This window comes from Apteryx mantelli, chromosome 2, assembly GCF_036417845.1.
Source record: "Apteryx mantelli isolate bAptMan1 chromosome 2, bAptMan1.hap1, whole genome shotgun sequence".
NCBI classification, from domain to species: Eukaryota; Metazoa; Chordata; class Aves; order Apterygiformes; family Apterygidae; genus Apteryx; species Apteryx mantelli.
The window spans coordinates 149316311-149460489 of record NC_089979.1 but is presented as its reverse complement, the minus strand read 5'-3'; the positions used below and the strand labels follow the sequence as shown (position 1 = coordinate 149460489).

The 144179-nt window shown below is 37.1% G+C and overlaps 1 protein-coding gene across 1 annotated transcript; it reads left to right on the top strand.

Annotated features, from left to right (window-relative positions):
• Positions 1–29485: 29485 nt before the first annotated feature.
• DNAJC1 (DnaJ heat shock protein family (Hsp40) member C1) lies at positions 29486–142185 on the top strand. The gene is made up of 12 exons (XM_067291780.1): positions 29486–29654; positions 70851–70952; positions 71810–71856; positions 77642–77807; positions 78711–78808; positions 79917–80010; positions 89408–89498; positions 99400–99566; positions 126593–126712; positions 139901–139949; positions 140452–140927; positions 141965–142185. The coding sequence occupies exons 1-12, from the start codon at positions 29490–29492 to the stop codon at positions 142031–142033; spliced, it is 1644 nt and encodes a 547-aa protein (XP_067147881.1). The 5' UTR covers positions 29486–29489; the 3' UTR covers positions 142034–142185.
• The last annotated feature ends 1994 nt before the right edge of the window (positions 142186–144179 follow it).

Sequence of the window (144179 nt, the reverse complement as noted above, 5' to 3'; positions counted from 1 at the left end):
GTAAAATACGTAGAGCTGTACTGACAGGTTGGCTCAGAGCTCATGTGGCGCCTGTATCCTGGTTTGCAGTGCGATGCAAGAGCAGAGCGCCCCGGAGGGGCTCTGGCCAAGAAGTGGAGGCATGGACTGAACTCCAGCCCAGACCTGGGCTCAGCTTTGCCAGACCAGCCCCAGCCTGGCAGGGCTTGCTTCACTCTTAGCCTTCCTGAATTAAGCCCACAGGCCTCATAGGTGTCTTCACACACTCCCACACCCTGTCGCAGCTACCAGACCCTGCCCTGCCCTCTTCATCCCATCACGAAGCCTGCTGGCTGCTGGATCATCTCTCTTTTGTGTTTTTTTCTCTCTCCCTTCTGGACATTGTCTCTGGGAATGATGTTGGCTCTCCAGAAGCAGGGAACCTAGATCATGGAGATGAAAGTCACTGGTACCTTCTGGGATGTTCTTTGCAGGATAAATTTTCTAAGTGAACAAAAGCATGAAATCTCGTATTTCATGACAGACATGGTCTTTCACAGGACAGCTGGCCAGACTGAATATAAAACAGAAAAAACTAAACTGGTCTCCGAAGCTGCCTGGGACGAGACCTGGCACACTTGGCATGCAAGCGCATATTCCATATTGCGAGGACTTTCCAAAGATTAGCTAAGTCATAGCCCATCTTCGGCTGATTTACCCTTTAAAGAGCAACCTGACAGAGATCTGCCTCCCCTGTGCATCCCAGAGCAGTTTTGGCAAACCTTTCAAAACGATGTGAGTGCTAGAGGTGATACACAGGCGTACGGACTGCTAAGCCCGGGTTTGTTCCTGCGAAAGTATAGCATGGACACAACTGGAGTAAGCAGAGACAAGCTGAAGTGATGGTTTGCAGGCAATTGATCTTTGCCTTTTGGCTCAGCATGCCTGAGCCTGAGAGCAGCTGTGGTTACTAAACACTGGGGATGTAGCCAGAAAGCCTGTATTCGGCTGACCATTGTATCAGCCCTCACGATGGTTTTTTTCACTTCCTTGCTCTAATACTGCCCATCCCAGTTCTCTCTTGTGCGATGGGCAAGAGGAGACACAGAGGCTGTTAGCAAAACAGCACAGATGCACCTTTTCTAAGTTTCTATGCCAGACTTAATATTTTTCAGAAGAAATGCCTATTTTTACGGGTAAAATGTACTGATTCCTCTGCTTTGGAAAAACTCTTTTAGGCAACTACCAAAGGGGACTATTAATTACAAAGAGGTAGTTCTCTAGTTATAATTATGCAACACTTTCTGTGAGGTGTATTTAAACAAGAAATATATAAGAGATCAAAGTATTTACATAGGCATTTTTATTGTGTAAAACATACTGGAATATATTTCTAGCATTATTTAAGAAAACAAGGATGGCCAATCCCAGTGTTCTAGGTGATGTTATATTCCCCACTTATATGCAGTGTAAAAACATGTACTTATATGCAGAGCTGCCCAAACATTTGTAGCTATTTTTGCAGTGAGAATTTTACAATACGTTTCTTTTTTGTCGAAGACATTCCATTCTGTTGCTTTCGTTTTTTACCTGTAAGTATACTGTTTTGGGCTGTACGTTTGTGAGATCTTATATGACCATTTGTGTGGAGGCTGATAACTCTTTGCAACCAAGTCCTGCCACTAAGACAGAAGCAGCGCAGGAAGTGGTGGTGTTGATCCGTTCGGTGGCGACACTGGCACTGTCTCCCCGCCTGGTTTTGGGTAGCACAGTGCTGAAGGCACAGTCTCCCAAATGAAGTGTAATCTGAGATCTTTCCACACAGGTGGTTTTTAAGGCCATGGTATACTTTGCAGGCATGCAGGTGAGAGCTGTTTTTTCTCAACCAATTTCTAGCTCAATTAATTACAAACCCCTAATCTAAAAGTGTCCTGGGGAGCGTCAGTCTGATAGGGAAGCCTCCCCAAACTGTTGGGAGGTGCTTCTGCTTGGTGTGACAGCCCGCGTACAGGCTCTGTGCCCTCCTGATCTGGGAGGCGAAGGAGCTCATCTCCTCAGACTAGCAGGCCTGTATTTATTTAGCACAGGGGAAAAAAAAGAGTAAAGAGGGAGGAAGAGGGGGGAGAAAAGGAAGAAAAAAGGTGGCAAGGAAGCAGTGATCAGATGGGAATCTGCACTCATGCAGTGGGTTGGGTTCTTCAGTGTCAGTTTGCCAGCTTCTGAGAAAGTGTTACATTTTTTGGGTTGTTTTTAAAGTAGGTTCTAATAATTTATCATGTTTTTGATAGATCAGAAAGTAGTGGTAGTGTTATAAAAACTCTGGAAGGAGTAAGCAAATGAAAAGGACGCAGCTGTTTATTCAGGCTTTTCCAGCCTCCCAAGAAGAGGGCTCGCTCTGCGGCATGAACACGCACTGCTTTTCATTGGCTCAGCTCCACTGTTTATGTCGCAGCCAGACAGCTTGCATTAGAGTTTGGCCCTGATGTGAAGAAGCCCTATTATTTGAATTTAATTGAAAAACATCGAGTCACAATTCAGATTTTAAAGCTTTTTAATTAGTAAAAGGTTAGAATGGGAAATTCAGTTTAGCTATGTATGCTGAATCAGGCCAAGGCTGGAAAGCTGGATTTGTACAAGTTTGGTATTTACAGCAAACTGCGCCTCTTATCCTGTGAGGGCGATGAACGCTCCTGTCCCACTGGCTTCACCAAGGGCTGAGAGCTGTGGGCACTTAGAAGTCAGCAAGTGTTCAGTACTTGTAGCAGGAGCGTTATACGCCAGGTTAAACTTGGAACTCCTGTTAGTGCTCTTATGGGAATAGATGCCTGTATGTGATCTAGGACTATCTTACAGCTGTTGACAGATTGTCATATTCAGATAGGCCTGATGCCAGCGGAAATCCAGAATAACCCCATTCACATAAGTGGTGTTACCTCAGTATAAAGCCACTGTAGGAAAAAAAGAATCAAGCTCAGTGTGGAAAATTTTAGTAGAAAGTTTAAAGAGATCATAAGTCTTAGTCATATTCCACTTCAGATGTAGAAGTTTTATTATGGACCTTATGTCTGGCTGCTTTGGGTCCTGAAGATGAAGAAATTATCTAAGGATTCCCTCACATGAATATTTCACCAAACGCTTCTTTACCTCTCAGTGAGCTGCAAATTAACATTTGGAACAGAGTGCACAGCTTTCTGCCTCAGTATAATGTAAAACAGCTCAGGCTTCTAGGACGTTAGTGTGCTCTAAATTAGACTGCGAGCTGTGTAGGCCTTTACCTAGACCAAGACCAAAGGGAAAAAAAGAGATTTAGAACTAAGACTGGGATTCAGTATTTTCAATGATTTATTCATCCACCAAAAGTAATTTTGAGACAACCAATGTGATAAACAAGCATGGGTTGAATTTGGCAAATAGTTTTGGATTAAAAAAAAACAACCCACACATTACAAAAACACTGAAATTGTTCAGTTTGGCATTTCCCAAACCACATATTTTGATTTTCAGACTAGATTCATAGGCATACCTGAGCACAGCTCACATAATTGAGGAAGAGGAGGTCCGTTGCAGGATGACAAACTACTTGCAAGCTGAAGTCCATGTCTAGAACAGTCCTCTGGAATGGGAAATGAGGCCTGGTCAAGTTCATCTGGTCAAGTTAGAATAAGGATTTGAAGCCAGCTGTCCTCCCTGTTGGAGTTGTAAGAGAGGACAAAGGAAAACAAAACATTTTTTTGTCCCTGTTTTTTGATTAGTTAAAAAGTAGCTTTTGGTTAACTCAGGACAGTCTTTTTTTCCAAAACTAGAAAAAAGACAGATTTACCTATCTCTGCTTAGAGCAACCTTTCTATGCATTTTTCCTTAGCTGAGCCAAGCATGAGCACAGCTACATAACAGTATGTCCCTAGGTATGAAAGACTGTGAACATGGATAAAGGAATTACCGTATATTCTTGTTCTTGATTTGAAATTATGATAAACATTTATCTACTAATGCAAATCAAATTCACTCTATGAAGATTGATTTCCATATAATTTGACCTTGTCTAATAAGTCTTCTTGGCCAGATGAATTACAGGGACCTTGCGCTGATTTATTTTTGCTTATGCATAAAGTGCTGTGTGTTTGTTCATTTATTATGCTTAGCACATTGGACTCAGGAAGATTATCTTATTTGAAAATTAAATTTCATGCTTTCATATCTTTACATAGGGCTCACTTCAGCTGTTTGACTATGGCCCTGTTCTCCAACATGGAGAAAATCTGTAGGAAACAAATGACTTTTGTGTTCTGAAGTTTGCATGTTAAACAATAATCCCAGAACAGTCATCGATCTGTGTATACTGATGTTCTGATGGAAGAAAAAAACAAAACAATATAAATGTTATTTTAAACATTTTACTCTCATCTATGTTTGCAAATACTAACATGGGCATAATCATATGGTTATTGTGTCACTACAGGGAGAATTTGCCATTGATTGATTACCTTATCCTTATTCTGTATTCCTTAGCTTATTCCAACTTCTATTACTCTCTACATTAACTCCACCTCAAATCTGGAAATTCATGTAAGGCTGGATCCAAAGTTGCTGACAGTAATGGAAAGGCTCCCTTTCATTTTAATAGCCTGTGCATCAGGTCCATGATGTCAACAGTGTCTTAAGTTCCTGAATGTATTTTAAACCATAAGTATATCACAACAGAACTGTGTGAGGGGGAAGATAATTGTGCTTGTAATTACTCTTTTTCATATTATTATCTTATATTTCTTTTGAAGTAACCTCAGGGTGCTAATTTCTTTTGATTATCCTGGTTCTGTTTTTCCCTCTGAATTTGCTTACATTTGAAAATTTCCTATATATTGTATTCTCATTTAATCAGCTGCCCCTTCTAGAGCATTTATGATTTTAGTATAATCGTTTCAACACTGACATCTTCAGCATCTCCCTAGATACCTCTCTGCATCTATTTCAACAAATTGCAGCCCATTTATCATTATTAATTGTTTACGGTCCTTCAAGTGGTCCATGATTCATCTCAAAATTTTTAATATAGACCTCCTCATTTTTTTAAATATGAAGCTGAATTATGTCATTTAGCCAATTATCTAAGTAAAGGGGAGTAGAATTATTCTGTTCATTTAAAAATTTTTGTGTTTTGGCAGCTACATGGTAGGACAATAGATACAGCTTTCACAAAGCTCAGCTAGTCATGCAAATCCTTTCAAGGAAGTAACAATACAAACTTTTTTGTCATATGATATGTGTATATATCTGTATATAGATGCACACATATATATGCATACACATTTACTTTTATTTTTTAATAAAGTTTTAGCTATATTAGAATTAAGATGTTTTGGGATTCTCTACCTATATAGCCATGTTTGTAGGACCTTAATCTGCAAAATATTTAAGCACATTACGGTGTGGAATTACACTGATATCAATAGAATTATATGCCAGAAAAGATGCATTTAATATCTTTGACTGGGTTAGAGCTTCAGGACTTGAAGGCAAACCAATTCTAAAATAACTTCAAATAGTTTTTCTACTAATGAAAGTGTCAACATTTAAATGGTGGATATCTGTTATTGACTTAATAGTAACAAAAGCAAGCATTGAGTCCTATAAGGAAACTGTATTGCTTTCCTTTTTAAGATGATACAGATCAGATTTCTAGCCCTTCAGCTACTCACATTTTGAGACTGAATAGTGCATATGCTGTACCTCAGAAGTGTATGATTTCAGCAGAAAAAAATACACATTTGAGGGGGAGAAAAAAGTATCTCTCTGGAAGGCTGGTAAAAATTAAATAGCAGATGTTTGAAACTGCTCAGGTGTTTAGAAAGTTATGCTTTCCTGAAGGGAGAGGCATTAATGCCCAAAGAGCAGACAATGTATTAAAAATGCATGAAAAAATTAATAAAAATATATGATGCATTGTGGAACCATGTGATAAAATCAGTTTCATCATGCATCGTGCATCATGCAGCTCTGCAGCTGAGTGTTGCTAACTCATGATTCTGCTGAGAGTCTCAGAATATTTAGTATATTTTTTAAAGCCCCAACTCTTAAAATTCATATGATTACAGTGGGAATTCCAACTTTAATTAAAATGAAGTAAGTCCCTGCTTACAGAACAGAGCTACAAGACATGTTCATGTATACTCTAAAGGCTTAGAAATCAAAAGACAAATAAAAGCAACCTGTAAATTATTTTGTATAGACTTTTATTACTGTTAGATTGTAAATAAACTTTATTTGTTTCATCTGGAGGCTGCTTTATTCAAAATGAGTAACAATCTACAATACTGAGCTAAAGAGGGGAACACAATGAAATGAAACAACCTACGAAGCATTGAATTGGATTTATTACAGGATTGAAGGGTGACAAACTCTATCTTGATAAACTAAAGCACTAGCAATAAAGGTTAATAAGGTAATAGCAAATATGTAATCTACCTTACTGCTAGTGAGAAGACCCACCAAACTGCACTGTGTATTCAGCTAATAAGATATGATCAACATTCATTACCAACTGTGTGAAAGGAACCCAATAAATGATGGTTCAGCAGACAAACCATCTATTTTTTCCTCACTGTGATTTTTGTATAATAAACTCAATGACTATATCAAAGAACAAGAAGGTTTTGTTTTGAGAATTACCACAAATTTACTCATATGAAACTTTGGAATATCCTTTCACCATTTGCTGTGATCAGCTCTGGGCATCATACAGGTGTATAACATACATGATAATAATGACAGTATTACTGAGTTTGCAGAATCAAGTATTCAGAAATTAGGAAGTGCCACAATCAAGGTTTTGTGTAACTCCTGTTAGGTTTTATGAGGTTGTATGTAAGTTTTGACTAGCATAGCTAGTTAATCCCAGCACTTGTACGTAATGTTGAAGATTGCTCTTTCTATTTCAGACCTGAAGAAGCCTTTGTATGTCCAAAACTTTCTCTCCACCAATGTCATTTGCTGTAATAAAAGATATAACCTGTGACTGCAAATTTTGCTTCACAGGTGTTACCGATAGCTTTTAATCAGTGATATGTTATCTTTTTTACAGAACAACTGTATACAAAACTTTGTCACTCATCTTCTCTTAGCTCTTCATCTAATATCAGTGGGTTCCCTTCAGGCTAAAGTCAACTAGTCTCTAAATCCAGTCCCCTGTGTCCTCCTTCCTCTCCCATTTTGTCATCACTCTCAGCTCCCAGGTTTCTTGCCTGGCTGGTCCCAGTTTTACCAGTCACTTTGTCAAGGTCGACTCCTTTGGCTTCCCAGCTCTGTCTGCCCTGATTCATGTAGCTCCTTCCTTATGCACCTGGAGTGAAAGCAATGCAAGTCACTGAAAACACAGAAATGACGTGCTGCTTCTTCTCTCTACCTGTTCAGAGCAACCATTACTGGGAAAGTGCAACTTCACCATTGTGTATTTGGTTGGAAAAGGCATGCTTAGTTACTCTGGGGGGTAGCAGATTCACAGTATGATCACACAGGAGCCTGGAAGCAAAGGAGAACACTTTGGAGGGGCCAGTACATTCCTACTTTAGTCACACAGGAGCTAGAATTAGATGGAGCATACTTTATTAGCAAGGTCAGTAATGTTGAAAAGTTATTTTAATGAGCCTTAAATTAAAAGTATAAATAATAACCGATTTTTGCATATTCAGAGCTTTCCAAAAATGAAAGATTCTTAATATTTTGTCACTAAGTGGCAGAAAGCGCAGCATGAGTTGAAAACCCCCCAGCAATTAATGAGTAACTGATGGTGTGAAGACCACAGATAGCTGAATCTTGTGTAGATATTTTTTGAAAAATATTCTGAAAACTTGACACTAAAAAGAGTGATTTTTGTTTCTTGTATGTCTTTATAATTTTTCAGCAGCATTTTGTAGTTCTTATATTGGAAGGGAATAAAGGACTCAGGGAAAAAAGGAAGGAGTCGAAACAATTATAAGAAAAGTGGCAGAAAAGGGCTCTTAAGGATAAGCAGAGAGTACCTTGAATCTCTATTTGAGCAGCCAAAGGGAAGCATATTTTCAGAAGCATTAAAGTCTGGCTTTTTAACTTAAAAAGATTATGTAGATATTGACAAAAAAAGTGAAAGGAAGTGAAAAACATTAAAAAGAAAAGCTTCTGAAACTTACTGTTTTTTGAGCTTCTAATTTGGGAGATTGATGTCAGCGTTTTCGAATTCTTGAGAGGATCAAATTTATATTTTTTGATCTCATGCAATTGGTAACATTCTTTAAAAACTGGCCATATTTCAGTGTTTCTTCCCCAGGTTGCCAAGGGGTGGCTTTGTGTCAAAGTCCTTTTTCCAAAGCTCTGAGAGTTTTGAAGCCTTTCAAAGAAAAGATCACGGGAATGTACTAATATAGTCAGAGAACTTTTTTTCTCTTATTCTCACTGAAAACAAAACTATTTAAACAAAGCACATTTAAACAAAATTAAGACACTTAAACACATTAAGACATTTAAACATTTAAACAAAAATAAACTATATAGGTAGCTACTTCAGCCTGGACACTCTAAGACTAGCAAAGCCACAAGTAGTTGAAAATGGAGCTTAATTTTTGGAGGCTTTAGTAACGGATTATGGTACCAGATGTACTTGTAATTAAGAAGAAACTATCAAAAAATAGTAGGGTTTATATCCATGAGTAGTTCATTCACCCCCTAGATATTGTAGTTGCTTTGTCATTTAGGTTTATACCTTTTTGGAGATCTGTTCAATTCCTAGAATTAGAGTTTCATGAAATGCCGAAATATAATCATATACAAAGCTGCCTTAAGAAGTTCCTCCTTCCCTTAGTCTTCCCCCTACTCCTTCATTCTCAGACATTTATTCTTGCCCTGAACACCAAAAAATCACTACTCTACCCTCAAATCAGCCTGATACAACTGTTTATAGGGCCATTCTTTCAACTGGCTCACTAAAATGATCTGGTCCAACATCAATACTGGGTGTATCTTCACAACATAGTTAACTCAGATTTCAGTACTGAAGTTGCTCATGTCAGGTTATGCTAATTCAACTAAATGTAGCTGCAATGAAAATTGAATTTGGAGTGTTGTGTCTACACCAGAACTGAGAGCACTATTTATGGCAATAATATTTCTTGGGATATATCCCATGATATTTAACACTGTTGGACACTAAGGTACTTTCTGAAATATTTGGGTGGACAAAGATGGTGGCGGAGAGGCACAGAGGAATGTGCAGTAGAGTGGCTCTTCTGTACTTCCATAACTACAAGATAGGTATATTAGCAGCTGATGAATTTTACTGGTCTACATTACACCTTTTGGTGATCTTGACTCAGCCAAAATAAACTAGAAATAACATTGTATTTGATTAAGATTGCTTAGTACTTGATTTGGATTCAGGTCAGGGCAAAGTTCTAAAATGTCTATTTTTGCTTTTCATGGCTTTTAAACATCCCCCATCCTTTCTGCTTTCAGTCCTCCCATCCCTTTTTAACTATTGTCACTGCCTGCTTGACTCAGTGCCTGAGTGGAGGCAACAGCAGAAACTGGAGACAGCAAGTAGCAGAAGAGACCTCAGGTACCCCATGGGGTAGCCCTCACTCCATTTCAGAATTGTTTCCCCTCTCAAATTGCCCTTGTTCAAGAGCTGAACTAAGGGACACATTCAAATTATCACTATATAGTCAACTACGCAATGAAGACAAAAGCATCGAAAATTAGGTCCCAACTTGTTTGTAGGAAGAAGGGATAAAGTACCACTGGATTTAGTGGAGTTGCTCCTTTTGGCACAAGGAATGAATCTGGATGAGAGTTAACCTTAAGTTCGAAGTTCTGTGTTTTTATTAGTATTTACATTTCTTTAGTACCATATGACTCTTCTGTGCATTTCAATAGCAGTTCATGAGACTGTATCTCTGCAGTCCCATTGGGCTCTTGTCAATAGGATTGTTGTGCTTTTTCCAACAAGATTATAAGCGCTCATTTGCTTTCTGCAGAAGTTTTACCAAGCTTCTATTCATATCATAATGGATTATTGACATAACACAGTAGACTGTTATGAAGTATTCCACTATGTGTAATTAGAGAGTATTTAATCTGCATAATAAAAATCCATATGAAGAGTTGCTGTCATTCAAGACCAAAAGCTGCTTATCTAAATGAAGTATCTAGTGTGCCCCATAGATTTAGGGATGGAAAACAGCATTTTGAAAAAACTCATGTAAATTGCCAAAAGCAATCCAGATGTGGGCAATCTTTTTCTTTTTTTTTCAAAAAGTAAAATAAAATGTCATATGGATTTGAAAATTAGCTTCCAACTTACATCTTGGATCATGTTTTTACAGCTATTTGGTAAACCTTTCCTTTCCCATTCCTCCCGCCTTTGGTAGGACGCCAGGGCGGTGTACAGGAGCTTGCCTCAGGGCCTCCCCGCAGGGCTGGCAGGCAGGGTGAGGCAGGCTCCCTGCGCGGCCACCTGCCGAGCAGCTGGTGCCTAGCGCTTGCTTAGTGATGCCCCCAGCCAGGGCTCCCACACCTGCGCAGGGGGCGAGAGGTCAAGCTAGCACCTGCAGATCATTCCAGACCCACTAAGGTATGCAGAGTGGAGCTTCCTGGGAATACCAGTGGTTCATAGACCATTCCTGGGCTATCTGCTTTAAGATAATTTTAGGGGTTAAAAAAAAGAGGGGGAACAGAAGCTGTGACTGATAATGCAGTCTAGTGCTGAGCGGGAAATCAGTAAGTGGTGAAAGTATTTTATCCCTATGACCTGGCAGGGCTCCCTTCATGCAAGCTTTTACTAGATCAAAATTTGTAAACAAACAAGCAAACAAACAAACAGTGCTAGCAGGAAAAAGGAGCTCACAATATTTATGAAGCTTTTATGGAGAATTTTTCAAATTTTTGTTGTTTTAATTATCATTTTGTGATTTTTCTTTAGCTAAGGAGCTTCCTTGTGTTCAAAATTAGCTAAAGCTGAAGGGTATTAACTTTTATTGTAAAGAAAGATTCTGTTCAACCACTGCCACTGCTTGTCGCGGTCAAAATTTGTCTATAAGTAGCCTGAAAACAGAAAAATGAATTTAAAAAAAGAGGTAAAACCTCAGCTATAATTTTCACATCAGCCTTTTACAGTCGTAGTACAATACAGTCATTTTGTGGTATCATAAAGAGTTGTTAGTTGTTCTTCTGGTGATTTAAAGCCCTAAAATTGTCAGCATAGTCTAGAATATTATTGTGCACAAAAGAAAACTACACTGCATAAATTCCATAGCACCTTTTTCATTTTGCCATCAAAATAATAAACTCAGTTACTGGAGAAAAGGCATGTGTAGGGAGCACAGTGGGCTTGTCATGGCATTCATGAACTTGTATGTGTGTGTGTTGAATTATGCAGAAGTGCAGTTCACAAAAAATTGGAAAATTGTGCTGACATGTGAAGGTACAGTAATATTCCGATGAGCAAATCTTATAAAGCAACATTTAAGCGTCCATTGCAAGACTCTTACTTTCATATCTAGAAATTAATGTCAAAGTGAGCATTACTAAATGGGTAATAAGATGTTCCAGAGTTGGCCTTAATTCTGGCATTTAACTTTTGAATATTTGTCTTTACAACCTTAATAATATTCTTTTAATATAGCTTTTTACATAATATGAATTTAGAGGATGAGACTCATAAATTGCAGGTCCCCCCAGATCATAGGAGTAAGTGCATGCATTTGCAGTTCTTAGCCTAGGAGCTAGGATTTGGGGTTGTATTATAATTTAAACCAAAGAATGTTAATTTTAGTATATGCATAAAACACTTGGGGCTATCTTAGGAGAGTCCCAAGATGTGTCATCAACCCAGATATTATACAGAGCTTTCAAGAAACCGCAATTTGAATGTCTGAGTTAAAAAAAAGGAATACGTGATAAGAAATATGCTGAAAGATATTCTAAATCCCTTCATCAGAGAGAAAGAGATAATAATAATAACACTTGGTAGTTAAAAAATATAATCTGTAGAAATCTTAATGATGCCTAATGACTCATGTGAGCTGTGCTGTTAAATTTACTCTTCCCATTTTACAGCTAAGAAAAAAGAAATATGAAAGTGAAGACTAACATTTTAATTTTTGGGGCATATAAAATTTTGCAACCTAACCTGTATTTACCCATCTAAGTGTCATGTTTTTATGCACTAGTGACTGAGTCCTTAATACAAATAAAAATTAAACTAACCCATAAAGGAGGGAGAAATGTGTAGAGGAGAGAGAAAGGCTCCCATTCTGTCAGGCAGCTAATGATTAGTGACCCTAACAGTAGTTGTTTGAAAGCATGATGTTGAAATCTTTTTAAAAGGCCAGCCACCCGTAGGTCTTTTCCCCTCTGAAAGAAGAATGTGTATTTCAACAGTTCTCAGTTAATCTCAGTTTGGTCACCTTTGTCTTATGAAACCTACACTTGAATTCTTGTAAAGCAGGCATCCATTGAGTTTTAGTTTGTGTTGCTCATAGTCTTTTCCTCAGATTAACTGATCATCCCTTGGCTTCTCTACAGTCTCTTCTATTTTGGAATTTTTAGATTCAGTATCTTACTAATTTTCCTCTTCCTTTTGTGACAGAAGCTGGGGATGTGTCCTACTCTGCACTCTGTCTGTGACAAAGAGCATCTTTATGAGAGAATACTGCCTTTTGAGCCCCTGTTTTGCTGCTATGTATGACATATATATGACATGCTGTTTTGTGGTTCCCTAAATATACTTTACCATAGTGATTTTTTGGTGTTTATAAAGAATTTACAGTGCCACAGTTTTTAACAGAGATGGTTGCATAATCAAGTAGTCCTATTGTCGTCTGCTGAAGTATTTAATAGAAATCAATCTCCACTTCAAGAATGCTGCTCTGTAATTTAGTTAAGTAGAGGTCAGAACTCCAAGGTTTTTTTTCTAAACCATCTTTTAACAATTTTGATATCATTTTCTTATCAATGAAGAATATACTGTGAAAACCCTGTGCTTAACATTTTGGTCTCCGACATCAAGTTCTGGTCTTTCCTTTTCTTTGGCATGTTTAACTAGTATTTTTATCTTCTTACTGTCTTTATGCTTTTTGTCAACTTGCTGTGAGTTTGGCTTTCTCTGTTGAGTACCTGTCTACATATATCTTCACACTGTCATGTACTGATAAGCACACTGGGAGAAGCACAAACTGAGCCCTCTCCTCATTCCAGGCATTCAGTTTTGAAGGATTTCAAGGCCCCATCTTAGCAGTCTGTCTGATTTGGAGCAAGACCTCAGATCCCTGCTCCAAGTTCTGTACATATATAATTATTCATAAAAATAGCTTATTTATAAAATGTATATATATGGATATGCAATATAAATATAGACTTTCCATATATGTGTGTGTGTATACATACATATACACACCTCCACACATACATATATACATACACACACACACACACACACAGATATATATATATATGTATATATAAACTTTGCTCAGGTTTTCAGCTTTTTGTGGGGAGAAACTTCACCAGCTGTCTCTGAAGTTACCTGCTTCCTTTACTTGGCATAGGCTGCTGGACTTTCCCCTGGGGAACCTGTTTTTCCACTTTTGATGGCTGCAGCTGTTGTCTTAACTGCCTGAGGGAAGTGCATATCCCTGGGAAGATGTTCAAAGTTGGATTCAAGTCCTGAACTTGTAGGGATCATTGGTGTTATCTCTGAGAACAGTTAATAAGGAAATCAGTAGGTTCTTCAAACAGTCTGGAGAATGAGCTGTCCAGCTGACAGCTCCTGTATTGGTTTAAATTGCTACAACCAAAAAGAAGAAACAAGCTTTTGACAAAGAAATCGCTGGCTCTCAAGATGTGGTTTGAACAGATGTAGGTCTACAAGGGTTGGCCATTCACCTTTATTTCAAAGCATTTCTTCCAAGACCTCCTTGTTTGGAATGGTGACTCAGAAGACTTTCCAGAATAACTGAATGGTGTGTGGGTGCCAGCTGTGACTCTAACATTGCTCAGCTGCATGGCTTATAATGGTACTCACTATATTCCTCCCTGGACTCATTTATAGAGAGGTCCTTTTACTTGATGTTGACTCTCTATATAGCTTCTGCTTGTGCTTCCTATGTATCATTAAGTGACTTGGCTATTGACTTGGCAGTATTCTTTACCTTTGTAAGTTGAGCATTTCTTTACGCTGAAAGTCCTTCAGAAGAGAAAGTGCAAGACTCAGCACAGGAGCTCTTCCTCATCTTTTCTGGGAGTCAAGCAGGCTTTCTCCTCTTTTGCTAAACATCCCTGGAGAAACTCTTAACTCCATAAGCAAAATCACAAGACCAAGCTAACAGGGGCTCCTGAGACACCAACCTGTTCCTTTAAAACAGTGGTGGAGTAAGAGGAAGACCCCTTTTCAGCAGGTTCTGCTTCCAGAGTGTTCTTCAAGACACAAGAGCAGACTGAAGATTTCTCACTCTTTTTTTTTATGATTATGGGGTTCTGTTATCCCATTAGTTCTCCACCTTAAGGTGACCACCTCAGAGGAATTTTGTGTGTACTTAGCTTGACTTGTTCTTTGTATAGACCATGCCCCTTCAATCCTTAATTACTTTAAAAGTCTTCCTTTGACTAATGGGAATACTTTATATCTTTTTTAAAAAATCCACTGAATCAACTTGCTGGATATCCTCTACCACTAGCCAGAGGTAATCCCCTATGCCTTTGATGTCCAGTCTTTCTGAAGTACCAGCCTTTCTGCCCTAGAGCTGGTTGGTTTCTGTAGTTCTTGTTAGATGGTTTCTTGATTCCTTGGTCAGAGGAGTATACCTTCCCAGAAATTTCTTCCATGACCATAGTCATCCACTAGGTAAGACAAGATATGATTGTAGTGATTCTTTCATGGATGAAGGCAATTTTAGCTCCAGTACCCCTTAATCTGTTGGTACAGTGTCCTAAAACACTGGTTTTCAGTGCCAAGACATCCTAGAGCGAAGCTTGCCTCCAGTTGGCAGTAGGCAATGGCTCTCTGGATTACCATTTACCTGTTTATCCTGGTTGGTGATATCTTGATTAACCACAACGAAGTTTCCACCAGGCACATGCGGCTGGTGTGCTGCCATATGATGATGACAAAGAGGACAGGACTTTTTGATCAGCTTGTTTAAAGTGCCCTGGCAGCCATACCCACTCTGTGTCTATAAGCGGAGGGTTTTCCATTGGGGAAAGGTTGGATGAAGGTTTCTTAAACCCCCGGGAGTTTCTCCCCATCAGGCCTTATTCCTCATTGCCATGTAAGCTTGTCCTTATATCTTTGGTCTGATGCTTGCCAGACAAACAACTTTTTGTTCCATTCTTGATTTCTCAGTGAAAACAGCCTTGAAGTTATTATTTCAGTCAGCAGAGTAAAGGACATGTTAGCCTTTATATATGGACTCCTGTATACTATGTCTTTTGGACTTTACCATTTATACCCATCCTAAATGCCTTCCTAATTAATGTCAGAATTTCATCTTAGTTGTGAGAGTGATTTCTATCAGCTATCCCTAAGCTACATGCTTTCAGGACTGAGCTGTCTGGCATACTTTTGATATTATGGGCATACTCTTGCACTGAGACAAAAATTATCTGGCTAACTATGCTTGTGTACAATTACACTGGCAATATGAGTGAAATTCGACCATATATCTCAAAGAAAAATTAGAGATATCTTTCCTATGTATTATTTCTCTATTCAATTACACATTTGATTATGTTCTGCTTTCTCTTTGTATTTTTGTTTTCTATTTCCTTGGACTTCTGTTTTTCTATAATATCTGCTCTTTCATCTAGCATCTGACATATTTCCAGTCCTATAACAGATACAGTGCATCATTTCTGAAACAATTGCAGAGTTTAACTCTTCCTAATTTTGTCTTGCCTTTGCATGCAGTTCACATTCACCACAATACAATTACCCTCTTGTGAACTTTTTTCTTGTTTGTATTCAACACAATTAGATTTTAATTTCAAAAGCCTTGCTGTAACTTCAAATATTGTATTACTTGTGTGTTCTGTCCAACTGTAAATAGTATGCAGTCTATTCATATTCAAAGTAGTAATCCAGTCTTTGCATGTAGCAATTTCTTGAATAATTTTTGCTATGATTTCTTCTTTCTAGCTATTCTTTGTTTCTCTTCAGCTCTGCTCTGCAGACTTTTGCAAAATGGTTTTACTTATTATAAACATAACAGATTTGCCCAAAGGTCTGTATTTTCTTTCAAAACTTTGTGCAGTCTTTTATGTGGCTTCTTGCAAATCCACTCTGATAGTATTTTGTAGACTTATCTTTAGAGTCTTCCATTTTGTTTTGCAATTGCACCTTTTTATGGGTTTACAGTTTAGTACATACAAACCTGCACGTCTCCCCCTTTTTGATTTCTTATGTGAAACTCATGCCGCTTCAAGATTACCTTTCTGTGACTGAAGAATATTGCACATTTCTTTAATGCTATGTAACAACTGTCTTTCTCTTCCTTAGCTGCATATAAGCTATTCAGCAAATCTGGTGCAGCTGACCGGCACTATTTTTTAGACCACTTTTTCATCTTCTCAGGAAGAGAAAAAATTCTTTCCCTACTTTGCTGCAGTTGTCTAGAGTATTTCTGAAAAGTCGGAGCCATACTGGAGTCCTTAGTGGTTTCTCTTTTCTTCTACTCATGTATCTATTCCATTGCTGGTACTGCATGGTTTTCTGCGATGGTAATGAAATAGAACTCCAAATCCGGATTTATAAGATGAATCATTATTATAACCAAAGAGAAGCTAACGCAGGAGAAAAATCCATGTGTCCTACTCCTTCTTGTGAACAGCACTGACTGACTGTAGCAGGAACTATTTGAAACCAGAATGCTACAGGCTTCTTAAAGTGCCTTTTACCATGAGTGTTATTTAATGTTCACAGGTGTTATGTACTTAAAACAGTCTCTGAAGTCAAATGAGGAAAGAACTAAATGGTATATTTATGCACCGAATTTAAAAGACCAAGTTTAAAAAATGGCTTTTAATGACTTACTTTAGGAGTTCTTACATTCAGAAAGTTGTTCAGTGTTGTTTTTAATGGAGATATTCCAGAAAACTGCTTTCAGTTCCCAAATGACTGATCTCTTTCTAATTGAGTGAAACTTGCCAAGCCTCAGATCTACAAGAAGCACATACAGTACAGGTACAGTACTTCGACATAAGAAAGATTTAATTAAATACTATACTTCTAAAATCGTCATAGCTGAGATACCACCATTTTGTTTCACTTTATGTACAGGAAAGAAACAAAATGGAAACAGAAGACAACAAGAGCCTATTTACTTATTCCTCAGGTGCAAAATTTTTTTTCCAAAATAAATCTTTATGCTTCTTCTCTCTCTAACAAATGTTTTGGTAACTTGCTATTGAAAATGAAAACAGGAAGTAAGACAATAGTTTGTGAAGAGTCTTTTCACTTGGGAAATAACACTTTGTAGTAACTTGAGTATAATCTGTAATAACTCCAAATATAACAGAGAAATACAAAAAGTAAGCAGCAACAGTAAGTGCCTCCCAACCTTCGTGGTAATTACAGTTCTCTGGCTGAGAGAGCCGATGGCTAAAGGCAATTTAGGCGTTTAAACTGACCAGTCTGATACCTCTCATTTTAGGTCTAGATCACTCTCTTAGCAGGCATATAGATTTGCAGTGTGTACAAGGTTTTGTGGAGTGAGGTAGTTTCAGGAGACAATCTTCCAAAATACTGGTAAAAGAGTGAGACAGAATCATCTATAAAGTAGCCTAGTGCATAGGACAAGTTGTACTTAAATTGTGGCCAGAAGATCATGACTGCCCTTGGTATTTTATATAATTCTTAATATGGAGGAGACAATGTGTCCAGTTGTCCTGTAGGTACTATTGCAAAATGTTTGTTGAATATTCTTTTCCATGAGGCAAATGATGTATTTTTCAGGTAAATTGACATTGATTAACAGTGAGCCATGGAGTGAAATTAATTTTAGAAGGCTGATTACAATAGTACTTAACATTTTCTATAAAGACAAGAAGACTCAGGAAGGATTCATTGTCACACCCATGTCCCCTTCCAGATTGGTTTTGATTTCAATATTCCTGCACTCTAAAAATATCACACAGGTGATGGGATTTTGGCACAGACCAGAAGCACTGTAGTTGTGGAAGCAACACCATTTTGGTGAATTTTTGGTCCTACCTATGGGATGACTTTGCTAAATAGGAGCCTTATCCACTTGCCCGCTTCCTATGTAGAAGTAGGCAGTCTTGGTTTCTCAGAAAGCAAACCTAGGTGTCTCCTAGGAATTCTCCGGAGCTGCTTCCCACTTTTACCAGCAGTAGGGGATAGGAGAGCATGAAGAGCCATGGAGAAAGAACATTGAATTTGGAAATGGGGATGCAGGCTCTCAAAGCAGCTTCCCTGCCTCCCTAAGTGTGGAAGAGGAGTAAATTGTCCTACTACAACTGTCTATTCCCCTTCCTCTCCCAAGTTTAGGAAGAAATGTGTGAGGACACGGAATGGAGGAAGAAGCAGCAAAGCAGAGGGGAAGGCAGCTAGATAGATGTAGGTGTGTGGATTAAAACTGTCAGCTCTTGGGATTGTCAGCAATGATGAACTGCCTGTGGGTCGGCAAAGGGAGAGTTGGTGGAGATCAAAACTGTTGTAAGCAGTGGGAACAGGAAAAAGTAACGTGGAGAGTGGAGACAGAGTCTGCTATTGGGCCTGAACACGGGGAACAGGCGGGGTAAGTTAGCTTGCTTTCAATTGCAGAAAGGCCTAAATTACATTTTTGATTACTGCTGGGAAGGCAGACAACACTAACAGTTGTATATACACCCAAGATAAGTAAGAATCATTCAAAATCAAAAAGAGCCCCAAAACCACAGTTAATGTTTTAAGCAGAAAACCTCATTATTTTATACCTCTTGTGATTGGCCATTGGACTGTATTCTTCAACTTAAAACTTTGGAAAAATATTAGAATTTCTTTACCTACCATGAGCTGCAGCATCCAGAGGGTTCTTCCTTCTCTCTGTCAGTACTGCAGAGGGAAGGCAGTCACAGATGCATTTCCTACTCAACTGATCTACTTTTGCTTGTTTTTTCATGGTTAGAATACTTGACCCATTCTCAGCTGGACCTGATGACAGAACAGGGTTGGTTTTGCCCCGAAGTCCTGTCTTTTAAAAGGAAAAGCTACCCTGTTAAAGGAAACTTAGATGGTAATGCAGGTCTTTTGCACAGACTTTGTCCGGTATGACTACCCTTGGGAAGGCTACCAAACACTCCTTTCTAAGCTCTGTGGCCTAAATAGGCTGTGCTCCCAGACAGAGAAATTGGAAGTGGCTGTTGGGCATCTAACAGGAGGGAGTAAGAAGGGCTCCTGCTCAGGGTGCTGCCCAGCATGTGGAGATGCCAGCTGAGGACAAACACACCCAGGTCCCTGCTCCACAACTGCTGCCAAGTAGCTGTTGCTGATGTTGGCACCCCTGTCAGGCAGAGCAGACGACCGAGGGGACCCGAGGGATGAGGGGCCAATGTAGAGCAAGAGGGAGAGGAGGCCACTGGTGACTGTACAAGTGGTGGGCGAAGGGTGCCAGAAAGGGGGAGCATCGCCTGGCCATTGCAGCTGCTCATTGTGCCTGAACCTGGAGGGCAGGCAGAATTGCAGTTTCTGTGCTATCAGGAGCACAGCTACTGTATTCTCTCTACTCCCCTCAGGCAAATCTCTCACCACATAGGGCAGAGAAGAGCCAGGGTCATGTCTTTCTTGACTGGCTTTGACAGACATCCCTTATAATATGGGGTGTCCAGTATGAAAGTTCTGTCTTGTACAATAATCATATAGGACACAAATTTTTCTGTTGATAGCAATTAGTTTCACAACTGCAGTTCATTTGGACATGCTCAGTGTGTCTGCTTCATTGGCCAGGCATATGATTTGCTGCACATGCACAAAGCTGTGTGCATGCAATGTAGTTAACCAGGACTGTCCTGGCTTTATACTCACAATCTCTAGCCCTACATTTGATATAACAGCAATCACTGATGGCTGGTGGCCAGTAACCTCTCTGTCAATGACATGAGAGTTGCAGGAGAGCAGCCTGTACCCAGCAGGAGGTTCTGCAGGTAGATTTCCTTCTCACACTTCCATGGTGCAAGAATATTTCACCTATTCAGCATTGAATGGTGCTTAAGTGACATAATGGACTCCTTCATTGGCCTGTAGATATAGATAACAGCACTTTGATCTAGTATGGATTAAACTTCTTTAGTCTGATGTTTGTCTACTGTTTCAAAATAAATATTTCACTACTAAAATAAAGTTGACAAATAGAATTTGACTATAAAATCAAGTCTGGGATAAATGGAATAAGGGCTATGGGGCTGTTCTTTAATTTAAGTATTTGTATTGAAGGATATCCTAGACATACAAAGGACTTTGACCTCAAATTCTTTAATATTTGCAGGATATGAGAGATTTTTTGAGCTAGCATCATGGGCTAAATTAGAAGAGACTATATGCTTGGCCTCTGCAACATGAATAAAAAAAAATCCGTGGATCTGTATCTGTCTATCATAGCCATTAAAGACGGTTGCTTTTCCCAGTTTTCATGGACAGTCTTGATTTTGGGAGGACTGACATGCTATTAGATATAGTATTTTTTGTCTTGTATCACTCACATAAAAAGGATAATGCCACTGTGCAAGTTCCAACTCTGTGCTTTTTAAGCTATCTTCTCAGCTTGTCGGTGACTGAAAGAGTACATATTATGAACATCCACAAGCTAAATGATTTCCTCCTGTACATGCCACATGAAGAAGAAGTCAATATTTATATCTGGTAGTTGACAGAATTCATTAAATATATTTTGCTAAATAACACTCTATATTACATATTCCTTGTCTAATATTTGCCCACAGAAGTATTTGTTGTTTGAATTGAATGCCTGGTTAAGAAGAACTAAATGAGGACAACATATTTAATATTTATTTGGTAGCACGACACAGTAGATGCACAGGAGGTGAGAGAGAATGCAAATACAGGAGGAAGAAAAAGTGATTAAGTGACATGGACAGAACACAAAATATTCCTGCATGACTACAGTCGTTCTGAGAAAAATAAACAGCAAGACAAACTTAGATATTTGGATTTTAGATTTTAAAAGTTAAGTATTTAAAGTAACAAATAATATTTAAGGAGGACTGTAAATGAATATTCACAGCATACATGTTGATTTGTCCAAAAATACATGCTTCAGGAAAAATCCAGAAGTGACCTATTTCTCTAAGGTCTGGACCATTCAGGATCTTCATGTTTGGACAACTTTTGTCTTCACTGAGAGGCTCTTAGTATGGGAAATTTTTATTTTTATTTTTCTCTTGTTTCAGCCTGTGATGTAATTTTAGTAAGCAGAACTTAAAATCTAACAACAACAACAACTGCACATTGCTGAGAGCTGTTAAAGTTCTCAAGGCAGTTCTGAGGAGTTTACTTATGGAGAGATTGTACAGGGCAATGGGATTTTGTGAGAAATTCTGCTGCGGAATTTTCACACAGAAGGTGCTTTAAACAGTAGTTTTTTTTCTGAAAATATAGCAAATAATGGTTTACACTTGTAATAAAAGTAACACATCTTGCTTTGTTTTCTGAAATATATTCTTTGAGGGCAAATGGAAGTCATACCTGTACAGACAGAGGAAGGATTTTGGCCATTTATGTAGTGATTTGAGGAAAAATCAAATATAATCTACCAGCAGCAAGATCCTGCAATATGTTTAATATTGAATTTTTATTTTATAAAAGTGACTGCCAGAAGTAAATATATCTCTACTTGTCATCATATAAGAAAAGCTACACCAGATAGTATAATGTTTATTTTAGCAGGTATGTCTTTGCATATATGTCTGTGGGTAGAATTTCAACATGTGTGCTTTTGGTAAATATAATCATGGAATAATGCAACCTCATTTTCATATATTGGTTTCTAGCTATGTACTTTCTCTGCTGTGTGTGTATTTATGATTAACCAGTCCAGAGTGGCCTTTATAGTAATTTATTTTCTCTGTCTGTATAGACTGGAATACAGAATCTAGATCTTTCTGTACTTCTGACGTCAATGAAATGTTTTTTCCAATCACAGTTAAGTGCATCATTAAAATACAGAAATTTGAAGAGTCTTTACAGGATTGTCCTTAGAAAGTTGTGTACAAACGCATCATGTTTTTGGTTTCCATGTGTTTAGTTAGTTCTGCTGTCCTTGCACTGTATAACAACAGAGTACCAACCTTGTTAAAGCAAGCCTGAAATGTAAAAACTACATAACTTGAAATTTATTTTTTATTTTATAAAGAAAACATTTTTGAACATCCCCAGCCAAGTTCAGAGTAATTGACCTCAGTTTTGAACTGGATAGTAATTTATCACAAAAAATTCCATGGTACAGATATATCAACCTTGAGTAAATATTGCAGTTTATGTTTGTCCATTGTATCTTTAAATTCCCTGACTGGATTCTCAATCTTTTATTGAAGTGATATCCCCAAAACAAATGTTTCCCATGATTAATTCCTGCATAAATTTGCTGTTACAAACCCTTCTCTTTATAGTTTTGGTATGTTGCATTTGTGGTTGTGCAGCCTTTCTGTGCATGGTCATAGTTATATGTACTACACTTCTTTTATAAAGATGTATTTTTTGTCTTTGACTTTGACTTAGTGTTTTTCTCTTCTCCAGCATCTTTTGGTGCTACTATCTTCCTGTCTTGTAAGTGATATCTTAGCAAATGTTGCAAATATCCATACCTACCATTTTAAGAAATGGAAGATCGGTGTTATATACTGAAGAGCAGAATTGAATTGTCTGAGATTTTACCTCTTCATAGCAATAAGCAAATTATCTGGTGTTATTTAAACTCATTCTTTTCCTTTGTCATATAAAATCCTTTTCTTCTTATTCCTAATACCAGCTTTTCTGTGGTAAAACAAAGAAGAATACAAGAAAGAGGGACCAAGCAGGAACAAAGCAGCACAGAAAAGAATTGTTCAGGGAATTAAAATCAACTGAAATAGAATGTAAGTGTTAGGATACTGGTTACAGGTATTACTGAATTACTATTGTTACTTCCTTTAGTGCCTGGACGGTTTCTGTTTTTCATATACAAGATACAGCTTTAAACAGCATAGTGTGGGACCTGATAGGCTGATGATAAAACCACATACACAAAAAGAACTGAAGCTGCTGTTGTATAGCAGCCATCTTGTTCCACCTCTTTATGGTCCTCCAGTTTGCTCTTCTAGCTATTTTCTTAAAGTTATAGCAGTCTAAATTGGAAAAAAATAGTAAAGATTTCCCTCTGGTGTATTTCCAGATCTGCATGCTTTTTGTTATCACATCTGCAATTATTGTGAAGTAGTAAAGGACCTTGTTAGGGTCATGCATCTATGAAACCGAGATATAAAATGTTCTCTCTGGAGAAGTAGTTCTTTGCCCCCTGGTGGTGAATTAATTTTAAAAAATATTATAAGACACTTCTAGGAAAATGTACTTGAAATTAAAAAGAGATACTAATTGCTTCAGTGAATACAAATAACAGTAAACTGCTAAGCAGTGCTTAATGTGTCAGATAAAGATCCTGAAATGAAAAAGCACCATCGATCTTAGATAGTCACTGCAGAAAAGAAAAAAAGGAATCAACATCACCATTTGAAAACTGTATGAGACCTTCAGCATTTCAGTATCGTGTTTCTTATTTTGTTTATTTTGGGGGTTTAACCCACATGTCTTGAGAACATACTGCAATCCTGAGAATCCCTGATTACCATAAATGATGGACTGATGGAATTACATTAATCTACACAGCATCTTCAGATATGCCCCTCTCTGGAGATTAGTAATATCATCCATACAGTGAGAGTTCCCATTCTGGGAGACTAGAATAACATTCCCTGAATGAAAATATTGAAAGAGCTGTACATATGTCTATAAATCATCTTGAGATCTTCAGTTTGAGTACACTGAGCATCTCCATATGTGAATAACATACCAGAATATCATTCTTGGAATAGTAATAACAAAATTGACATGGAAAGTCATCCACTTTCAATTCAAGTCACAGATCATTTTGCAAGGTGTCCGGAATATATTATTTAATAAGAATGTAACAGCCTTCTAATAACTGATTTTGTTCTCTTAATTCCTGTGCCTCCTTAAGTTCTACCTGAGACAGTGTTTCTCCATGTCAATGTTCTTCTTACAAGAAAATATGCATTAAAGTATAATGACAGACTATTATCATGTCATGCAGCAAAACTTTATGTATTTATGTTGGAAAGAGTCCATTTATAAAGATCAAGCCTTTCATATGTTGACTTTATACTATTAGGATTTGGCTGATATTCTGAAAATGAACCCTCCTTAATTATCCCACAGCCTTATCTTGCATGATATTAATGTGGCCTCAAGTAACTTTTGGGTTTGGAAAATCTCATCACAGTGTATGGCATGCTGAGTAGGCAGGGATTGTTTTGGTTTTGGCACTAATTATGTAACATAAGAAAAAAAAAAGAGTAGTAGCATAACTAAAAGGGAGGACTGAGCTGCCAAGGCCAGGAATGACATAACTGTTTCCTAAATAATATTCTTTTATATTGCATGCCCCATAACAGAACCAGCTTTCTGTTTTTATCTCTGTTGCTTTTACTTCTCTTTCCATTCCCACATTTCTTTCTCATTACTTTGACTTATGTCTGGCCTAAGGTAACAGCTGGTCTACACAAACGGCATATTCCTTACAAATCTTTCAGTGGGCAGAGTTGCTATAAAGTGATCCTGTTCCCCTTTATTTTTCCCACTCTTATGATGGATGTTATCTTTTCTCACTCTCCACTTCATTCTGGTCCAACTGTTTGTGTGGCCACATTTTAAACTAGATCTGTGAAATAATTTGGTTTAAAAACAGAACAGTTAGGAAGCCAGTGACCAGATCACTTGCCTAACAGAATACAACACCAGGCAGCACCTCAGAGCAAGGCTGCTGCCTCCTGGCTCGCTGCTTCTGCAGTGGAGCCCTCTCTTCCTGTGTTAGTCCTCAAAACAGTCTTGCCAGCTGTGCAACAGAATTCCTCCCTCCGCTCTGCTTAGCCTCACTGCTTGGGGAAGTTTTCTTTGAGCTCTCAGGGTATAGTTATACAAAGTTTTTTTTCCAATAGGAAAGCCAGTTTAAGCCAGGCAGTTTCCTGCCTGCTATGCCCTCTTGTTTTTGCTCCTGCATCGCAGTTCACTGTCTGTTGATTGTGCCGATGCAGCTGTTTCTGGGTTGTGTTGTAAATTGGATCACTGAAATAAATCTGAGTTTGTGTGTGTGTATGTGTATATATGTGTGTGAACAGCTTTTTTTTTTTTTTTTTAATCTGGATCATTTCAGTCATCTGATTTATAATGTGGCCCACAAAGAGTTGAATTAGCAAACAGCGAACAGTGGCGCAGAGGTGGGAACAAGCATCTGGGCTGGGGGGAGGGCGCAGGAAACCCTTAAGCCAGCTTTGTTAACAGAGAAAACTACTGTTACTATACAAACCCATACAGAATACCTGAACTAAACAGGCAGAAAAAACGACTGGAATAGACTGAAGAGCAATCAAAATCTTGAATTGGTGGAGATAAGGCTTTATCTTCAGAAAAAAAAAAAAGAGGTGGTCCCTTAATAAGCTCTTTCCACTGGTCTACTTGTATTCATTTGAGACACCAAAATCACAGGCTGTTTAGCTATTCAGATTACGATCATGTGAATTCTGCTGGGCTTGTAAAGCATGTTGGTCTTTCAGTGGTGTTAAAAATGCTAATAACAACTGGTTCATGCCTCAGGCCTTGGATGCTACTGTGAATTAGTGTCAGAACATAGATTTATTTTAACAGATTACATTCTTGTATATGCTTCTACAGTTTGCAAAGCATAGCTTAGTGACTTAGTGTACCTAATTCAGTGATAGCTGCTGGCATGTGTAGGCAACTTCAGGGCAGAGAAAGGAAATGCCATACTTACCTTTGTAGCTCTTGCTATTCTTAAAATAAAGGAACTGTCCAGCTGGGGAAACCATATACAAAATCTGGTGTTTCACTTAAAAACCCGATCCTCTAGCCATTTAAATGTCATGTTTCAATCTTAGAAAAAAATACTAATATCTCCCAAACATGCGTACTTTTAGATCATAATGGGAATGTTGCGTGTAAACCTCTATTTTCTTCTTTACGCTTGTGTCGAAGTTAACAGTACTAAGATTTAAATTGTCATCGCTGGTCATCTAACTTACCAGTCATTGCACATGTCACTGGAAATTTCTCTGGCATATTGGTTCAGGCTTATTGATAAGGCAAGCACTGCTGAATTGGTTTATGTTTGTTTTGTATTTTAAGGCTTTCTCTGAAACCATGAGAGTATTGTCTTTTAAAAATTATTTATCTGATTTATTGTATATTCTGGCAGTCTAGTGTGACCTGGATTAATTAAAGTGTTGGAGAAGAGGGAAGGATTCTAATGCCTTATCGAGAAAAAGTAATTCTTCATGACTTTGAGACATGAAAATGGAAGAATGAGAAGAGATTAAGTCATAAGTATGGAGGTGCTTATAGCATGTTCATAGTTCAGTTGAATTTTGTATTATGCTATAAAATACATCATTTTCTTTCCAAACTTTCCATATTTACTCTTGGGGTACTGAATGATTTTAATGAAAACATTTAAACTCATCTCATAGTCTAGAAATAAAAAGAAATCCTTTTTAAGAATGTTACAGATAGTATCAGGCCTTCTCTTCCAATAGTTTAAGGAATAGAATAAAAATGACTGTTCAAATTTCCTGCATTGTTAAAACTGATTGGAATAATTTAGATATTGACTTAAATGTAAGATATCTCTTAAATATGTATTTTAAATAAACATAATCACATTATCATTAGTGGATTTTACTTGAAGAATTCCAAGATACTTCTTTCAAAATAGCTATAATTTTATATTGCTCTCAAAAGTATTGAAGCCACAAGCTATCTGCAATTGGTGGTCAGTGTTTGGACATTTTCTCTTAGTCTCAGCAGAACTGAATATATTACCTGCTTTTATCAGGTTTTTTGAAAGTCGTTTTAACTTCAGTTTCAGCAACGGTAACCAGAGATGGATTTTGAAAGGGATCATTCTTCATAAATTCTGTATGATGAGAAATAGTATCAAAATGACTAATGCTTCTTTTCAAAGTTGATCATTGCACTAGATCAACTTAATTAAGAAGACTAAGAAGCTAATATAGCAAAGTGAAATATATATGGAAAAATATAGAAAGAGTCAGAAGGGAAGAATTTGGAAAGTTTATATGAAGGGGATTGGAGTACTATTAATCACAAACATTGAAAAAAAAATCTTTAGCCTGCTTTAAAAATGATTCTACCTTTTTGAACTCCCTATTTGCCACTGGCTTTTGAGGGTACTTAACATCTTTAAGGTTTCTTCCACAACCAGAACAGTTTGTAACTTTTTGAATCAAAACCTGGTATTTTTATGCAATAAAACATGAGGTTTGAAAACATGAAGGGAGATATAGTGGGCAGCAAAGGGAATTTATGCTGTGAATACAGGTGTGCAAAACAGAGCAGATTAAGAAAATAAGTAAGAGGGAAGAAACTGATCTATACTTTAACAGATTCAGTTACTCCAGCAAAACAAAGCAGCTGATAAATTAATTAGCCCATTTTTTCTAATGACTTTGTGATTCTCTAGAAAACGACTATTTTTTTGTCTCTGTGACAAAGTGGGGGAAACATCTCTTTTGGCTGATAAAAACGCTCTTTTTGTGAATTACAAAAAGACTCTAAACCAACCATTGTTGGTTAAATGATTATTTCCTGGCAAATGGGTTTAGGTGTCTTTCAGAAAACAGCCAGAGGCAGAATCATGATCCTAACAGCCCAGTGGGCATGCATATGGGATGTCAGTAAGTTTAAATATCAATCTAATTAATATTTAAGGAGTTTATACAAATGGGAACAGTTTCAATAGGAGAGAGTACCTAAGACTACTGTATACTTTATGAGTTGGAAAATTGATAAAGGTTGGTTCATACCTTTATTCTGAATTAAGCAAACAGCGTATTTTAAAGCCACATCTCGCTATCCCTATGCAGTATCCAAGGCAGTGTTCTATAGAGTAGTAATTTTGTAAATGGTGCCTAACTCCTCTTGTAAATCTAGGTGCATGTGGGTTTGGCATTTGGTATTTTTTTTAATTGGAAAAACTGTTTTCTTAACTTGATTCAGTTCACGGATATTTTGGGGATGACTGAAACTATCTTTCCTTAAAGAGAAAATTCTCAAAATGAGTTATTAACCAGGCCTAGTTTCAAGTGAGATAAAATAAATGTAGTGTTCCAGGGAATCTGACTGTACATGTAAAAATGAAACGAGTGACTTAATGTTGATAATTTGTATCAAGTCATTATAAGTTTTTAATTTAAATTCTCATTTAGCCTTCATGTTTAACATTAGTTTAAACAAGCAAGTAATGAAGTGGCTGGACAAAACAGCTTAAAACAGAGTTGAGACTGGAAACACACTGGAGTGATTTTGTGGTAAAACAGGTTAGGATAACCTTACCCATCCTTAAAGGATGAGCAAACCCAAAGCATTTATAAGGAGCGCCGCAGTGTGTAAGGGCGCAAGGCGCAGTTACGGCAGGCACCGCAGCCGCCTTACCTCCACCTGCAGCACGGGAAGCCCGCATCGTTCGGCGGGCGGCCGCTGCTCCCGCGCTCTCCCTGCGGCGGGCGCCGGGGGCAACCTCCGGCCCTGCTGCCCCCGCGCCGCCCCCGCCCGCTCCACCGCGGCGTCGCGGCCGCGTTTCCGCCCCTCGGCACCTCAGGCCAGGGCAGAGCTACGGCCGCTCGGGGCATTTCCCTTCCGAGGGAGGGGGTGGCGGGACGTGGCGTCTTCGCGGCAGCTCGCCCGGGGAGGCGGCGAGGCTCCGCTCGGTCACGGCTCGGGCAGCGGAGCCCCGCAAGCGGCGCGGCGCGCGGAGGAAGAGGAGGCCGAGGAAGGGGGGTGGGGGAGAGGAGGGAGGAAGGACGAGGCAGGAAAGGGAGGGAGAAGGGCTGGCAGCCGGCTCGCCACAGGCGGCCGCGGGGAGGCCAGCGGAAGGGAGGGCAGGGCAGGGCAGGGCAGGGCAGGGCGAGCCCCTGCCCCTTTTCTCTTCCCCGCGCCCCCTCCGCCGCGCGGGCGCGCCGGGGTCGCCGCCGGTTGCCGGGGCAGTCGACGTCACAGACCGTGGCGGCGGCGATTGGTCCGGCGGAAAGCGCCTCCCCTCCCCGTGGCCTCGCCGGGAGGGGCCGGCGCGGCCGCCTGCCCTCAGTGCGGAGCCGTTGTTGGGGCGTGCGTGGCCTGAGCCGAGCCGGGCCGGGCCGAGGCAGGCCGGCCCCGGCCACGTCCTCGCCGCCGCCGCCGCCTGCCCGGCGGGGTCATGGGCCGCCCGCGGCCCGCGCCGCGCCGCCGCCTCCTGCCGCTGCTGGCGCTGCTGGCGCTGCTGGCGCCCTGCGCCCGCGCCTGGGACAGCGGCGACCTGGAGCTCTTCGACCTGGTGGAGGAGGTGCCGCAGAGCTTCTACGACTTCCTGGGGGTGCAGCAGGTGAGCGCGGCGCCAGCCCCGCCAGCCCCGCCGCGCACCCTCCTGCGGCCTGCCCCGCGCCCCCGCTCCCGGCCGCCGGCCTGCCCGCCGCAGCGGCCGCGTCCTCGCTGCCCACGGCCCGCTCGCCCCCCCTCCCGCGTCCCTGCGCGCTCCGCGGGCGCTGTCACCGCGCCCCCCCCCCCCCCCCCCCGGCACGTGCCGCTGCCGCGGCGGCCCGGGGCTGCGGCACGGCGTCTCGCCTCTACGCGCTGTTCCCGTTTTCAGCCGTTCTGGCCCCCACCTTAAATCTGCCCCAGATCTCCGCCAGAGGTACCCGTGGGTGTTCCCACTGCCTGTTGCTCTTCTGAATAGGTCTCCTTTTTCTCCAAACGTATGTGCAGCTGCCCACACGTAGCTCAGGCCTCTCCTTGCGCTGCCCGTACGCACCCTTGGCACCATGGTCGCTCCTCTTCCCCTCGCTCTGCGCAGCTGCTGGTCCCCTCTCTTCTTAACCTTGTGCATCACAGCTCCTGTTTCCTCTCATTCATGCCATGTGGTAATGGCTTTTCTATTGTTACATTTATTTACCTTCTGTCTGTCATGGTTACTGTTCATGGTCTTCACTGTGTTCGCTAAGCATCACTTAAGATTATTTTAAAACATTTATTATGCACCTTCAGTTAACATTGATGTTGCATGTGTAAGCTAGACAGAAACTCCTATTCAAAGCGTTTTTATCTTATGTTCCTTGTATATGCTTTAGACACTGTCTCTGGTCTCACCATCAGTTGGCATCTTCAACTTGCATCACTCTTTCCTTGTCCTGGACCCCACTGCTGGCCTTTCTCAATCTGCTAGATAGTCTGCTGTGTTATCATGCACGATCTCACTTGATGTTTCTTGATGCGCCTTAACAATCTTCCTTATTGTTTCTTTCTTCCAGCCAGTATTCCTCTCCCCTGGAATTAGATATAAATTATTTTAATCTATTTTATTTTATCCAGAGTCCCCAAAAGACATTTTGCTCTTTATTCCTCCTAGAACCTCTACATTCTGGTGGCTGATTCTGCTATTGGAATGGCCTCCCTCACAGCCTCAAGGTCTATTCTGATGTAGTTATTGTAATTTTTGAGACTAATAACTATGATTTCAGGTGTATGTCATTAGGGCAGTGTCTATGAGGAGAGAGGAAGCTGTCTTCAGTACATTAGGGTCCTGATGTGGTTATAAGATGATAGTTGGTGGATTCTGAGTTTGTCTTATCTCTTTCCTCCTTAAGCATCTGAAGTTGAAGTACCGTGGAGCATCATCACTATCATCATGCATACAACACAGCAAAAACTGCTACCCAAGGTTCAGTTTAATGGGCCTAAATATTTAGTCTTTAGTTCCTGAAAAGCAATTTTAGTGTTATTTATTATAGGGATATGAAATTTTGTTTTTGTTTCAATTGATGATGTTCAGAGCTGACATGCAACTTTGTGTTAGTATGTTCCACAATCCTTTTTTCCAGGGCTGAATCTGCAGCTTGCACAATAAGTTTAATGAAACATAATGTAGTTAATTTTAATTGGCAGGCATTCTGCTAGTTCTTATTTCTACCCAGGGTTTACAAGATACTAAAAAGTCTTTATGGAGAACTTGAATCACTTGTAATAAGCGAGCAGGGAGCAAGTTGGTGGAAAATGCAAGACAAATGAGAGGATGTTGTTAGATATAAGTACAGGTTAATCATTCATGATATCACTGCAGCCAAAACTTGAAGCTTAAACTACGTTAGATGCCTTATATGCATAAAAGAATACACCTGTGATTATGGTAATAGAGTAAAAAATGTTGAAGTTAAGTTCAACTCTGTGGCTTAGTGATCCAAATCAAATAGAAATTGGTGAGCATTGGAAGAAACATTATTGGTTTACAGGTTCTTTCATGTTGTATGTTTTGTTTCTACTGCTTGCTTCTCCAGCGCTGACCTGTACCAGATGCTTCAAACAAGATACTGAAGTAGGGTTCTTGCTTGCACTGACTCACTAGAGAGCTGCAGTGGTTTAAGTTACCATCTGAGAAAGGTCCTGCAACTGGGTCAAGAGATGGAAACATGTGCAAGTGTTAGCTGTTCTGTTTCTTACCTTGGATGTCTTAACATAAAGCTACCTTTTACCGTAATGCATTTCAATTTAACATAATTGCAGATGTGCTGTTTCCATATTTCTTCAGGTTTCCTACTTTTTTTTAAAGCTATATTTCAATGCAGCAGGCTGCTTTTTTTTATAGGTCACTGTTATTTTAATTGGAATGTCTTTAACTAGAATGCTATTTTTTTTTTTTTGTAGTTTTGGTGATATGGTTTTATTCCTTATGGTCAGATGCTTCTCTTGACATTTTACCATAAAAGGGACAGAAATTGTGTGACAATAATCTTTGCATCCATGCTTTTGGATTGTTTCATAATCTCTCATTTATCAAAGCTTGCTTTTTTTTTTTTATCATGTTTTGTCATACTTTTATATTCTTCTTGGTGTTCATCACTGCTTTATAGTGTGTCCTGATAACCCCTTATTCCTTTGTGTATTTCTGGGAAAGGAAGAGAGAAGTAGGATGTAACTTCTGCGTCCAAGACACAGATGCACAACCATGTTTGTTAACTGCAGTATGCAAGGTTGCCAGTTTTTTCTAAACATATCACCTTTTATTTTGGAAAATATAGGGAATGGCTCCAACCCTTCCTTAAGCTGTTAAAGTAGCTTAGGTTTTGATGAGAGAACTCTGGTACTAGCTTCTAGTTGAACCTCATGTGCAATGTCAGAAGCTGATGCTGACCTCAGCTGACAAGGTGTGGAAGGCATTGTGGGAGGTCCTGCAGCTCTCTTGCATGCTTTGATGGAGCCCCCGGCTGCTGGATTTTCCCCTAGAATTGGAGAAAGGTGATGATTTTCTATGCAAGTGTATACTCTCAGTCACTGGACTGAGAGTTTTGCTTTTTGTCCTTTGGAGGGCCTTGTGGAAGCCTCACGGTATTGTTAAGTAACTGCCATCCTGCGTTGGCAGAGTAGGAGGTTTAAAGCTGCTGTAGTGTTTTCCAGGATTGGTGACTGAGATGGAGAAAATGATTTTTGTTGTGAATGTGAAATGTCAGAGGAAGAGTAAGATTGTGACTGCCTTGGCTCTTAGAGTAATTGTCCTTAGGGCTTGACTTTGAGGTAAAGTTGGCTCAGAAACCTGCAAGTGTTATGGCCAAGTACCTAGACTGAGAACTCTCTGGTTATTATGCAAGGGCACAATCGGATTTGTTAATCCGTCAGATCCCATGGTAACGTAGGCTAATAGGAAGTGTTGCATTGTTACTTTTGTACTGTTACTATTCTGAGCAATTTGGGAATTGGACTACCTACTCGTATTTTTGGCTGCTCCTAAATTGTTGAAGTGATTAACTTAAATGGCTTGTTTAAAATATTATTGTTCTAAGAAGTTTGACTTAGTAAGATGGGGAAATAACCTTTTGCTTGAGAAAAGACTATGCTTTCATGCTCGCCAAATGGTTACCGATGTTCTGTCCAAATGAAGAAAATAGAATCATAAACTCTTGACAGATCAAATATAACAATCACTTCAGTATAGCCAGTTTCAAACTGACAAAAGGATCAGGATCAAGTAGTATTCATCTTAAAACTCAGATTAAATAGCTTAATTAAGAGGCTGTGCAGACTCAGTAATAAAACTACCTTGTTACCTGAAAATGAGAGCATGGCAAATGTGATGTCAACTTTTTGGAAAGATTCCAGGAAGATCTGGGGAACTATAAGCTTGTATGGCTGACGTATGAACTGATCAAGTTAATTATGTTGTGTGTTACATCTTTTACTAGCTGATACCTGCTTAGCAAATATGATATGCTCTGGATGAATCAACTTGGCATCTGTAGAACCTGTGGAACTCCTTGCCAAAATATGTTCTTCACTGTAACAACATATATGGTGTCAAGGGAACTATCTGCTGCTCTACTATTTTTGGCTTGCAGTAAGGAAGGCACAACAGGCCTCTAAATGTCTTTTGAAACTTTATGTAAGATAGTTCTAGAATGCAAGATCAATAGATCAATAAATTTTGAGGGAAAAATTGTTTGCTTGTGTTATCAACACTCTGCAGTGCGCTGAGTAAACAAAGATGTGTTAAAATGCACAAGCTTTGTTGCTAATGCTGGCCATCACAGAATCACTGAGGTTGGAAGGGACCTCTGGAGATCATCCAGTCCAACCCCCCTGCTCAGCAGGGTCACCTAGAGCACATTGCACAGGATTGCATCCAGGCGGCTTTTGAATATCTCCAGAGAAGGAGACTCCACCACCTCTCTGGGCAACCTGTTCCAGTGCTCTGTCACCCTCACAGTGAAAAAGTTTTTCCTCATGTTCAGATGGAAGTGTCTGTGTTTCAGTTTGTGCCCATTTCCTCGCGTCCTGTCACTCGGCACCACTGAAAAGAGTCTGGTCCCATCCTCTCGACACCCTCCCTTCACATACTTGTACACATTGATAAGATCCCCTCTCAGCCTTCTCTTCTCCAGGCTAAACAGGCCCAGCTCTCTCAGCCTTTCCTCATAAGAGAGATGCTCCAGTCCCCTAATCATCTTTGTGGCCCTTCGCTGGACTTGCTCCAGTAGTGCCACATCCCTCTTGTACTGGGGAGCCCAGAACTGGACGCAGTACTCCAGATGGGGCCTCACCAGGGCTGAGTAGAGGGGGAGAATCACCTCCCTCGACCTGCTGGCAACACTCTTCCTGATGCACCCCAGGATACCATTGGCCTTCTTGGCCACAAGGGCACATTGCTGCCTCATGCTTAACTTGGTGTCCACCAGCACTCCCAGGTCCTTCTCCGCAGAGCTGCTTTCCAGCAGGTCAACCCCCAACCTGTACTGGTGGCTGGGGTTATTCCTCCCCAGGTGCAGGACCCTGCACTTGCCTTTGTTGAACTTCATGAGGTTCCTCTCCGCCCACCTCTCCAGCCTGTCCAGCTCTCTCTGAATGGCAGCACAGCCCCCTGGTGTATCGGCCACTCCTCCCAGTTTTGTATCGTCAGCAAACTTGCTGAGGGTGCACTCTGTCCCTTCATCCAGGTCATTGATGAAGAAGTTGAACAAGACTGGACCCAGTACTGACCCCTGGGGGACACCGCTAGCTACAGGCCTCCAACTAGACTCTGTGCCACTGATCACAACTCTCTGAGCTCTGCCATTAGAGCAGTATGTTATATATCAGTTAGGACCAAGGAATTTCTGAATGATCTTTTTTGATTCCTGCTGATAATTGGATGAGGAAACAGGTCTGTATTGAAAATTCTGCTAAGTCTATGCAGTGCATGAAAGCAAAAGTTTTGCTGCACAGTTTTTGAAACTTTGAAAGATACTACAAGCACCCTTTGAGGCAGTAGAAGAGTCCCTGGGACCTCAAATTCCTGAGGGAATATTAACACTTGGATGGGGCTTGCTAGCCAACATTGTGACTAGATATATAACTTTCTGAACATGTTGAGGGAGACGTTTTCTTCAGGATCAAGTTATACCTTCCTTGTGACATACCAGATTTATTTTAAACCAGGCTCAAATGTACTCATGTGTTTTTACTTCTCATTAAGAATTGAAAACGATCTTTCATAAGATGTCAGTGGCACTCATTAAATGTCTGGAAGCTCAAACAACTAAACTGCAACAATGACTTTTTACTGAAGACAAAGCGAAGTACCTTCTTTATATGGGTTTCTCTTGGAGAAATGACTTACATACTTGTGTGATGCTCTTGTGGCCGTATAATCTGCTGTGCTGTATTCTTTCAGAAATAGGAGTTGCGTTAAAAACCTGTGTTTTAAAAGAAGTTTTTCCTCAGATTTCTAGAGACCAACTTCTGTATATCGGTCAAGGTAACAATTTGCACTTAGCCCCTTTGGATTAATATATCCAGTTCCAGGATTGTCAGAATATTTCATCCATGTCATTGCTAGACAATGGCTTTGCTAAATAATGTTGTAATGTGACAAAGTCACAACCGTGCATTCAGAATCTGATTTTTAGTCCTACAGCCTGTGAGATGCTAGTATGTTAGCAACTTCAAGAAAGTTCAAGATGTGAAAACTAAGGAGCCTGATTTCTTTGGTTATGAGAAGCTGCAACCCCTCTAGTTGAGTTGGAGGTTTTGGGCTAATAAGCACCTGAAACAGAGAAGCCATGTCTTCATTAGCAAGTAATACAGACTGACAGGGGTGCATCTCTAGAATGCAACACCTGATGCTGAGGAATTGATGCCCATACCGTATGCATTGCAGGGAATTTTTTTATGTTGGACTAATTCCAGTGTGGTTCCATGGCCCCTTTGTGTTGAAGTGCACTAGCTGTGTTCTTAGAATACATTTTACAGTTTATTTCCATCCAAAATGAATCCAGTTCATCCACTCGAGGACCACTTTATGATGTGCAGTCAGTAGGAACAATAAGGAGGTTTGTTTTACATGTGCATTCCTGAACTGCGCTAAAAAACTGAGGTAGATGCACCTATAAGACTATGGCTTATGGTAAATGGCTTATGCTGAATTTTACCTCTTGACGTTACCCTATGAGGACCTTATCAGAGATGAGCCCTGCAGCAAAGTGCGTGGCTGTTTCACTGTTACCAGACATTACGGGAGATTTAAGAAAATCCTCTATAATAAGTTCTTGAATAGTCTGTTTTATGCAAGTGTGGTGACTGATTTCTCACTGAGCTGCAGTAGTCCCATCACTGCAGTTCTACAGTTGTGGATTCATAGGTTATGAAAATAGAAGCTCTTGAACATAAATTTGGTAATCTGTGTTTCAGAAAGAATGGCTATTCCTGAAGCCATCAAAATGTTACGTAATCTGGCGCTGCAATACTTCTGCTTTTGACTGGATCACTGTCCAGAAAAGAAATCCAGAAAAAGGAGAATATTCTTGCTATAGAGCTTTTGGAGTCTTTGAGTACACTGAGTGGTCCCCTCAAGTGGGAAGAGGCAAGTGAAGGTGAGCCTTACCTATTCAAGGAATCCTCTTCAGGAAAAACAGCCTACCTATACCCAAATAGGTCGTCTGTCTCCCCTGGCAGACAAGACACACATAAGCACAATGAGGGAGGGAAATAAGGAGGGATAGCCAAGAAATTCAGTGGGCTAAAATGGGCAGCGGTCTCTTTTTGTTCTAGGTGTCAAGCTGGATCACGCTCCAAAGACTCAGTTTGCTCTTTTGACACTTAAGGCTGTTCCTTCCCTGTTGCTTTTTAAGGGTAACATGTGGGTGCAGTGTTACTAAAACTATGGAGTATGCATCATCTGCAAATGTTTTGAGAAAATGTGGGTTGATGATACTGGCTCAGTCTTCCAAGCTTTGGAAATATTTGGTCTTATAGCGAGATAGAGCTTCACACTTAAGCAATCATAGTATCATTTTTTCAGATGACTGTGTCAAAACTATATGCTTCAGATTGTTTTTTTTACTTTGTTTTGTAAGATGATTTTATCTTTGCGTGACGAATAGGTTATCCACTGTGACCTTTGAAGGTCTTGTGCTACGAAGTGACCTGGAGCCACGTAAAGCTCAATGTCTCAAAAACACTTACCTTTGAGGAATCAAAGTTATTGGACCAGCAATGAAATATGATATCTAATGGTATAAATTCTTGATTTAGATTCCTCTTTCAATACTGTCTTCTACTTCTTGTTCAAAATACATATTAAGCAGGCCTAGTAGTTTTGGAAGGCATCAGAGTTTAATGCACCATTACTCACAGCATCACAGAGTTCTCTATCTGAAAAATGAAATATGTTTCAGCAACTTCCTTGCTCAAAACTGTCAAAATAATTATCTTCTGTAACACACAACTAGGTTATAATAATAGCAGACTGTATTTGGACAGTGAGGGATCTTAGGAAATGCACAGCTTTAGGAGATTGCTTTGAATGATGGATGAGGGGAGGGGTTCTTCAAAATCTGTTTTTTGACTTGAAGAATTGGCTCCTGTTAAAGCAATTACAGCCAAAAAAATCAATATACTCTCAACTTCTAGGCAATAATAGACACTATTGCAGTAGTCCAAACAAAAATAGAATTAAAAATCCAAACAAAGTTACATTACTAGTGTCTTTGGCTGTAATGTGTTCTACAATTTTATCAGTTTATTCCATAAAAGTAATCGCATGTTTTTTGCAGTAAGTAATTGAAACATAATGCAGCCTCCCTTCATGCTTCTAAGCTTCATATTTGAGTCTGTTACTTATAAACAGAAAAATTGTACGTAGAAGTGAGATTTTCAGCAGTTCTAGAAAATCTGCTGTTTATCAAAACCTAAATTATTCCAATTGTGTGAAGTCATTGCTGAGAGAATTCACTTGAAATGTGTAGAACAAAGTTGTTCTGAACTGCAGACTCTAGTTTAATTGCTCAGAAGAGTGGCCATAGAGAACCAGTTATGATAACTCTGAGTAGATTTGTGACTGAGGACGGTGCAAAATATGGGTTTTCTTGTGTTTTTTTAACAATGCTTAACTCTCAGATAATCTGCTGATATTATATGTATTGTATTATATAAGTGCCAGGTATGCATAATGTTTCCTTATGCATTTGTTCATAATTGACTATCTTTAAAAATGCTTGAGACATCTAGATTTATAAAATTTGTATTTTCCATTAAATTAGATTTTTTTGGGGAGGGGGGGTATGGTTTTGTACGAACTTTCTGCTTGGAAGTTGTCCAAGGAAGAAATCTGTTTCTTTTTGTTTTGACTGTTGTTGCCTCCTTTCTTAAAAATACAAAAGTGTTTCAGAATCTATCCATTAGGAGTAGTTTTAGAGACACTTACCTTTGATGTTCCCTGGCAATTCATTTGTAATACTTTTCTGCTTTTTTTTTTTCAGATTATGTTTTTCTCCTTTCTTGCTCTGTAGAAGGACATATACCAACAGGAAACTGCTATGGTTGGGAACCCAAGGGAACTAACAATATGCAGTGTGCTCTTAAAGGGATAAGAATTACTGTGTGGGTTTTTTTGTTGTTGTTGGTTTTTTTCTTTCTTCAGCAGCAGTAATGCTTCAGCTGTTCTCCTTCTTTTCGTATACTTTCCACTTCCCTAATTCTTTAAGGATGCATCCATAGTAACTTGATCTTCAAATTGCAGAAATACAAAATGGGCTATTCTTTTCTTCCTAGAGGTTTGACTTGTAATTCTCTGGAGGGAGTGACCAGCCTCTTGGTGAGGAACGATAACATATGTTGATGGCCTCTGCTGCTCTTTGCTTCTTAAAAACAGCTCTCTGTCTTGTTGCTTGTGCTTGTTTTGGATTAATTTCCTTTGCTGAACTTTTCATATATGTGCCTACATTAGGAATCTAAAACAGCCCTAATTAATAATTCGGGCTGAGTTACAGTTTTGGAAATGACTTCCCAAAGGGCTTTCTGCTACTTGACTACTGCGGATGATAGTAATCATGCTTATGTGTCTAAAATTGTGTGATGAAAAATCTTAAAGCCAGCTTTTATTTCAATCTGTTGAACAAAGAACTTTTTATACTCTGTATAGACACACTCTAGAATGAAGATTAACACAGTTTTCTCATGAAATCTAGAAAGAAGTACAGCTTTAAGAGAAGTATTTGGAGGTATTTGTGATGCTGTTTTAACTTTAAGGTGAAGTATTTCTTGGCAGAGGGTTTTTGTTTGTTTGTTGTTTTTAAGCATTTATTCCTTAGAAGAAATGGTCCTTACTCCTTACTGGCTCTGCTGCAAAGAGCCTGTGGTGGTGTTGCACCACTGAACCAGTAAGGAACAAGAGTATAAGCAACCACTACATAACAAAGACTTTTCTTCTATGAGAATAGTTCTGAAATTAAAGTGAATAAAAGGAGGAAAATCATATATATCTGAAATCATGTTTTTAGTGTTCCACAACATCTCAGTGGGCTTTCTAAGAAATTAATGTCATTTGAAAAAATTGCAGTTTTTCCTTAGATTTGCTTGTTGCACTCTTCTCCCTTTTGCATAGCAGTATGCCCTGTCCTTTAAAAGTTTGCTTCTCTCAATTTTGGGTTGCTAAACAGTACTATTTTTTTTTTTTTGAAGCTTCAAATTTTGTTTTGTTTTGTTTTTTCCTAAATCAAATTGTAGGGTTTTCTGTTTTTTGTTTATCAACAGTGTTTGGATGTTGCTAGCTACCTGTAAAGAGTGGTATGTAAACAAGGTTATGTCTGCAGTGTATGTTGTACATACAGTATATGTTAGTTATGTAAACAATAATTCAGTTTAAATATAGCACTTTAAAGCAGGATTATAACCCTACTAACAGAGCTTGTAACAGGCTGTTATATCATCGGGCTCTGATCTGACAAACTGCTTAAGTACAAATTTCTTTAATGACTTGGATCAGACCTTATGTCCTGTACTTCTTGATGTCCAGCAAATGAACAGTGGAATGAAAACAGTAGAAAATTCAGAGTCACTCCATCTTCTCTGCTAGATCCAAAGTTTCTCCTTTTCGTGTTGATCTAGAAAACTTCTGGAGAAAACCAGAAGATGCAAAGGAGCTTTCGAAACAAAGTTGCTCTCCAATCTTACTCTGAATAAAGAGAGAAGGAAGAAATATAATCTTGTTTTTATATATAGGCTGTTATTCTGAAATAGTGCTTTCCCAACTAACAAAGTGCTTTTGCTTGTTGAAGGAAACAAATGACCAAAAAAAGCAAATGAGAAAGTTGTGAAGTGGACTTACTGCACTGATCTGGGATGAATAGGTTCTCATTTAAGGGGCAATAGTTGTTGTTACCTGCTGCTGACATACACTGTGAATGATTCTGAAGCCTGATTGATCGATGTTTTATTGAATTTCCAACTGATTTAGAGCAGCTTTTATAGTTAATAATCACCATTTCATAGTGAGCAATGCCAGAATCAGCAGTACCTTTTTGGTACTACAAGATAACACAACAACATTCAAACAAAACTCTGAATTCACTGGTTGGGCTGTACCTACTGAGAACAGCATTTTAACAGCTGAACTACAGGTTGAAGATGTCAGCCAGTCAGTTGTCAGTTTTCTTTAGCAAATGATAATGGCAAAAGAACAACAACCTTCTTTTTTATGAAGTTATGTGCTGTATTTAAAAATAAAGTACAACTGACTTGCATTCCTGTTCAGTTACATAATACAGAGTATCCATGCTGGAGCACACCAGTAGTCCATTTAGTGAATAACTCTGTCTGGTCTTTGTGTTATCTGCTTGAGCAATAGCGGATGCTTAAACAGAAGGCTGTGTTAATTTTGCAAACAAAATACACTCCTCTAATGGACAGATAGAGACTAACCTATCAATGAGTTACTGATTTGCTACTTTCCTGAATCACGATTTTATGCCTTTTACACAGTTGCATTTAAATCATGCACACTTGCACATTAGTGAGGTGTAGACACCTTAATGGTGTCTTCTGGTGAAGGTGCAGGTTCTGGTTAGTGAACTTAGATATACTGACGATTGGCTTTGTGGTTCTGAAGGATGAAGTAGTTAGCTCACAGATTTCCAGGGGCCTCTGATTCGTCAGTTGAAAATCACTATCTCCATGTAATCAGATATTCTTTTGATCACTGGAGATACCTTTTTCCTTTTTAAATTCTGTAATCTTTTCCTCAGTGGTGTCATGCAGTGTGACTTCCAAAGAGGATTTATTTCTTGGAGAAACATGTGTTTATTAATAAATAGTATTTTTTTTTCTTATCCTATTTGTAATCCAGAACAGTAACTGATTTTTTTAAAACACATCTTTATCTTATCTTGGTTTATTTCACAAGTTTAATAATAGTCTAGTATTTCATCTCCAGCAGTGGATCCTCGTGATTGTGGGGGCCTGTTTTCTCAGTCTCCAGGTAGGGCACCCCTGGGTGCCATCCACAAGCCTCTTGGATGCCTTCAAGGTGCGCTGGATGCTATCAGTGTACGCTGCTCTAGGTTCCCCTCTTGGCTTCCTATTTATACATCTGACTCTCACACTCCTTTCTTAAATAAAAATAATAAATGCAGGGGCAATAGAAGGTGCTAGATGGGGAGAGCATGTGAACCCCAGTGTGTTTTGTGGTTCACTCCCCCCTGTACTCCCTCATCTGCCGCAGTTGTTTGATCAGCGATGTTAGCAGGTGCAATCCTCATGGTGCCTTTTGATCGGCTGCCGCTCCACAGTGGCTTCAGAGAGCTGCCAGCAGTAAGTCCAAGATCCCGTCATGGTTTATAACTGCCAATTCCAAGTTCAGCATTGCGTAGGCATGGCTTAGTTTATTTTTCCCTAAGTCTGTCACCTTACATCTACCTCCATTAAAGGTCATTTGTCATAGTTCTGCCAGATCACTCAGTCTGGGAGTTTCTTCTGGCATTCCCGTACCAGCGCCTGATATCTGAGTACCAAAAAAGTGGCATCACTTGCACACTTGGAGCTTGCACTGTATGGTCCCCTTTTTGGTTGCCACTGAAAGCACTGAATAAGCCAGTCCCAGCACCAATCCCCCCATCAGGGAACCTTTCTGCTGCCCTTTCTCTGTCCTGAAAAGAGACCATTAAACCTTGCTTAGTTTCTTTAATAACCTTTGCTGTGGAACCTTGTCAGAAGCTTTTTCAAAATTGGAATATACTGTGCCTACTGGACCCCCTTTCTGCATATCCTTACAGCTGCACTTGCAGGACCCCAGTGGGTTAGTGCAGCAGGGCTTCTCTTTGCAGAAGCTGTGCTGCCTCTTTCGCAACAGACCATGTTTATCTCTGTCCTTAGTGACTTTATTTAATAGACTCTACTGCCTTTACCAAGGATGGGTGTTAGACTTGCTCATCTGTAATTCTCAGAATACCTTCTAAAGCCTTTTTTTGTGGTTGGAGTTGCACTGGCAGCTTGCTGGCTCTTTGGCAGCATGGCAGTTTGCAAGTCTGGGTCACCTCCCTTGGCCCCCAGTTCTGCAACTTTGCATGTAAATTCCTTCAGAAGGCTCTGGTGAAAGCCATCTGGTCCTGGAGATGTCTAAACATCCATCTTACCTGTTTGGTGTAATACCTCTGTATATTTATTTTGGGCTGAGTTAGCTCCTCTGGCCTGTCAGCTGCAAAGAATGCATTGGTGTGGGAATCTCTACAATGTATCCAACAGGAAAGACTCATACAATTTAGCTGTAGCCTATTCCTGAATGAAACTTTTACACTTTTGTCATCAAGCAATCTCTAGCTAGCATCCTGCTTTTGATTATATTTACAAAATAAAGTAGTTTTGAAAAGGCAAATAAATTGCCATTTTAGTTTGCTCTGACAAGTAAAGAAGTCTGTATTTAAAAAATAAGAAAGAAATAGTCTACAATTTTTTTTTTTTTTTAGCTACATGTTCCACAAATTCTACTGGAACTGGTGCATAATCCACCAAATTGTCATTATAGTCATTGATCATTTGAAGAAAGAATAGCTGCTGTTATGCAATTTTCCTGTTATACCGATATTCACATATGATTAAACACATTTTCTTAAGAGCTCAGGCCTTAAACTGAGATATTCTGAAGGAATTTAAGACCAAGCTGTCCACTTCTCGTAACTTTGTTTCATTTAGTAACTAGCATTAACTCTGTAACACCTTACTCTGACAATAGTTCTCTTTTCAGAAGGTAAAATGGAGGCTTAGGTCTGTATTATTACTTGAGTTAAGATTTATGCAAAAGTCAAACTTTTTCCTTTTGATTAATCCTTTGATCAATATCTTTATACCCTAATAATTCTGTAGATTTATTAATTCCACAGAAAGCTTCTTGTTGTGATGTACATAAGTTATTTTGGAATTAGTGAAATTACTTATTTTGGTATAGTTCTTACTTTTGATGTTGCCACTTACTAGCTATTAGTTTGCTCATTCCTACCAGATTAAGTAAGATTTTTTTTTCCAGTTGTATAAATCATTGCAAAAACTTCACTTTTTACATTTTTGGCTAAGCTTTTTATTTTGATACTAGCATTGAACTGTTGAGAAAGATGTGCCAGAATTTTATGATGATATGCCATCACTTCTAGAAGTTTTAAAAATAGAAACTTGCAAAATAAACCTTACAGTAGATAATTTGTGTGAACTGCAGGAACTTTAAGTGACCATATTTAAGCTGAGAGTTCTACAGAATCAAATATATTTCAATGTTTTAGCACAGTTCTACTACCCGAAGAAATGAAACCCTGCAGCTAATCCTGCCCTTTGCTTCCATGCTGTGCACCTTAGCTAATGACAAGAGATGTGACTGGAGTAGATCTGGCTCTTTGCTAACATCTGCATTGCTGAAATGATGCACTGAGAGACCAAGTTTGAGAACCTAAACAAGTAGAAACTACCAAAAAGTATGTTGTGATGAAAGACTAAATCAGACTGCATTTTCCTGGAAGTCTACATTTGCAGATACTAGGTGCGGGGAGCAGAGGATTTTCCTGTGTAGGCTCCAATTTGTCATTGTAGCGTAAAAGTAAATTGCAATATATAGATGTAATTAAACATTATTAGTGTTGCAGCTGTTTTTTATCACACTTGTCTTAGCTTTATCTTGATTTTGGGGTAAAAACACAGTGTTTAGTTTTGTCAATATCTTGTGAATCTGAGGATACTGTGTTTAAATTCAGAGTGTTTAGACAGTGTTACAATCTCCTTCTAAAGAAGGAGCAGAGTTAGAGAGAAATGCACTTGAAGTAAAAATCTTACCTTAGTAACAGAGAACTTTAATCCTGATATTGCGTGGGCTGTTTTAAACCGTGATTTTATAAAGATTTCAGCCCAAGAACATCTGTTTGTATTCACTTCAGTAGTATTTGAAGTCTAGAAAATAAGCTGGGGCATTATTTGTTTTGAAAAATGCCTTTGCACAGATTGCCATTTTGCATTACAGAATGTCGACTTCTCTTGCAAATGTATTTGTAAACGTAAGCACTGTTTAACATTGAACACTGATGTCCTTGTTTTCTGTCTAGAAATTAATTTCATCTGTCTTCTGTGTGTTTGCTTTCCTCAAGGTTCAGGTTTTTAGCAAAAAAGGTGGTTCTTTTTTCTTAAAGAAAACTTGACTACTATTCTAAAAACTGTTTACAGGATCAAGGTGTCTTCTTGATTTCTGGTGCAAAGAAAGCAGAAGGCTGTAAAACTTCAGTGTCTTCACTTCTGGAATATGTAGAATGCATTCCTGTAGCTTCTGTACTTTTTTCTAGCAGATTAACTCCAAGACACTGTCACTAAGTTAACAGTATCCCATCATTATCAGGGTATTGGTTGTCCTGTCTGCTGTCATGATGTATAAGGGTCTCACATGACAGTTGCTTAGACATGATCAGATTGATACTATGGCTGGAAAGACAGTACTGTGCTAGGTTGGCTTCTGAAATTGATTTCTCAGTTAAGACAGAATTGTATCTTGATCAGATATTCAATATTTTGTAGTCCAGTTAGGAAAAATACACTGAGTATTTCCAATTCCAGCTCCAAGAGCAGAACTTGCTATTAACGTTGAAAAAAAACCCAAAAAAACCCACCTCACCTTGTACAAGGATTGCTTGTAGAGTCCCAGGCTGTTTGGCTGCAAGCCTGAAAGAAATAAATATATTACAGTCCTTTCTGCTCTTCTTCTGAGTACCAGATTCAAAGGACATTTTAATAATATAATTATTTTGGTCATTTCTGAGGGGTAGCTTGCTCAAACAGAGATGCCTTTTGGACTCTCCACTTTAAAAAAAAAAAAAAACAGCGCCTTCCCCCCAAAAAACAGCAAAAAAGAACCCACAAAAAAAATGCAACCTTCCTAGAAAAAACAAAACCAAAAAAAAATCCATTAATGGATTTAGGCATGAAGATTGGAGTATATAAGGAGATGGAATCTGGCATAAGTTGACAGAGCTGGAAAATAATAATGATTAAACTCTCATGGCAAAAGCTTGGCCTTTTGTCCACCTACATTATGAAACCAGTGTCCCATATAAAGATGAGATGGTGTGAGTCCTGAAGTGGTGGTCATAAGAAGGCAGAGTCCTTGAAGGACGTTGCTAACAGTGAAACACAGAATGTTGTGAAATGTGGGAATTCAGCTGATTTTTTTTTTTTAATTTTTTGCCTGTGTCTTTGCATGACTAAATTAATATACAAGTTGTTAATTTGTGTGCAGAAAAATGCGAGGCTGGGATAAAAGTGTTTGAGATAATTATTCAGTCTTAGGTGCTATTCTGCCTCCTAGTCAAATAACTGCTTGTGCTCTGGGGCCCATTGAATGTCAGTAATAACATAGATTCATCTATTGGCAGCAGGTGCCATGAAAGTAGGCCTTCTACTTCAGAGATGTTTTGTCTTTATAGTGACTCGATTAAGGACACATATCATTACGAGAAGTGAAAAAATACTCTAGATGAGTTACTAGTGTAAAATTTATCACTTAGTGAGGTGTGATACAGTGGGGGATAGCACTTTGCTCAGTCTTAACGCTGGCGAGCGGAAAGCAGGGGAGCCCAGCAGAGCAGTGTGCCCGGCAAGCGTGTGTTGCTTCGGGGCTGTCCTTCACGGCCACCTTTGCTGATTGCCTAACAAACTCGAGCTCTTCTGAGCTACAGTTTGAAGGTAAGTATTGAGTAAGTGATCTTTGTAAGAATCAGTGCATGTGCTCTGGTATAAGTGCTCAAAAACTTGTGTTTGATTTTAAGCATACGTAATTTAGAAAACATACTGGAGTTGCTAATATAGACCAAGGAAAAAAGTTGATCTTTGAAAGAATCATTGCTGATCTTTTGATGGCACTTTGCATTACGTCTTGCTTACCAGGCTTTTTACCTTTGATTCCTCTGTAAGTTGGATTTTGGTGGTTTTGTTTTGGAAAACTACGGAAGCTTTCCCCCTTTTCTGGCAACCCAGTCCAGAGAGTGTTTCAGATGAGCTGATCTTTAATTTTGAAGCCAGAGCTCTCCCTCTAGAGTCTGAGGGATCGTCCCTTCGTGATACAGGATGGCAAAGCAGTGTTTCCTTCCAGCTACTATTAGAAAAAACACAGGCGGCCCCAAAAGGAAGCAGATGCTTGCCCTAGGCTTCCAGAAGGTTCTGTTTCTCTTGCTCTTGGTTACTTCCTTCACCCAGAAGAGATCCAAAACAAATCCTCAAAATGAGCAACCTGTTCTTTTTTTTTTTTTCCCTCCCTCTCTTCAGTCACTTGATTCTTCTCTAGACATCTATAGCAGATCCATTTAGACCTGCCCACCAGGGCTTCATTTTCTAGATCAGTCTAATACTTGGCAACAGATTTATGGTCCTCACTAGCCATTACCTAACTGGGCATCATGGATTTTTTTTTTTTTGCCTTTTTCCCCAAACTAAATCTCTCTGTCTTCACACTGTCAGTCCCAGAATACTGATGCAGGTTGAGACGGTTACCTAAATAGCTTCTTGTTCTTTGCTGTGCCTCACGCTTTATTTTTCATCAAGACGGCATGGTTGGTGGGAGTCAACTGGGCATTTTTCTTTAACAATGGCAGCAGATGAAGTCCCTGGTGGCCGCAGCTGAGAGCTGCTGAGCCAGCTGCGGCACTCAAGTGTTGTCAAGGCTTTGTAACTACATCTTCAGGACCTTCTGCATCGCCGTTTGCCGGAATTGTCCATGCGGCCGCTGGAGCTAATAATTATTCTCTCTTCTTCAATGACATTTTCCATGGCTTATGTACCATTTTTTTTTCTTATTCTAACTTTGAGGCTGAAAAAGTGAATGGTCTGGCAGTTCTGTGTCCTGCTTGAGTGTATTCTGTACTTTGCCTTCTCGTTCCCCTTTTTCTTTCTTTCGTGCTTTCATTAAGAACTATACTTTCCAGTCAGAGATATCTGTAATTTGCAAAGCATCCTTTCTCTGATAACTTTTTCATATCAGTGTATTGGATGCCTCCCTTAAAGTGCTATAGTCAGCTTGAACTACATAAAGTTATGTTCAGGAAGAAAAACTATGGATTTTTTTTTTTTTTAATTTCCAATGTATTCTACTTCTGTTTGTCACTTTTAATCTGGGAGGTCATCTTTTCTCTTTATTGTGCGGTTTGTTTGTTTGTTTTTAAAAGTATTCCTACTGCCATCAAATTTTACTGTGGTTTTCACTGCTTGTCATAAATTCAGCTATTTCTTTCAGCTCAGTAGCTAAAGCGGCTCCTGGTTAACTTACATCTTAATTACTTTAGGAACAGGCTCTTTGTCTAATCCCTATGCTTTCTGTAACTAAAATGACTGTCTAAAATTGTTTTTGGCTTTTCAATTGGACCTCAAGACTGAATTGCCAAGCAGCTGGGAGTTAGTGCTTCATCCTGCTTAAAGCTGCATTCAGCTTTAGGCTGCATGTTATAGTTCATCTCTATATTCCCTTATTCTTTTATTTTCTTGCTCTTTTTTTAATCCTCATACACTTTTACATTATTTGTCTTTTCTTCTTTGCTTGTAGACAGATTTCTAGCTCTTGTCCATCAGGTTTTTGGTCTCTTCTTCCTCATGTCATTTCTGAAGAACCATTTTAAATTCTTCATGTCAGTGTCAATCCTATTCTTCCTTTCCCAATGTTGCAGAAGAATTGTCCTAGCTTTCATAGCATATACTTCTATTATCTGCGGTTTTCTCCAGTCATTCTTGAACAAATATTTGATATGGTCTCAATTGCAGCAGTCAAGTGTTATACAAATGATTATAGTTAAGTGTTATACAAATGAGTATTTTGAAGTAGTAGTAGTAATGAGTATTTTGAAGTATTTTTCTGGAGTCTCCTTCTCTGGAGATATTCAAAATGCGCCTGGATGCAATCCTGTGCAGTGTGCTCTAGGTGACCCTGCTTGAGCAGGGGGGTTGGACTAGATGATCTCCAGAGGTCCCTTCCAACCTCAGTGATTCTGTGATTCTGTGATTCTGTGAAGCAGAATTTCTTGCAACCGTGTTTGAAAATTGCTGATCTCGAATGTAAGTGTCTTTAGACATGTAGTCTGGGTTCCCAGGCCAAGCAAACACAAAAGTCAGATCTTTTAGACAGACCTTTTCCAGCTGGATGATTTGGCTTTCTGGAGGTTTGCTTTCCTAGTGGAAAAATTGTAACAGACTACTTTGCATCAGCCTCCTTTTCAGCAGAGAGAGCACTTCTCTCTGTTAATGTAGGTGAGTGGCCACCCAGGACTTGCTCCGTACAGATTTAATGTGTGGACTGGTAGGCACAGGATTTGATAGAAATAGCTATGATTTCTTCTTTCCCTACTAATGAAGTATTGATAAGGCATAGCATATCTCTGGTAGAGAGAATATTATTTCTTCTGTTCTTTTCAATCCAATAATTATTCATTTTTCCTTTCAAAAATTTCTGCAACAGAAATTGAATTCTGAAGCTCCATTGTGTATGCTAGTCACTAGGCTGTCTAACAGGACAACACCAAGGAGTCTTATACTTTATCTTTTGTCATGGACAGAATACCCAATTGCAATAACTGTTGACGAGGAAGTAGAGTGAAATAAGGTTGTGTGTATGGAATGGCAGGTACATAGCAGTTCATGTAGTTTTCACTGTATGTTTACTATAAAGTTTATTTTAGAGCTATTCTAAGCCATGGTAAAAACCTTGGGGAATTTCTGTAATTTACAGCATGGTATGTAGGAGTGATAGGGGACTGTAGGAGTAGTTATATCTAAGTCTCTCAAGTGGTTGAAACTGAAGTAAATCAAGGTCTTTCAGCCTGGCTCCATTCTACTGTTACTTCATTAGTCTTTTACCCTTCCTATTTGATCTAGACAAATCCCCCCTGGTTTTTGGCATGTTCAGTATTTGTTTCCCCACAGGCCAGTTTTGGTTGTAGTGCATTAAGGCTTCTCCTGACATAGCAAATGTCCCCAGCTGATTACAGCTGGAGAGCACAAAGGCAGAGACTGACACAGCTACATACTTGCAGCATTAGACACTGCCGAAGAGATGTGCTGCTGCTTTGCCCTTTTTTTTGAGATAATAGGCAACACTAAGTCCAAGGAGATGTTTATGGTGTTCCTTCTAATTACGTTATGGTATTTCTTCTAACTGCTGAATCCAATATTGCTCAAGTGGAAAGTATTGCATATATTATCACTTAAAAATTCTTTCTCTAGTGATGCATGTGTGTTCGAAATACAATGTTGAGGGAATATGAATGTAGATATTTATTCTGTGCAATATGAAGTAAAAATGAAACTAACAAAAAAGAGATTTTGGAAGCATTGCTGAATTTATTGTGCGAGGCTTCTGAGTGTTGTAGGGTAGGTACCAGAACTTCAGTTACAAGAACCACAAAGATTTTCAGTATTCTGCATGTATAGTTGTCTCTCTGCTATACTGATCATTTAATCTGATTATTGAGTCTTTACATTTTTAAGTTCAGTTTTGGTTTCTTACCACTTGATGGCAGTGAAGGAGCTAGTGTTGCCAGGCAAAGGTTCAGGGCAAAAACCCATTATGAATAACAAAAGAGGAGGTACAAAGGAAGCCTCTGACATTTAATATTGTTCACATTTCTAGATGATATTACATATACCACAAATGACAGTAGAGGAAGAAAAGCCTCTAGATGGAGCTTCAGTACTTCCAATGGGGAAGAGATTTTTATACTCAAGTGATTTGTTCCTATTTATAATAATTATTTCAAACAACAACTTTTCCATTTAGGAATGGAACGTTACCAGACATAATCAATAAGTGATATCAGAGCTTCTGCTGTTATAAAAATACTGTACTTATTGAAGAGCATGCAATTCTGATATTTTCTCATACCTTGTGTTCAAATTCTGCTGGCTCTCAACATTCTTAAGAATTATCAAATATTGTTAGGAATTTGCTTTATAGATTAAGTATCAACTTCATTATTAAGGTGGGCTATTTTTCCTTTTTTCTTTTTTTAAGTTAATTTGATTTTACTGCTGGACCAGAAAGAAAAACTTGAAAAATATTGTTCAAATTGTAAACTATCCTGTACTATTTACTGTTTTGTACATTCTCTTCTCGGGGAAGAAGTGTTTATTGTAACTTTAAATGTTATAATGCATGTACTTATGTTAGAGGCACTTTATTAATGAAGGATCTTTTGCACTTCCAACGCCCATGTACACCTCTTGCCAAGCTGATATGGGGAAATGAACCATATAATGGCCCTGCTATAGTAATTGGCTCCACATGGGAGGACTCTAGTGCACAGACAAAACCTTATTTGAAGTAATTGGTGCTTTGTGTAGGTACAAGGGTCTGTACATGCAGACTTATTTTGGATCCTGGGTCAAACCTTGGCATTAGTAAAGGTTTCAATTTCATGCAGCGTCTTTGACATGTAAGTGATTTTGAATGGGTATCAAAAACATCCATACAGATGGTAGCAAGCAACTTGATTGAACTTGTTCCTTAAAAATACACATAGCTAATATTTTGCAGTTATGTTTTTTAATTGAATACTAAAGAAAGAAGTTAGCTTATTAAGTTTTGTAAAAATACAGACTTGTATTAATTTTAGAAAATACTAAAGAGGTAAATTTGCATAACTATTAAATATCTTAATTATTGATGATAATTTTCTAGTTCTGTAATAGACAATATTACATAAATTCAAGTGAAAATAGACCAGAATTATCAAATATTTACTTTGGGTTTTGATTCCATTTTTATTTAAAAAATGCACTTAAGTGTGTTATTTCTAGCATTAGCTGGCATCTGTCAGCCTGACTGAAGGATCACCATTGCTGGTTTAATATAACGGCACTCCGAGCATATGTGTTTGGCAAAACTCAAGTTTGTCTTAAGATTCTGCATCAAATGCATATGAGGTCTACTGGAAAAAAGAAAAGGTTAGAAGACTGGGCTGAAGATAGTGCTGGATTCAGAGTGATAGTTTCAGCCAGTGGAGATGGGTTTGCTGGAAACCTTCTAGTGAGATTGTGGCATTCTTCATCTGTGGCATTTGTTGATCATGTTGATCTATACCATAAAATGGTATAGAAGTGAACCTCTTATCAATGCTATTTTGAGTAAGATTTCTTAGAAAAGAATAAAGTTTCATGTTATATAGGTTGGCTGCATTTATTTTGAATGTCAGTGCAATGTTTTAGCTTCTGTGGTGCGCTACAGCTTTAGAAGAACCTAGTGCAACCTCTTCAGCTGCTGCCATTTGAATTAGGGATTTTTAAATTTGAAAGGTACTAAGAAAATTATCGCAGTATTCAGAACATGAAATCAATTTGTTTTAGGAAGTTAATGTTAATCTGGCTTTGTTTGCTTGCCAGAATAAATAGCCTAATGGCCAAAAGTCAGATATGGAAAGAATATTTATGTATGCGCAAAACAAATTTTGTTCATCTAGGTGATTGTCAAGAATTTTAGCAAATCTAACTCTAGAAATAGTTTTTTGGGTTCCCCCCCCCCCCCATGAGGTAAACTTCTGTAGCTAATGTGCAGTTTATTCATTCAGGGTTTTATTTTATGTGACTGCATACAATTATTAAATCTTGTGTTCAAGAAATCTTTTTTCTTTACAAAAGAGGGAAAAAAATGGTTGTAATGCAACTCTCCCAGTTCCTGGAGGGTAATTAGTTTGTACTAAATAGTTTCTGTATTAATCAGCTCGGTAGTAGTAATTCCCCAGAAGCAATGTGTGGTTTTTTTTTTTTTTTTCCTCCTTATCTAATTAAGTGTTGCAGATAATAGTACAGGTCTCAATTTCTAAGGTTCATCTTTGTTAAAGTCAGCAAACTCATATTAATAAAAAAAGTCCTTTGGCTTTTTTCTTGTACTGTACTAACACTAACACTTGGCCATTTTTGCCCTGAAATTGTCCTTTAGTTATATTTTGATATTAACTTTGTTGTTATAACTTTGATGTCAGGACTATAGGTAATGGTGCTTTTCTTCATTCTCGACTGCTGAGCAAATCTCAAACTGTTACTTCCTGTTTTGTTTAGAGGAACAAGTGCATTCTCGGAAAAGTCATAACATTGCAAAAATTAGCAACCATGGTATATAGTACGGTTCCTGGAATTTTGTTAGATTCACTATTGAGACGTACTTTGAACAAAGACTTAATTTCCTATCTGTAGGCAGTTCTTAGCTTTGCTATTTAAAAGGAAAAATGCCGTACCAGAACTGAAGACTTTATACTATTGTGGAGTTCATTTTTACCTTAGTTTACATTTTTTTATAGTGATGAAAAATATTTACAAATAGTGAACTAATGAAAATAATCAGAAGTTCCCCTTCTGTGAAGAGAACTTCCAAACAATTTTACTATGTTAAAAAATAATGATTTAGAACTGTTTAATACTTAGTGTCTCTTGTCGTACTGTTTAGTGAGAGCAGTATAAATAAGAATGAGGAAATTAAAATTGCTCATAAAATTAACTCTTCATGTTTTTGTTTTCTTTTTCCATAAGAGAGCCCTTTAGAATTTGAATTTCATTGTGTTGTAACATGTTAATGCGGAGAGCGGCAACTTTTTTGTTTGTGTGCTTTTATTTGATGTTCACCTAAATTTCTGACATAATTAAAGATTTCTGAAAAAACATTTCCATGTTTTTTGTTTTACCCTTATTTATTTATTTATTTATTGTGTCTGGTTTTACTTGTACCTCCTATTAATACTAAAGACTGAGTAAATGTTGTGTTGCATTATTGTCTTTTAAAAATGTTATCCTTTTTAGTCTTTTGGTACAAATACTGATACTGAAATATGGAAACTATCAGTTGTAATGCATCTTGATGGACTGTATCCCTTTTGTCATTCCCTCATTTTTGAGAGTTGTTTCTCTCCCCCAATTCCCCACTTAGTGTTATCTATGATATTAGTAGAAAAGAGTAGGGTGATGGTTAAGACTTTAAAATTCCTGTTAGTTTAAAGACTTTCAGGTGAAGAATGTTATGTAAAGTATATGTGTGTGTGTTTGTGTGTGCGTGTAGATTATAATCTATCTGTGTGTGTGTGTGTGTGTGCGTAAAGCCCTTCTAAACTAAGACAATTATGGAAATTGCCTTAATTTTATTTTTTCCATAAATACTTGCTATATTAAGAATCCTTTATAAATGTGAATCTTTCATGCAATTCTAGATGAATATGAATAGAAAGGTTTCTTGAGTAAGATACAAACTGTTTAAATTTATCATATGTAAAATTTCTTGCTTGTAAAGGTTCCTTTAATTTTTCAGTTCATGTAAATTTAAGTCTGAATCTAAATTTGTAAGTATTATTGAATAAAATCTTAGAGTGCCTGTTAGTTTATTTGGGGGCTTGATTCCACAAGTGTTTAGCCAGCAGAGTCCCGTTTGATTTCCATGCAAATACATTTCCTAGGATTCCTAGAGACTTGCAGAATTGGAATTTTAATGTTAAAAATAAAGGTATTTTAATAGTCATTTTAACTGCATGCACATTTTGATTGACCCACATGGGAAGAGTATAGCTCTTTATTTTAAGTTATTCTTTTGTAGTGCAGGAAAACTATATAAAGTATATGAAATACTGTGTTTCAAAAACATGGCTACGGATAGTTATATTCTTATTCACATAAAAGAAAAAAAAAAAGTTCATGTTTATTCAGATTGGTGGAGTTTCTCTTCCAGCGTGCCTAAGGCTTTTTAAGTCTTTGGCAGAAATTTTTCATTAAGTGTTGATGATAAAATCAGATAGAGGTGATATAAAAATATTACAGCTATGCCTTGTGTTGCTAAATGCTGACAATACCATTCACATAAATAATCCAGAAATGCCGTAGTACCTATAGCTTCTGAAAATGTGCCTGCCAAGGAATATTTCAACAACATTCTAAGTAATTTGGGAATTTTGGGATAAAAAATTGAATCAGTCATTTGTGGTCTGAAAGTAGACATCTTCAATTTGTGCTTCTGGCTTACCCTCACACGTTGAGAAGACTTGGTGAAATATGCAGGAAGAACTTTCTTGTACTGTACAGAATTGGTAATTTAACAGCTTGGCCCATTTGTTATACGGCTGCCATTAGTTTTAGAGTCTTCTTACTTTCATTACACGTCAGAGCTTCTTTCTGTAAGATGCTGGGTCTTGTCCTTCTTTGTCTTAGATGATAAAAATACATATGCCCCATGGAAAGTGTTTGGTAAATACTTTCGTGTCTTTTGAAGCTAAAAGTACACTTGAATCATCAATTACCTGGACACTGTGTGTTTCTGAATTGTCCTTCTACTCGTGGGCTCATCTGCTTTTAATACGTGCACTCTCTCCCCCTCCCCTTCTTAACTACTGAACTCGATACACCAATTTCTCCTTGCACTTTTAAAATGGTATAGCATGTGCTGGTTTTTAGTTGTGTGCAGATACCTGACTGCTACTGCGTCTCTCTTAGAAATATTACACTTTACTGTTTGAAGGAGTAATCCATTTTATATTTGTCTCAAGAGCTTTAATTAGAAATAGGCCAGCTGATAACTAGCCAGATTGTTGTGCAGTTTAGGTGATCCTTTTAGATTCAAAATGCTTCTGTAGAGAGCTAGGCTTTGTTGCGGGGGGGCACTGTTGCATTTAAGTTGTTAATATTATGGAGCAGGTCTGCATTGCTTATGCTTTTTTTTTTCCTTTTTGAGCCTGTTTGTTTTTTTTCCCTCTGTTGTCTTTTTCTACAACAGCCTCATGAAATCATGTATCTTAATACTGCTTTTAAAGACTTTCAACAAATTTCTGGGGCTGCATACTGTAATATTAGGGAATGTCAGTTTTCAGGATGTCTCAAATCTTAATTTGGTTTCTTTGTGCTTGTTCATTGTGATGATTTTTAATTCACTACATTATATTCTACAGGGTCTTTACTTATTCAGGCTCAGGGAGAAATCTGGCCCCAGTGCAGCTTCAGGCTTATGTATTGAGAGACTGTTGTCTGTAAAAACTGTTTAACCTGTAGATGTAGAGGGTATGTAGAGAGTGGGGGAGAAGATTGCAGGAAAATAGGATGGTTTCATGGGTAAGCCAGTCAGATGAAAAGTGCCCTTGAGAATTGGATTCTGTTCCTCGCTCCGCCACAGAATTCCTACGTGATGCTAGGCAAGGCATTTAAACGAAACTTTTCCCAAGTGGTGACTAATTGATTTGAGTGCTCTGCAATTCTGGTTGCATAATTTGCGATACTAGGGGCTGATATGCAGAAATGCTGAGGGCTTGCAGCTGCAGCTGAAGTCGATGGAAGTGCTGTGCTTGAAAGCATGGAATGTTGTTTGATACTGAGCGCTTGGAAGAATCATATCTGAGGTAGAATTAGCATCAGAGATTAGGGAATATTTTACTTTAATCTGTGCCTCGTTCTGCAATCCATAAAAATAAAAGTAATGCACGCTTATCTCTTAAGGTATTACGAAGGTGAGTATTATTATTGAAGTACTCCGATGCCGTTGTGATGGGCAATTATTCATGGATTCAAAAATATTTGAATAGCATGCAGCTAAGAGCAGATGAGGCCACCTATGAACAACGTGGAGAAAAACATTGAATAGCTACTCACTAGGTAAGCAGTAATCTTCTATATGTTGCATAAAGACAGAGTGGCAGGAGTGGTGATGAGAGGTTGTAATTCTTTATCAAGGAACCGCCAAGTTGTTCCCAAATCTCCTTTACCCGTTTCATAATACTCAGTATTGTCTGTATCATGTAGAATCTTTATCATATTTCTGTTAGTCCTTGATATTTAAACTGTAAGCTTACATTTAATATTTAAATAAATTCAAATCTATTTTTTAACAATCTTACTAGCTTTTTAATAACAATAACTCTTCTCTTGCTGCTTGCTTAAAAAAAAGTTACCCTCCTCTCTCTTAATTCAAAGAACAAAAATAAAGCTTGACCAAAACTTTATCCTTTTGGTCTGGCTGCCAACAGTATGCTCTTTGTTGACATTGCCACAGGCTGTAGAGCTGCCACTGCTGGCGTCTGCCTGAAGTTGGCTCAGGACTTGGGTGGGACTAATTGGAAGAGAGGAGCTAGATAAGGAAACATTAATTTTAGTCCTGCTAAACTTCCTGCTGCAGTAAATGGCTCTCGTTTTGACCAATGTGGTACTTACTGTGACTGATTCTTTCAGAAATAATTCTGCAATATTTCTGCTACCACAGTTTGTTCCCCCCCCCCCCAAATACTGTCTTCCCCAACCCTTAATAAATTATGAGAGGAAGAAATTGCATCTGTTTGAGTACTTTTTCATTTCTTGGATTTTATTCCATGGCTGAGGTTATGATATAGAGGGAATAGTAGCTATGGCCTATTATTTATACTTGCAGGACTGTCAGTAACATCCTTGCAGACAAAGTGCTTTTGTCCATGTAGCAGCTTGTAGATTTGCCATTTCAGTCCTTTCCTCTCTATGTGTGTCAAAAGTTAGCTTCTAAATATATTCTTGCTTGTCTATTAAACTTTCTTTTAACTACTGTACTTGGCTAATTCAAGAACTGAAACATGGTCTCTGCAGCAATATAGCAGTATGATGAACAGATAAAATTTAACTAAGTTTTGTGTTGTCTTTGTCCTGAACTCAGGCCCTTTTTAGTCTTCACTTTTTAATCTGAAAACTTTGGGGAGGACCCACATGTTAGAGTACTGTATGGAGAATTTGTCTTTGTTTTATTCAAGAGTCCTGTGATCACAGAACTTGCCTTATGGCTTCTGGTTTCCAAATATTTTACATCTGCCAGTGTTTCTACTCGAGACTGTAGGACCGCAGTTCTATCTTCAAACTTTCACTGTTATCTTTTGTGTTGATAATCCTGTAATACTATGTTGAGAGGCAAGCAAATGAATTAGTAATAGTCACTCTGCTGCAGGCAGTTGGCTGAAACAGATTTCTGGTACCATAGTTAATGGGATGCAACTTGTGCCAAGTTTTCATTGCTGTTCATTCAACTGCTGATTCTTCTTTCTCGTAGGCATGTTGTCCTTTTTATTTTGGTCTTTCTTCCCTTTGCAGTTTTTGTTCTCCTCACCTGGTTCTGTGGTTGTCTGCCCTGCAATGTTCCTGCTGCTTCCAGGATGAGGAGCTATCCTTACAGTACAGGTGTCAGAAGAAAATTCGTCTTACCTGTTGCTTCTGCTTGTGATGGTGGGGAAATGAAAAGTGGGAGGGAGGGTGGAAGAAACCCATTCCTTTCCCCTGTCCTGTTGTGACTTGCTTTTGAGAGCTGAGATTCTTAGAGGTGAATGACAGGCGAAGGGAAGCAAATATGGTCCGTACAGCTGCTTAATATCAGTGGCTGAAAACTGACCTTACATTTGCTCTGTTTCTTGTTTTTCTGTCAGGAGTGGGGAGCAGTTCCCATTACTGAGTCGCTTGTGACTTCAGAGAGAGCAGTGGGGGAGAGCTGTTTCAGTTTTCTCATCCCCCTGACAAGTGGGGACAGTTTAGGTAGCTTCCCAGCAAAAAAAGGCAGGCTTGTTTTTCCTGCAGTATTTTTAAATTTGGATAAGGAGGGGAGCAAGTGCACACATATGAGTTTGATATCCTCTGCCTTCTGCAGTGATGAGGTTGTTGAGCATTGCACTCACCGGTCAGCACACCACTTAAAGGAGATGGGGAGAAGTGTTTACTTTGCGCTCATCTCTGCTTTTGCCGTCTGTGCATACCTGCCCTCTGTGCCCTCTAGACCTGTCTGGGTTTTCAGAGTATGTGGTTCAGCTGCAGCCTTCCTGTGGATATTGCTGTGAGAGCAGAAGCTTGAAGCGTACTGCCTCTGCCTGCTGTTCCGTAGGCTGCTCCTGGATGGGAAATCCTGCAAGGTGTGGGCCTCCCCGGTTTGGGTAGAGTCCTTAGTCCTTATTCTGCTCACCTTCAGCTCTTGCAGACCAAGAGGCAGACAGTTTATGGATCAGTATGCATTTGTCCTCTCCTTCCCTGATGCAACAGGGTACCTCCAGTGGGGTAGTGGAAAGGAGGGGAGTAACCGCTTGCTAAAGTGAATGGCTTTATGAAAAGCAGAAAAGTGATGTTTCTGCCTCTTACTTGGGCCTGTGTGGTTCAAGCACTTTGATTTGAAAAAGGGCCAGTTGAGGGGACAGTGTGCCACTGTGTGTAACAGTATCTGCCTACAAGTGCTGTGAATCTTGAGAGGTAACCATCTTCCTTAAGGATTATTCAGCTCATTCTTACTAGAAATAATGTCAGATAGGCATTTTTAGTATGGAAGATACCAATTTTCCATACAAAGTTGGTAGTGAATGGGACAGGCTGTCTTTAAGTCAGTTCCATCACAAGTCATTGCATATATACTGCTGTATTTAATATGGGCAAGTTTTTTTTTTTGTTGTTGTTGTTGTTTTTTAAGTTTTCAGGTGGTAAACTTTTAATTCACTTTGTGCATTATTTTTAGTTGATGGTTCCTAATGGTAAAACTGATTTCTTTACCCAGGTTCCTTTGAACATCCACTGGCCAGCTTACAGCTTATGCAGACTCTGACAGGTTTTGTGTGTAGTGATTTGGATGTTAGTGTCCTCTGCTTTCTGCCCTGTGCCTTTATCAGATGTGCCTTGCTTTAGTTCCTTGCTTTAGTTCCTCAAACTGTGAGTTGAGCTGATTGAGCAGTGCTGTCTTTCAGCTCGCTCTGTTAGGAGTGGGATAACTTTTAGCAAAGGGTTGGGCTGGACAGTTGTAATGGGTAATCTGTTAAGCTTATTGGAATTTTAACTGAGATGTTTGCTTATTGGGTTTTAGGCTGGGGTGCTGCTTATACACAGAACTTTCTGCTGACACTGGTATCTGTACTGCAGAGAGTGATGGAGGGCATTCCTATGTTCCTTCAAGGAGGCTATGTACTAACTCAGCAGTGAATTACTATATAAGTAGTGGCATGTTACAACCTCCCTGAGATCTTCTGAGTCCCGAGGTAGTAATAGCTCATTAAAATGGTAGTTAATGAACATAAAGGGATCATTATGCAACTCCCTTACATGACAGGTAGGGCTAAATCCTAACTAGTTCAGTAGAAAATAGTCTAAATAAAGAGGGAAGGAATTTGATATATGCTGTTGGTAGTTCTTTATAAAGCTAGCTGTTTAAAGTGCTGCATTTGAAAAAAACCTCATAGAAATGTGTTTTGAGTAAATTAAAACAGGTTTGCAAATGTATTTTTAGGGATTTCAGAGGTAGCATTCTGTATATTCTCGAAGTTACAATATTCTGCAAAGAAACGTCTTTGGTTAAAAATTTGCATTTTGCCACTTAGGATCAATTGGCTGTGAAATTAAAAGAAAAAAACCCCTTTTTTTAAATTTTATTTTTAAGATCTCAATATTCATAGATATCTTCTGTTCTGTATGCTGAAAATAATAGTGGAGGAAGGAAGAGAGAAAGGTTCCCATAATACAGTTTTGTTCATGGAAAACATAATATCCTCATACATGAGATCTTCATGGCAAGATCTTTTTCTGTATGTCTTTCAACTAGCAATCTTTTCTGGAGAAAGGTGCTAAAGATTTATCACAACTGAGCAACATGGATTTTGTAGCAGGGAGATGAAAAACTTTTTGATCTCAGTAAATCCTTCATGTCTTCCAGGCTCCTGATGAACAAAAGACTGTAGACTGAGATAAATCTGGATCTCAAAGCTTAAGTTCTGTGGACAGGACTATTTTTAGGCATCCTTGAACTAAGAAAAATTGCAAAAATTTCTGCAAAATCACTGCTTTGGAAATATTATAGCATGGTATAGAACCTATATAGAAAATGGGAAAAGCAAGATTGAAGCTATTACTAGGTAAAAAGTAAAATTCTGTAGTTTTGAGAGAGATGCTCTTTCTTTCTCTTACAAACGAAGAAAACATGACTGCTGTACCTCTCAATATGATATGGTTAACTGCAATGTCTCTACCATATCCTCATTTAGGCATTTTTGCTGCAGGAATTAAATGGGTATTTATAACAAACCAAATATAGAACACTTTTAAAGGAATAGTTTCTTTAGCTTTTTTATGATTTTGTGTAAATTCCTGCCTGCTTTTTCTCATCCAGTTTAGTCCTTATTATTTTCATCCAACATTCTCAAGGAAACCTTGTTAGTCATATCTGTTCTTGGTGTCTTTCAAGGCTGAAGTCAATAATTCAGGTGGAGAAAATATTCTAAATCCGAATTACATGGGAGAGTTATGAGTGAAATTTCACTACAGGACAACTTAATAATTCACAATAGCTGGTATGTAATAGGAAAAGCAAGCATAATGCCTAGTTGTCCAAGTCATAGACAGGGCTGTATTGGATTATAAACTTATAGCAAAAAAGTGTTCCCTGCCACCTCCTGTTACTTACAAACTTGCCACTCATTTCAAAGACCTTTTAGGTTTTCTGAAAATCTCGCTGACTTTTTCTCTTCCAACATGAGCATCTGTTGTTTTCAGTATGACAAGAATACTCTGTCAGCTAGGACCTTTTAAACTATGTAAACAGATGTGGTAAATCCAGTTTGAATGTTCTCAGAGGATTTATTAATTGAATTGATCATCAAAGGGATATTTCAATCCTAGAATATATGATGGGTAGTGACCTACTCTGCCCTACTGTGGCAGAATCAGTTATATCTAAATCAGGCCTGTTAAATGTTTGTAAGACCTGCTCATAATGGAGACTTTGGCAGTGTGTGCCAGTGATGCGCTTTCGTTGCTTCTAGCAACTTTTCCTAATATCTAACCTGAATCTTCCTGTACTGTAATTCAACCCTGTTACTGCTTAGCCTTGATAGATCAGACAAGGCAATTATTCCATTTTTCTTTGAAGCCACCTTTTATGTATTTGACGATGTTGCACTTCCTAGTCAACTGCCTTTTCGTTAGCCCGAACAGTCACTCTTGTTCTTTCAGTTTTTCTGAATGAGTCACTTTTTTTCTCCTAGGCCTCTTATTATTCAGATTTGTTGCTTTCCTTTGCAGTTCTTCCAAAGAGACTTACAGCTTTCTAGAAACGCATTGTTTAGAGCTGGACGAAGTAATCAGCTGCGGTCTTGTGGGTGCCGAGTGCAATGGCCTGGTTGCTTGTGGCGCGCGGTGGGCTGGGTGGCGCGGAAAGGCAGCATCACAGCACGGGCTTGTGTGCAGCTTGTGATTCATTGATCCTGGAGAGCACTTCTGCCTAACTGCTTCTTTCCATGCTGTATTTGTGTAGGTGACTTCTGTCCAGATGTAGACCATTGGTCTTTCCCTTGTGAAATACTTTTTTTTTTTTCTTTTTTTTTCTGAATTCTGTCTGACAGCATCTTCCCAGGTGAGTGTTAACTACCAGTTTAATAAGGATTCTCTAATTCAAGTTGCCAGTTAAAATATTAAGTATCACTGGACTTGGGACAGACCTCATAAATCCTATTTGATACATCTTTTCATTTTTGACACTTCAGTCTTTTTTCTTTCCATTTTGTTTTGCAACTATAGTAGAATAGTTTCATCTTACCCATGTTTTTGTCATTTGGTTAAAAGAATGTTGTGCACTAAAAGCATTGCGTAAGTCAAGATATGCCAATGATTACTGTCAACTCTTTCCAGGCTTATGGAACAGGCTTTATTTGACTCTTCTTAAAATGCTTTGTGAAGTTGAGCAACAATTACAAATATAAATTAGAGCATTGTATAAGCATTAAGGACTTCTGAGGGAAGGTATTTGTTTTTATATTAGTGCATCTGTGTGTGTGTGTACCAAAAAATATATATGTGTGTGTGTGTGCGTATATATATGTATGTATGTATATTATATATATAATGGTTGTGTGGGGGTGTATGTGCATATAAATTACTGTCCTTCACAGCTGATAGGGCTGAGAAAGTTACTGATAAATGATTAAGGCCTGTTCTGAAAGTTGTTCCTGGGGATTGTTCACCATGTAAATGCTGTGCTGATGCATAAGGTAATGGGTAGATTTTAAAAACTTTTCTGTGGGAGATAATCAGTCTCTTTTGGCTTCTTGTATGTCTTTATAATCTTCTCTTTTCAGCCATACATCCTGCATCCTGTCTTTATGTGCCCTTCCCCCCTCCTCATTTTTTTTTGACATCAGAAGGGAGGGTAATAAATACCTTTCAAAAATGTAAAAAGTTTTACATACTTTTAGAGCTTACAGGTTATTTAAAGATGTAATCACAAAAGTGACAGCACAAAATTCTGCTGATTTGGAAACTCAGTAAGAAATTTGGTAGAAAGTAGCTGAAGTGGGGTTTTTTGTTTGTTTGTTTTATTTTGGATTTTGGTTTTCTTTAAGATTGTATAATTAAATTTGTGGTCATTAGTTATCTCCCTCCAAAAATTACATTAAAACTGAAATTTGGGAAGTGGCTATTTTAAAGGACAGGATAGGCAGGAGAGTATGGGTCAATACTGTCAGTTCTGGTGGAAGGGTGTGATGGGAGCAGCATAAGTACAAAGCAGAGGAGGTAAAGGCCTTGGTCTGTAGATTTAACCTTGCTGTTCTCTAAGTTCCTTTAATTCTTTACCTCTTGAAAGAAGATTGGAAACATTGTACTAAAGCTGAAAAGTAGAAAGAAAACTATATAAAAAAAGGTGGAAGCTTATTTTGGGTACGTGGTAGGAAGGGTTGGGACTTGCCAGATACAACACCCAAAAATCTTTGCTTCGTAGTTGGGTGAGTGTAGACTGCCTTCAGCTGTCCTTGGTTAGTTATAGTGTCACTCTCTAATAAAACAGGGGTCCTTGGCCTTTGCTATCTTGGGACAAAGGTGCTGAGCAAGAAATGCATGGCAAGAGACATCATACTTTACTCTCTCTGCTAACCTGGACTGTAAAAGCAGTGGTCTTCCCTTTTAACAGTTTTATTTCATGTGAATATGTTGCAGGATCAGGAATCTTGCAGGTAGTATGTTTGAGAGCTGTAAGCTGGAAATCTCTGATGCAAGGGGCAGATTTTCAAGACAGCATGCTAAAAATAACTTTCTCAAGCCTATAATGGTGTGTGCGCGCACACACACAGGCGCATGGTCCCTGGAAAAACGTTTGAAATAAATGAAGAATACTTGCTCATTTCTTCCTTTTGAAGTACCAGAATGAAAAACTAAATGGAAATAAACCATAACAATAGGCAGGATTTTGGACTAGTCTGTATTGGCTTGAGGAATGTTCTCAGTTGCTATTCTCCGGCTTTATTTTCCATTTTAAATGTGAAAGAGCAATTCTAAAAATGTTGTGGCGGAGTTGGTGAGTGCTCTCTGCGTCTCAGTCTGATACAAAGCTGGTGTTCGGTCATAACTTATGGTTATGCATGACGCTGTTCCCTTGGGCAATCCACGTTTTCATATCCAAATAATCAAGTTCTGAAAATCTAAATAAAAAGGTAAAAGGCTAAAATAGTTTTAACAGAAGAAAAAAGTTAGATGTAAATACTGTTGTTCAAACTGGTCAAGAAAACCTAAGCCCATGTAATTGTGCACAGGTACTGAAGAAAACACGCTTTTTTTGGTTTCTCAAGCATGAGGCAGCAGAATTTTCTTTCATTTGGCATGAGAGGCTGAAAACAGTGTCGTCTTTCATTTGGCACACTCCCCTGGAAACAAACATGCCCGTTCAGGGATTGTGCCAGTTATCAGATGCTCGCAGGAATACATTGTGCTGATTTGTATTCATTTTCATTTCATGAATTGCTTTAAAACTTTCCAACATAAAAAAGCATTAAAACACCTTTTTAACATTATTTTTAGTTCCTCCGTATTTCCCTGCTGTGCTGTTATTCTGTTTAAATCAGTGGAATGCTGAGAGCTGCATGGCTCGTTCAGCAGCGCCGCAAATCCGGGCTGCTTCCCGGCTACGCTTGGCACCCTTATCTGCAGAGAAGCAGCAAATTCAAGTTTAACTCATTTTACATCTGTGAAAAAGATGGGTGTCTTAGAAATATGTTCAATAAAAATAAAGGGTGAATTGAACAAAGGTAGCAAGGAATTTGAGCCAAAACTCAGTTCACAGCTGTTAACTATAACTGTTGCTAGATAATGCTTGGTCTTCCGGGAGGCTCTTGCTTTTGTTTCCCAGCGTGGTGTTCTCCAGGATCACCAGCAGCTCTTCCCACCTCTGGAATTTGCTATAGGACTCTGCTTCCCCTTAGATGTTTTTCCAAATGCAAACTTGGCAAACTCAGGTGTACCGCTTGGAACTAATCTGTTCACAATACTTCAAATTAGGACCAGGTTGGAGTGGATACACTTAGGGAGGGAAATTTAGGAATGATATTTTAATCAAGTCTGATATGGGTGAAGTTTCATTTATTTCCTAGTCTTGCGCTGTTGTTAATATTAGAGGAGTATGTGGTTATGTCTGCTTTATGTGGCGGCTGCTTTTCCTCCTGGTGTCATTGAGCGATTACTGTGTGCAGAAACACAGCATGCAGGCATGACTTTTTTTCTTTAGGGAAATTACTTTCAGGAAAGGAAGGTGTTTGAGGAAAATTCCAGATACTTGTGATTCTGCACAGAATGTGTGTATTGTGAAATTTAACGCTATTGGTACTGATGGTGGGAATTCTTTTTTTTTTAAGTCACATTTCAAAATTTTTTATATTAAAAAAATATAGTACAAAGTCTAGGTGAATGCAAGGCATTGAATTCTGTAGTTTCTGTGGTAAGCTTGCAGAGTCAGAATGGCCTTCGAGCAGGCAGGTCTCTGCTGGAGAGAGCTGTGCCGGCCTATTCAGAACCAAAACGGGGTGAGAAGAGGGCTGGAAGGAGAGTTGCAGCTGTGTTTTCAGCCCTAGGAGTTACCTAGGCAGGGCTGTGGAGCAGCAGCGCCGCTCTTCTGTCCCCGGGTGCTGTGGTGCATTTAGGAAGGGTCACACTTATGTTCCTTTGTGTCGCTTGAGGAATGAGGACTATAAATGGGTGTTTAATTACTGGCCTACAGGCACATCTGTTTGGGCTTCAGCACTTACAGATATTAGTTGTGCGTGGGCTTCTCATGCAAAGGACCAGAGAGTAAGTTATTACGCGCTGCTGGCCCAGCGTGCAGTAGACAGCTGTAGCTTGTGTCCAGTTATCTGCCGTTGCTTGTTCTGTGAACTTCTGTGGGACAGACCATGTACCCTGTAGTTTCAAATCACAGAAGAAAAATAAGTAATTGTAAGTTTACAAAGTTTACTTTTTTTTCTCTGTATGATTATGCTTCAACTTGTATACCAGATGGTTGCCAAAAGGAAAGTAATGACTTAAACCCATTCTTTTGTACAAAATAGAAAATTTTACTGATGAAACCACATAAATTTAAATTACTCTTGATTAAATAAACAACAACAATAGTTCTACAAATTTGACTGTAATTTGGGAAGGCTCAAAAAGACTTTTAGGTTTCATGTCTCATGAAGGCCTGCCAGCAATGAAGTTTATTTACGGGTCTAAGATTCACACTTCAAACAGAGTTGCTGTGGAACTGGTGCCCTATACAATTGCCACTTTTGGTTGCTATATAACTACAGTTATATTCACTGTTGAATTCTACAGAGGCATTCATCAGCACTACAGCTGAAATAAGTTTACTGCTATCATTCCCTTTTCACCCCTTAACAAGCGATTGGACAAACAGCAAATGAAGAGAATTCTGACTTTTATCAGCATCCTCTGGACCACATGCCTTCCTATTGCTAATAAAGATAATGCCACCTATTTAAAGACATTAGCAGGCATATTTAAAACCCAAGATGAATTGAGCGCATTTCCTGTGTTAGAAGCAGTTGCTAAATTGTAAGTAACTAAGTCTTGTTGTATAACTGCATTGCACTCGAGGGAACAATTTAGGTTTTGAATTGTATATGTTGGTAAGTGAAAACTATGTAGACATTGATTATTTTTTTTCCCCCTTGACCTAATCACTGTTTGCCTATGGCAATATCTGATATGTTATGTGTTCACCAAGAATTGTCTTGGGACCGCAATGAGTGTTTTTAGTTTTTCTTTTTTAAGGTTCATTAGTAATCATAGTTACGGTAGGAATAGAAGGCAATGGAGTGATATAGTTGTACTGTACTGCGTTAGCTTTTCTGTTTTTTGTAAAGGTGGAAGTGAACTCTGCAGATGAGACTCTAAATTTGTATAGATGCAGGAGGAGGCAAGATTTGAATCTTTAACTTTTATACATTTAAAGCAAGAATTTATTAAAAAAGAAAGAGAGAAAGAAAAAAAAAGGGACAGCAAATGCCTATTTCCATTTTTTTAAATCTGTTATCAGTAGTGACTAAAAATAACTTCTTTGTTTCTCCTTCTTTCTTTGTTTCTCCTTCTTATGTATTTGTAGTCTCATGATGCAACTTTTCTTGGTAATACTGGAGAATATGAAAATGATGCAAAAAATAAATGGCATAAATAGTGAGAAGTATGCTTCCTCTTCTCCCCCACCCTGGGAATCTGAGAGGTATCACTGTCTTGAAAGAAATAAAAATAAATATTCCAGCAAAATACCTTAAAAAATGTATTTAACTTTTGTCATGCTGTTGATTGCTTTAAATTGTAATTTCTTCTGTATGTTAAAATATTGGTTTGTACTGTTTAAGGGCTTATACTAAAAAGTGTAGTAGATAAACTGTTAACTTCCATGTAGAGGTCCTGTAACTAAACACATGGAAACTCTATTTGTTCAATAAAGTGTTAGCAATTAAAAAATTCCCATAAGAATACTTGCATATATTTGCATGCATAAGAGGCTAAATATAGACTTGTTGTTTGGTATATCTGAGAATTAATTCTAGCATAAAACACCTTTTCCTCCATTGACTTGTCTGCTAGGTGGATTTTTTCCAGCTGTGCAGCTGACCGGAGCAGTTTTTACTTTAGCTTAGAGCATTCATTTTGCATTATCTTTTAACATAAGTGCTTGGGTTAAGCTTTGTTTTTTCAAAATATAGGTGATGTAGTATTACCTTTTTTCCTCTTGAATAGCAGTGTAGGAACCAGATGAAACCGGGATTAGATGCTGACCAGAGAGGTGTCTGCCATCACTGCAGCGAGAGCAGCACTGAACTAGTAAGGTGCCCGTAAGGGGCAGCGGGGCGCGAAGGTGCCAAGCGTGGCAGTGCTGCGGTACCCGTCGCTTTGAAGGGTGGCTGCTAAGGGAGGCCTCGTGCTGTGCTTGTGGCATTTGTATCCACATGAGGGAGACAGTGCCACAGGCTCCCTTGGCTTAATCGGTGGCAAAACTTACTTGCCAACCTGAAGTGCGGTGTGGAGAAATCAGTGTGCCAGCTGGCTGTAATATTAGCAGCTCCTTTTGCTGTTGAATGGTATGCCTGTACAGAGCTGGGGTTTTTCCTCCTTAGGTGTAGCTGAAATCGCGATTTCTGAAATGTAAAAGAAGCTATCCAGATAGTCTTCAGAGCTTTATCTTTAAAACAAACAAAAAACTTAATGTGGTTGTGGCATTTTCCCCCTAATCTTCGAACCTTTCCCCTAGTATATGAAATATTCTAGTTTGTAGAAAACACTGATTCTTCAACTCAGTATTGCTCAGCCATTATGGAAGGTGACCAGCTAGCTATAAATGAAAGACTCTTTGAACAGCTGACTTGAATATGGTAGATATTTCTGTATTTGTTTAAAATGATAATTATTTGTAGCATATTTAGGGCAATACATTGGTAGAAAGTTCTATAGTGATGGAAGGTTTTTCTTAAAAAAATATTTTCCTTTGCACATCTAAAGCCATTCAGAACAGCTCCTAAAGGATCCAGAACCTTTCCTGAAGATGTTCAACATTATCTGTAGCTAGCATTAATGAACAAAATGTTTGGGACTTTATTTTTAAAGACAGACAACGTTGTTCTGTGTTGTGTTGAACCCTGTTGTGAAGGATCAGTTAGCTGGCAGGCATAGTGTTGCTTTTGCTATTGATACAGGCCCACTGTGATCACTGCCTTTACAGCAGCATCCCATATTCAGTTATGCAGTGCTCTTGTTCTCCCTTTTTTAAACTTCTGGGGCTTAATTACAACTAGCTGATATGTTAATAAAGATAATTTTTGTGGTTTTGTGGTGTAGCTAAAACCATGGCCAGTAAACTGTTGCCTGATTTTATTTGCTGTAGCTGTGTTCAAATATTGTATTTTTGTATTGAAGGCAAGCCCGCATCGTTGATGCAGTGGCTGTCTAGGTTGGTAGATGAGAGCAAACAAAACAATCTTTAAATTATTTCTAGTACCTAAGATGCATGTTTTTGTAAACTGTTTAATTTTTTTCCCCATCTTCTCAAGATGAAGCAACGTAACTCCTTCGTAGTTGACTTGAGATCTCTTGCCTTGCTTGAGCATGAAACAGGAAAACTATCTTCTTTGCTGCTAAAGAAATGTATCTAATTGTGCTGCTCCTAAGTGAAACTTAAATCAGGTTCTACAAAAACAGCTCAAAACACTCTAACTTTTATCTTGTTCGTTGTTTGAAGTAGCTGGAAAAATATTGCCAGACGAATCTTTAAAATGTTTTTATCAGGTATTTAACTGTTCATCCGATATGTTCCAAAAATAATACAAAGCACATCAAAAGCTACAGTGGAGAAGGAATAAGCTGCAGTTTAACCCATATACACAATATGGAGGTACTCATTTCTTGATGATGTTACGGTCTCAATCCCTAATTTTAAAACATTTCTTTAGTTTGTGTTTTCCCACTTACTTTGTGTAATTCTATTAAGTTTGCATCTCAAGGATTTAATATTTCTTTGTGCTTAGAATAGATATTTAGTCACATTGCTTCTTCCTACCCCTTAACCAAGAATTAAAAATAAACCAATAAAACACCACTATGTGAAATGACTCACTGACAGTAATCGAGATGGGAGCAAACTGGTACTTAACCAGTGGGATTCTGCTTGTGGTGCACATGCCTTAGAAGTAGGTATTGGAAATAAAAAAATGGAAAAAATGCACATGTAGTCTTTTCAAAAGTGATCTTCCCTGTGAGTAATCAAAGCAACTTCTGTCTGTAGGCAGAGCCTAGGAAAATTTTGGTCTTGCATTAGAGGATAATACCAACTTCCTTAAAGTATCTTTTCATAGCTGAATGTTCTAAAACTCTGCATCTTCTCTCACTTTCTCTTTTTGCCTTTCTCCCACTCCTCCAAAATCTTTCTCTAATATTAACTCCTGGCCCAAACTCATACATTATTATAGACTCGTGTTCTAAAAGTGAAAATTTTCAAATGAAAATAATGATTTTCAATAAAAAGCCTGACAGATTAATTACAGTATTGCATTAATTATTATCTTATTTCAGCTCTGTTCCTCTCACAGTTAGTTCAGCTCTGTTTTTTGGTGTTTTTTTTTTTTTTAAGTACCTATTGACATTATAATTTTGAGAGAGAGAATATATATTTTTATATGTTAAAGAATCCCAAGAATTTAAACTTGACAGACACGTACTTTATTTCTAAAACATTGCCCTGGAGGTGTTTGTAATAAAAGCCAAGAAGTTGTGTTTAAATGTGAGGCTTTGTGGATCTTCTGGTGAGTGTAATGCCTATATCCTGTATAATACACTTCTTGAAATCTTTCTTTTATGATGGTCTTTATAGCATGCACTAAATGGCAATCATTAATTCAGAAGTTTGTGCATTGTGCAGCTGATTTGATACATTGTTGATGCATTTTACAATTTGCATTTTTTCTTCCTCTCAAAATGCATGCCATCTTTATCATTTTTCAGGAGTAGATTGATGTTAGTGCCATAATGTAGCTTCACGACTGCAATTTGAAACTACTTAAAAAAACCTCACAATTCTTTAGACATGGTGAAACTGAAGTTGAATGAAAGTCTTATGAGCACTGAATTAAATGTAAATATTAATAAGGGCACAGTTCATAGCAAGTCCTGAGTTTGGAAGATTGAGCATGATTATTTGGAGAAATGACGACTTCCTTGAAGACATGCATATGTAATAGTTCTTGGGTTCTATTTGAACTTTAAATTGGTACAGAAGGCACATTGGTTAATTTTTAAGGAAGAAAGCGTTTGAAAGTTTTAGCAAATATTATTGTAATGAATGTATGATAATGAAGGAAGTTGCGATGAGAGTTGAATTGGACTAAATGATTGTTCAGCCCTGTGGGCCAGGCTAGTGGCACGGTTTGGTTGTTGGACTTCTCGTGTTGCATTGACTTGACTCCTGCTCTTGGCTGATTGGCCTCAGATCTTAACAACCTTCTGGTAATTTGTTTCTGACGCTTGCTTTGTTTCCCTTTTTAAGGATGCTTCATCTGCGGACATTCGGAAAGCATATCGAAAGCTTTCACTAATTTTACACCCAGACAAGAATAAAGATGTAAATGCGGAAATACAGTTTAGACAAGTAAGTGCATAATAAAAGTTATAGGTAATAAAAGCTTGTAAAAAACAGGATCAGAATTGTTTATAAAGATATGCTTTTATTAAGAATGAGGATATACCTTTAAAATGATGGAAAAGTTGAACACTGAATTACATATTTCCTGTTACAGCTAGATTAATTCTGAAAGAGTTGTAAATTTTTTTTAACTTGTTTAATAACTTGGATTTAGTATTTAACTACTTGTGTATTAAAAATTTTTGAACACATGAAAATACCTAGATGTATACTCTTATGAGGAAAACATGTTTTATTCTTTTCCTGAGGCCTGTTTATAATTGTATTTTTGAAAGAAGTGAGAAAAATTTCTGATCAGGTTTCAGTGCAAGTTGTTTACTGTAGTCATAATTTAATGAAAATAGTTCATTTTAGTTCTTGAATGTTTTCCCCTTCTGAATCCTTGTAGAGCAAAACCATGGGACTGTTATAATTAGATCTGCCATTTAATAATATGCTCCTGGTGACCAAACACTGGCTTTTGGCAGTATAGTTTTAATAAGGTCTTTAGAATGAAACACATGATACCCTTTTTTTAAGCTGTAACTGAGACAGGTCTCCGAGTCTGAGGAAGATTGGGGGGGGGGGCAGGGAATGTATTTTGTAAGAACTTGCTTGATTGTGCATCTGGTTTCTATACAGTTATGTCCCTTTTTTTTCTTTTTTTTTCCCCTTGGTGAGCTTACTCTCTAGTATTATAGGGAAAACTCAAATCTATGAAAGAATATTTATTGGCAAGTGTAAAATATGACACTACTACTCAAATTTTAAAAATTCAAGTCCTAAAGTAAATGTCTTGTGGTTCTTTTGTGTTTTTGTTCTAGTTGGTGGCTATCTATGAGATTTTAAAGGATGAAGAAAGGAGGCAGAGGTGAGTTAATTTACATAGGTTCTTAATAAAGTAATCACATATGCTAGTGATAAACTGAAAACCTATTTGGCCTTGTCGTAACTATTCAGATTTTTTGTATAATCTGAGTTGTACTTCTTATATAGCTGTGTAATTAAAGATTGTATGTGGCTTAAAGGGGAATCTGGTGTGCATTTTTGTGGGGTATACTGATTAGTCGTCTTTAAAAGTATGTTTTGAAAGAACTTTAAAAGCCAATTTGCACTTGGAAGGAATAATGTTTAGCGCTTAACTATAATATCACTTGTTCTTTTTTTCTATTTGTGAGTCGTGTTAATTATCATTGATTGTTTTATTAAAGCTGTGCTTGTAAATATAGTCCACTTGGATTCAGCTGTCAGTCATATATCAGTATATCAATAAAAGGTTCTTTGTGTGATATTTAGGGATTTTTTCCAGTGTATGCCTTCTTTAACAATTTTTTTCTGCTTATTTTGTTGTTTTTCTTTCAAACATATCTATAATATTGTAGACTCTGATTTAGTGGTATCCAGATAACATTATGTTTATTAATAATTGATAGTTGCCCTGGCAGCCTCAGGAGCAGATCCAACAATACCTGAAGGGGATAAAATTAAGGAATAAAAATCTGTGGTTGATCTGCTTTCTGGAAGAAGTGTGTGTGTGTGTGTGTGTGTGTGTGTATAGATATATAAAACTTTTTTTTTTTTTTTAAAGGACGTCCATTTAAGCTTATGATTATCAGAATAACTGGGCCATGGCAAAGGAAGTTATGCTTTTAGGTTGGAGTTTCATTAAAACATCTTTTGCCTTACTAATCTTTTACAAGACATTTCTTGAAGGGTTTTTGGCTTTGTAGATGTCTTGGCAGGAGTCCAGGTTTTATAGTACAGATGATCTACATTTTGATAATCCTCTGTTGAAGTGTCATGGAAATGCACTTAGAAGAAGTGCTTTTGGAAATTTGTGTTTTGTTTTGTTTTATTTTTTAATTATACCTCTCACCAGAGAATTTTAGTGTGGATTTCTACTCTACTCAAGGAAAGTTAAAATGTTAGTTGAATGGTTTCAGACCACTTAAAAAGTGATTTTATACCTCAAATTTTCCCACCTTCTTGTTTGTAACCTCGTTTAAAATATACTTTGCTATATGACCTCTATGGATATCAGTTCCAGCATGGAACTTCAAGGAATTACCTCTATAATAGCTTTCTTTCATGGACTTGTGATGCAGAAGCTTGTTAAAATTGTGGTTTTAGGCCTTGTATACCCCGTGAAAGTTACTAACTTACCCAGTCTGTTTGAGGAAATAATATTGTTAATTAGTGTAACACAATAATTGCAAATGGGAAGTTAAACCTACAGTAAGTTGTTCTAGCCTGGATTGATTTCACTATCAATAGCTTTTTTAATACATAGACAGTATGTGTTTCATTCTTCTTGCACGCTATGGATGTGTGGTTGATATAGCTTCCATAGTCAGTTAAATAGTGTTTAGCTTCAGAGAATTTTCTGCAGATACTGTGCCATGTGTAGAGCAGCATAACTGCATGGTCTCTTTTCTTTCAGAAAATCTTTATTGATCAGATTTATTATACAGTCGAAACTTTTAAACTGTGTGAAAAGAGGGGGTTTGTTTCCTTAGCCTGTGAGACGTTGCTGTGTCACATCCTTAACTAAACGTGCGAGGAGCTGCTCCCCTCCTAGGAATGTTTCTGCTCCAGCGCACCTTGCAACCCTGTGGCAAGGGAAAGGAGACAGTGAGGGGTTTCGTTCTGGGATCTTCCCACTTTGGATGCTGAAAATGAGATTTTTGCTTATGCAAGACTGAAAGCGTTGCCTGAGGTGATGGACCTAGTGGCAGAGGCTCAAAGTTTACTGTTCTCCCTGTGCCCTGGGGAGAAGCTGCAGTGCACCCTTTGTATCTCTAGGGGCTTATCAACGCAGTTCTACCCTCTCTGAGAAAGGTGTATAGTTAATCGTGAAGTAGAGTAATATTTCCATGTTAGTTCTTCTCACATACTAGGTAATCAAAAAATCCTAATATTCTAACCTTAAACATGCATGCAGCGTTGATTAATATTTTAAGTTCTGTATCCATAGTGAATGAAGAGTATATGAAGTTCTACAGAAGAGTTTATCTTCAGGGTATGTAGAGATAGGTGCATGTCCTGAAATACACATCACTTTTTAAGGTATTTATTGACAAATAAACTTGATGATGATATATTTTGTTACCTTTTGATTATTTTTAATTTATGAAAAAGTAGATAATTTTACATACTTTTCTTAATTGTAATTAAGCAAAACATCTTAGACTTTAATTTCATTGTTTGTTGCCATTTTAAGGAGCATTTTACCTACAAGGCCCTGTCCTCTATAACAATGTGGACTTGATTACAGGAAGCATTTGTAAATGAATCAAGATATGCTTGTTTAGTATAAGAAAGGTGTTTATCTTAGCTATCATTATAATTAAATGGCTGTATTCATAGGACATAGGAAGTATATATTGTTCTGGCTGATGTTGCACTGGATGTCTTTGACAGCTTGAGGAAAAATAAAAAACGCCAGCAAAGTCTTCCTGTGGTTCAGAATAGATCTCATTAATTCAAGCTTGACATCTTTTATAAACTGTATCAGATCTCTGAAATAATTTGAAATATGAAATGCAGTGGCCTTCTTAAAGGGAAAAGTAAATTATATTAAAATAGATTATACTGTAATTAGCTACTGCAGTTAATGGATTTTTCTTGCAATATAATAGATTCTACAAAGAGCTCTAAAATTATCTTATGAAACTTCACAGAAGATTGAAATTTCAATACTCTTGCAATTGGTTACTAACTAGTCTTGTGTAATACCCTGAATTTTTTAAACAAAAAATTTAGTTATAAGTGGTTGGAGTCTTTTTTTGTTTGTTTCTGTATTGGTTCTTTGGGGGTTTTTAGCTTGCAGACTGCTACATTTCAGAGGCCGCTGCTAGGCATACTCATATGTCAAATGTTTGTTGCATTCTGTGTACATATGTCTAAGAAAAAATACTGCCAATTTATGTTTCCTTCACAGTTTAATATTTTTTTTTATATAGAGTAGCAATTAAAATAGGTTGGTAAAAGAAGAATGCTTTGTAATTAAATTTTGAATGTAGTTCTTGCTGCATATGGATTAACTGACTATCCTTAATAGTTAATATAGGTTTCTATAAAGAAATTATTTAATGAGAAATATGCATGCTTTTAATTAAACAGCATCCTAAATGTGGAAATCAAGATTTAAAAATTGTGGGAAGCTTCTGAGTTTCAGTAGGATCATTTTCCAGTTGAAAAACTAAAAATCATTGATATCTTTATTTTTCAAATATAGAGCTTAATTACTATTGAAAGCAGTGATTTATCTTTTAACAGTATATATTCTAAAAAGTGGGTTATAATAGAAGCTCTCTTCCCTTAAAATGGCCAGTCGTGTGAGCCATAATGCTCATTGATAGTAAAATCAATAGAGCATTGATTCTGCAACTTAATCCTTGGAGACTGTTGTTCAGAACAGCGGACATAGCCTAGTAAATACAGAATGCTGTTTAAAGTGTTTAATGCAAAAGATTCTGCTGTCTTAATTTATTTTTTCTTAAAAGATAATTTAAAATAGAAGGTGCTTGCCAAATGTTTGTTTAGTAATACTTAAGACAGGATTGCAAAATTTTTACCATTAGGATATATGGACCTTATTTAATCAGTAGCCAAATTTTCAGTGTCTCAGTTAACATTCTTTATTGTGTTAGAAAGACAAATAACTAATAAAGTTATAGCAATATTGTAGAAAATTGTTCTTTCCCAATATTCCATACCTATTTCTCTGAAGCCTTCATCAGAAAAGCATATCTTTTGTGAAATCTTATTATCAACGTAATTTGTTTATTAAAATGGTTCGGTTTCTAAAAAAAAATTTTTTTTGTATTCTAACTCTAAAATAGTCAGAAAATACAGTATTTTTTTTAGATTAAATGCTAATACTTGTACTTTATTCCTCTGAAACAAACCACTTACAGAAAAAATATTTAAGCAAAAGTTTTCATTTTGAAATAACATGCTAAGCAATTTTTCCATGCAGATAGTTTGTGTTAAGGCATCAGTAGTTGCTTCATTCTGACTTACTGGGAAAGGAAAAATTGTTACATTGAGACTTACACTAATGGATAATAATCTTAGTATTCTTGTAATTGTCATGGAAGATTTGATTTCATTATATGAATTTTACTTATGGTAACATTCAGAACACAGCAGAGCCTTGTGGTGTTAAATCTTTTGCCTAGAAATAACCTAGCAACATTTGCCAACTTGCACGAATGTTTTATCAGGAGTTGGGTTTTCTAGAGGTGCTGAGTTAAAGTGTATTCTTTATTTAAAACCTTTGCCTCTTTTTCTGCTTAAAAATAAATTTGATTGTGGAATTTTTTTTTAGTACATCTCCAAGGTATCAATTTAATAACTATCAAAGTAGCTAGTGCAGTTGTTGCATTTAAATTGATTTACATGTCAAGACTGGCAGTTTAGCAGCTGCGCTATTATTCCTGGATCGGTCAATTTACTTGAGAAAAACCTACTACTGAGTTCTACTGACCTGCATGACAATATAGGCCCTATTTCTATTCCTGTAATTAGGCCTGCGACTAACTCAGAATATTTTTAATTAAAATATTTTGGTCAATGTGTTGCACCAAATTAGGCCTTTCAGTGCAGATTTAATTCTGGAAATGGTGTGATTAGAATATGTAATGAGTTGTGTTCAATTTAAGATTAACAGGTTGGACATCTTGGAACATACAGGTTTATTCAGTTTACTTTATAGATTTTTGTTTGAAACTTTACTCTTAAAACTTAACTAAAAAGAAGGTAAGTCTTGCCTGACTGTAAATCTGTCTTTTTTTTCAGTTGATGACATTGATGTACTATAAATAAAAGTAGATACTATAGACACATACTAAGATATTTCAAGAAGTTTGTGTGGGGGAAAAACTTGTGTATGCTTTTAAAAATGTTTTTTATGCAGACAGTAATATTAGTACATTTAAACAGTATTAAAATAGATTGAATTTGGAGACAGCTTTTCAAATAGAAAATCAAAAGAGTCTAGCTGCAGTGAACCTTGTTTTCTAAAATTATAATCAAGCTTTAACTTCATTTCATATCTGACTACAGAATGCATATTAATTCTGCCAGCATTTTTGCCTAATAGAAATAATGCTTCTAGAGGACAAAACAAAAGCAAAGATAACTGCCCTCCTCCCACCACTTGTGCTTTTAATTTGGAAAAGAAAAAAAGATTTAGAGTAGCTGAGGCTTTTTGTTCCTTGCTGCTTTGCATTAAATAGTTTTTGTTATTTACTTCTTTGGCGACCTGGCCACTGATAGGCAGACAGGCAGGTAGAACCTATGCATGTTTCTACAGCTCTGTTATTTCATAAGTGAATCAACTGGGATGCTGCAGGAGCAGTTGAGTTATTACTTTTTCTCCATGAGAGTAGATAAATTTCCCCAACCTGTGGTTCGGGATTCCGCTTGTTTCCAGATCCAAGCCTAGCAGTTGACAAAGCAGTGTATTGCTGTTTAAAAAAAAAAAAAAAAAAAAAACACAAACCACACAAAAAAACCCTAAATGATCCTGCGTGCGTGTGTGTGTGTAAATTATTCAAGCAGTCTGTGGATATTGTTTGTTTTGTAATTAGGTGGTTTGGCTTATTTCATTTTAAGCTCTCCATGAAAGTCTGTTATATTTGCTACTGTAGGTATGATGATATTCTGATCAATGGACTACCAGATTGGCGACAGCCTGTGTTCTACTACAGGCGGGTGAGAAAAATGAGCAATGCTGAGCTGGCATTACTCTTGTTCATTATACTCACAGTGGGTCATTATGCTGTGGTTTGGTCAATCTACCTGGAAAAACAGCTGGTAAGTATTGGTAATAAATCAAACTTGCTTCAATTATTACTATTGAATTTCCTGCAGAAGTCTGCATATAACAGGGATTTCTCTCTACTGCCTCCCTTCTTTTGAATTTGGATTTTTCATATTAAAATGATTACATTTAAAATGGTGATAATTATAGAATAAGATATTCAACAGATCAGAAATGGTAATCTAAAAACTACTTCATCTGTTTTCTAGAATTAATAATAAATAGCAAGAGGTAGTTCTTTGGTTTTTAAATGGAAGAAAGAAGAGGACTAAATACTCTTCTATCATCTGTTGAAGCAGAATCATATGCTACTGTAGTCATGTTTATGGTTTTCCTAAATGTTATTTAAAAATAATCATTTTTATTTGTTTAGTAATCGTGCTTGCTTTGCCTTTGTTCTTATCTAAATGCTTTTTTGTTTTGGGGTTTTGTTAACAGGATAGATATCGGTAAGCAGTCTAAAACCACATTATTTGTTTAATTTTTTTTTTTTTTAGTATATAAAGTCTCTTGCATTTGATAGACTAAAAAAACCTAAGCATAACTTGAAAAATATTCATATATTAGCATCTATTTACTTTTTTTTATTTTTTCCACTGCATTATTAAAGTTGATGAATGAGAAAGGAGGCAAGTTGAATGCTTTCTCCTCTTAGAAAACTTTGATTGCTATGGAGATACACATGACTGACAGAACTGGACTTCATGTGTGTTTAAAGACTGGATGCCATGGCAACAGTTATTGTTAAGATAGATCATTTTACTTAATCATGTAGGACCCCTAGCTGCATTTGCATAAATGCTACTCTAATGTTTACCCTTCACAGAAGAGTCCCAGTAACATTTGTGGTTTACATGTTAATGATAACCTGTAACCGTAGTTCTTTCTACATCAAGGATGAACTGCTTAGCAGAAAAAAGAGGGAGAAGAAGAAAAAAACAGGAGGCAGGAGTACAGATGAAGCCAAATTTGCTACTCTTGACAAAAATGAAAGGTGGGAAGAAACTCTATTGTTTTCTCTATTTTTAAACATTTTATCAGCTACTGATTTAATTCTATCATTTTTCTCCTTGAATCTTTCAAATATTCTTATGAGGAAAATATCTGTATTTGTGGTAATAGCCATTGCTGATATCAAGTGTGACAGTGTAGATGTGTTTTCAGTTTCTGATTTGTAAATAAAAGTGTGGTGTTTATTCAGCAGATCAACAATAAATAAAAGATTGAGACTGGACTAATGATATCTTGCTAGTAGGAGGGTTTTATCTGTACAAGCTGGGGTTTATTTTGAAAGATTTTACAGCTTGTTCTGCATTTGAAGATTTTGCTGTTGATTACAACTAACAAATTTCAATTTATTTGAGCTTTAATTTATTGCCATACTAAGTGGTGAATTTTTATGGATTTTTAATGCTTGTTCTTTGTCTGATTAACTTAAAAACAAATGTTAGACAAAGCTATGTCTAAAATGTCTAACAAAGCTTAGAATAAAGGTGTTGGTAAAGGCTTCTAACACTGCTGTTTCGTTAAGAAACGCATAGGGAAATAGTGACTTTCAGGACACTCCAAAAGATACCACCATTTCTTCTGTTGATTCATAGAAAGAAATAAAGGGTTTAAATAGTTCACACAGCAGGGGCATGAACTGGATCAATGCAGGATGGAGATCAGAGACCATTCTGCCTGTTGTCTTTCCTGATGACATCAGTGAGTAATGCTTCAGTGAACTGCAAATGACGTTAATTTTTATGTATTATTTTGTTTATGCTACAGTCTTCATATCTGGTTGTCAGCACTTGTGAACACTTGGGTGAGGCTTGAGCTTTTTTTTTTTTTTAACTGCAGTGCTTATGTGGCTTAGGAATTTATTTTCTTTAAGAAAAGCTCCTTAAGAGATTAAAATCTGTAGATGAATAGAAGCTAGCTGTTGCGTGTGATGTATTTTCTATTATTCAAAACTATCTTTTTTATTAAATATTTATACATTTGAATATGAATTGTCAAGTGATAATCATTTTGCAAAGTAGCGTGAGGGTTTCAGCTTTCTGAGATGTAACGTTGTGTGGCAATAATGAAAAACTTATGATTTTATTTGGCTGCAGAGTACCGGACAAACCGCAGTGGCATGACTTACTTCCATGCAAGCTGGGAATTTGGTTCTGTCTTACTGTGAAAGCTTTACCTCAGCTATTCCAGGTAATACTAATAACTTAATATTACCTTTATTTTTCTTGATGGTGTTATGTATGATCAAATGCTCATATGAATTTTCTGGCTAATGCATATGCCTTATATATAGAAGAATTACTCTTTGGAGGTGATTTCAGTCTCATTAATTCATCAAAATATGAATATATTAAAAAGGAATATTAATGTTAATCTGCTAGAGAATTCCAGCAGAAGTACCTGTTAGGCAAAACTGCAAGAGTGAATGATGACGGTGAGGTGATATGTTCACATCTGTATTAGGAATAGCAGTGTCTTCTAAATTGTCTGTTAACAAAAATATTTTTGTTATTTGAAATAGGCAAATACTATATTTTTATAGTATATATTAATATCTATTTTAGATTTGAGAGAACAGTGAAATGACTTTTCCTAAATTGAGTGAATTTTCCTTTTCAGTCACTGGATAATGATATAAATAGATAGCTGAAAATGCTGAAGTGCAGTAGTAAATTAGGAATTTAAACTCGGCAAACTTACCCACAGGATGGGTTGTTTTTTTTCTTTTTTCTTCAATCAATACTGTAAACTGTAAAATGTAGCTAGTATTCAGACAGTGTAACTATTTTCAGAAAATCAGTTACTGAAACAACTTCTTAAATATCAGACACTCCTCCTTTTCATGTCCTTTGATCACAACCTTTTGTTTTTTTAAATACCCTAGTCACAAACTACTGACTAATGAATATGGATCAGAGAGACTAAGGTGAATTTTATTTTGGTTTGCAAAAATATTGAATATTAGTTCTGAAGTATTTTAGTGCAAATGGCATTGACGTTCAATTTCTGTCTGCAAGCTAAAAAGGCATACAGTTCACAATTACTAATCTGTTAACAAAAAAAAATAAAAGTTATAAATGCAATAAGTACAAGCAGAAAGACCAGACATTTATTTTTATAGACTATAACTTTTACCACAAGCAGATGCGCAAGTTAAGATTCCTTTTCCTTTAAAAGTTTCAACAGAATGGTATGGTTATTTTACTAAAGTAACCTTTCTTAATCTTCTTGAATGTTTTTAAAGTAAAAAGGACCATGCTTAATTAAATCAACCATTAATGTGTTCAAGTTAAGCTTTGTTGTTCATCTCTCACTGAGGTGAGTTGGCTGGAAAAGAATTATCTTCACTAGTTGCTGTTGCTATGTTTTTGAAACTTTCTTTACAAGTATAGTACTTTCCCTTGTGCCTTAATGGAACATGTAAATATTACAAAATATAGTGAAATTCATGAAGAATTTTAAATTAGGACTTCATATAGTCTCTCTAAGCTATCATTTTCTGAGGTTTTTGATTCTGAGATATTCTATTTAAAAGAAATAAATATAATGGGCCTTTCAAATTTTCTATTCCAAAAATGGCCACTATGTCTGCCAGACTGCCCACAAAAGATGAATATAACAAAAGTGATGCATTGAGCTTTGTAGACACCTAGCCAATATATGTTGCTGTGTATTTTAAGTACAGGAACTGCCCGTTACATAACCCATACCTTTTTAAAATTAATGATGGTGAAAAATAAGCTCTCCAATAATCCATGGAAAATTGGAGACCAGCAAGCTGGGATGTGGTGGCAGGGGAAGCAGGGTGCAGAGGAATTAAAAGCAAGAAGACTTGTAGAGGGACTTGGAAGCAAAAAGATGGTGTTCTAGAGTAAATTGCCCCATACATGTCACACAACTGCTTAATTCCAGATTATGTAAGTGAAAACGCAGAAATAAGTTATTTTCAAAATAAACACTATCAGATAACCAAACAGAATTACTTTAGTTTACTAAAAATATTTAAACAAAAAGATGTTACCTGTTCTGAAGAGCGTAATCACAGCAGTGGCCTCATGTTGGAGATGTTTCCTGAAAAAAACTGTGCAAAACATATCTTGTATGTTTTAGCTAGCTGGACTGAGAGAGGTTTCTGGGCTCTTCTTGAGTTGTATTTAAGATTTTAACAAGTTCTGTTTTAATTGCAATACTGAAATATAGCAGAAAAATAGTTGTACTCATGTCATTACTCCCTGATATAGAGATCCTGTTTTGAATATAAGTGGTCTTCTCTTCAATAATGCACTAACATAGGCTGGAGACTTCAGTATATTTCAGGCTTTAGTGTAAGTAGAATCACTAGGGCAGCTTAGCTGAAAGATGAGGGAAGCCCTTAAAACCTAAAGACATTGAATAGTTCTGTGTTATACGTGCTAGGTACACACAGATAATTTATTAACAAGATGTTACACTGGTTGACATAGGGATAGCTGCTATAGATTGTAGATGTTTATTGAGTTAATCTAAATGATTTTTTCAGTCATTTAAGAGCCCACAAATTATTTTCAAAGTTGACTGTCATTCATCCATAATTAATACAATTGTTTCTTTAAAAAGGTTCTTAAAAAAAAAAAGTAATCCATATTTAAATGAACTACAGTTGGGACAGAAAAGGGAAGAGTTTTAGCAATACTTACAATTAAATGTTGCCTCTGCTGCTGTGTTTCAAAGCTGAAATAACTGAAATAACTGAACTGTTTTTTCAAATTAAGGAAACAAAACCACCCGCTTGTGAACACAAAAGTTCTTCCTCAAAGGAAACCTTATTTTAAAATTAAAAAAAAAAAAGAGGAAGAGAGCAATTTAAACTTTTTGCAACTTCTGGTACTGATTTCTTTTGCTAACACCCCTTCCCTCCCCCCAGATTACTTAATGTGCATATGTGACTTACCACAGCTCTGCCTGATGATTCAGGTTGCAGGGCTTCTACCCATGTCTGACTCATTTATCCAATTGAGTGTCTTTCTTGCACTTCCCCTCCTCCTTCAAAATGTCAGATTTCAGAAGGAGGCACTTAAAATAATTAAGGTGGGCCTCTACTGAAGAAAAATGCTTTGTTTGCATGCCCTTGTGATGGCCTATGCCATTTTATTGTATTCTGCGTTTTATGTCAAGAAATTGGAAGAAAAATTGGTGAGAGAAGGATAAGAGAAACTCAGAAATGAATGTTTATTTTTAACTGTTGGCAATTGTATTTTGAGGGAGACTAGATAGATTTTTATATCTGTGCATTTAGCTTAGTTAAATTTGAGGGAGAAAATGACATCTTAAAGCTTGTTTGAAGAAGTGAAGGGAAAGAATATTTAAAGTGTACCATAAATCAAGTATTTTTGATGTAAAAGAAACATTAAGTGGAGTGTAAATTACATTGAATACTACCAAATTTAATTCTTGTAAGGTAAGCATAAGAAAAAGATAGAACAAAGAATGCAAATTGTTTCTAGGCTTATTTAGTTTACTCTCTCATGATAATGACCTGGAAGAAGGCTGTGTCTTTTTTATTAAGCAAAGAAACAAAACTCAACAAAAATGCTTATTGGAACTGAAGATTATTTTCATAAAGAAATAAAACAGCTAAATATAGTGTACAAGAACTTTGGTTCAAATGGTGAATGTAATACAGAATAGACACTTGTGTTAATTATACTTTTTTTTGGTGGCAGAAGAGTCGTGTATAAAATGCATTTTATTCCCAGAAGAGCTGACCAGAGTTTTGTTTGGATGCAAAGACATGCAACTTAAGAAAAGTGTTATCTCTTCTAAACATTGTTAATTATTCTTCACAATATATTTCCTGTTTTCCTTCAGAAAGCTGAATTTAAAGAGTGTCCATGAGTATTCCTGACAACTACTTTTCTTCCAGTTTTATATATCAACTTCATTGATGCCAGCAAGCACTAGAAAATGGTTTTTTGATAGTTATATTATGATCCTGCAGTTGGCCTGGCTGTAACGAAGCAGAAAGCATTTTTGTCCATTTTATACAGGAATGGACTCTTGTTAAGAAAATGAATTTTTTTTATTGTCTATAGAATAAAAAGGTAAGCTTATTGCATACCCCATCAGTGAGCTGTTGCAAAAACTTGTAGTGGTTCTGCAGTAGTGAGGAGGCAGTGGAAGGTCAGCAGGGAACTGTGCTGGGTGGTACCTGGTGAGGTTATCAACACTGCTTTCAATTATGATGGAATTTTTGTTTTTAAAGACATTTGGCTACTATGAAGTGACTGAAAATAAAAAGACCAGTAATTTATTTTTATGTAGACCACCAGATGGTAATTACTGTAGTTGATTTAGTAGCTTGGATTAGATTCAAACTAGTGACCCAGAGGTGTTTAATTTCTTGGCAGTTTTTCCTTGGGTTTTCTTTTAATCCATGATTCATTTCAACACCTGTTTAGAGATGGTTCAGTTCTGGCCTTAAATGGATTGGCAATGTGTCATTAAACTCAAGAGGCTTTGCCAGCAAGGCATCTCCTTTGGCAAAGTTAGCTTTTAAATGTTTCCCGATCTAATCAAATCTTCTTTATGTAGGTTAATTTTGTCTCCATATATGACTTGTATAAAATCATAGTGTGACACTAAAATATAATTAATTACACTCAATAATGCATGCTTAAAAAAAGATTTTTGAAGGGCTTTAGTCAACTCGAAGGTTATCTATCTGCTTAATTCCCAGCTTTATAGGGTTTTGAGGTGTTCCAACGTACTGCGGCGCACCGGCATTGGCAGAAGTGGCAGGGAGCGAGCAGTCGCGGCTGTGTGGCATGAGGGATTGCCCCCGCGCTCTGTTTCTTGTTATTCCGCAGCCACTGGAGGGACCAAGTAGGGATGAGGCTCTTGACCCTGAGGTCAATGAGAAGCTCAGAGGCAGCTTGGAGGAGAGTAGATGATATAACAAGGTCTCTGGGTGTATATAAGTGAGCAGAAATAATTTGCATCTAACTGGGTGCTGTCTGATGCTCTGGAGAGAAAATGTGCTTTGTTGTGTAACTGAAGTTTTGGGTGAATGTAAGGCACTAAAGACATTTGCCTTTAACTGCCTCTTGTTCTCTGGCAGCCAGTTTTGTTCTGCTCCTTCAAGTCGCTTTCTGTTTTTGCACGTACTCACAACGCACGTGCTAGAGGGCTGTAGCTCACAAGGACGAGGTGATACCGGCTCTCAGTTAATTATGTGTACTGTTCTGTTGTGGTATGGGGCTGCTCTGGGTAGGAGGGGTCCCAGGGAGCCCTGGCGGCATTGGCCTCAGTTCCCCCTTCGGGCTTCCTTTGTTTCACTGCTGCGCGTTTGAAACGGGCAGCGGAGAGCGTGTTAGCACAGCCTGCTGCTGCTGCCGGGCCACTGAGGCTTGGGAGCGCTTGAGCTGCCCACAAGCGATGCCCGGCCAAAGAGCCTGGCAACACCTGCTGCTGTTCCAAGGTCAAAGTATGATTTCCTGATTAAAAAGAAGGAAGTAATGCAACTCCTATTTACTGGCTTGCCTTTGAGTAACAATAAAAATAATGAAGAGAAATTTAAATGATAATGCTTAACTTTAAGTGTGTTTGCTATGGCATAATGGCTCTTATTTTTTATTGCATAGAAATAGCAAATTGAAGGTTGAATGTTGCAGTAATTTTATTATGACTCGTTGTTCTTCAGTAGTCCTATACAAACATGTTTTTTTCCATGACTGTTTCTCTCATACAGATTGTACAACAGGAACACTGGACTTAGAGATAAAAACTAGTTCAGGAACTTCATACAAATATTCATCTTTAAATGTATACATTGACTTAATAAGATTAATGCAAAGAAAATGGTTTTAGTATAATGATTTTAAATATGCTTGCAAGAATGTTTCCAGTTTCCTGTAAATTCTTAGGGGGGGAGGGGGATGTTTTATTTGTATGAGCGTCTCACCCCACAGAAGTAAAATGTGAATCTGTTCTATCACCAAGTCTGTAGTGAAGATTCACATATGGTCAATATGGCAAGTTGTTTTCAATGTTTACCTTACTTCTCCTAATCTGTAGTCTTTCTGAGGGTAGACCAGAAAGTCAGGAAGATTGACTGGAGGGGAAAAAAATGCAAAACAAACAAACCACTCAGCACAACCGCCTTGCCCCCCAAGCATCAAGGAGAGGCTGCAGTGAATGAGTATTATTTAGAACTGAAGATTTTAATTCCAGGATTAGTACAGTTTGAATAGAAACTGCATGTGTTGATTAAAAAAAAAAAAAAACAAACTTAAATCCACTATCAAGAATTTTTGTATTTCTAGATAACTCAATAGTAAGTGCAACTTTGTCTTGGAAATCTCTAAAGATATTGACAGTAGACAATACTGGTATAGAGAAGAATTGAATTACAAGAACTTTACAATATTCTTCATTTTTGTTTGCGATTAAAATATTAAAAATATGTTAATAAAATATTTATCTGTCAATTTTATTTTTCTTCCACACCACTTTTTGAAAATTTTAATCGGATGTAATCAGTGAAACTTTTTATGCATGGCAGTTGAACTATAATTTAGAAATGCTAATTACAGAATTCTGAGTTTCTAGTAGGCTCCTTTTTCATTCTCTTCCTTCTGTGGAAAATGGGTATTTGAAATGCCAGTATAATAAACTAGCATGTATAAGCCCACTTTCCTTATTTTTTACCTAAGTGCATACTACTGCTTTGACAGTGAAGAACACTGTGTTGGTGTTCTTTTCTGGTAATGTCTAAACTCTGGCAAACAAGAACAAAATATTTCTGTTCTGATGAGGTAAGCTGGAGCCTGTTGTTAGAATACTTCCAAACTTCGTATTTGTGTTTTGAAATGCTTTTATGACAAAAATTGAATATGCTTGAAAACTAATATTCTGTTTTAGACAGATATAGTTGCACGCTAAGGAGGAAAAATTTGAAAGGAGCTTATTTATGTCAAGGCAGAAACTTTTTTTGAGTGAACTTCCTTTTTTAATTGTTTTCCAGTGTTTCTTTCATTGTAACTTAGAAGGTCTAATACCTATATAGTTTGTAGCTAAAATCTTTACTCACGTATGTCTCTTAAATTCTCTTTACAACCTGTAGAGCTAATTCTTATGCTTTTGTGGGAGGGGTTTGATTTTTCAAATCTTCAGAATCCATTTAGATTCCTTTTTTTTGTTTTTTACTTTTATATTATATGTAAACTTTTTCATATGTGCTATCAAAATGTGTAGTCTCCCAATTTTTTTGAGATTGTGGTGTCAGCCAGCATAAATTGTGATTAATAAATTATAAGACTAACGTCATATTTGTTACCTGGGTATTACTTTATTCACAGTGATAATCCATAGTATATCTGTAAAGCAACAATAGTACTAAATTTTATTTATGTGCTTCTGACTAGTTTTCTTTGTTGTTCAGCTATTGTGTCTCATTTTCAACTGAGCCACATTTCCAATTGTTTCAAGATTGACACGCTGGAGAGATTGACAGTTACCCCCTAGTGCCTGCTGTCTGGAGATCCCACAAGCAATAATGGATTTTACACCAGAATTTAGCATCAAATATTGGCTTTCAGTGTCAAATGGGTTAAATTTAAATGCCAGTTAATTGTATCCATTTTGAAATCATAGCCTTAAACAAAAGCATTCTTTGGATATCAATATGTCTAAGTGCTGTGTATGCAACACAGTCTGAATGTCTCAAACTTATGGCAGAAGTTGGCCATTACATTTTTGGCTATTTCTGTTCCTTAAAGATGCAAAAAAGTCCAAAATCTGGAAGATAAAAGGAATGTGTTAGTGTATGGTAGGGATTTCATATTTCAGGTAAACTGAAAAGGGAACCAATGCTAATCCTTGTTTTGTAGTTGTATGTTATAAAATAGGAACTGAATATATTTCCTTAAACCCTGCTTACATGCTGTGAATGATAGTCATCCTGAATGGTGCATGTACGCAGGTGTTTAACCCCATTTCTACTAAAACCAAAAAATACCTTCCCCCACCTCAGAAACAAAACTGTGAGCACATGAGGCAGTCTCTTGTCTATGTTCTTGCAGCAAAAAGTTATGTAAACTCTCCAAAATATCTCTGTGAGCAGAGCAATATCCTCCATAAACCTAGCAGAGAAGTGTATCTTCTTGTTTCCCATGTCCAGATGAAAAAAGAAACAGAAAGGCAAGGTTCTTTGGGAGGAGATTAAACCTTATTACCTGCTGTGAGAATTAGAGCTGCTCTTCAGGAGCACTGACTTGCATCAGTGAGATCTTTCCAAAACATTACGAAGGTCTACTCAGAGCTAGACCGTAATTCTGGCCTCAGCATTGTCCTAGCTCCCTCAGGTGTCTTTAGAGGGGTAGGTGCCAGCATGATGCAAAGGACAATTGCTGTGTTGTAGTAGCTTTGCAGTAAGCAATTTTTATATGACTTCTACCATTAGATGCAGTAATAATGACTGCTTAACTTGGTTTTTATTTTCAAAATTTATTAAAATGTCTTATTTCATTTTAAATGAGACCAGCTTTTGTTTAAATTTATAGCATTAGGTTATAGCTGAAATTCTAAAAGTATTTAGCAAGGTTTTAACATATTTTACAGATAAGAATGGAAATCACCCTTTATAGATTTAGCTTCCTCTCTATATAAAAAGTGGGATCATTACGTTATAACAAGAATAAAATTCTTTGGCTATAAAAAAGTAAAATTAAGTTTATCTAATAGTATAATTAATTTTGATAGAAGAAATGTTTTGCTTGTTTGGAAAATATAGATAAGAATTTGTCTATTTCATTCTTTCTATTGTAGATTTGTTGGTTTTGGTTGGACATAAATCTCTTAAACAGATAAGTGAGAGTAAGAAAACTCTTCATGCCTCTCATGCTTCAGCAATCAGTGGTTCAAACTGGAAAACTTTCAACCCAAATTCATGATTACTAACTCATCAAATTTTGGAAATGTGTATATTATTGTGAGGTTTGTGACAGGACTTCTAGTTTTATGAACAAGTTTCTTAAATAGATTTCAGATTAGAATCTAACCTGATCATTGGGGAAAAAACTTAATACTAATTTTTAACAATTTGATAGTAATTTAAAACCTGTTAAAAAAGGAATAAATTGGTTTTTTGGAACATGAACAGTTATTACCATAATGAGTTCACAGTAAGAAAACTGCTGCCTAGCAATTGCTTTTGTGTGTGCCTGCACACATTATTCTAATTAAAAACTTTTCTTTCTTCCCTGAACTTCCAGATTGCTGATGTGAGCAAAGCGTGCACATGGCCTCTAAAAAGCTATATACAGTGGTCAGAAATGATTTTCTAACCATTTTGCTTTTCAGGCTGTCAGTGAACATCGTAATCTATAATAGCAACACTTTTACATATGAACCTTTACTACATAAATTCTACTTTCTAAGCAAGTATTTCTATATTGAAAATTTCTGTATATCAAGGAAACAAATGTATCTTGATTTTTTTTTGTTTGTTTGTTTTGTTTTTTGGTGAGGTTAAATGAGAACTTAAAAACAGAGCCATTGCAATTGCTTGTTTGTATAAGGATGCTAATGTCATTGCAACATTTTCTTAAAGGATGCCAGACAATTATATATAGAATATAAAGAAACAAAAATGAAGGCGAAAGAAGATGCCCTGGCTAAAGCTGAACTTGAAACACTTCAGAGTGAGTTTTTACCACTGTCTTAATAAACAAGATATATAATATAATATATCTACTCCGCAAGATGAATGTGAACAAATGATTTATAATCTGCTGTATTCATATACTGTTCTTAAATTAACATGAGCTTTTCATTATATGACTAATTTTGCAGTAGATTGCTTGCTTGTTTTTATAGATGCATAAAAATTGTGGTAGTAAGATGTTTTATATGTTACACAGTATCAACAAAAGCATGTTTTGCTAGAAGTGTTGCTTAACAGGAGGGTGGAAATCTCAAAAGTATAGATCTTGAAGTACAGATTTTCAAAAGTGACCTCTGGGTTTTGAGGTTTCCTGTATATTTCCTTTTTGTCTGTAAATAATTTTTAAAAATAATGTATTTCATAATTCTTTTGTACAAATTGTCTTCTGTGATACAAATAGAAATTGAAAATAATTTGAAATTTTTCAAAAGCATGGATGCAGATTTTGGAAATGGATTTGTGCTATTGTTCAAATACACGTCTTAAAGTCTCTTTCTGAAGATGAGAAGGCAGCTAGCATTTTCCATAATAAAATATTTAGAAGAATTGTAGGTGACTTTTTTCTTTTTTTTCCTTCAGTTACTTTCTTTTTGGCAATGAATAAATCTACCTGGTTTTGGAGACAATTTTAAAAGATGTGTATGCGTCTGTGTGCACACACCTGTGTTTTATTTACTACACTTAAGTGCCTGCTTTTAAGTTCCTTTATTCTGGCCAGTGCATTGAGTGCCCTATAATAATTTACCAGCTTTGAGTATGCATAAGCCTTTAGGCACTTAAAATACAGCTGCACTATTTATTTCTACAAAATTCCTTGATTTTTGTAAAATCAGCAAAGAGATTTGGCTTGAGCAATAATTCCTAAACTACCTGTAGCTAAACCTATTTTAAGGATGTGGGTAACATTCAGCACCTTAGTGAGCATGGTGGACCCAGGCCAAATCTAGCAGGACAGTTCATTTAAAGCTTGTTAGGGAGGCCTGGCATTACATTTGAGATACCTACCACAAAGTGGGCCCTTGAAAAGGGTCTTGAATCCGGTTATTTAAAATTGGTTAGATTGTCAGATGGTAATGTATTGCCATTGTTCAAGAGCGATACAGTCTTGATTTAAATCTTCAAACTACTGTGTATATTTTGTTTTAAAAGGACTGGTTTTTGAAAACAAAATTGCTAGTGAAACAGGGCATGAAAATTGTAGCCTATGTATTCCTGCATTTCACTAAATTACTGTGTGAACTTTTCAATATTTCTCCTCTGGCTAGGTCTGTCAGGTGTCACATGAGGCTTATATAAAGCTTTTTTTTTTTTCTTTCCTTAAAAACAAAACAACAACAAAAAAAAACACACAAAAAAACCCCTCTTCTGTGTGCCCTTGCCATAGCAGTGCCCACCCTGGGAGGTGCAGGTTTTGTGCACTGAAGCACGGCCCCCGCAGCACCCACACCCTGTCCTTGTCGTGCTGCGGCAGCATGCCCTGTCTCAACCCCGGTCCAGTCCGTATGAGTTTCACGCCTTTGGATCCTGCCCTCGCTGGGTCGGCTTGCTCTTGGCTGGCAGGAGGCAAGTGGAAGGATCATTAGTTACTGGCTGTAATTAGTGGAGTTTATGTTGAAATTTGGCAATAAATTAATTTGGTCAGCCACAGCAGTGCTATTGCTGGACAACTATATCTGCTGTCAATTGTGTTTTTTAAAAGAAATGAGACTTTCAAGAGAAGAACAGAGATGCATCTGATGAAGAGATACATACTGTAATTACAAAATATTATACAATTTTTTCTGAGACCTGCATGCAAAGCATTGGTTAAATTTATTATATTGTTTTTCATTGTATACTTGAGAATTGGCAAAGAAAGGTCATAAGTCACCAAACGCACATTTCATTTGCTCCCATTCTTCTTAGAGACCATCTGTGGAATACAAGTTCATAATAACAGTTCCATCTATCTAACTGAGTAAATGCATCTCAGGCAGATTAGCAGTCGCTGCTTTACAGTACTTGTTTTTTCATGACCTAATTGCTCGTTTACCCCCCTATCTGCTTGCCTGCTGAAACTGTGCGGTGTTCTGTAGACGGCTTGAACTAGAACCAGAGGAGGGTAGTGGAGTAGGAAAGTATAATTTGCAGAGTAGGAGAGTGAGCACAGTATTGCAGTGTCATTAAACTTCTGTATATGGTAAGGAGTGTGGAAAAAGTAATTTTTTTAATAAATCAAAATTATGCATAATATTTACTTAGTTGGCACTTTTGCAAAGTTCATGTTACCACTTCACAATCCATTCTAAATGCACATTACTATCTTAATAAAATATAGCAATTTTACAATTATACAAACCTTTTGCTTTTAGGACATACATTTTTGTATGGAATTACAGATGACTGTGTGTTTTATATACAAGAATAGAAATGGGTTGCCTTACATTTTTTGATGACTTTTTTGCATTTAGATACCAGAACACAAAATTTCTTTAAAAATGAAAGTGCTTTAATTCATGCAACTTGCTGTCAAGTTCTTCCTTTCTGGTAATATCATATGCATATATAATCCCTGCACCAGGGAATGATTCTGTGACAACAGGTAGCCCTGTTCTTCATAGTCATGATATATAAAATAAATTACATGTTAACTTGACTGGTCATTAAACTGAGCAGACTTAGGCATACATAGGACAGATTGCTCAGCCAGTTTTTGAACTTAAATTGCAAAGAGTTTGAGTAGCTATTGAGACAGATTCTACCAGCTGTAGTGGCTGGCTCCTCTTTTGTAGTATGAAGTCCTTCTTTGAACCAAATTCATTTGGGGGGAAACCACATGTATTTTTCTTTCTTTACGCTTAACATTGATAGCTCTCTTCCTTTCTGTTCTCATTCTGTTTGTTTATCCTGACCCTCAATATGAAAGCCAAAATTTATTTTTAAAATAGGACTTTTTAAAGAAATATCTTCTGTTAGGTATTGCAGGTGAATTCTTGCCCTTGTGTAAAAGGCATCTGGAACCACCCATGGCAAGAAACTGCTTTGCTTCTGCTGTTTCAAGTTATAAACCATGTTGAATAGTATTTTTTTTTGTTTCATTCCTCACCCCCATAATTCAAGTTTTAATAGAAATATGAAGTTGCTAGCCCTGTGGCTGTGTTCTCTCTGTATTGGAGTTTTATAGTGGTGTACTTTATGCTCATCTGAGTGCCTGCCGTGAAAAATCAGGAGCAGTCCTGGAATCTTTAACAGATTTCTTGAAGTTCGATTAAGCTTGGTGGTTGTCCGTTTTCAGGAATTTAAACAACTTGGAATATAGCACGGTGCTTGAATAGCTGCCTCTATTGTTCCATAAAACTTGGGTAGAAGGTGTCACTGGATCATTTAGTCTGCCTAATGTTTTTAGGCAGGGTCTGCCAGACCCTTACAGGCATGAATGGGTGAAAAATACAACTTCGGAAGACTTGCAGTTGACTGAAGTCAAACTTTTACCAGTGATGCACTTAGCTCTTAGCATTGCAAGACACAATATTGATCAGAAAACCGTGAGAAGGCTTCCATTCTTCATGGTTTGTTCAGATAATTAACTTGGAGGTATATCTTAATTTTAATGTGGGTTTCTCTAGCTTTGGCTTTCAGTTATTCCTTCTTATTAGTGTCTTTCTGTGCTTAAAAATAAGTTTCTGCGGGTTTTCTTTATATAAAGCATTTTTTAGTCCTTAATTCCTGTGACTTTTCTGTATTTTTTGTTTTCCAGTGTAGTTGCAGATATTGGGCCCTGGCTTTGTATGTAGTGTTCTAATGTTTGCCATCTTCTGATTATAAAATTACCTTGCTGCTATTGTCGCTTCTCCATTACATACTCACAGACTTCCTCAGCTCATTTCAGATTGCTTGTCTGACGTAACTGTAAACTCTTAAAACAAAGATTCCTTGCACACAGTTCCTCCTAAGTGCAGATACAGCCTAAGGTCCTTATCCTTAGCTGTGTCATTTATTTTGTTGGCAATCCAAAATGCTTTCAATTTGACTGGTGCCAGACTACCAGCCAGGCAATGTTGCTACTTCTTGCTGTACTTTCCTCTTCACTGTAAACTGTTTTCGTTGAACTTGTGTAATTCGGCAATATACTGAAGGTGACTTTACATTTGCTTCCAAGAAATTGACAAATATCATGGATAATTATGTTTAATATCAATCCCTGCCAAAATGCAGTGTGCTTGTGCCTGCTCAGTAATGATTTACTGACAGGCAGGTTCAGAGAAAATTAATTGATACAATGACTGCTTTTTTGGTTAGTGTGAGTGCAAATGTTCTGATCACTTAGTTGTTACCTCTGAAGCCTAATGACTGCAAACACAGTATTGTGCATTTCACTGCTTGCTTTGACAGGCCTGTGGAAGACATTTTTGAACCTGGAAGCTCATGTGCTCTTTCCAAATGTGTTGACTAGCCCAAGATACCTGTCCCTGCAAACCGTGCTTCAGATTTTACAGGAAATACTCAACTCTCATTTAGTGTTATGAGACTCATTTGAAAGAGGCATGTGTATTTCATTTTATGTTTGTTGAGGGGCAGATTAATTCCCAAATATTGAATGTTTGTTTCTAACCCTTAATGGTATGGGGATGAGGTATTTTGGAGGGGGACAGGAAGTTAGGGGAGGGGCAAGGAAAGATGAAAGACATCAAACCCCACAGCTGGAGGGAAAGGTTTTGTAGTTGAGGCTATATTCATTACTGAGTATGTTTTTAGTCAGTTGTCTCAAAAATAAACTAACTTCTAGGTCTTGATACAGCAGATGTTTGTGTCTGGCTTTAACTCTTAATGCATGCACGTAATCACATTGATTTTATTAGGCATACAGAAATGTATAAATTTTAAACATATGAGTTTGCCTCATATTTGCTTTGATGTTGAATTAGTTTGCTCTACTTTTTCAATACACTGTCAAAACCTTAATACAATTTTTTTCCTAGACTTCTGAGTCTGTTGTATTATATCTGAACACTTTGCTGTACATGCAAGTGAATTTTAAGCAGTTTTTAATGCTGTAAATGCTTTGGTTGTCTCTTATAATTATGTAGGTAAGCGAACAATGTAGAAAGAAAAGAAAGTCTCAGTGCAATCTCTTGCTGACTTGCAAAAAGAGATGGTTGCCACTTCCCTGTGTTTGTGGTCATATTTCTCATTTATCAAAGCATGAGCTACAAGTCAGTCCATGCCTCTCTTCTCTTTCTGTGACTTTCAAGGCATCGTTGTCCATTTTGGTAATATTTTCTGTGAATTCTGTGACCCTTTTGTTCACACTTAAAGTTAAGGCTTGGGAGCCTTGCCGAGAGAGGGAACTCCAGCTTCTCGTGTCCTACTTTTTGTGCAGAAGTTCAGCACTTGAGGTTTTTTTTCTTACTTATATGAAACAGTCTTCTTTCTGTGAAACCATCAAGTGCTCTCTGAATTCTTTAGTATTATATCAACTAGCAGGTAAAATCAGTATGTAGTTTCCTGAAAACTTAAAAATATGGAAGCCTGATATTTATTGGTGAAAAGCACTACATTATTTTGTGGTCTTTTATTACATGGACAGCTGCTGGATCTTAAAGCAAACAACTATTAGCCAGGTATTAATTCTGCTATCTATATGGCAAAATTAATATATTAATAAGGTGAAAGTCCAACCATCTGCTTCTGTGCAGGTAATTCATCATACTCTGTAGGCTGAATCATTGTGCATAAGTTAGTCAAACACAGCCAGTACTGGACTAGTTTTGGAGGCCTTTAGAAGCATAAAGTATTACATAGGTAAGAGAGTTAATTAATTGTTTTGTGGCAAAGTCTAGGGGTTGTAATGATGGGTGTGTTATATGCTGGTCAAACATAGGGAACAAGTTATGTTTCTCTTTTTAAGCTTTGAGGTGTTAAATACCCTTCACCCTGAGGTGAAGAACTGTATAGTTCTTGATGTGGAAAATCACAGAGAACAAGTATTCTTGCAGTATGAATTCAGCAAATGACAAAACAAGATGTCTCCTGCTACAGAAGGATTAAAACTATGTAAAAATTCTTAACTGATGGAAAATATAGATCATTTTGCACTGGAGGAAGGAGAGAAGGGTAGTGTAAACCCCTAGTGGATATCAAACTATTTCCGTAGTGCTTAGGATTGTGGATTATCCATTTACTTTTTGCTGTTGCGTGATTCTTTTTATTCTATCTAATAAACTAGAGGAGTTAGTACAATGTAATTTGGCAATTAGATGTAGTGTTCACAGAAAATAGTGAGATTAAGCTGTTCATTTACCCTGTTGAATTTGAAGTTTGGATCTGGTTTCACCAAGACTGTCTCTACTGCATTTAGTTGTATGAGCACCAGTGACTCTAGTTGTAGTTAAGGTCAGTTGGATATTGGTGCCCAGGTAGGAGAGAGTCGTCTAATTAGGCCTCTGGCAGACAGTGGGTGTGCACTCACAAAACTAGGAGAATTTTTCTACACTTTGATTAGGTTTATACACAACAGTATGAGAACCAATATTTGAGATTGGAGGAAAATACCATTTAAAAAGTGTGTTCTGTTATAGTGGTTCACCACATAGTCCAATCCCAGCAACATTAGAAGATGACACTAAATATTAAGGAACACTGGTGTTTCAAAACTCTGAATCACAGCTGCAGTTGTCGCTGCTGTCAGCACCATCAAACACATCCTTGCCTGAGGTGGTGGTGGTGGCAGCAGCATCTCCCTGTCTGTGTGTCAGGCGTTAGCAGATGTAGGGTGAGTTATGCAGCTGTCTAGGCACCATTTGCTATTTGAAAAACCTGTTCCTCATTCTCTTCTGCAGAAGGCAGCAGGTCAAGTTGGAAGTGGTTTTTTGGGCTGCCAGTTGAAGTGCTGACAGCGAAAAGAGAACATGGCGAGAGATTTTGTTCCTAGGTATCTGCTGTGCACTTGCATTGTTTGGGTGAATTCATTTCAGTGATCTATTTTGCTTTCTCCATCTTCACCTGAAAGAAGAACAGTGCTTGGCTGTGTTAAGCTGAGGTTTCACAGCTCACGTCATTACTTCTGAATGGCATTCTTTCTGAGTAAACCAAGTTTTTACTGGCAGTACTTTAAACCTGCTAGCATTTTCCCAAAACTCTTAAAATGCAATTATTTCTGTAACAATAAATGTTCCCTTATCTAAAATCCTGTGTGATGGTTACCATTAAACCTTCTTACATGCTTTCCTATTCTGAAAAAAGGCTTTTTAAAATTCTTTTTAAAATTCTAAGGTGAAATTGTTTTCACTGAGTTACTGAGAGCCTATGTCAAAGGTGCTATGACTTCAATTTCTGCTTATGTTTTAAAATTCAGTATGACAGCCATTGTGGTACCTAAGGGGTATGCTGAGCTCTTTCATCTTTCTGCATCTCCACTGGAGACAAAGGTGTTTTAATTCTAGCTGAGTGCTTGTTTGAGGACCCCCAGCCATCTCCTCTAGGAGGAATTTCCCTCTCCTTTTTAGCTGGCTAACAGAAGGCTGTCTTATCTATGATCTATGTTAGGGTCTTCCTCTCTCATTCAACTTGCTGAAGAAAGTCTAGATATTCCCCGGCTTAGATACCTGATAATATAGTGGAATGCAGTGTCTTCTGGAAGTGCTGATACAAAATACTTCTAGAAGTACAGAGGCTAGACGCTTAATTTTTAGGTGCTAAGGTTAAATGAGATAAATTCAGGCTATAGCTATTTGTGTCTTTTGAGAAGGAAAATTAGCAAACCATAGCTGATGGGTTGTAAAATACAGGAAAATCCATTTGTCTCAATGTCTGTCCACTGTTAAGCACTTCCAAGTGAACAGATGCAATGTGCTTGCTTGTTTTTCAGGTTAGAAGTACAGTAATGGGAATTATCATGTAAGATGACTTCCTAGGATATTTTTGTCAGTTCACATTTGCAGTAAATGACCGGTGAAGTCATTGTTACTTACACTTCTGAATCTTTACTCTGATTCTGGAAGCTGTAATTATATATGGCAGCTTTGGAGAAAAATGAGGCAATGAATGATGTATATGATTTGTTTGTTAAAATTAACTTTTGAAATAGACAGAAAGAATTTTGCACCAGTATTGTCTTTAATAACACATCCGGGCAATGAGAGAAATACTGGGTAATATTTTTATTTATTTATTTAAGTTCTGGGGGTTTTGGAGTATGTCTGATTTAATTATCGCTAGGGATGCTTATGTAAGGTTATTTATGTTAAACAACTCCAAATACAAGTTTTTCTTAATATTCCTTTTATTGAGAGCAGTTTGGCTATAATTACATGCAAACTTGGAGTCTTTCACAAAAGCAGTTCTCTTAACAAAGTACATTTAAATGTTCAGATGGTCACTAGTCATTCTGTTAACTTTAAACATTTACAAGAATTTCCTGTTCTTTTTCTTATGACTTCTAGAAGGTGCCATGAAACTGTTTTTGCTCCATTCATTGTTTTCTTAAGTACTCAGTTCTTAGGAGTTTTTGTGAAAACTTTGTCAAGTCCATGAAATATTTTCACCATGCATTTCCTGCACTTATAATGGTAGGAAAAGGAATTCTTCATTGGAGTTTGTAGGGAGCAGTCCTTCTGTCCTCTTTAGGAATTTTTTTAAAGAAGTTTTTAATTTAAAAAAACCCACATTTCTCCTCTGCACGCAGGAAAGTATTGGAGTATGGCTATACGAAACAGGCAAGGTGATGTAATGGCTCACTGCTGCTGAGAAGTGTGGTTCTCCTCTTCCTTGCCCATCATCTTTAACTGATTTTTTTTTTCCTTTTTGATTTGTGTGAAGGGGTAACTCTCTGCTAGTTTAGTGAATTCGTTGAATTAGTTTACTTAGTGGTTGGGTGAATGTCAGAGCGCAGACAGAGGAGCTCATAGCCACACAGTGGAGAGTGGGAAGGTGGAGACAGTCGAACGTTCCTGTTTTGGCAGCAGCCAGCCATTAGATCAGCTTTCTCTACATCAATGGCATCCTTAGGAATATCTAGTTACTGTGAATAAAGCCTACTTAAAAATAAATGGAAAAGCAAAAAAACCCACAAACCCAGCCCCACTTGCTGTACCTGAGGTTTTTGGGAGCTTTGTTTCTCAAGCTTCTTCTTTTGATCCTCTTCCTCTTATGGTTCCTAAAGCTCTGGCAATTTTCAGTCAAATTTAAAGCTTTCTTTTGAGAACATCTTATCGAGGGGATCTGTTTAGGTTGTTAGTTTTGTCCCTCCTTCCTCTCCCCTAAGTTAGCTGATCCCATTTAATACTATTTAAAGAACAGTGAGAGCAGAAAACAGTGATCAGTTTGGAAAATGAGGTCCAGCATTTAAATCTTCCTAAAGGTTTAAGTGATAGAACAAAGCTATTTGAAGTTAGAGGAATCTGAGAACAGAGAAGCTATCTATTAATTCAGAACCTTTTACTCAACACGGCTGACTGTAAGGCAATACAGAATTGTCTAAAACTCACCTCTCTGCCTTTGTCAGTTTCTTTGAAGCCAGCTGGACTTCGGAAATTTTGCTTATAACAGCTTCCTTTGCTTTCACCTGTACTAATCTTAATTATCAGGTAGTGTAGCACTGACAAGTGCTAAACATGCTTTTGAGGGGCTTCTCCTTTGGCCATTTAAGGCAAACTCATATATAGCTGCAGGTAGAAGAGGAGCCAAGTATGTACAATGCTATTTCCTTTTTTAAAAAATAAAATCATTATAGCAAATTTCTGAATTCTCTTTTTAACAACAAAATTGAAGCCCTTTCCATCCTCCCCTTCCTTCCTAACTGAAAATTTTAAAATTAAGAGTTGAGAAGCTAAGAGTGCTTCTGAATTATACTTCTCTGCAGTATTGGTAACATTACTTTTCTTATTTTTTTGTCTTTATAGAGGAGAAGAAACCTAAAGCCAAGAAACCAAAATCTGAATTCCCTGTATACACAGCTCTGGAATCAAATGCATATGTACCATCATATGATCATGGAGCTTCTATTGAAGAGATTGAGGAACAGATGGATGACTGGTTAGGAAGCAGGAACAGAACACAGAAAAAGAAGGCAAGTTTAAAATTACCTTTCAGATTATTATATATTTTTAATGTTTTGCTTGCTTGCCTCTTAAGAAAATGGAGTAATGTATGTATACTGCCATAATGTTCATACTCTATTGAAGTCTAGAGAAGTATTAACTGTCAGGCAGAGACATAAGGGAAAAAATTATATCGATGTCCGGTGTAATTTGTGTAATGATACTGGAAGTGTTACAATAGGATGTAGGTAGTTGATAAAAACATCTGAACGCTCTCTGGTTTCTAATATAAATACCATTCTTGTTTATCAGAAACTAGTAGAACATGGTGCAGTCAAGTTACATGAGGCTTGATTCTTTCTCTTAATTGCAGTTAATAACATTTTGTTTGCAAGGACAGATAATTTTCTATTAAAAAGAAAGAAGAAACTGTTGCTTTTTATTTCTGTGGTTATAGTATCACCTGAAGCTGATTATGTGCTTTTATACTTCATCTGGCTTACGGAAAAGATGTGAAGTGAAGAGCAACTCTGTCTATTATTAAGGTTCTTGCTACTTTGAGATAAGGGTTCTTAGTGTCAGTTAGTGTAGTTAACTTATGATAAATTTTATTGAAACATACTGGCTTGAAAATGTATAATTTTCATCTTTGAAACAAGATAAAGAGGTGACAGAAGAAATGTGATAAATTGGTCTCCTCACATCAAAATCTGTCTTACCAGAAAGACTGAGATGAGAAGAACTGGGTGTTGAGAGTGGACTTAGGGCAACACGCTGACTTAGTGTCAAAATAGTGTAAGAAGTTCCTTCTGTCATTTGTTTCCTCTGTGCTGCCAGTTTTCTTACTCCTTAACTGTTTCTCAGCCTATGAAAAATACTCCCTCTCCTTTTTTTAGCCAGACCACACCTAAAATGTTTACTAAAATAATTTGAATTTTGCATAATCAGTTTAATTATCTACCAGTATTTGATTCATGGCTTCCCAGTTGCCCAGTCTCTCTGGCTATATGTTTTTATGCCTGTTTACTTTTATCTTTCTGTATTATTTAGTATATCTGTGTTATTTTTACTTTATATTTCTGTAACAAATCTTTTCTACAAATATGCTTAGCTTTTGACTTCTGCATAAGAGATTGAAACTCTGAATTGGTCACAGGCTTTACTGAATCTTTAAACATTGAAGCATGTTTTCCTGCACTTTCTCCAAGTAGGAACTCCAGTGCTGAAGTGTGTAGATCAGTTGCCTGGGAGTTCAGAGGATGCATTTACAGTCATTGCTTTGTTTACCTTAACTCAAGAAGTGGCTGCCGGATGGATGCCAGTCGGTCGCATCTCTGTGCACCAGCTTTTCTTAGCAGATTGCGTGGGTAAACAATTAAAGAAGAAAAGATATGTGTTTGTTTAGAGTATTTTGGGTTTGTTGCATGTTTGACTGTCTGGATCCCAAAATTCACCTTCTTCTGTGATGGAAATTGAGTCTTTCTTTGGATTTCCATGATACTGAAGGAATTTGAGTGAGGCAGAGTGGGCCTAGTTTTCTGTAATTTTGCACCTCCTAGGCTGGGTGTATAGAAGTTGTGTCTGTAGAGACGCTTCTAAGAGAGCAAGGGTTGTATGTACATCCTTACAGAAATAGGAGTCATGGAAATGAAAGCCTCTCAAAGACCTGTTATTAGAAGGTAAGTAACTTGTTTTTCTACACTTATATGTGGAGGCTCAGTATTGCATCTCATAAAATTGATTCATGAGCTTACTTTTTGAATCATATTCTGTTGCAAATGGGGTTAACATCTTAAGAACAAGCAAGCGATTTGCAGGTATACTGCCTGGCTGATGAGTTTGACCTGAACAAAGTGTGATGACGTGTGCTTCTTCCCCTTGATAACTAATATGTTACTGCAATGCAACATTACCATTTAATACAGTAGTAGAGAGCAACTGTGCAAATAAACAGGAAAAATGTATTTTACTAATTCCAGTAGGAGCCATTTGTATGTCAAGAGGAAAATGTGTGTGTTGTATGACTAATAATAAGCTCACTGAGAAAATGGTCGTACCACCAGTTAATTGTTCCTAACTGTTATTCAACAAATTTGCCTATTTGGAAAGCTGTATTTTCTTCCACTATACATCAGGTATATGAACCTGGACAGCATGTCTCTCCTACCTCCCTCTTGTGCTTCTTGCATAGATATATAATAAAGTGGTGTGTGATGGTCACCTCTCAGTTCCACTTGTCTTAGGAAAAAGTTTTTCTTTCATAAATCATTTTGGCCATCAGACTTTTTCTTGTGGTTGTCATGCGTCACTCATGTGAAAGCTTGTTAGCACTTTCTTCTTCTTTTTTTTTAATTTTTCCCCCTGTGCCACCACTGGCCCCCCCCCCCCCCAAATAGCTCGGGGATGTGGAATGCTTGATAGCAGTTACCCATGTGGAAAGATCAAAGTAGCTTGGTAAAATAGTGTGTTACCTTGTCATCCATCCAGAAATAAGATAGTGGAGTTTCTGTCCCTGATGTTGCTATCCCAAGTGTAGATCATTACAACTCATGTCATACTATACATGAACGGCTTTGCTGTGTTGACATTTGTACTCTGGGAGGAATGCCTATAATCCGTTGCTGGTTGTTACGAAGTATTGAATCGCGCCGATTGCCCGGTTTGATAGAATTTGGATTGTGCCCAGTTATTAAATTGAAGTCAGTCCCTATGCATCTTTTTTTTTTTTTGACACATGATAATATTTGAATATTTAGGTCCCTTTCTTTTTTGAAAGCTGGCAACCTTAGATTTGGTTTAACTGCTTAAGGGGTACAATCCTGTAAGCTGTTGATTATTGTTTCTTCCAGTTTGGAAGAGTACATTTGCACTCTTTGGAAGAGTGAATTTGGAAGACCAAAGTTACTAATTTAGATGCATCAAAGCTGTATGAAAGGAAAACTCAGATTTTATTGTTCCATCTGCAACAGAAATCTGGATATTTCTCTGACAGATACTCATCTAGGAAATAATACTCTCATAGAATAAAAGGCTCTTCAAAAAGGATTTGCCAACATGGGGAAGACAATGGCTTTCTGAAGTTTTTGGCTCAGCATTAAGCTTATGTAAAGAGCTCTACACGTTATTTGTAGAGGAAGAGGCTGCAGGGGCACTGCAGAAAAACAAAAAACCCCACCTTTTCTTCAGAAAATGTGTATTACTAATTATTGAAGATAACTGGAATTCTGTGTTTTGTAAACCAAAATGGATACTTGGGTTTCTGTCATGGGTTTGATGGATTTAAAAGTGATGCTTTCAGAGGGTGGTGTCACAGGCTTCAAAAAAAAAAAAATCACTTTTGCTTGGCAGCAATAGCCTTGAGAGATGTTCTTCTGATCTTTGCAATAAGTCATGAGGTGTAGGAATAAAGTGCAACTTCACGAAAGTCAAGCTGTTAGATATTGTAACTGAAAAAAAGAAAAAGGTAATGTAAATAAAATAGATCAGGAGGAATTGGGACTACTAGGCAGAGGGGCTGGAATTAAGATTAATCATGATCTGAGTATAGCTCTGGAATAAAATGAATAATTTGTTTCAGCTTTTATTGATGATGATGATCTTGGATGTAAAGGCCATCACTAATGAGCATTGCTTGGAAATGAGAATGACCACCTCTAATGGAGAGGTAAAGTTTTAATCTCAAATTAAGAAGAATTTGGTAGACTAATCCTCATCCTGAAATTCATATAAAAGTTTATCCTAACTGAATGCAACTGTGGGCTTATCAGGTGACCTAAAAATCATTGAAAAACAAAATAGGAGTTTTGTAAAAGTATATGAAAAATAAACTCCAACTGTATTTTAGTTTACTAATGTGTGTTTCGGCTTGGTCTTCTAAATTAGTAGTTGTCCTGAAAAAATTTTTTTTTTCTGTCTTTTGTCTGATTATGATGTGGAAGCTATTAATGTACTGATTACTGTTTCCATGAGGTTTAAATATTGAAATGGGAAAGGAGCAGGCTATAGAGAGGAAAGCAGCTTCCTCCTTAGGCAAGGTAAAATGGTCCACTGAATGGTGTAGAAAGAGAAGTGTGATCTGACTTATAAGGTTGCACAGCTGGCTGAAAATATGTGCTCAAAGTGCCGTAAAGCTGTTCCTCTGTCTTACTTTGAGAACATATTAAGTTAAGGTCCATAAGGGGCTTATCTTGTCATGTTGTTACTCTCTACTTAGAACTGGATGTGAAAAGAAAGGTAGCAAATCTCATTTGGGACTAGGTTAACATTAAACATAAAAAACCTGAGAGGTCTTTTTTTTTGCGTTTTTCTGCAACAGCGATCCACCTTTAGGGCTTTTTTGTATTGTTTTGGTTGTTACACTTTTAAGAAAGGAAGAAAAATTAACAGAATAAATCAGCAAAAATAACAGGTTTAGATTAAAAAATATATGTTTATAGAGAAAGGTTGAATGACTTTTAGCCCAAAAGAGGGAAGCTGTTGGGAAGAACTGGATGGCTTGTTTTTTCCAGTCCATTCAGGGCTGTTTTAGTTAAAATGATAATCACTTATCATTACTCAGTACCTTTCATGCAAATGGAGAGAAAGAAATATTGAATTTGATTTGCAACAAGGGAGTTTCAAGTCAGATTTGGGAACATGTGAAGAGGCAGACACATAACTAGAACATGTTATCTAGACCACTTACGAGATATTTCTTTGAGCATTTATCTTGTTCTTAAATTCCATCTGTTGAGAATAGTGTGAATAGACTTGATTGTATTTGAGAGCATGGAAATGAAGTAATGAGACCCTTGAGCTTTTTTTACATGTAGGAAATCCTATACTTACCTAGCACTAAATTGCATATTCATGTAACACTGTTTAGATTATTCATGTAAACTGCATATGACTATGAAGTTGAGAGGAATTACTGAAAGCTCATTCTCATGCCAATAACAAAATTTTTCAAAGCAAGCAGAGAAAAATTTATTTCTAAAATTATTTTTGTTTGGTCATTTAATGTTTGGACTCCCAGTCTAGATCTTCTTTCAAGTTGTTAAGAGGAGACGAGTAGGTTATTTTACTTGGATTGAGCTTCTAATTTATTATCTGTCAGCAGAAATTCACTGTTAGAAATGTTCTGTATATGCTTGTTATGAATTAAAGGCAATTTAGAATAAAAGTTTTTGCCAGCTTTCTTCTAGATTGCATCATTTTGTTGCTCATATATTGTTAAGCCGCTTATTGCATTACATTGTGGCCATTTAACCCTTTATTTTCTTGTCAGATAACCTAATACCTAGAGCTGGAAGAATAAAGTGAAACTTATTAACAGACATGTTTTGTTGCATCTGATTTTTGTCCTGCCCTTTCTGCCAAAAATATTCATGCAAAAAATATATTTATTTACTATTTCTGGAATCATTTTATTGATGAATCATTTCCAAGTAATTTCTCTCCCAGTGGGATTTCTCTCGTATTCTTTGTTCTGATTTGATTTTACATGATTTGTAACACACACTGTGTTCATGAGAGTTCATTGTTTATGTGAATAATGATGATGATCTTGCATGTTCTTGGCCCTTGAGAAATCAATGGGGGATTTATCATAGTCTTCAGTGGGACCAGGATTACAATTCTTTTTGCTTTACAGATCCCTCATCTTCTCCCACTGGAATCTCCTCTTCGTTCCATATCATTATTTGACTTAATTCGTCTCTGAAGATAGAGTTCCAAGTTCTACCTAAATGAGGGGTGAATGCTTTTGACCTTTTGCTATTTGCTTGCTCTGTAAAGGGGAGATAAAGGTGGAGAAAGACGGTGCCTGATCCCTTCCAGCTGGACCAGATGTATGGACAGAAAATCATGTTTCTCATTATTTTTGTTTTTCATGTTATCCTGCGGCACTTCTTGGCATTTGGGTGGTTTTGATATTGCGGGAGCACCTGGCTTGATTTTAGTAAAGCAGGAGTAGTAAAAACTATTTTTGTGCACAGAACTGGGAAGCCTAGATAACATGCATCTCCTTCATCTCCTAAACTTTAGATTTCGCCCTTAAATAAAGAATACTAAAAATACCTTGAAACAAAAGTATACAGAAATGTTGTTTTTACACAGTATATTAGTAGATGCTGGAAACAGTTATCATTTTTTCCAATATTTGAACTGTAGGCTATGGTCTTGTACTGGTGTCTTCCTGGTTAAAATGCTGTTTGTGGTTTTGTTTTTCTTGGTCTGAGCCATCAAAGCACTGTGTTTCTTAGATATTATTGATAACTGAGTGTGCTTTTTAATCATGAAGATTTTATTTGAAAGCTGGCTGTGGCATAATTTTATAAAATAACCTTAACTCTAAAAAGGAGGTGTCTCTGCCATAGAACATTTTAAGGCAAAATACTATACAAATGCTAAATTATTATTTTTGTTAGTTTAAAAAATGTGGTTTTGACAATTAAATCTTAGTCATTTTATAATCTTGCACATTTCATAATTGCCAGCTAGCCTGCCACCTGCTCTTTTCTGCCTTGAATCTTCCCACATCTGTGCTGCTTTGAAATCTGAGTATGCTTTTTCTTTAGTAGCAAATAACATGGTGCTTGTTCTAATCAGACATCATATGACGGATTACCTGAATACAGTTTCCAGGCTTTTAAAAAATGTTAATTCCTTAAGCAAGCCATTTGTATCTTAGCAGGATTAAGGTGCTGTGTAAACCAGATGTTTTAATAAATTGGTCTTGGAGGGGAAGGGTTATTCTGTTTTAGTGTGCTACCTCAGGTCATCTAGTTTTGCAATGCTTAATTTTTTTTCTCTAAGCAGTGAAACAAATATCTGAAAAGTGTGCCTATATTGAAACTCTCTTATTCATGGGACAGATGCACGTGAGCAACTAGCAGTCTGAGGTTCCTCACGACGTCCTGCTAGTGTGCCTCGACCCTGACGCAGAGGGGTTGCTGTAGGTCCAGAAAGTAAATCACTCTGTGTGCCCATTGAATTTAAGGCCTCTGTATTGAGACTGCCAGCAGCCATACGTGTTAGTGTCAGTTATGATGCTATTTGCTAGGAGCTAGTCTAAGATCATAATACATTTTAACCTGAGCTCCAAGCTCTCATCAAATGGTGATGACTTTGAGTCACTATTGATCTGGGCCACATTGAATTTAGTGACCCTGAGGTGAAAATCTCAGTATTCTATTACCAAACTCTTAAGCAATCTAGTGTCACTGAAAAGATACTTAATTAAAAAAAAAAAATTTGCATCAGAGTGGTACTGACAGTGTTACATCAGAAGACTCAAGGCTTTTGTTCGTATTCGTTATTTTGCTTCGTATCATTGCGGATTTTGCAGACTTAACCTGAGCAGAATATTTTTTCTACGCTAAAAAACAAACCCTCTGCAATTCTTATTCTATAAGTAAGTGCTGTAAGTTTCATATGCATTTTATAGTTATTAGTGTTGAATGAAATATCTACTTGTGTCCTATACACATATGTTTTATAACAAATTTTTAAGTCTGCCTTTGTAATATAGTCAGGCTCTTGCCTGAGCTCAGTGAACTGGTATGTGTAGAACAATATATACGTGTTTTTTTGTGGTCCTAATGCTGCTCAGCTCTGTCTTCTGTGCAGCAGAATGGTATTAGTAAAATATTGAAGATAACGGTCGGGACATTGTGGAGAAGGTGCCCTTCTGTTACATATTGTGTTTTTGAAATAGGTAGGACTTGATTTACCAAAACAGTAGATTGGTACCTTAGTTAATCTAAAGTGTTTGCATAATTTTTTGTCCTACATATACGTATTAGTGATTCTCTTCCTCTTTACTAGCCAACAAATCAGCAAGCCTAATAAACAGAAGAAAACTTGAAAAAATGAGTTTTTCAAATATTGTACTAAAAAGCCAGTGTTTGTGTTGTTTTTATGGCTAATCTTTTTGTTTCCTTCTGTGGATGTTGAAACAGAGCAGTCGTTTCTAGCATATTAGTCATTTTTTGTTTCATTTAGAAACAAAGAATTATGTACTCTTTGAAGCATCTTTCCTTAAATGCAGATAATATTCCTTTCAGGCTTTTGCCTTAAAATATTTAAGCCACTATGGACTTTGATTTGGACTTGAATAGTTTTAAGGAGAGAATAAGTGTTCTTTTTTTTTTTTTAATAGTACTTTTAATTACCGGATTTTCCTTGGAGAGGATGACGACCCACATCTTTGAATCTGGAATAGGAAATCTATGCTTTTCAGCTCTGAATAGCAAATCATTAGTATCAAAAATCTAACTTCATCTGCAGTATTAAACAAGCAATGCTTTTAATTTTCTCAGCTTTTCTCAAGAATGAATAAAGTTGTAGGATGTTGATATTTTCTTTGACGTAGCATCTCAGGTGGGTGTCTTCAGTGTTATGACAGATACACATCAAAGAACAAATTGTATTTATAAATACAAAATGAAGAAAATAACTTAATGATGGATTTAGAGAAATGATTGCTATGACTGATACAAATGCCAGTAGTATTAAACATTACACCAAGAATTATGGAGTTTTGCCTAAAATAAGTCAGGTATCTAAAAAGATTGAATAAGCACGAACTCAATGACTGCCGTGTAAGAATGTGGAATTTATGCATTTCCTTTTCTACCTTTCTGTCTTTGATCTATTCATTAGGTTGGATAGGTTAACAAAGTATAGGAAACTTTATTTTCTTTATTTATTCTTATATTTATAGGAAGTAATAGTCTGTTTATGGAATATGTGATGTTCAGTATTATTCTGCTCTCAGATGCGCCATGCTCAGGCTGGCTAAAACTGGTGTGGGTAGAGAGTTGTCATAATCTATGCAAGCAGGAGACTTACGCTTCAAGATATTGCTAAGAGGGGAATATAAAAAAGAATCCAAATTATATAGAGAAATGATTTGATATGACAGCCAGGGAAAAAGTGTTTGTAAACAGTGTGTGTTGCACAGCACAACCAAAATTGTCTAGATTGCAAAGGAAACAAATAGGGAAAATATGTATTTCCCTAAGGATGTTTCTAAAAGAGAGTAACGGTATGGTGTATAATCATTTTTATACTAGTTAGAAAAAGATCAACAAAGCAAATGTACTGAATTAAGGTCATATAGTTGACTTTCTTCTGATATTTCCTGATCTTGATTGAGGTTTTTAAACTTTCTGTCTAATTAAAAATAGTAGCATAAGTTCTTGTCCTGTACAGAGAAGAAGGATAATACATTTTGATTTCAACACCGTGCTATAGATGCTATGGTGTCAAATTCCAGCTCTTAGTAGTTTTTCAACTGAATCAGTTTTCCAGAAGAAGTGATTTATGTGACTTTGCTGTAATAATTCAGTCTGACCACAGTTTTACATGTGGGTTTTCAATACTTAGTCCTCAGTGGTTGAAGTACGCCAGTTGAAAAACACCCAAAAGCTCAAATTAATTGTGCAAAGCATTAATCTGTATGAACAAGCATATAGGGCTTTTAGCAGAAAACTGCAACTCTGTTTTAGTCCTGGGCAGCGCTATACACTCTGTTTAGACACCTGCCTGGGTCCAAGCTAGGGTTATATTGCTTCTGTTACTTTAACTTTTACAGCTCAGGCTGGACTTCTTGATTTTCCTCAGTTCTTCAGCCTTGTTTCATATCTGAGATTGATATGATAGTTTATCACAGAAAGACATGATAGTTGACATAAGAGAAACCTTGTACCTGCGAGGAGAAGTGGGGGCTTGATCTCCTTCCCAGTCAGCCATTGAAAATCTGACTAGCCCTTGGGAGTGTCTTTTCTGTCTTGAAGCCAACATCCATTCTTCATAAATTTGCTACAAGCTGTGCATTTGTAAATATGAGGCTTCACTGCACTACCTTTGGCTTCCTCTCAGCTAAGGAGAGCTGTGGAAAAACACGCAATGGGACTGCTCTGATTTTGGCCTAGCTGGGGAGAAGGAAATCCTGATTTCCCTTGGTGGTACTCCTTCCCCCCCACCTCCCAAAACAGTCAGCCATTTCTGTCTCTAATACAGAAAGGAAGGATGAAGAAGCTGAAGAAGGAAGAAACTAGTGATACATGGGAAAGAAATAAGGGGAAGAAGCTGGAGGAAGGTATGAGGGCTAGTTAATCACAGTGACCTTGCCCCACTTGTTCCTGCCCATCCAATAGAAAGGAGGGATCTTAAGGAGAGGCCAGCTTTGGCACACTGTGTCCTTGTAAATTCACCAGTAAATGAGGGGCACACATTGTAAATGTCCCTGAAAATGGGATTTTCACAAGATCTACAGCTTCAGGATGAGAAAGAATTTACAATTATGACACTAGCTTCTGTAGTGCTGTTCACTAGTTCTTTTTTCAGCTTTGTAATGTAAATTTGAAAAGTTACTTTTCTTGGTATGAGTTCAGCTATCTTTAAATTGGAGAATGAATTTAGCTTCAAATTAATCTAGTTTTAATTTATAAGTGTAAATAAATATTGATGTTTGTATATCTTTTTTTCTAGATAAACCAGGTAAAATCTGATCAGTTTCAGCAAATTCCCTTCTTCCCAATGCCGAACACTGCTGCTTTGCTTCTCTTCCTCAGACTGTGGCTATAATGATTTCTAGTTAAATTTGTTTACTGAAATTGCCCAGAAATTATAATGTAGTGTAAACTCCAGCAACTAAAAGTAAGCTGATCAATGTGGGGTGTTTGACTTTTCTTTTCCAGCAAAGGTAAGATCCTGCCTTGGATTGGTTTAATACTACTGTCCTCGCTGTTTTGTCGCTTAGGAATTTTCAGACAAGCTGAATCTGTTAGCCATTTTCTGTACAGTTTTTGACAGGCTGGATGCAGTCTTGAAAAGATCACCTTTCAGTCTTCAAAACCTCAGTTCAGCACATTTAAGCATGCGATTATATTCCATTTAAATCAGTAGGAGTTGTGTCTGTGTATGAAGTTAAGTATGTTTTGAATTGAGGTGTAAATTATTTGGCCTGAACCTTTCTGTAAATCATTGCTGAACTATATATTACTTGCCCAAACCTGCAAAAGAGGAGAGCACTCTTAATGATGGCACAGTATGAGAAACAGCATATTACATCTGAGCTTTGTTTTTTGTATGGATTACAGTACTTCCCGCCATTTGCCAAGGCAGAATTTCTTAAATGCAGTGCTGGGGAGGAGGGGTGGTTCTCGCATCAGTTGCAATCAAATACTGTTCTGAGAAAGGGTAACTTGTGTTCTGCAGCGACCTTCAGGCTTTCACAAGGTAGACCTGCATTTACGTACTAAAATAGCAGATTTGATGCGGTTTATAGCATCAGATTTTTGATATACTGCTGGTTAGAGAACATCAGCACTCTGACCACCCAGAGTCCTTACAGTGCTCTTCTCTTTTCAATCGTGAGCAAAACTGTGAGCCTGTAGTTATTTTGTATGTTTATGAATACATGAAAACTTGTCAGATTTTTTTTTTTCTATCTATAATTACTCAAACTATTGCAAAATAGAATTGAAAATTTAGTTTAGGTCATGTTCACGATGTTTTTCAGGTAGCCCATTTAGGGTCCTAAATGCACATTTTTTCTGATTCTTGCATGCACCTTCCAATGGGACAGTAGATGATTTAATCTTCATAGCAAAAATTCTGGTCGACTTGAACCATGCCACAGAAAGTTTGTTAGGTTGTTGGCTAGAGATCATTCTAGACTTTTGTTCCTTACCAAGGAGGACTTATATTGAAACTGAATCTGTAATTCTTCATATTCTGCTTAGCAAAATTTTCTCTCGTCTTTAGACATTTTGTTCCCTTGGAGAAGAGGGAGGATTTTTCCTATGTGAGTTTTAATATACTAGTAGGCCTGACTTGATCTGCCATACTTAATAGTGAAGAAATATTTGAATACTACTGATGAAAACAATTGCTCTGTAATTGTGCAATATATTTGTGCACTTTTGGGATGCAGATCTCCTGTTGCATTCAATTTAAAAATAAAGAAATCAGAATATCCAGGCTGTTTTAGGGAATAACTCTAATTACTGACAGAACAAGATAGCATTGCCAGTAATATAGTTTAGGTGCGCTTGATGTAGAAGGAAGAATGTTATTCAGACAAACTGTAGTGTTGAAATAATTCTGTTGGAGAAAGCTGAGATTATAATATGAAGGGAGGCTACAAAACAAAAAGTAGTTTTGGATAAATTACTGAAGATGTTTGAGAGTAGGAGAAACAGGTTGCCAGTAGACCAAAGTTTTTTGTTTTTTTTTTTTTAAATAAAAAACCCCCTAAAATTTACTGGATAAGATAGATAAGATAAAGAAGCATGATAAAATGTGTCAGGATTTAGGAAATGTGACTCAAGGAAAATGTTTGCAGTATTATGTGTTCTAAACTGAAGACTAGAGTTGTTGATTTGAAAACAGATGAAATCCTGAGAGAAGAAAAGGGCAATATGTCTAGATAGGAAGGTCTCTCTAAGGAACTCCTCATGATGAAGAACTGTTAGATGATATTGTTTGGATAGGTAAAGTATCTCACAGTTTAAATCTGAAATGGTGCTGATAATTGATGGGTCAAAAAAGAAAGTATTCACAACTGAGTGTTGTACTAATAACTTCTCAAACTGGAAGGCACATCAGTAGAAGATACCATACTTTTGTCTGTACAAAAGCATGGGAAATATAAGAGTTCTGATGATTAGAAAAGCTTGATGCATACTCTATACCCAAGAAAAACAGCTAAGAGTCTACAGCTTACAGACCCGCTTACTTAGTCTTGTATGAGAGCGAGGTCATATTGAAAGTCATTCTGGGTAAGGATGCAAAGCAAAAATCAAAGTATCAATAGAACAGACAAGACTGAATAGGTGTGTGGCAGATCTAATTATAACCAGGAAGAACGTTATCAGTAAGGTGTAAAAATAGGCAGTCATTTCTGCTGTAAATTTAAGTCATTTGATTTGATAGGACAAAAATTTTGGATCATAATGCTTCAGATGAGATTCCCCTATGTTCAGCTGGATTACTGTATGAATGCTGTTATAATCAGAAAATCTGCTTTAGAAGCATGTAGTATTAGCTTATATATTTAAAATTTGAATGGATTTTTACGAGAAAAGCATCAAAGGTTTTAGTGACAGGTTATACCTAATATTCCTGACGATACAATAGTTCCTCAAATAAGGTAATCAAGATAACAGATTATATACGGACTGAAAGAGTGTAGTCTCTTGATGAGTACTGCAAAGATTAAAAACAGATGAAAAAGACCTGGGGATTCTTGTGAAATCCCAAGTGCTTGAATGGTTGAAGAGTTTACTAAACTAAGTTGTAGATAGTGGCATCCAAATTCTTGAGACTAGTGGAAGCCTTGGCCCATTTTCCTCTTTTGAAGCCTGCTTGTCTGAAACTGGTGCACTGGCCTTGTCCGTGCTGATCAATGTGTCTGTCTGCCCCCATGGGATCATTCGTGAGCCCCTCGAGCAAGCCCAGAGAGCGAGCGAGTGGTATCAGTGATGAGGCCCCTTGGGCGACTGCCTTGAGGGAAGCTGGGGCAAAAGAGAGAGGCAGGAGGTGGCCTGAGGCGTCCCGCTGAGAGCACGTCCTCTCCGCTTCCTCCAGGCGGGAACTGACCAGGACCAGGCCTGGGAATGGCTGTTTGGAGAAAGTCCGCTTCCCAGGGCCTTGGAGGAGTAGGAGCAGGCTGAAAGGCTGGAGCATTGGCCTTTCTGTGCTTTGGGGCCCTTGGGGGTTGCCTGGCTGCCGCCGTGTCTGCTCCTGTCCCCTGGGGGCGTTGCTGATGCGCAGCTGTCCGTTGGCTGGCGACCCGCTGTGAGGTGTGCAGGGTGCGACCTGTCACAGTGGCCAGGTCCCCTGGGGCTGGGGACAGGTGGCCAGGTCCCCTGGGGCTGGGGACAGGGGTGGCCTCAGTGTGCTGCTGCTCCGCACGGGAGGAGGTGGCTGGCTTGTAATGCTGGCTTATATATTTAAAACTCCAGTGGATTTTTACGGGGAAAGCATCAGAAGTTTTTAGTGACAAGTTATACCTAATATTCCTGATGATATGATAGTTCATCAGGTAAGGTAATCAAGATAGTAGATTATATATAGAAAAAGTATTGATTAGTACTGCAAAGATTAAAAACAACAGATGAAAAAGACCTGAGGATTCTTGTAAAATGGCAAGTGCTTGAATGGTTGAAGAGTTTACTAAAGTCACCTAACATGAAAATTCGTATCCACATGCTAGTTAAAGATTAGGTACAGTAATAGCAGCTGTGGTAACCTACCAGTAAACAAGAATTTGGGGGGTGGGAAACAGATCTGTGAACATAACTGGAGACAGCAGCTTTGTGTAGCTGTGCCTTTCATGTAATTAGATCTTGAAGACAGAGATTGAGATAGAATACTAATAAACATTCAGAATTCGTACAGGAAAAACTGAATTTCAGGGGCACCAATAATCTACTGATTGAATATTAAAAGAGACCGCTGTTACAAGAGTCCTTAACACGAAGAGAAAGAAGCAAATGTTTGCTTGGACACACAAACTACAAAAAAGGAGGTCTTTATATGACACAAGTACATTTGAAAGGGAGAAGGAAGATGGAAAGCTGGATAAAGGACAAAAGTGGACAGCACTGAGAATCTGTAAGTCAACAAGATTAGCAGTGTAGTAAGATCTTTTTTATTATGACACAGTCTTTGAAGTTGAGGATGTTTTAGTATATTGATTTTTTTTATATACCCTATGTTAATGTTTTCAAAATATTCATAACATGCCATGTTATCCTGAAGTGGATTAAATAAGAGTATAGTTTATACTGCCCAATGCCGTCAAATGTTCGACATGTGAAGGAAAATTCTGCTTAGTATTTCATGAGACAAATAATAACCTTGCAAGGAAAACACTTGTTTCTAATAAAGCCTAATCATATGCTTTAATGTATCTGATACCTTTGGGCTTATCTTCTCTAGCACATCTAACAGCACAACCAAAGATTTTTAAATGTATCAAGCAATTATGAAAAAAGTTACCACCTGCAGTCTGTGGACTTACTATCCTATGTAGTTATTTACTGAGGTTTATGAAAGTCACAAAAGTTCTTTTCCCAAAGAATTCATTGACATATGTGTTCTAGAGGATTTGTGATTTCATGTTCTCTAACAAATGGAAATATTTTAAAAACTGCATTAAAAGGTCCAAATGGAGTGGTGTTTTGAGAGAGAATTAAACTGAAAACATTTATTCCCTTTCTTTGGAAATTTGTCTCCGGATTAATTTATCACAGGCCAAACCTAATTACCTATTCAACCTGTAGTTTATTTGATCTGCATGCCTGAGTGTCCTACAATCAAATTTACTGAAGAGCTTCTCACTTTTTTCTGCATTAAAACAATTGCCTTGAAGCATCTAACAATTAAAAAATAAATGAGTTAACACTTTCTGCTAAGTGCTACCAGTTAAGTTGTAATATGCAATTAAAAACTACATTTTAATTTCTGTTCAATTACATTGACTCAAGTAGTAATTTTTGGTGTTATATTTATGAACCATTTAATTGTGACATTTTTCCTCTGGCTTTCTTGATAGAAAAGTAGATTTGATTTTGAGAATGTGGCAAGAAATAGCATTCTGTCCTTCCCCCCTCTCCCAATGGTTTACCATAATAACAAACAGAAAAAGACAAAACAAGCTGGTTTTTGTATAAATACTACAGAACATTTTTAGTTCAAAAGCCATGAAAAGATGTCATAATTTGAATTATTTTTCATGTGTTTGAAAACTTTCTATAGTAGGAATATTCAGATTACAGTATAGTAATGTAGGCTTTTGAAAAACTTTTCCACTTATTTTGTCGTGTTAACTGCTATGTGTTAAAGAAAGCCTCATATTAGATCTAGAATTAACACTCAGTAGAACCCGAAGTGTGAAAACAGAACATAGTGCTAGTAGTAGAGCAGCTGCCTTTTCAGGTGTATGTCGCGAGATATACACGCATTAGTGTCTTTTGGTTTTAGCTGCTTTTTAAACATAAAAAATATTTGCATTAATGTTGTAAATAAGTTGAAATTAGTTAATGTATTTTTATGTTAATACTAGAGAGAACTTCCTAGATGGTGAGATCCTGAGGGTATTCTCAGAATTTCTGTTGAAATTTAAACAAGCCACATTAGAAGGGGTGTAGAGTCTTTCTTCCCCTCTGAACCCTACTCCTCCAGGTCCTTCCAGCATACTGAAAGACACTTCTATGTTTGAAGCATTCTCTAATTATGAACCTAAATTTATTTATGGTAAATTAATGCCTGAGTGATCATGTCCCACTTCTGTGACTCATTGGTCTGTTAGTCATGCTATGGGTGGTGAACAGGATCAGAGAACCAATCTGAATTAAACAAAACCCTGCCTAAAAAGTATGTTCTTTTTTACGCCTGCATCAGTTTCCTGATATGATTTGCAAACCATTCTGCTGTCAGAAGCGAGGGGTTAAGAATGGGAAAAGACTTTGAATAGCTGGAGTCTGTATTGTCACCACACCACTTCCCTGTATTGTGAAACCCCACCTCCAATTTCTGTGTGAGAGGAGTTAGTTATTCCCTCATGTCATCAAGAATGGCATTACTATTCCTTCTCCCTCTGGCTCTGGAAAGACCTTATTTCATCCATTTGGAGGTATCATTTGCTTTTTTTAATCTCCAAATAACACTGAAGTTCATAGTTACCCTTTCACCCGTAAACCTGACTCTTCTTATGTCACTTCCAACTGATGAGCTTCCAACTTATGTATAATGATTATACACCTTATTTAATGTCATCCCATTTGTATTACCAGTAATTAAGTTCTTAAAGTTCTTTAGATATGTTTATCTCTGCCAAGAACCAGCATTTTAAAATACCCTTTTTTCCTGGTATCCTATCCTGATATTACATAACAGAGATGTGTGTTTACCAAATCTATAGCTTAGGGCTTGAATCAACCGTAAGAGATCTAGTTATGTTTCCTCCTGTGAAACAGGCTCAAATACTGCAAAGTGACCTGGGCTTTTATTAGATGCTGAATACACCTGATTTTGGTGAGGACTCAGCAGCTTGGTTAGACTGTGACTGAGAAGCCATTGCAGAACAGTCGTTCAGTTCCTGTCCCAACCTGGTAGCTCGGTGTTCTCCACGCAGCAGTATCAGCATGACTGGTGGTTCTGTTTAAGACAGAAAGAGGAATACAATGTAGGAAAAATGCACTTTTTGTTCTGGGGTTTTCAAAACTTTATGCAAGTGGGACTAGCAGGAGAGAGATGGCAGCAGTGATGTGGTGAGCAGTGGGTAATATCCCAGAGGGCTTGTGGCTCCTGAAATGTTGTCTCTCCTTCCTGCAGGGTAAGTTTGTCATAAGGAGGAGTACCCCTGAAAGAAAACTCACATTAACTAGAGATGCAACAGCAGATTATAGGAGGATGTTCCTCCATGCGTGTATTGTGACTGCATGGAGGAGTTCAGGGCATTTTGGGTGCATTCCTACATTAATGTTGATAGATCCGTATTTCTTCAAGCCACATAGAATTTTAAGTGTAACACTGAAAAAACTTTTATAAGCTGTTAGTGATCAGTTTTAAAATGTTTGTAATCTTTGTTAATGATTTTCTAACATATAAATTACTGATACCTTCACCCAAATTTAACTGTTTTAACAGGGCTTTGTGATTCAGGATACAAGAATGTTAAGTGGTATGTACTTAACATAAAGTCATGGACTTTAACTACATTCTCAAAGAATGTAAGGGTAATGTCTGTTGTAATTCACTAAAAGAAAGTTTTCTGAGAGAAACTTATTCAGAAAATATGAGCTATATCTTTCCTGATCAAGGAAAACTGAAATAGAAATCATTATTCAAAATGCCTCTCTCTTATTGAAGAAAGCCAGGGTAGAAAGCTGGTCAGTTAATTTAGACTTGTTACTATTTGAGGACTGTCCAGAGAGTAAAATTATTCTCTGACTTCAAGTGAGGCTATTTATGCTCTAATAACTTTGTACTTTTTTGTGTGTCCTTTTCATAAATGCTCATTTTATCTGTGTATTTTATGGAATTGTCACCTTTGTCTGTGAACTCTTTGAACCTTTGTGTTCACGAAAGGGCTTTCAGTATTTCAGCGGAGGCAACCAATAGATGTTGCCTTTTAAAGGAGGCCTCAGTCACATGCATCTTTAGAATGCATATTACCCATGGAAGATTTTTCTTTTTTATAAGCTACTTTAGACCCGCTTTAATGGCAGGCATTCTATGGTCCTGGCCAAAAAAAAGGCAAGGAAAGAAAAGAAAAAAAAAAAGAAAGGAAAGGAAAGGAAAAAAAAAAAGCTATGAATAAAATCCATCCAGTTTGTTTTGTTATACCAAATAGATAACAATTTTCTGATTTATTTCTTTTGGAGGTACATTTGCATGCTGCTGTACTCCTGAATAAGTTTTACTTTAAAGCTGGTGTTTGTCCTTCTATGGTAGGTGCTGGTTAATCTTTTACTCCTGCAGTTTTGAGGAGACCAAAGAATTCTTCTTCCAAGCTTCTCCTAAATACAAAGAACCAGGATGCTGTCATTTTTTACTTAAAATTTTTACTTCATTTCTGTCATATTTCTAAAAATATTTAGAATAAAATGCTGAAGTGTTTTGTTCATTCTTCTTACCTCTCTATTTTTCAGGGGACATAGCTTTAAGCTGATGATTGTACAGTTCATATCAGTGACTAGTTATTATTAACTTGGTATTGTAGAGCAATTTCAGATTTGCAACAGCTCTATTGACAAAATATTTTTATGGAAGTAATTTAGAGATGTCTTTTGAAGTGTTCTTGTTCTGCAAAATCTAAAACAGTATTACTGTTCAGGATTGCTTTCCTGTTCAGAGTTTTTTAAAGATGAATTGCAGTGCTTTTAAAGGAAGTATTAAAAACAACTCTTTGCTCTTAAATCCTAAAGTAGGGATAAGTAATGAGTATGAAAGAGTATGAAAGATCAGTTTTGAACTACTTTGTGTAATTCTAGGATTTACATGAAAAAAGGTGGAAAACAGATATAGAGAAAAGCTGTTTAAATTATTCAAGGCCTGGAAATGGCACATATTGATACATAGAGACAGACATTTTAATGTAGCAGGCGCCTTCACAGGAGAAAGTACTTGGTAGTAAAGAGCTGTTCAGCCTAGGAGAAAGGCAAATAAGCGCCAATGGCTAGGAGGGAAAGATGGAGACATTAAAATGAATCTAGTATAACAGCAATCATCTTGTGAGTATATGGCTCATCCGGTGTTTCATTTTAAGTCACTTTCTTGCCGCCTCTTCTGTCAGATGACTAATTACTTTTGTTTTGGATTATCTGCAAGCTTCTGAATATAGTCATAAGTTTAAAAATTGTCTTACTACTCCACATAGCTGCTTCTTATCTTGATTTATACTTCCTTTTTATCCTCCTCCCCTGCTTTTTGTCTATTAGAACTCACATTTTTCAGTGCTAACGTGTGGATTATGTGTCTAGGAATAGCCTGACTGTGGATCCTACTGTGGATACTACTGTCAGTGGTGGTGGGAGAATCTATTTTTCACTTAGGTTTTCCTGCTAAGGTTAAGCAAACAATATGTATAGGTACATATAGATACATAGCTTTGGAGTGAAAAAGCTTAATAATAATTCCTTTTTGACGTTTGTTAACTATGAAACATATTTGAAAATACAGATTTTAGTTGATATTTCTGAATAGATGGCAGCTGTTTTTGTTTTCTAAAAAAAATAAGGAAAGCTGCTATACTGACATTATAAAGTTTATGAACATATTTGAATTTTGGTTTTTAATATGATTTAACTCTCAAAGTAACTTAGAGCTTTACTTTTTTTTTTTTAATGTTTAAAAATCTTCTATTAACCTGCAGTTAGGATGGTTCTACAGACTCCTTGAAGCTTTTCAAAAAGTTTGTCAAAACTGACTTTGTCAGTATGGTAGCCAGTAGAAAAAATCTCAGATAAACTCATTCTACAGGAATGAATTTATTCCTATCTAACACTAAAAAGTGGAGAGAGCTGTTTGAGTGAAAAAAGTTCTTTGAGTAAAAAAAAAAAAAAAAAAATTATTTGAAAAGGGAAAGGTTTATGCAAAAGAACATAAGATCTGCAAGTCAAATGCAAATCCTTACTGAGGTAAGCTAAAGGACTTTGAGAATCATCTTGTTAAACATACGAACTCTAATGACTTCTTTTGAACAAAGCAGATGAAGGAACCCTGCCGATGAATTTGTAAAATTAGTAGGGAGATTAGTTGGAGAAATTGTTTTAGATTGAAGCATTCAATCCAATGCCTGGAACTATGGTCTTCACCAGTAAGTGAAGATTTCACATTTAAACACTACTGTTAATATTTTAGCAATTACTAAATGGACCCTGGAATGAGAGATGGAAGTGGGATCCCAATTTTTGAATTTTCTTGTAAGATTCTGGAAATTATAGAGTAGTTACTTCTGTGCTGGGTAATTGGTTGAAATTATGAAATGAATAGTATTAGTAGATTCACTGAGTTAAAAATAATAGTAAAAAGTCAGCATGAATTTAATGAAGAAAACTTATGTGTCACTATTAGAGCTTTTTACTTGCGTTTCATAAAGCTTTTGACAGGTTCTGTCAGCAAGACTTCTTAAAGAGACAAAGTGATTATAAGATAAAGAGAAGATCTTTAGAGTAATATTTAGTCAAAGAATAGGTAAGAAGATTAGAGATACGTGCTTGTTATTGCAAAAGGTTACCAGTGGAGCTTCATGTGTATCTGTGCTAGGATCTGCTTAATGCTAAAGAGGTGGTGTGGTGAACTACAAGTCTGTAGATGATCCAGAATTATTCAGGACAGGGCTAACTGAAATGACTGTGTAGGCTGCTTTCCAAACCAGGCAAAGTCTAGGAAAATCTCACCTCTTAAGAGTCCTGTCTTTTTCTACTGATTCTCCTACAGTAGAAAAGGATGTCTTCAAATGCGTGTTTGGACATTAAAGAAATCAAGCTGCTTACTGGTAGTATAATATTTTTGCTTTCTATCCTTCCTCCTACAGTAGGTACACCTTAGGACAGGGCAGAAGTACATTGGACAGAGAAAGGAAAAGGTAGCAAGGGATGGTGAGGAGAAATGGAAATCTAAATGTGTGTGAAGAGAGATCTTATTATGTTGAGTAAGAGCAAAAATGGAATGAAGAGAGCAGACAACTTCATCACTGGCTTTGTAACATAGAAATGGGTTCAGCTTAATGCTTATCCAGGTTGCTGGTAGCTGTGAGGGAAAGAATCTCTTCCTAAAACATCTGCCTTTGCACATGATAAAATACCTGACACTAAGGCAGATGAAACTCTGCTCCTATTCTTATGTTCTCTTCAAGGGGTGTTGTCCATTTACGTATGTTGTTTAATCTTTTAAGGCTTTTAATGCTTACAGCTCGGATATTCATTGTGTGAGGAACAGTATAAAAAAATGGTTATGATTAGGTTATTATCTTGACAAGATTATGAGCTCAGTGAAAATAAAGAGTTGTATCTTCATATTTGTGTACAGTTGCTTTAAAAAATCTAAAATTAGTAATTATGTATCTCAAAAGTTCTTTTAGACCTAACTAATACAATGTTTAACATTAAATTAGTTAAGTTGCCAGGACCAGAACTCACACAAGAGTTCAAACAAAATTCCAAGATGAAGTAATTGAATTAACTATTTATTTTCTTGGGTGCCTGAGGACTAAGCTTTGGTAAATGTGACATTAATTCTATTTATTTACTAAGTTTTCAGTGGGATTCAGGGAACTCACAGGCCTGTACATCTGATATCTGTTTAGGGGAAACTCGCAGAAACTGAAATAAGAAATAAAATTAGTGAGCATCAGATAAATAAGACCTGATTGGCATCCTGAATATTGTTTCTATAAAGGAAAGTCCTGCCTTAAACCCTCTGGATGTCTTTGATAAGTTGATAAATATACATGGAAAAGGTGTTGTGATGGACAGAGTCTATCTGAGTTTCCAGAAGGGTCAACATTGAAGTGAGAGAGTTTATCAGTGATATGGCTATTTAGGCTAGTGAAGATGAGAGCAGACAGTTAAGAACTGTAGAATGATCTTACGAGTTTGAGAGACTGGGCAATAAAATGGCAGAAGAAAATTCACTCTAAGTAAATGTAAAGTTGCAAGTATTGATATGGGGGATGACTATCCTAAGTTCATGCACAAGATGATGGGCTCTGAGCTGGCCATGATCGCTAAGGTGTGAGATATTACGCATTATGACTGCTGGTTTCATGAAAACACCAGTTCCATATCATTCAAAAAAAAAAAAAAAAACAGGTGTTAGAAATTTTTGAGAAAGGACTGGAGAACAAAGAGAAGCATCATTATTCCACTGTATAAATGGATGGTTACTTCTCCCTTGAATGCTGTCTGCAGTTTTGGTATCTCATCTCAAAGAGGAGATATTGCAATTGGAGAAGGTTCAGAAAAAGGCATCAAGGATAATATAAGGTATGAAATGGCTTTTACATGAGAAACCAGTTGAGTAGGCTAGGACTCTTTAGCCTGAAAGGACAACTTATGTGGGAATATTGTGGGAATAGAGGGATATTTTAATCAAAACTGTAAGTGACATGCAGAAGGTGAATAGAAGTAGACTATTTGCTGGTTCTTCATTCAAAAGCAAGATCTAGGGGTCATCAAAGCTAGCAGGAGCCAGGTTCGAAAGAGACAAAATGAGGTGGTTCTTTGCATAACGGATAGTAGGTGTGTGCAGCTCCTCAGGAAGGATGCTGCAGATCCAGAAAGTTTAGATTGATTCAGAGGAGATTGGGCAAGCCTTTGAAAGAGAGTTTCATTGATGGTTACTAAGTAGATGAACCTTATCAGGCTAAAGAAATCCTGTGAGCTGAAAATAATTGGAAGATGGAAAAGTATTTGGAGTGCTATCATAAGTATCATCTATGCTTACCTTGCTCTTACTCTTGTTATCTGCATGTGGCTCCTGTTTTTTTCAAAGCAAAGTGGGGGTGGAAAGGATGAGTAATAAACACAGTCCTTCCGGTGTACCAAGGATGTAGTAAAGTTTTCTGCAGCTGCACTCCCTGAGCACAAATGTTGAGCTTAGTGGCCTAGCTTGACCATTGATCTGAAACAATATAGCTCTCCTTACGTTCTCGTTGGCTGGCTTAATAATAACTGTGATAGAGCAAGTTGGATTTGAGTAAGAGCTCTGAAGGACCAAAAGGTCTGTGTGAATATGTTGAGGCTTTGAATATGAATTCAGGTTAATAATACTCTGTTGTAACTTTAGTGTATCTTTAGTGTTCATCAAATAGCTGGATCACAAAGCCAGACACTGACTTCAGCAGAATTTTTATAAGTAAAGCAAGAAGTTGTAAGAATATGGAGGAATAATGTAAGAAGAGTAAGATATTATGGGACAGAAATTAAATTGAGAATATTTTATATCCTGTTCTTAATGTATTGTTACTGGGCAGAAACACCACCCACCTGTAGGCATAATATATCCTGAATTATAAAACTGTCTGGGAGTTTACTTAGGACCCTTGTTCTACAAATGTTTACAAAGGTCACTTTTAAATAGATGCCACCTCATGGTTTATTTGAAAAACTGGAGACTAGAAGTGCACAAAACAGTGAATTAACTAAAATCTGATGAAATTTAGCACAAAATCCTGGCCAGATTTTAAACATTCGCCAAACTTCCATCCAACCATGACTTCAGTTGAAGAATCTATCCATATGTTGATGACAGGAAGAAAGTATGTCTGAGGCTGAAATTTAATCTAAAAAAATCTAAATTACCTCTTATTGTCAAATTAATATAAATACCTGTTAAACAAAGGGCTTTGTTTATAAAGTCTCAAACACTAACCACTTCCCCATTTTATCAGTAAAATGGCATATATTTTTGTAGTTCTTAATGTTAACAGTTCTAAATGAGTCAAACAGTTTTCTTGAAAACAAATGCTGCTTTGTTCACTAAAAATTTGCTTTTAATGTCAATGAAAAATAGAGCTTTTTACATTAAAAAAATCCTAGTATGTAAACTCTGTCATGCTGAAAAAAGTGGTATGGAATTGCTAAGTACAGATGCACATGTAACAGCAATGCTAGACAATAAACCACATTCATATTTCTTTTCTTTAGAAGGTGCAAAGCACTTTGGGTGAACCAGTCCTTATATTGCCAGCTATGTGCAATAAATCATATTAAGAGAATATCATTTGAGTGAATGCTATGAATTTTTTAATATTTACACTTGTTTATTTTCATTTTAGAGACTGTAGTCCATAACTCTGTGTACTTTTCATTTTGTATTCAGTATGGAGAGTTAATCCCAGAACGGGGCTTTTCTGATGCAAAATCTGAATGCTTGTGTAGTCACAACAGCTGTCCCCTCACCATGTGGTGTCTTCCATTACTTTACTGTAGAGATGAATTTTGGCCTAGTGTTTCAGTAATATTGGACACACATGGTTTTAGGTGACAAAGCAGTGTGTTTATGCATTCATTTGACTCTCGCAGTTACAGTTGGCTACAGATTAGAACAGGGAGAATACATTCACACCATGACCACCCTCATAGCTGCTTGTAGTAGTTGGATCACAGTAGTCACTGTTGCATCTAAAGACACAATTAACTATTGCTGAGGAGCTGCAGATTCACAAAAGGTCTTTACAGCTGTAATGGTTAACAGCGGATTTTCTAAAAGCTTTTTCAAAGTTTTCCAAATTTATAAATGTTTTAGGTTTTTACATCTTAAAATTTATTTTGGGGTTGAAACAAGGATAACATGTTGATATTTTACTTTAGCTAATGAATTCCTGTGCTTTGAGTTAGCTATACAGTTAGTTACAGATTTACAGAATGTTTGTAGCTTTGTTAGTTATTTAGAAAGAGAACCTCATGAATTCTGTAATATTTTAAAATGAATAATAAAGTTTTGAGCACACTGACTAATCAAAGCTTACCAAAAAGGTCTGAAAATAAAACTTAACAGAAAGCTTGCAATGTGTGTACATCACTGGAAAGATCATCCTGATTTCCGCATGTAATGGTTTAGATATGCTTTGGATATGGTGAGAAAGAATGGCTTTGCATTTGCTTTTTAAAAAACCAAACAGTTTTTATACAAGGTAAATAGAAAATTACAGTAAATTGCATATTAAGATGTTTGATGTATGGAGTTTGACAGATTTTTGAAGAGGCTTTTTAACCAAAGTCTTAGAACGATTTTTTATTTAAATGATAATGATGAAATTTTATTTTTAGAAGTAGAATGTTAAGTATCCCAAAACTTCCCTTCTAAAAATCTCGAAGAAATATTTTTGAATAAAATATTATAGGGAGTATGTTTGCTTGTTTAATACAATAAACATAATAAAGCTATTGTGCAATGCGGAGATCTGCAGCATATTTAGCACTTCTTCTGTGGGCCATAGTGTAATTATATGGTTATATATGTAACGTATGTGTGAGATCTCTCACATGCACATACACACTTTATTTAAACATGCCATGTTTAAATCATCATAGATAATGAATTTTATACTTGTATTAAAAGCTATACAAATATGAATGTCTGGGGCTTTCAGCATTGAATAAAGGACTACATGGATCCAAACTAGAACGATTGATGAAATCCTTGCTACTATTGGCTATTATTTACTGTCTTTTAAGTGGCAGGTTGTATTTATGCCAATTTATCTGCTTCAGGGAACACTCTTGATAGCAGAACAAAGTGAATAAAAGTAGTTTGCTTTGCAAATGAATGCAAATGGTGGAGCCTTTCGGGAAGCCCTTTAACAGGAGCAATGCACTTTGATTATGAGTGAAGCTGCCATTTGGACATGGTGAAAAGAGCACGCTTGAACCATTGATTGGGGGAGACAGTAAAAAGTCAGGAAGGGCCCCGTTAAGCTTGCAGTGCGGCAGGCGGATGTCAGTGTGGTTAGAGCACAGTGGGAGAATGACAGGCAGGATTAGTGTCAGGGAGAAGCTTTGCTGTAGTTGTGGAGATGGTCCCTGGGGTCACTCACCTCTGACTGTTGTTCTGTGCTGATGGCTCTGTAATGCAAACTGCTTGATATATGCCTGTTCATTATCGGAAATGGTGATTAGAAGAGGTACGTCATGAAGAATTCTTGAAAAATAAATAAAAATGGCAAGTTCGTGCTTATAACAAAGGTTCAGCTCTGAAGTCGCTGTCAAAGATGCTACAAATATCAGAGATGGTTACTGGGTCTTGCTTTCTGAGGCAAGCAAAATTTCATGGCGTAAACTGCTATAATTAAGTGTGCTTCCTTGCTTTGTTCAGTTTTATTTGGCCATTATGAAGACAGTTATTTTTAACAGGTTGTCTTATGCTGCTAGAGTAAAACATTTTAATGTGTTTTGGTTATTGGATTTTAGAAGCATTCGGTTTGTTTTTGTAGCGTGACTGGTGCTTTGTGTGAGTTTTTTGTTTAATAGTCCTAATGGTGTATTAGAATCAACAGATTTCAGTTCTGAATCATCCAAAAATGCTAAAATGTATGGTGATTACAGTGACAAAAAGCTGAAGTGAATGTTCTATTTTATTTACAGGCTTTTTAAAATGTAAAAATGAGGATATTTTCTTTCACTTTGGTGGAAAAAATCTTACATGTGAAATTAGAAAAATGCCTGCAATTTTATATCTTAAACTGTGATTTAATCTTTAATAAAAGTATTGTTGCTTTTGATCTTTACTGCATTGTTATACTGTATATACATTGTATAAATGTGTAAATACAAATTAAATAGGTCAATGTATATTATATGCAAAATGAATTTTTTGAACATTAAGGATTTGTAATATTTTACTGTTTTTCTATTGTTTTTGTGCATTTTCTGCAACGAAATAGGGAGATGGTATCCAGATATTTGAAACTATTAAATTGTTTGGGTGTTTTTTTTACCTGATTTGATTAATGCATGTGAAGTTTTTTTTGTTTGTCTTTTTTTCAGTATTTTACCCCACAAGAATGTGTCCAATATCCCACTGTAATGAATGTTTTACAAATGTTTTACAGGCACCTGAATGGACAGAAGAGGACCTCAGCCAGCTGACAAGAAGTATGGTTAAGTTCCCAGGGGGGACCCCAGGTCGATGGGAAAAGATTGCTCACGAATTGGGTCGATCAGTGGCAGATGTGAGTTCACTCAGATTTGCATTGTACAGAGAGTGACAAACCAGAGCAAGACAGGCAGTGTAGAAGGCAGGCATATACGGGGCCGAGATTGTCTTTTGAGAGAGGCTACAATCCTTTTAGGAACTGGAAGTGAACCATTAACTAACTATGCAAGAAGCAGATGTCAGCCAGTCTCTTGCTCCGCAATTACCAGCTGTAACTGATCAGCTGTGTGGGGCATTCTGGTGCTTAGAGACTTGAGCTACTGTAACCCAGGAACAGAAAAACCAGCGCTGCTTTTTTATAGTAACGTCCTCTAACTACAAGAGAATATTTGTGTGATTGGTTAAAGACTGCATTTCTGTTTTAAGCCAGTCCCTACAAAATATGTAGATGAGCTAATGGTGTTTAGACAGGTGGTTTCCAATAATTAAACTGAAATATCTTTACAAACTATAAAACAAGTGGTATATATGATTCTGTTTCAGTCCATTTTTCTAGATTATAGCATGGTTAACAGTATTATGAAAAATGGTTAATATCCTTGTTAATTCATATTTTATAGTATTGAACCATGTATCAAAGAAAGTTTATACTTATGGATTTTAAGTGTTATGATCTTAAAACCCTCTGGGGCTAGGCTGTAAAAGACTTTTTAAGCAATAGATTACTAGAACATGATGTACAGTGTCTGCTGAGGACCATTTGAAAGCCCTTTCAGATGACCCTATTTAAAAGGTTCTGGAAGGGTTAATGAGAATACCGTTTAAATTTGTCAATGTACATTTTGAGATTAGATGGTTTTTATTATATTTCAGCAATTATCTTAAATAATGGGATGGGAAACAAAGTCTTTAGCTGCTGTGAAACATTAAGCCACTATAACCTTCTGGGCAATTTGCATACTTCTAACATGTTTGGGGTTTTTTTTCTTCCTGTTGACATAATCACAAAAAGATATTTTTAAATGTTATTTTTAAAGATTTAATGGATCTATACAATTCTGTTACTCATACACCCTAGAAAACAAGCCGTTTTCATTCCTATTATTTTAGAACAAGATTCATCATTTGTGGATAAGCTCTAAGGGTCTTGATGTGAACATAAGCAAGAAGTTACTAACTTGTTATGCAAATGGAATGCTAATTATTTTGTTTTGAGATTCTGTTTAGTGTTGTACACCATAATACTATATTGGAATGGCTTTATTAAAAAATGCTGTATTTTACTTAGCAGATTTTAATAGTAAAATTATTTCACATGACTTGATAGTATGCTGTGTGCCTGGGAAAAATCTTTGAGATTGCTTTGAAAAGCTGATGAAACTGCTTGGTACTGCTAATACAAACATGCTTCCACATCCGCCCATTAGAAAACTAACAAAATCTTAAGACTGCCTTTTGTACCTGTTTTCTGATTTATTCCTTGAAGCAGGTGTAAAAACATTCTTTTATAAAGAACCTTTTGCTTAATATATTTGGTCACTATACTTGCACACGTCTGCTACTGGAAAGAAAAGGGAAGGTCTGTTGCTTCTTCCATTAGGAGAGAAGTCTTGAGAAACATGGGCATCTTTTCAGTGAGCTGGATAGGGAAATGAAAGAAAGGTGTATGTTCTAACAACTGTCATTTTCCTTGTACGAAAAAAGGAGTCTTGGGGGGATTTTTATGTATGGAGAAGGGTCTGAGCGCAATCTCTTTTTACTTCTGGTGACCTCCAACTGTAAGTGTTCTCCACACAATTTTTTATTTCCCTGAAGATTTCCCACTATTGATAATGCTAGTTCAGCTTTCCTGACTCAGTTTAGTTACTAATGTCTCTGTTACTTTTCTCATTACATTGCACAGTTAGTGATTGGGTTTTAAGAGGCAACACTTAAAAGCTTCTTGGAAACATATTTTCTCTGGTTCTCAAATTACTGCATCAGTATTAGGAACAGTTAAACTGGGAACTACTTAAGATATATCCATTCAGTTACTGAGCAAGATGTACAATTTATCCTTTATACTTGTTGAAAGGGACATAGAATTAGAATATAAATTTGCAGCAAGGGTTCCTAAGCTTATTCTGCTTGGGCATCACCATGATTGAAAGAGCAATGTTGCACTCCTGGGTTTGTAAGACTTTGTGTACAAGGAAGGGTTTGTATACGCAGGCAGTGTTTACCGCCCAAACAACTGTTCCCTGTTTCCACGGGGAGAGGTGCAGGGAGATAAATTTCTGTTTTGAAATAGCTTGTGTAGTACAATTTGGAAATACCTTATTTACCACTAATCTAACATTAGTCAAGCAGAAGAGAGTTTGAAGTGTGTGTTAGAATCTGGCAAATGAGCTGTTTTTTTATAAAACAAAAAAAACAAGGGAAATTTTAAATTTGTTTTTCCTACTTTTTTGTGATACAGGAAATACTTTTTAAAAAATTCAAACCACTTTCTGCTTGTTTGCTCTTGATACTTTACAGGAGAACAGTAAGTCTTGGTTTTCCTTTCATAATTAGAGAATGAGAGAAAGGATTTACAAGCTACAGTGTGTTTGTTTCCATGTGATTTTTAAGCATTCAAAGCCTTTCTATCAGTAGATTAGCTAGATTGGTGTTAATAAAAATAGTACGAAGTAATCCAATCCAAAATGATCTCTCTGTTGTTGCTTCTGTCTCAAGGCCTTGCGATGTAATCCCACTAGCTTTCTTCCTCAGCAAAAAGGGGTAGAAAAATATTTCAGTACTTTTTGAACAAAAAGATAGAATCATTCATACATACCAGCAGAGCATCAGTGAAATTCATTCATTCCCCCTACCCCAGACAAATTCAATTTTAGATTGTCTTAAACTCTTTCCTATTTTTTAAAGTAAATTCATGTATCAAACTGTACTGGTTTGCACTGCAATTTCTAAACAGAATGAAGTGATTTGAAGTGAGTGTTCCTGGCTTTTGTCAACTTTTTGACTTCATGGTGTTGCTTTAACTTAGGTCTGTGGTTTTATTTGTTTTAGAGTTTTGGAACAGTCTGGAGGAAAGCTTCTAATACTTGCAGCTTTAGTATTGATTTTTCACATCTAAAGAAGGCCTGAAAAGTTTGTGTTCCTGCTTGGAAAAAATTTTGCTTGATTTACTAGAACATGACTTTTGATACCTCAGAACCCAGTGAGCTTATGTTCAAACAGTATTCTCATCTAAAGGAAATATGGTTATTGATTCTTCTCATATTAGCACAAATTCTCCAGAATGTTTAACACTTGAAATTAAATAGGCATTAATTAAAGATGAACTTTCAGTTTCAACAGCCTGCCTAGAAGTCCCTTTTCAGTTGCTCATCTCTTACTGTCCGGGATCAGACAGTGTCATAGTTTGTCGTATGGAGCCACTACTGCACGAATGGGGCATCCACCCAACCAGTTTGCAAAAGCCATCAGTGGTTCACTGTCAAAATGAAACAACGGATCAAGATGAATTCCACAGGCTCTGTTCTGGGTCTGTCATCATTTGTGTCTCTGACCTGGATGAGGGAAGATGATTGAATAGTGTGAAGGCTTCACACATCTGTTCATCATTTGTAAATCATACAAAGCTAAGAGGAACTGAAAGTATATTGGAAAACAAGAGTAGAATTCAAAAAGATCAGGACAAATTGGAGAAAGTATATGCAAAAAATAGGGTGAAATTACACAGACAATATATGCAAGGTCATACAGAGAGATGGTGATCAGGTTCACATGTAAAAAGATGGAAAACAACTGGCTAGCAGCAACTCTTAAAAAGTAGGGGAGAAACAAGGATTAGAGGACATAATGAGCTAAACACAAGTCAACAAATGGCACACTGTTGTGAAAAAGGCAAACATCTTACTGAGAATATGCAAACAGGACAGTAAACCTTCTGCTTCATCTACATTCTCAGTTTGTGTCTAGCTTTCAGTATTGCACTTGAACACATGACTCGGTTGTAAAGAGTCCAGAAGAGCATAAAGAGAATAACAGGTCTCTAAAGTGTGACCTAGAAGGAAAGGTTGTGAAGGAGTTCATGTTCTTGAACTGAAAGAAAATATGAAGTAGGGATATAAGACTTCAGTCACATAAAAAGAGCACTGTGAAGAAGAGGAGACTTGGGTTCTTTATCAGATGTGTAGGGCAAGAAGAAATTACCCCAAATTTTATCACAGAATTAGACAAGAAGGGGCAAACAATTACAATGGAGATAAAGCAGAGGAATAAGCTACTTAAGAAGGTTGTGGAGTCTCCGCATTTGAAGGCCTTTAAGAACAGGATAGCCAAATATCTGTGAGAAACGACATCAGTATAGTGGTTCTGCCTGAGGTTAGGTCCTTCTCTTCATATGGTCTGTGATTAGACTAACAAGTGCAAGATATCTAGGAGGAAAGGGGGAGGAAACAAAACCTTTCTTCAATTGGAAGCATGTGTGAACTCATTTTTTAAAAATGTAAAATTAAAGCCAGATAGTTACTGTAGTTGGTTACCAATCGCTGCATATACCTTAGCTTGACTGTTCTTAAATTCAGTAATTCCTGACAAAGCAATCTTTCAGATGCTTTTTCTTTTCTACTGCCATTAAAATTGTTTGTCATAAACAAGTACTTAAGTTTTGGGGAAATTACACAATTAACAATACTTGAATAATGAATAATTAACCCAAAATAGATGAGGTTAAGTTGTGCTCATTTTATCAGTATGCTTAATTATTTAAATTGGCAATTCTCATTTTATTATGTACTTAGTGGGGATTTATCAATCTTCTTCCATAAAGATAATTTTCAACTGGGTTAGTATAATGAAATTTTATTGCTTTTGCAATTGAAAGCTTCTACAGCTTTTTAAGTCATTTTCGTTGCAATTGGCTGGTGGTATAAATTAGATTTTCAAGTATTTTGATTATGAAAGGGAAATAGAGTTCAGTTTACTCTAATCAGAGTTCCTGCCTGCTGACCTGGTTACCTGTGCCACTGCTCTCTGTCATCCTCTAGACATCTGTTCTTTGACCCATTTTCCTTGCTGAATTTGTTGCTTCGGGGTTAGTTCTCATTCCTGTCCTCCAAAACTTAAGGAAATAATTGACCTTTTAAAACAAAATTAAAAAGTTACGTTTGAATTTTCTAAACAATATGAATATCCTGTAACATAGTATAAATTGCGAAAGAAGTTTCACGACTAATTTTTGCAGAAAAATTAGATTGTTTGGTTTGACAAATGCTAAGCCTTTATGAAAATTTAAAATAAATGATAGTTAGCTTTTACCGAACTCAAAAGTGGAGAAAAAGCACTTAGATGTGAAATTATAGAAGTGTATTGTACTTGACAATGCCTACCCTTTTAGATAATAAAAAAAAAGTTAAAAAAAAATATTTGCTGAAAGGCATAAATTAATTTTAGTAGCTACAAAGGCCATTCAAATTGTAAAAATAACAGAGGAAGTAAAAGCTGTCTGGCATGCCAAACAGACTTTAATGTGATTATTAGGTACAGGTTTTTTAAATTAAAGGCAAGGAGATCTCAGATTTCATACTTGTGAAGTAATATCATTCACTTGTCTTATAGGATAGGATTTAAACTGATTCTGTTTGCTCCTGCAATCACTAATCTCATGCATTTGTGTTGCAAAAACAGACTGATAAGGATTTGCTGCTTGTATAGAAGACGATTAAGGTAGGCAGCAAAACAATAGACAGGTGGAGCTATTTGGGCATTCTCAATTGTCATGAGGCCTGACAGCATAAGGCGAGGGGGAGGGCTCCTATTTTGTGATATTTCTTGTATGTTCAAGCAACAAGTTTCGGCCTTTAAGTTTGACTGTGTGAGTACATGCTCACTGTACTTTTATATTCCATTATAAAATAGGTTTCTTATTTTTGACAAATGGGACTCGCTTCTCAGCAAGAAAGCTTTTGTGTGATAAATGATCCATATCTAAAGGTTCATGAATTCATTAGCTTTTTTTTTTTTTTTTTTTTTGCTTTTGGAAATTAAGTGTTTTCATGTCTGTTTTATATTTCATTTCATATACTATGGTAACTCAGTTACTGTAATCTCCATTCATTGGTATCCTGAAACACTGACTTCTGGCATCTTGTATGTGTTTATCTAAGCAACAGTTCTTCCAGTTGCTCACTAAAGTATAAGGACTTAGCTCTGGTCCAGGTCCAAAAAAGGGTATTAATATCTAAAATGGGATTTAGATGGTATGTAGGTCCCTCAGTCTGAGAGTGCAACCTTCAAAACACCTGTCTAATCCCACAGACATCCCAGAAAGTCCGTTGCTATATTGAGGGGAGGAGAAGGTGGGTGCTGTTTACAATTTCCTCGCTGCACAGTTCTCGTCTGTGCATTCCCACAGTTGCCCTGTCTTTGCAGATCTGGGCAACACGACACATTTTATACCCAAAGGCAAAAAGCATTGATCTTCTTGTCATAAATCTCTGAAAGTCATGATTTAGAAAGCATGACCAAAGCATCCCTATCACTTCAGGGAGAAACCTTCTCACAGAAGACAGTGGAACAACTTTTATACAAATAAATGGCAGATGGGGTGCTAAAGCCAGTGCTGCTGCTCCTTTTTAGTGTGCCTTGAATAATGTCCCGCATACATCCTGGTGAGCTGGGCTTGAATTCCGTTGCAGACTCCAAATCTTCTAGGTCGCAGGAAAGCTAATGCGTTTTGCATCAACGGTCACAGAATAAAGTGTCCGAGCAATTGCTGCAGCAGGCATTTGAGGCTAACTCCTCTTTCGTATGTGAGTCCCCATAATATTGAGTTAAAAACTTGCCACAGATTTTAACTGACAAGAGAAGCATAGAATGAAGTCTCCAGCATCAGGAGGAGTCTAGTTGCCAAGTTCTTCCTCCTTCTGTGTCCTGAGAAAAGGAGCAATCCCTCTTTTGTTTTAAATCAACTACTTGGACACTTAAGCTGGAGGGACGCTGGTGTTCTGAAATCCCAGTTTGATTTAGGCCAAGTTTGCCCTTTTTTGCAGGCCACATCTTAAACTGCCACATAATTAGACTCACAGTTGTTCTGATTTCTGTTGAGATAACTGCCTCCTCTCTGTCTGCTGTGGCGGACCTGGGAATTGCACATGGCTTCAAAGTCCATAACCGTGAGAAAACTGTACTGTTACAAGCTGCAACTGATTGGTCTAAGCAAATATGGTTAGAATTCATAACATGTCTCTTGGTTCTTCCAAGAGTCCTTAAAACACGCATTTGCTGTGTTAGCATTAAATTCAACATGTAATTTACACTGTGGAAAGACAGTAGTGTGTAACACACTTCTGGAAAAGTCGGAAAGAAACTACTAAGCAAACTGCTATAAGCAGTGCCAAAACAAAGGTGTGTCTTCTCATTTGAATATTTAGTTTCAAGCAATTTAGTAAATTGCAAAGAAGGATACTTGCCAAAAATGCAGAATGATTTGGCTTGATGTTTCAGTACTTGAAGTTTCACTGACCTGTTAAAACTGGAAGGCAGTTTTAGCAGCTTTTCAAGTCTATGAAAGAGAAGACAGTTTATAAAGCATAAATTTTGAGTCTATTACATGAAAATAAAGGAATGGGTCATTATTATCTGACTTGGGTCAAACAATTCTTGAAATAATTATGGTTGCTATGAGAAAGCCATTTAGATCTAGATTGGGAGAATAAGTCAGTGCAGCATGGTAACATTTTTGGTTGTAAGGGGAGAACTTCAAATTTGGCAGTTTCTTCTTTGCTCTTCTGGAAGGTTGGGTCTGTAAAACCTGCTGCCGAGACAGAGCCAGGAAGGAATTAAAATCCTTCTGCTTGGCTTTCCCTTATAAGCAAAATGTGGTTTTAACTCAAATTAGCCTCACAGATTCAAGAAATTCCTCTTTGCTGCATATTAGCCTCAGCTACTTACAGGCTATCTCTAAATATTCTTTTTCCATAATTCCACAGATCTTGGCTTTTTTGCACAACATAAACAGATGGAGAACATGCAGAAAAAATAACAACTGGGTGAACAGAGCACTGTTACTGAGAGAGCAAATTTCTGAAAGTTGATGCTGACACCCTTTGGCAGCTGTAGTAGATATTGACAGATACTGCTCAGGAAGCTGCTAAGAATAGTAAACAGTTTTATCAAGACCTGCAGTTTCCTCAGCGCAATAACATCATCCTTCTTTGCAATAAGGCTGTACACGTTTGGGAAGCCAAGCAGCATGGGTGATCCCTTCCCCTACTAATGGACTGTCCATCTGTGTGCTCAGAATGCAGTTGTCAAAACCCAAGAGATTTGTGCTTGTATAAATTATCTGGTGCAATCCTGATCAAATGGTACCATATTGAGAGAAGGAAGGTAGGTTATTGCCTGGCGACAGCAAAATGGCAAAGGCTTCAAAGCCCCATTTGATGTGCCAGAGCCCCAGGAAGCCAGGCTGATCATCGTGCTGCAGGACTGAGCTAAAGCAAAAGGCTCGTGGCCACTGCTGCGGGAATGGCGAGCTCATCCATCTTCTGGAGAAAGGGTCTGTTTCTGCCTGTTTAGCAGTGGTAGGGTCTCTGTACCTGATTTCATAGGGTTTTCCCCCTAGGTGTGTCACAAATCTGTGCTTTTTTTGCCTCCCCTCCCTGCAGGAGGAAAAGTCTGGTGTCTTGTTCTTGTGGCAGCAAAGCTAAGCTTTGTCTATGCTGCTTGAAAATCTTTTAAGCTGGCCCTGAATAATAATTTTTTCTCCTGTGTATCTCTGTAGCCTTGACTGTCCCATCTGAAAGAGGTGACAGGCATCACCTCAGGTAACCAGAGATTTAACACCTGGATGGTCATGATGAAGAATGTTTTTACTGCTAGGTGTCTTGTTTAGTAGAAACTAGTCTTGTGATCTGGACTAATTGTGAGTGGTATAAGAAGAAACAAGCTCTGTCTGGCTTTCATTGCAGAAATCATGCTAGTCCCACTTGCTTTCAATAAAACCTTTTGTAGCTGAAGAGCTATTGAAACTGAAGCCAGAAGGGAGTTCTCAGAAGCAAACTGCTGCTGTGGTTTCTTTCTGTATGTCCCATATTAAGAGGGTTCAGTTTCTACTTCAGTAATTTGATTGCATGCAGCCTTTTTTTATTGTCTTCCTTTGTCTAAGAAAATCTGCTTCATTGTACAATATTACTGGACTTTATTTGTGACTTCTGCTACCCTGCTGGACTACAAGGATGCCTTGGTTATTTGGGCATAGAAGCAGCAATGTTTAAAGTTGGTTCCTATAGAATAATGCAGTATGTCTGTTCAGCACTGTGAATGCCTGCAGGAATATGAGAACTGCCCTTTCTGTCCATACTGACTTAGTAGTAGTAAGTTTTAAATCAATTTCATAGTCTTGATCTTTTTATGGTGTCCCCAAACCCAGGATTTCTTAAGGACTGACTTGCCCTGAAGGCTGTGGTGAAGGCTGTTGTCAGTAATAACAGTCTGTTAGCACAACTTTTCAAAGGATAAAACTCGTAATTGAATATACATGAAAACTTTCATTTTACAGCATTATGCACTAACAATAACACCAATGGTTGGAAGAGCAATTCTACAACTACTTTATACTTTGAAGAACATTATTTCCAAGCATGTGATCTGTTACCTCATGAAAGAATAATAATCAAAGCAAGGTATGATAAGAAATGGAGTAGAGAAAGCAATGGAGCAACTTTTGCTTTTCAAAATCAGTGTTAAGAACCAGCTACTAGATATTGCTACTTATTGCTGGTGAAGAAATTTAAATTGGTATTAAGGATGTCAGAAAGTATGGAGGAATTGGCATCAGAAAAGACTGCAAGTCTGAGTGACAAGAGCAATGATTAAACTCAAATCAAATTGAAATACTGATTTCAGATGTTCCATAGATTGGATTCCTAATAATCCTTTAAAAGTTAATACTGACACGTTGTTATTCTTTCCCTGTGTCATCATCATAATGGCGATGACAACTGGAGCTGACTGACAAACAAATCTTAGGTCTAGATAAGTGATACATGGGACTCTTAAGTGAAATAAGCTAGAGTAAACATGAGCTTTACCTAGCACCTAAAAAATGACTTGCAAAATCACCCATACAAAGAAGACAGCTGTAAAAAAGTGTGAGGGAAAAGAGGAGAATAATAGATAAATCATCATGTAACCTGCAAAAGATGATAGTAAAGCTGTTAGCAAGAAGCTTGTTGAGTTGTCAAACTCACGTTAACAGGGGTGCTTAACGAAGCTTGCTCAATTCCAAAGTTGTAGATTTTCAAAATCTGAACCATACACACAGGTGTGACTTCCAGCTTACCAGATGCATGTTCAAATTGAAAGTCCGCTGAAAATAGAGATATCCTAATGCCTTCATAAGAGAAAGTATCAGAAATATTTGATGTAATAAATGCAGTAACTTACTGCAAATGCTAAGGCTGCTAACTTTACCAAATCATGATTGCTGACGTTAACCACAAGAAGATAACCTACGGTGGTGCAGACTGTTACTTCTGAACTTTTTACACATAGGGGAAAATGTGCAATACCATTAGGATCTAGGAATAAAACTAAATCCTTCACTGTTTTGGTGGGAAGGCTGTTTTAGATTCTAATTTAACTAGATTATGGCAAAATTCATATCTATTATGGGATACCTAAGATAGCCTAATTTGGGAACATCTGTCTTGTAAAGGAAACTTGAATCCAAGGTATCGACTTGTACCACTTGCAATGCAAAGCTTGTTGCATGTGTAGTCTCAGTTTGAAAGATAAAATGGTAATTGCAAACCTCTTAAAATGTCAGAGGATCAACATGCAGAAAATGGAGCAGTGTCACTGAGATAACAGCTCAGTGTATCTGTCTTTGCTTGAAATTTATTCTGCCGTGCTCAGTTCAGGGCAATCTCTTCTCTCTTTTCCTCTTTTCTTGGCTATATAAGTTGCCTGTACATCTTTTGAAGGAAGTACTTCAAAAATAGCAGAACGGTTTAGTAACAGCTGTCTGGCATACATGAACATAGGTGACACCCTGTCATATTCACAGCAGATCTGCTGCATCACTAAAGTAAGCTCTGAAGTATTTGCTACTTGGTTGTGTGACAAGTTGTCCTCACTCTTTTCAAAATAATCTATTATAATCCAGTTTGTGTTAACATAATTTCTATTCAAGAAATGCGTAGCCGGTCACCATGGTGGAGTCTGTTCTGTTCAGCAGCCAAGGATGGGTTCTCCTCCACATTGGCCCTACAGAGACCCTCCAGTGCTAATAATGCAAATGGAACACAAAATGTTTTAATCTGGATGAATTTAGACTTTAAACTCTTCAAGGAAGATAATTTCTGTTAGTAATTACCTGTTTCAAGGGGGATCTATCCTGTTGTTTCAGAAACAGGATCATGCACATTACAGACAAAGCTAATATTTTCCGTTAAAAATATCAGTACATCTTAGTATTATGAAACTTTGTCTTCAAATGATTAAAACTTTGTCATACTGCAACAGTAGAAACTGGAATTATTCATGCCAGATGTCTACCTCTGGGTGAAGGGTTTTTTTTAAATTAGAGTTGGGATTTTTTTGTTCATTGAGTTCTCATTTAAATTTAATAATCCCAGAAGATGAGGTTTAATTTTGGGGAGATAAATTATTTTGCCTTGTTAAGTCTTACTGTCATTTTTTTAAGGAGTTCCAGCACTTTTCTTAGCAGGGTCCTATAATGTCACAGGCAGAAACTTGGAAGAGAAGAACCAAACAGAGACTAGAAAGTACCAAAGGGCTTTAACTATTGAAGTACTCTCTTATGAATCCAGTCATGGAACAAAAATGCTGAATCTTTATATATTCTTCTGCCAGAAAATAGCTGTACAACACACTGTCAGGTTCTCTATCCAGTGCTGCTCTGCGTAGAGATTAATAGTCTGTAATTGTTAACTAATTGTCAGCTAAAATGACGGTGGTCTGTGCTGTGGCTCTGAAGGTCTAAATGACTCCTATTGGGGGCAAATATGATCCCATATGGTGGAATTTCTGACTTTATAGGTGATGTATTTTTTACTTTCTCTCTGGGCAGCAGGCTGCCAAGTGTCTAATACTACAAGGATATGAACATTTAAAGTCCCGGGTTCAAATAGCGGGAAACAGGCTGCCCATCCCAGGTCGTATAGGTTCTGAAAGCGGGTTACCTGTTTCCATTTCAAATATTATGTGCCTTGGGTGCCTCAGACTACTTAATTTCAATTTCTCTCTTTTGCCCAAAGACCTCATATTCTAAAAAACTAAAATCTGGCATTCATGAAATATTTTCAATACTTAGAAATTAGAATATTTCTTTAAGTACTACATTTTAAGATGCTTTCAGCTGTAGCTGGTACTTGAAGATTTTGGAGTCTAAATCACTTGACATAACACAATCTTCTTTAAGTGATTAAAAGAACCTTAATTTTAAATGGAGCTTGTGTTCTTTCTTATCTGTAGGATCTATCTAGTGAGGTCTGGAAATTTGGAATGAGAGACCTCCGAATCTGGGGTGGGGAGAAAGCCTGCTTATTTCCTTGCTTCAGTAATGATGAAAATATTCAATCTGGTCCCACCTTTCTCCCAGTACACAGATTTAGGTATAAATATAGGAGTTGAAGCAGGCAGCTCTCCATCCTTTGGATCCTCATGTACAGAAAACTTTTTTCCTGAATTTTCAGGTGATCTTTGACAGTCAAAATGTTACATTTTATGCATTTCACGACTAAGTGCATTCTAGCATACTTCGTCATATTGACCTACGTGGATTATTTTGTTCTTTTGTTCAGTATTGAGAAACTCGTATCAAGACAGAACTTGCTGGTTTTCTGTTTTCCCCCTCTCCTTGTGACAATTTTTCAGGTTAGAGATTTAGGGTTTAGCAATGAAAGAATAAAATTTAAATATCAACTGTGATAGTGAATGTTATGGTGGTAGTAACAGAGATGTATAGCATTGCTTACATTATTTCAATAAGCTAAGAATATTTTAAAAGGACAAAGTCTGAAAAGTTACCGAACGGCAGTTTGGGCTTCACATGTGAACAAAACCATCAGAACATAACTTAACCTCGCGGTGTTCATAGGTGTTACAGTGTTGGTGTTGTGGGCTAAGTTGCTCATGACATCTTCAAAAGCCACAATGTTGTAATTTTTAAAATACTCTTTTTTTTCTCTTTCTTTCTTTCTTTCTTTCTTTCTTCCTCTCTCTTTTTTTTTTTTAATTTTTTTAAACACAGGTTACCATGAAAGCCAAACAGCTGAAGGACTCAGTTACGTATACACCAGGTGTGTGCTACTAAATCCTTACTGATGCTTACAACAAGCACACTGTTTGGATTATAGCTATGCAAATGCAATGCATTTTATAACTTTCAGGGTATGCTTTGCAGAGAGCCTTGTAGGGCTTTGCCCTACCCTGCGCAAACGAAAGAGCCAGGGATGCCCTGTGGGAATGCGCCCCTCTAGCTACAGGCACCCAGGCGTCCTTCCTCAGCTCGCCTGGGCTTGGTTGCTTGGTTCTGCTGTTCTGTTCTATTCTGTTTGCTTGTATCGGAGTGGTAATTTGCTAGTCACTTCACATATACCGGATAAGCGCATAATTGGCAAAGTTTATTGCTTCATAACCAGTATCTTGATTTCTGGGTAAACATTTTCCTTAAGCTCTTAAGCCATATGAGCTTTGCCTTCTCTCTGTACTATTCTGGCTATCTTTTATTTGCAGGCAGTTCCCTTTTTGTTTGTGGTTTGTTTTTACTGTTTTTAGTAAGTACAATAATATTTCTAACAGGTATCATTAGGCTCTCTGAGCTTAAAAGCCTGGCCCAGAATTCCAAGAATGTCAAAGTCAACATGAATTTGCCAGACCACATAATCACGCAGCGAGAAAGAGAGGAGGAGGAAGAGGAGGAGGAGGGAAACGACGATCATATCCCAGAGCAGATGGGGGTCCAGACGGATCACGTGGAGACCAGTGAAACTAGGCATCGCAAGCGGAAAATTATCAAAGGACCTGAAATGATTCTAGCAGCAGTGAAAGAGGTATCGGAAGAGAAGGGCAGAGGAAGACGCCAGAGGGACTTTGATAACACAGAACAAGAGGAAGACAGTGATGATGAGAGCAGAAGAAAAGAGAAAAGCCGTGCCTCAGAAGAATTGTGGACTCAAAATCAACAGAAACTACTTGAAATGGCCCTGCAGCAGTATCCAAAGGGAACGTCAGATCGCTGGGATAAAATAGCAAAATGTGTTCCTGGAAAAAGTAAGGTACAGTCACTGTTTTGCTTGAATTCTAGTGTAAACCAAGGAGAAAGATATTTCCTGCCAATTAATGATTACCTTAAGAACTGAGGGTCCATGCAGAAAGATGAGGTCTTTAGCTTGTAACTGTCAGCCAAAACATAACCTAAAGAACATTATTGTCATATTTACTGGGTTTTTTTTTTAATATTTTCATTTAATTCAATTTGTTTGCTATATTATAGAAAAAATTGAAATACTTGGTGTTTCACTTAAAATACCTGTAGGACAAATTAGATTTTAAACAAATTTTAATTCCCAGTAACCAAATGTTGGTGACCTGCTTTGCTTTCATTTTTACAATACCTTTCTCAACCCATCTCAATAAACAAAGCGAGTAATCCAGCTGCAAGTGTAAAATGCTCAGTAATCTATCTCATACTCTGTTGGTAAGTATTGTCTTTTCAAAGCAACATTCGTTATCGTTGATAGAGTTGGTCTGTGTTAGATTCCATAGTAGTTGTGGTAGTTTAGTTTGCTTGCTTCAGTCATTGTAGCTGCAGAAAATCCTGATTTTATTTGTGTCAAAAATGCAGTGCGAGGGAGCAGGAAACGTGGGCAGGGATCCAAGTAGTTCTCTGGCTCTGAAACTCCTCAAGGCTATTTGGTGTAGGTAGGTGCCAGGTGAGAACGGTGCTAAAGGCTGGTGTTTGACAGGGTGAGAGGGTCTGCAGTGTGGCTTCTACCAGAGTAACTACTCTGAATTAGATATTACAATACAATTATTGAATAATTGTTTTTTCCAGTCATTATAGAGAAGTACTGGGCAACTGTTTTCCTGGTTTTGTGTGCTCTTTAGAGAGAGAAATTATCCATTACCTTAGAAATTATCCATAGATGTAAATTCTCCTTCTGAAATTCAGTGCATGAATAACTTAAAAAAAAAAAAAAAAAAAAAAAAAAAAAAAAAGCCTATCTTTCCTTCTATAATGAGGTAGCATATATCGAGTTAAAACAATATAAATGTATCAAATTTTAATTAACACTTCTGTTTTTCCTTTTAGGAGGAGTGTATAGCAAGATACAAGTTGCTTGTTGAACTGGTACAAAAGAAAAAAATGGCTAAAACCTGAATGTTCTGAACAGAGGAGATTTAGCTTGTTGTTGTCAGCATGAGATTTTAAATCTCATATGCAGGAAACTGCATTTTTGTACCTCGCTATTTCTATACGTCATGTGCCTTAGTAAAAGAAATTATCAATAAATCTTATGGCATCTTACTTAACTCCTTTGTGTGTTAAAGAATGAAGGTGTATTTTTGTGTTGGAGAGCTGCTTATACAGGTGTGTGATAACAATGTCTGAAGAACTAGTGAACTTTCAAGAAACCCGCACTCATTATTGCATACTGGAACTGATAGGTCTGCAGCTAGTAGACATACAGCTATAAAGAATTTTAAACGTTGTTTTGAAAGAGAGAGAATTGATCTGAAAATATAAGCAGGCATGAGATTAATGGAACTCCAGTTTTTTTTTCCTTTCTTCCAGAGATAAATACAAGACAACATGCTTATATGCATATATCTGCTGCTACATAAAATGTCTATCAATTTTAATAATATTTTGAAATAAGCAGTATTTCTCATCTTAACTTTCATATTCATTTATATGCACCTGCAATGCAATTTCTTTCACCTGCCTTGCAGACTAATACACAATGATATTAAGTAGTGCTGTTATTTGGTAAAGTTGGAATGGGTGAGAATATAGAAGGCCTTTAATTAGGAAGTATTTGAACATATGCACTTATTTCATGACCGTGTTTTAAGTAAAGAATTGGACTTAAAAACTAACATCATTATGCTAAGATTTCTCATATTTTGTTTTTCCTGAACGCTGGATTTAATATAGTTTGATTTTTATATTGGAACTGATATAATGGTTATTGTTCATCACTTGCTATTGTATTTTTCATCATTTTGGAAAAGTTATACAGAGCTTAAGTACTGGAATAAGAGGTACTTGATGGGCTTTAAATGTCAATAAATCAGAGCAGTGATACAGTCTTTTGAAAAAATATTAAGGGCTTACTTTTTTTTAAGAGTGATTTAACATTCAAATTCTGATTTTGTTTTAATATGAAAATGAAAAATCAGAAGACCACATATCTATAAACTCAAAATTGGAGCTAGGCAGAAAACCTCCACTAACATTCTGCCGCTGGTAATTTTCTCCAGTAACTTTCTGCCTCGTGTGTTGCTTTTGACAGATCAACATTTCACTAGATTTCACCCCCTTTCTGTGGAACTTTAAGGCAGGAGTATTTAGGTCAGATGAGCGTGCTCCATATTTGCTCATTGCCAAGTGGAACACTTTTTTTTTTTTTTTTTTGTCTTACATAAATTAATCTTGGTCTGTAAAAATAATGAAATTATGAACATTTAGTAAACACTAATATGTTTAAATTTTGTTTCACAGGAAATTTCAAATGTTAACTGCACTGGAAACTAAACATATCCAGCAGCTGCGCTATGATCGGTGTGTGCTGACTGGTCAAATGGGGTAGTTCTGTGCTACAAACGCAGCTACGAAAGAGCAGCCTGAGGTGGGGTCACGTGAAGTATTTTCAAAAGATAAAAGGAAATCTTAACTTCCAGTAGGCAGTGATCATCTGGGAGACTTGAAGGTAAATGACTGTCACTGTGTAAAGCAAGGTAATTGAAATGGCTTCAGAGAAAAGCTACTAAGATGGTTAGATGAACTGGGGAAAATTAACTTGGTAGAGCACTGATAGCGTTGGGATTGAAGCCTTAAACTATGGCAGTGCTGTCACAAGAGCAAATGGAGATAGAGTGTTACTGAAAAAAATAGCCTGGTAATTAGAATATTTCTGCTCTAAGGGGTAAGTTCTGACACAGTCTACAAAAAGGTAGAGAAGTGGAAACTAGAGGATGGTAGATCGTCAAGGGAGCTGCAACAGTTTACAAAGGTGTCTGTAGTTGTTTGTAAATGCAGGAGCGGGGCTCGGTGGCCATTTATTCTTGGTTATATGTTTCTGTAGAGTTTTTCTGAATCCAGATCTGACTCTCATCCTGGTTCTGCTTAGCTGGTCTGAGATGGTATTTTACACTCAATTTTGTTGTAAAATATTTACTTATGACTGTTATTTTTCAAATGAAAATCAAAATTTGAAATACCTTAGGCCTTAGAGTATTTCAGGTAATCTTTTTCAAAATATACCTTCATCTTCCAAAAGGGAGTGATGCTATATCTAAGTGTC

What these genes read in the sequence shown, in the direction of transcription:
- DNAJC1 (XM_067291780.1), top strand. Translation starts at nt 29,490, where the DNA reads ATGGGCCGCCCGCGGCCCGCGCCGCGCCGCCGCCTCCTGCCGCTGCTG. An exon ending in TCTACCTGGAAAAACAGCTG is followed by an intron (nt 77,808 to 78,710) that starts GTAAGTATTGGT and finishes TTCTACATCAAG; the next exon opens with GATGAACTGCTTAGCAGAAA. An exon ending in GTGTTCCTGGAAAAAGTAAG is followed by an intron (nt 140,928 to 141,964) that starts GTACAGTCACTG and finishes TTTTCCTTTTAG; the next exon opens with GAGGAGTGTATAGCAAGATA.